This window comes from Trachurus trachurus (assembly GCF_905171665.1).
Source record: "Trachurus trachurus genome assembly, chromosome: 5".
Lineage (NCBI taxonomy): Eukaryota > Metazoa > Chordata > Actinopteri > Carangiformes > Carangidae > Trachurus > Trachurus trachurus.
Genome location: NC_139896.1, coordinates 15998572 through 16120467, shown reverse-complemented (window position 1 = coordinate 16120467; position 121896 = coordinate 15998572). Strand labels below are relative to the sequence as shown.

Below are 121896 nucleotides of genomic sequence, written 5' to 3'. Positions count from 1 at the left end.
TGCTGCAGCTCAGGACAATGCCTTCTATAGAGTAACTATATCATTAGATAGGTAATGTGTTTCTGAGCTGTCTGGGGCCAAGTACAATAACTAAAGTTTTGTCTGAGTTTAATAGCAGAAAACTTGCAGGTCATCCAGCTTGTGTTTTACCCTTACACACAGAGCATGCTGTAAAAATTCTTGACTGAAAAAAAGACAGTCCACCTCTGGTGCACAGCCTATTAGTCTCTTGGGCATCTTAACAAGGTCTAACCCATGTGAATGACAAAAGTTTACACACCTGGTGGCAATTATACTCAGGCAAGCGCTAGTATGAGGCCGTTATAGTATGTGTATGTTACTGACTCATAGCTGGGACCCCTAGTTTTGGGGATTTTTTGGGGGCAGTGCTTAATTCAAATCTGCCCTGTCTTAATACACGCCTCGTTTAAGCTCCGCCACTCTTCCCCAGACTTTCTGCAGAGTGAATGAGCACGAGACGCACACGGGATGCTGCAAGAGACAAAAACACAGCAACATTTGTAAGTTTGTGGAAATATGATGTTGCTCAGTGGAAATGATGAATGCGATAGACTCCACTGATCCATACAGCCGACCAGCGCGCAGGACACAATGGATCGTCAGCACCCTGGCTTACCATTACGGACTGGACCGGGGAGTGGAGAACGAAATTATAGTTTTGGCCACCGGGCTGGATCAGTATCTGCAGGAGATTTTCCATCATATGGACTACCAGGGTGGAGGCAAGATCTCCGAGGAGGACTTTAACATCCTGTGTGAAGTGCTGGGACTGAACAAAGACTCAGAGGACACGGAGTGCGTCGGCGTTTTGGACAATTTACCCAGCGAGCTCACCTTTAGACACTTTCACGCGAAACTCTGCGGGTACTTCAGCACGAAGGCGGGGTGTCATTATGAGAACGGCCGGCTCCTGGTGGGGAAGGACAGCGAGCACATAGAGACTCAGATCCGCCTGAGGAGCCCTCTGAAGCGGCGAGAGAAGCTGCTGTCTGTGGGCGTCAGCGGCCGCTCCTCGCCCTCCTCCGAGGAGGGACGGCATGCCTCCGGCTGCAGGGTCGGCTCCTGCACCAAGGAGTGCTATGAAGAGATAGTGGCACTGGAGGAAGCGGAGGACAGGATAACCAAACTGGAGGACGAGAATGCAAGTTTGAGGGAGTTGATTGAGGACATGCGAGCCGCACTTCAGAGCAGTGATGCCCGCTGTTTGGCTCTGCAGGTGAGGCTGCTGGTGCTGCAGAAGTAAGAGTAGTAAGAGGTGTATGAGAGGCACAAGCGGGAAAACTTACAAAACTCTTGATTTAGTTTTAAACGTGATCCTCTCCATAGTAGGGCTAATAACCCCAAGTTGGATTATACCAACCCCCACCAAACATATCAGGGAGGGACAATAGCAGTCCTTGTATGAAGGAACAGGTTTCCTGCTGGCCCCTAGTCTGAGGGGCATGTTGTCAGAAGACAGGCACAGGTTATGGATCATAGCTAAGCATCAGAGGCAGATTTGAAACCAATGTAGCCATTATTCACAAGTTATAAAAGCTTTGTAAATGGTGCTCTATCATAAGTAGGGCACGTTGGATTTAGTCTAGATGTCCTGCCTGTCTTTAGTAGCCTAGTCTAACAGTCCAGGAGGAGTGTTATCCACAGGGCCAACTAAAAGGACAAATCAAGTGTCACTCTGAGGCAAGGCAAATACCAGCTTGGATGTTTCACAACGTGGCAACACATGTATTTAAGTAAATTATTTATTTATTTTCACTTATAACAGCTTTGTTTTTTAACCAACAAGTAATTACACTTTATTAATGGCTCACCAAACTTTCTTACTACAAACTTGTCAGACAGTGATCATTTTGAGAAAAATCAGTGATAATGTGACTATTAATGACACAACATTGTTAATGAGTAATACCTGTTACATATGGTATCAATTAGGGTAATGCTTTCAAATCGTTACTTACAACCAATAAACCCCCAATAAAAGGTGCCTTGTTAGAAAGTGGTGCTGAAACCTGTGACCCTTCATTGATGTTTTTATTACAGTTGCAGAATTCATGGTCTATGAGAAAGTGAGAAATATCCAATATCCTTGAATCATAATTCACAACTAATGACTTTATCACTGTTTAGGACTTTATCATCACCTTGACCATTAATCACTTACCATCAAGAGCTTTTTCACAGCCTGGTTGCTCTAAAACTGTTGGGTTATTTAAATAAAACCATATTCTACTATAAATGCTTAATCTTTAATCCTTAATATGTTGTGGTACCATATGTTGCACCTGCCTCGGCACATTTCAGTATTTATAGGTAATCTCTTGATCTAGTTCCCTGAGTTCACCTGTTCCTCTTCTTCGCAGGTGGGACTATGGAAGAGCCACTCCAAACACAAATCAGAGGAAGGCTGTTTCGTTGCCCACCACAAGCAGGCTGTCCAGAAAAGTATCAGCAACAGTAACCTGAAAAGCAGCACCTACAGCAACCTTAAGAGCCTGCAGAGCATCATCCAGGAGATAGAACTGCTGCAGAGCTCTAGAGACCGACAGGTGGAGGAGGCTATGATGTGTAACCAGAGACTGGAACAGGAGCTGTGGACCTCCAAAGAGACTGTAGCTGCTCTGGAGGACTGCAACCGAGCTCTGAAGAGGGAGCAGGTGAGCATGAGGAGGAAAGTAGAGGAGGCCCGGCAGGCGCTGCTCAGCGGACTGGGCAAAGTGAAGGACCTGGAGGCCAAGGCCAGTCATGTGCCAGTGCTGCAGAGACACATCCACCAACTGGAATCAGAGCTTCTCTACTACAGGTAAAAACTGTGATGTGTGGTATTTTAGCATCAACAATACACATACTGTATGTTCAGGAAGTAATGTGTTAAGAGTTGTTGCATGCAGCATGTCAATTTCAATACTTTGTAGTCAGTATGAATTAACTTAATACAATTAACCACTTATTGTAGTATTTGAACTGTTGGGAGGGAAAGGCATGGTGGTAGATGCTAGGAGCATAGATTTTTTTCATGCTCACAAAAACAATTTGTCTTTCTCATTAATTATTATACATTTTTGTATGCTAGCAGTCTTATTCATTCCTTATGGCACATTGCACATTGTGATATAGTTGATGTGCCACATGGCATGGTTTCATCATGCCATTAGCCGCTGTAGGGGATAACAGTCTACATACACCAGTTGTGTTTTTACACTGATTAAAGAATGGTTGTTGTTTTTTGTTCCTAAACAAATGGCCAACGACAATTTCTAGGCTTAAGGTGCATCAATCTTACACACACTTGTCGTCAGTTTCCAGCCGACATATTTCACAAGTGTAACAAAGTAGCTGGCAATGTAGGAAAATGACGTTAATACCACTGCAAAATCCTTACTGGTTGCTATTTCTCCAGCTGGTGGAAATTCTTCCCTCAGATGGATCTACACCAGACCTATCTGAATTATTAAACTAAAAAAGTCCTACATGGAGTCTGGAACCAGGCCGATGCTAGTTGACCACTGACCAACCATGAAGATTTACACATGCTTAAAAAAAGGGCGTCTTGGATCATCTACCAACGTCTGATTTTGACAGCTGACTTGTTGCTGCTTTGGCCTTACTGTTTTTGTTCAGCAGTCACTGCCAGTTTTAAAGTGTTTGGAGGTTTCAAATGAGGACGTATTAAATCTTTTCTTTTAATCTTTCTCACTCACAAAACTACCTTTGAGTTTAACAAAATGCAGTGCCACGAGTTTCTTTTGGGACAGACAGTCCAAAAGTCTGCTCTGTTATTTCTATTTATGCAATTATTCACATCGAGACAGAAAGTAAACAGAGGTCATGTAGAGTGATGGTGTAAGTGAAAGTGATGCTGGTGAGTTGGAGTTTCTTCAGATTTTAGTTGGATTAAAAATTGATATCATCAGAAGAAATACGACCCCAAAGTCAAGGAGAGAGGGGATGGACTAGACTTAAGCTTTTTTTTTTTTTTTTTTTTTTTTTTTTAAACCTCTCCATGTGGTTCAATCAGCTGTCAAACTCTGGACAAAACAATGTCTGACTGTTCATTATGTCATGAAAAAGAAAAGGCTTGTTTTGGAAAGTTAGGGAGCCCTTTGTGGCCAGATGAACCATAATGAATTATAATTCCTTCTGGAATAAAATGACTCTGTTTACCTCTGGCGTCATGCCTGGAAAACTGCTATGCTATTTATGATGTGGTTTACTATTCCAATTTTCAGCCTTGTTGTGTTTTAGTTTATTTAAGAGGCATCGTGTGTGGCAGGTCTGTCCTGCCTGAGCGCCGCTACTGTTGGAAAACTATTCATTTTGGTGGAAGTAAGGGTGTAATTGGACTTTTAAAGTACAAAGCCATTGGCTTAATGTTTATCTCTGTGTCTGTTGTCCCTGCTCCAACCATATAATCAGTGTCTGCAGGTCTGGCTTTCTTAGATTGCAGATGTCTCTAACTGGTTGTAACATCTACATGATGCTGTTATTATGAACTCTAAGCCACAGTCATGCAGAAGCAGACCCATATGATTAAAGTCCTCACTACTACCTGCCGGGAGGTGGTTCTAAGTAACAAATATAGCAGCCACAATACCCGTCCTTTTACCCTAAACTCCCCTAATCTATGCAGACTGCGTTCCAAAGCCTTTTCACTGCCCTTCCATTGATACCCTAATGGCAAATAATTCAACACCACAAAGGCTCTGACTTGTCAAGAGAGAGCTCCATTGAGTGAGAAGCTCAACAGACTGGCCTTTCTCATCAATCTCGTCTCACTTCTTTCACTCTGCACCCAGATAAACAATACCACATAGGCACCCCCGTCCTATGGATCTTAGCAACCAAGCCCCATGTATATTCCCTCTAAAGGCCTCAATGCTCAATCACATCTGATCCAAGGGCACAGGCGAGAACACACAGAGGTTCCAGTTTAGGTCTTAAAAGATTTGAGTGAGATACAAGGCTTTTTTTGTCTTTCTTTACTAAGACTCCGCCTTATCTTAAAATTAAGTTATGACTCTCTCACCACGCTGTCTCACTGTCAGATGTCTAGTGGGTTTAGAGACGCACTAATGTGTCCAGGGATCTGTTGAAATGATTAACCGTAACTTTATCCCTGTGGCTTATTTCTAAACTGCTGTGACAAGTAATGAGATTAGCTTGGATGCTGCTGGATCTCAGAGATACAGGGCTGGGGGCTGGGTGAGATCTGGCGCTGCTCCTGTCCTGTGGAATCTACTTAAGCGAAAAGCAAAAAAATAAAAGTGAAAATAAGGATGAGACAGTCAGTGGTTAATGGATCCCTATGATGCTCAAAGTCCAGTAACCTGAACGGCCATGTACTTTGCTTATTCCTATGCCTCCTGAAATAGCACCTCCTATAGCATCAGGCGTGGTGGAGCGTCATGCTCTTGGTTACAATAATAGACAAGCAGGGTGCGCTGGCTGTGTACCGGTGGGTGCATACCTGTGGCCACCCACCACACCTTCATGATCATGGTGACAGTAATAAACACGTGGCTACGCTCATGGAACTGTTACAGTTTGGTCTTTCAGCCCAAGTTGTGTTAAAATAATGTCATGAATGAAGGAATCGTGTTAAATATTGTTTTCAACCAGAAGGTAGTTACTATGACCACTAGAGGTTTCCTAACAATAAAACCTAATTATAAGTCCTAACAAGCTGCATTCACAGATAGTAGGCTACTCTTTAAAAATCTCGACATGGATTCCTTTTAATTTAATTTTTCATTGTGACTAATATACTGACACCTTTTCTAAATTTGGAGTGGCTTATTCACCAACATCTATTACCATTCTATCTACAATATTCACTAATATGTGGCCCTGACTGATTCCTTGGCATAGATTCTGTGCAGTCAAAACAGTATCCAGCTGTTAGTTTAGCATGGACTAAAGACCAGAAACCTCTGAATCAAATAGTATCAAAATCTGCACCATCACAACTCATAAATAAACAAATCATCTTTTTTCAAGCAGCACATGAAGGCTTTGTGACTTCTTCACATAGCTACCCTGTTTCACCTATTTCCAGCATTATACTCTAAGCTAACTGACTGTTGGCTGTAGCCTCATATTTACTATATGAGTGGCTCCAGTCTTAACATCTGCAGTAAGTCTCAGCAAGGAATTGATTACACTTTTCCTAAAATGTGGAACAGTTCCTGTTACATGTGATCTGCATCTTGATTTCCTTTTTTTCAAAGTCATTTGTTGATGTACATTTTCCTCATCTAGAAAATCCACTTTCAACTTTCCATCAACATCCCAGCAGAAGTGAGGTTCAAAAAATGTGGTTGTCAGAATGAAACCTAAGATGTGTGGGTGTTGTTGCATAACGTCTGTGATTTCTTTGGATTGTGTGTAAGAACAGAGCGGAGGCCATGCACTCAAGAGGAGTTGATTAGCACAAGAAAGTTTTTTGTGGAAAGTGTTGACTATAAGTGTCACTTTTGTTCTGTTTTTTTTTTGTTTTTTTAAGTTCCACAGGGTAAAAGGGCGTTTAAATCAGTCACTGTAGCCTTTAGAGGTCTGTGGACCAGAGGGACAAGACAATAGGAAGCACAGCACGAGGAACAAAAAGAAATGAGGGGGAGGAAAGCATACCATCTGGAGGAAGAAGCAAACACTCGACTGTTTGTTCATGAAATGACATTCATGTTTTGCATGACCCTCAAGCGTTGAATGGCTTCATTCAACTTTCCATCTTTTTTGAGCCCTAAAGAAAACATTGGATGGAGATACAGAATCATAAATGAACTTTGGTCATCTTTTATCCAGGACATCCTCTGCTTTACTATCCTCTTGATTCCAGGTCTCCCACTGTATATAGTCCAGGGATTTCTAGAAAGCACATGTGTCCTTAGTGTGCAATTTTAAAACTCACTTTTTGTTTTAATGGCATGCCTGCAGACTTCTTCTCTGTATGCCTCTAACCCCTGGCCCTCTCAAGGCAGGCCTCAGGGGAGGCATAATCTCCCAGCCTTTTCATGCTCCCTGCAGGGTGCCCGAGAGTGAAGGGAAGAGGAGGGTCTAGTAGACCATTTATCTGCCTCCACACAAGAGCCGCGGCATTGTGTGGAGCAGGTGCTGCCACGGCATTCCTTCCCTTTAAATAATGTAGAATAGACACACTCGTGGGATGTGTGAAACCTGGTTCTGCTGCTGCTGCCTTACTGTTGTTCCTGCCTTCAAAAACCCACACTGCCAAGCCGGCTCATTTTCACATTGAACCACTGGCCCCTGCTCCCCCTCTTTCTGGTTTGCAGGTATGCTGACATCAGCAGAAATACATCACACACAAAATATCTTATAAACCTGTGCCACCCACCCTCGTTGGACTTCTCTTGCTGTATATTGCGCTCTACTTTTAATACCTTAGTTTGTTTGACTTTGGGGGTTTCTTTGCACTTTGCTTGCAAAGGAAAGCTTAGCCACTCTCTGTAAATGTTACAGGCATTGGTTTTTGGATTAAGTTTTCGTCTAATGGCAAACAACAATCGCATCCCTGAAGCTGCTTTACTTGTATCCCAGAACACCTCATTGTACAAGAGAGAGGACTTGATTAATAACCGTCAGCTATGTAAACATGACCCCTCATCCTTTTCCATCATGCTGCAGGGCACAGACAAGAAATTCAAGTTCAAGCTCAAGTTAACAGCGTCCCCTCTTTCTAAGCTATTCAGAAAAAGGAGACTGTCATTGACAGATGACACCTGAAAGGGGAAACTGCCCCATGGAGAGAGGAGGAGGGGGGCAGTGTGTTGATGGAAAGTTCACTTCAGTGGTGCACTGTGATAAACACAGGAGGATTTGGGGTGTCCTGGCTGTAACAACAAACAGCTGGAGAACCCCCCAACAAGCCAAAAGAACATCTCTAGACCTCTGCTAATAGGGCACAATACAGGATCCTATTAATTAGAAATGCCCTGACATAGCACAATAGAGCTCTTCATGTATAAGTTTACCCCTGTGTGTGTGCCTGTGGGGATGCTATAATAATTAGGTCTCCGTTATATAGGCTCCAAAATGCTTCCACATACATTTAACTATACTGCTAGTTTCTCTGCCAAGAGTTTAAATGTCAAGCCAAACATATACTGATCTAATGATAAGATGCCTTTTTCCTTTATTTCAAAGAATAGTAATGGCTACTATGTTACACCATATGACAGCTCAAGAAATGTTAAACTCTGCTCCATGTTTTTCTTCAATTCTTCAAAAACTGCAATATCATTTCAAGTTTTCAACAACATTTTTACGGCTAAATTCTGTTTTGATTTGTCACCTATCTGCTTTATGAACTTCTATTCCCTGCGCTACTCTGTTGGGATATATCCAAGTCAGTATGGCTAATATATATTAGCAAACTCATACAGATTTACTAGTTCAACAGACACAGAGCCACGTTATCGTCTGTCCACCTACTGTAGCCTAAATGTGGGTGTTGGACTCATTCTCCTTGTGGCTTTGTTTGGTCTCCACAAACTGTGGACAAAAATATTAGATTTCTTCTTATGCTAGTTTTTAATGTTGCTCACTGTGTGATGCAGAGCAGCTATGGTTTTATTCAAGCTGTAATTTAACTATTATCATTTAAACAAGGCTAAAAACTGCTTTCACAATACTTTCGGCTTTGTTTTAGTCTCTGCCAACTCCTTATAAGAAATATATTGCAGGTAAATGCTACACCATCTAGTCGCTAACTGTATCTGGCTCCTGTTTGGCGCTGGGCAGGCACTTTACATAACCAGAGACACAGTTAGTAAGTGTGGACCAAAAGAGTTGATTGGAAATGTCTGCATATTTCTCTTTCTCTCTGTGTCAGCAAAGTAAATGAATTAGCATTTTCATTTTGGCAGTTCAGACTTCTCCCATGCTGCTTTTGCATTTGGTTCATTGGCAGAGGTTCTGTTGCCTGTCTAATGAAATGCTGATCAGATTTTGTCTGTTCCTGCTGCATCCCACAATCTGAGCATTATCCAGGATGTCTGTCTGGACTACTTTCAGGTGTTTCTGCTCTTCCAGTTTGAATTCTCATATTCAGCAGCGCCACTCAACACTTGATCATAGCTCATCACTGTCAAGCCATGTAACAAGAAACCCTCTTTAAATATTATAAATCTTAACCACAGTCAAAAACAAATCAGAGTAGTTTTGTGTGAAAGTGGAGAGGTCATTCAGTTTAACGGCCTCAAAAGTGAGGTTTTTTTTGTTGGAGTCTTTTTCTTTTTTTTTGTTTCTCAAGACACAAAGCCATTTTTAACCTTCTATACACGTCAAAGGACTGAACAAGAGGCTCTGGCCTTGCTACAGTATTTGCTGGACACAGGCTGCAGTCTCTCTCCAGCCACTGTCAATTAAAGTGCAATTAGTCACACCGAAAGCCTGCATTTGAAAAAGCCCTCCATTCCACAGTCTATGCGTTCCCACAGCAACCAGCAGAGTTTTGTGTGTGTTCACGTCCATACACCGGCTCCATGTTGGTGCAAATGCAGCTGCTGGCTCTCATAAACTAACTCTGTCTTTCCTCCACCATGGCCCCCACTAACTTAAACACGACTCTCTGATTGATTGCCTGAAATCATGCTGCAATTATTGACCTTCAGTGAGGTCAGACATTTCTCCCCAGTTTTGCACAAAGAAATCTAAAGTGGTACACAGATGCAGAGTATAATGTTGTCTTACAGCATAGTCTGCCTCGTGCCAGCAGGATATAAGCATGAGGGCTCCGTGACTTTTTTCCTTTTTTTCACAGAGTAAGGCTGTTGAAAACCTTTTCGGATTTTCTTTTTCTTTTTCTTTTTTTTTCTTCGGCAAGACATCATCATCTGGAAACACTTACTCAGTGATTTACGAAGGCCCCCTATCGGATTTCCCCCAACACAAAAGAGCAGACAGCAGGAGAAACCTAGAACATTCAAACCATTGCAGAATTGATTCACGTGAACTGTCGTTTGACTTTTTCTCTGTGTGAATGTTTAAATGTGTCCATGGCATATAAAAACATGACATATGGACATTAAATGTTACACATCTTTTCACCTGCAGGTTTGAGCCGACACAGCTTGAAAACCGTTAATGTAGTATTATTATTACCATTGTTCTCCAATTTTACTCCATCTAGTGCTTTTACCTCACGTCTTGCGAGCGTACTCTGACACACTAATAGCTCCATTCTACCATTGACCCACTTTACTGTAAAATGCCTGAAAGATACAATGTCTGGCTTCAATTACCCCACCCAGATTTGGCGTACAACATCACAGGCCTCTATAAAATTATCATGGCGGTTGTAGATGTGGCTTAATACATACTGCCTTGTGTTACTTGATATATTCTCTTTGATGTTTGGAATCGGTTTGGACTGAACATTTCTCATTTCTGCATATTTGAAGAACAATTTTAGCTCCTCGGTCAGTGTCAGAAAACATTCACAGCAGCAGAGATAGGGTCGCTTATGTACAGAGAACCTGCAGTCAAACAGCTGTGATGAACTGGCTGTGCTCTCTTTTAGGTCAGAGGTGTCAAAACTACAACTCCCAAGCAGCACCAGGGCAGAGCAGCAGAGCGCTGGCAGCAGGTTGAGCCAGAGATGCTGCTTGGACTCTCAACACGACCGGTGTTCCCCAACAGGGCGAGCTGTGACGACCCCGGACAAAAGTGAGATATCCTCTGACACAGAACCCAGTAAACTGCAGTGCTGATGTGTTTTTCCTCCATAGAGAGAATGATTAAATGCATTTATGTGAATTAAGTCAAATTAGCACACACGGACACTTAATTTTACTCCTGATAATTCAAGGAGCAACTGGAAGCCTGCCACAGTGGCTGATGAAGTGGAAAGTTAATTCTCCCCTCCAAAATTTTGTCACCAATTTAAGATATGAATAGATAAACTTCTGGTCACAAGCTGACTTTTCTTCTCTTGCTGTACAGCTTTGGTTAGCACTGCTATAATAATGGTGATAATGATGATTCTATTCCTGATGACGGTCTAGTGGAGGAGCAGCTGTTTCGTTCGGTGGAGGGCCAGGCCGCCTCTGATGAGGAGGAGGACAAATGGACCGGGGACCAACAGAGGCAGGTGGACGAGGTGAAGAAGATCTTGACCCGGCTGTCCTGCTGTGGGGAAAGGTACTGCAAGTTATTGACGCTACTGAATCACTTACAGGGGGGGATTGGGGTGGCAGTGGCAGCCTGGAAAATCCACTAATTCCTGTCTTGTGTTCTTCTCACCAGGTGCGACGACAAGGCTTTCAAGAAGCTGATGTCCAATTTTGGGAGTTCCAGGAGCGAGGAGAGCTGCAGCGCTGTGGTGGAGCTCCTGGAGAGGGTGACCAGGTTACATAAGCAGCTGGAGCTGAAGGAGAGCCAGGCAGAGATAAACATGGACCAGGTACAAAAACCACCGCAGACATCCATCACACCAGGGTGGGCTACTGCAGCATCCTCCACCCTGTTATGCTGGATCCATTTGCAGTGGACTGTTCTCTCTGGACAGTGCTCTGCCTTGCTTTACATCATTAAGGCTTTTTGTGGCTGTGTGTATGGTGTTAAACTAGATTACAGAGGACTGGGAAAGGTTGTTATGAAAGTTGAGGGCTTCAAAAGCAAAACCACAGCTAGTTCCATACAGCTCCCACCTAACCAAACCACCAGCAGCAGAGCACAGCCTCCCTCTGCATATGCGTGTGTGGGTGGGTGTTCGCAGCTGCTTCTTAGTGGAGCCGACCACAGAAACACTCCCCCTTGTCCCGAGTGACACTGAAGAATATCATAAATTAAAGCTCTCCCGTTACAGTCGAGTAGTATTTTCACAACACAGGAAGACAGGCAGAAGGGGAATCGTGACGTAATGTGTTCCCAGAACGTCTCAGCACTCAGACAGGAAAAGTTAAAACCAAACAAAGTCCTGACTGTGAAGCTTTGTTTATGTGCAGGATGTGTGGGGTGAGACCTTTGTCCTTCAATGTGCTGTGACGTAAAGGTGCACTACAGGGAATTCCAGCATTTTTGGCAGACAAACCTAAAAATATGGGCTGAAAATGACTGGATACGGGATATATATTAATTATTATGTTTAGCAGGCCTATAGGATAGAAATATTATATTTCAAAACTGCATATTCTCCTGCTTTTGACTTGGAGGACAGTGTTGATGGTATTGTATATTTTTATGGAGTATTTGTCAGTATTGTGTGTGTGTGTGTGTTTAATGCCTTGGCTTGTGCCACAGAGCTCATCTGTCAGCCTCGCTGTTGTACACGGTTGCATGTCCCTTTAATACCAAATACCTACAGTAGTTTATCTTAATCTTCTATACACTGTCCTGCTGCAGGAAACGTGCACTTGAGCACCAAATGTGTGTTAATCTCCAGCTCAAAGTAGAACTAAACAAATGCACCACATCCTCTTTTCTGAGCAATGTTTGCAAAAACTTTACAGTCCCCACCTGCCTGAAGAAATCATTTTGTGTGTATATACAGTATATATAAGTCAGTGTCTCTGTTGTTTATATAAGGTGTTTGTATCATGATTATCATGAAGCACGACACCCAGCTGCTGCCTTATTCCATGCAGAAGGAGGTTATACTATACTTAAGCCAGACTGACTTGTGTTGTGTGTTTCAGATGAAGGATTCTTTGGTCCAGGAGCTACAGCAGAAGGCTGAGGAGACTGAGCTGCTTCAGATGGAGCTGCAGATGTTGGAGACGGAGAGGGTTCGCCTGTCACTGGTGGAAGAGAAACTTGTGGACATTTTGCAGCTCCTGCAGCAGCTCAGAGACCTGGTTAGTCACAGTCAGAGTAATTGCACTGTTGAGTCTTGAGAACTGAAGCTCATTATAATGGAGGCTTTGTGATATTCAGCATGTTTCACGATTTCCCAAGATCTAGACATATTGTTTTGATTTTTAACCCAATAAAAGTTTCACAAACAATGCTTAGACCATCATGCAAACTAAAACTCTAGACTGGAAGTCAAAGTAATGAAAATCACTTTGCATTATTGGCAGCTCAGACAAAATCCACCCACAATCCACTGGAGGGATTTTCTGGTCGGTCATCAGAGAGACAAACAGATTGAAAGTATTCACTAGCATTGTTTGAGGACACGCCTCCATAGAGACATTAACTTATTGACACTCTGACATCAAATGTCCACTTTGACCTGTTGAGTGGGCAAGCAGATGTCTGACACAACCAGAGGAATGATAACAGAATGATTAAAGATCGCAGAGACATTATTTTCACTTGCTGAACAGACTGTCTGTTAAGTGCCTGTTAATTGCCTGATAGTCATCTGAGAACAGCTTGCTCTTGTTTCAGAACGTATCACGGAGGTCTCTCGGGAAAATCTTGCTCAGCACTTTGGAGTCTTGCAGCGACCCACAACACGGTTAGTAGAGCGCACATGCTCAATAAAATCAATGCAAGTCCTGTGAAACACGGTAATGAAAACTTACAGTTACTCAGGGCAGGGAATTCAATTAAGTCCTTGTAATATGATTCCCATCGGGTCACATCTGCTCTGTTTTTGTACAGGAAAAGCTCACATTCTGGAGGTGCTCAACGCGCTCTATCATGAACTGGCTGCCTGCGAGATCCTGTCGACTGGTGGACCTCTGGAGCGAACACAGAGTCAGCAGTCTCTGAACGCTCTCATCATCTCCTGCTAAACAAGACTGCCACCTGCTGGGCTGATTGATGTATATAGTGTATTATACTGTAGCTTTTATACTCCCCAGACCCTATTATCTATCAAGGGATATTAGTCTAGAATGTTAATTATTGTAGTAAAGGACTTTATTACATATAAAGTAAATTCTTGTTTAAACATGTTTTTGTCAAGAGCTTTTATTGCACATTACTCTTTCACCGTCCCTAAGGATTTTTTTTTATTTTTATTTCTCCACACCATAATTTTGAATGTGAAATGTTTAAATAAGCTAACATTTAAAGCAGCATAAAGCAGCGTGAAATATTTTCAACCTCTGCTATGAATTATAATATGCCTGAGACAACATAGAGGAAGCTGTATTTCAATCTATAAGGCTTTGTCAGTAAACACCTCTGCAAAACACAGAGATCATGAAACCTAATTTGGACAAAGTTCAGAAAACATAGTGTTGTTTCAGGCATTGGTGGTCTTTAATAGTATATTGAAGTGGTTTATTTATTAATATCAGTCACGTTGGGAAATGCTACTGCACCGTCATGCAGCATCTGGCCCCACACAAGGGTAATGATTATATTAATTAACTGCAGTGTCTAAGCTGCTATATAACTCCCTTATGTCTGTTCTTTTATAATAAAGCAGGTTTACCTTTAATTAAATGCTCTCTCTGAAACAAGACACTTATCATGAGCCTTAAATACAAGACCACTCACTAATATCACTGAGTCATGCCATTAAAGTGTTTTAAGTATGTGTTCTGGATCACTGTGATTTATTTATTGTGTGAAAATCAACTGCCTAAAGTAACTCTCACCACCACCAACTCAAAACAACCTGATCCCATGTAGCAAGCATAAAAAACTTGTGGTTAAAGCTTAGCCTATGCTTTTAAATGCCAGATGGATCTATTGTTTTGGGTAGAGGTTGACTTGTAGTGATCATTTTAATTACAGACTTTCATCTCATAGTGAATAAACGATTAAACTAAGTAATTTCATCAATACTGAATTTCAGCATACCATGACTGTAGCTACAATGAACAAATATCCTAAATTTGACAAATTTCATCAGTTCACTTTCTAATTTCCTGTCTTAGATGATCAAATAACTGGCCTGTCTCTGTTTTACCATCACATGCTTTACACTTAATTTCACTCCCAGGTTTTACACACAACAAAATCTGTTGAGATTAGTAGGCCTAACGCTATTCTGACTGCAAAAAAGGTCTCAACTCTAGGCTACTTTAAAATAAGAGAAAAACAACACAAAAACTATAAATTGTTATATTTATCATGCAGCTCTCAAAGCTATGTATTGGAATACGTGCGTGCTATGTTTTATAATATTTAAAGTACTAGTAGCCCACGGCATGTTAATATTTGAGCCTACTCAATTAAACACCTGGAAACTAGGCCTACTACTTTTGGACTGTAACTTAGTACCACATCACTCAGCAACCATTGAAATCCCGCGAGATGAGGCGCCCGTCTAGAAAGCAACGAACATCAGAAATTATCAGCCAAACTCCACGTTTTATGAGTAAAGGTAGAGACGAGGGCCATTTGCTAGGTTTATATGATAAGACATTGTGAATACATGTTTTGTGCTCTTGAGGACAATAGTCAGTTTCACAGCATTTAACATGGGAACTTTACTCGAGTTTCCAGGTTCTCGCGTGATTTCCTGAGTTGCCTAGCGACGCGACGCTAATCACATAGCATACCTGCTCACTGTGGCATCTGTTCTTGAATTGCTCTGTCGGCGAAAGTGTCTGTCTTTATGGACAATTTATAATTTAAAAAAATAATATTTAAGACCGACCACGCTGTAAACATGGCCACGGTAGTTGCTCAGCCCCATTTCATGTTCGGTTTACGGACAGGAGTGACTAATAATTTGTGTTTCTTTGATGAGGAAACTGTCATTTTCCCCTGTGGAAACAACTGTGTGCGCTATAACATCGTCCAAAGATGTCAGAGGTTCATCCCAGGTAGGCCGCTTAATGATTGTTGACTGCTAACGTTACACATCGCGATGAAACACTTATTTAAAACTTTGTGAAACACGAAATACTACTTTGTTTTCTTCATTTTTGGCCTCTGCTGGTATTACTATTTGTCTGTACAGGCACAGAGAAAAGCCAAGGCATGCGTGCTATGGCCATCAGTGCCAACCGGCGGTACCTGGCAGTGTCAGAGGGCGGTGAGAAGGCCACCATCACAGTGTATGACCTACAGCATGAGCAAGGCAGAAAGAGAAAAGTCCTGACTGCTGGGGAAATGCCTGTTCAAGAGTTTGTCTGCTTGGCTTTCTCCCCTGATTCCAAGTACCTGATCGGCCAAGCAGGTGGTCCGGACTGGATGCTGATCCTTTGGCTTTGGGAGAAGCAGAAAGTCCTGGCCTCGGTGAAAACCAGTAACTCCAATAATCCTGTCACCCAGGTAAAGTCATTCATGCTGTGACTGAGCAGCATCCAGCTGGTATGCATAATATACTATTTACAGTGGGTTACATTGGTCGAAACTGAATTGTCACATTTTTAAAACTCTTAAACACAGTCAGCAAAACAGAAGGCCATATGGAGCAAACTGTGAATCACTTTTCATTGCTAACACAAAATGCATTCAATGACCACAGTCACCAAAATTCATGCACACTTCCCAGTTACTAGTCCACCACCTGCAAAACACAAAACTTTTTACAGGACATTTTTCAAATGCAAACACACTTTCAAAACAGTTAAAAACACAGTCAAAACAGAATGATAGAAAAAAAAGTGCATTTCTGCTGCAGTCAAATTGAAATCAACAGAATTTCAATATCATTACATATTGACAAAATGTTAAATGAAATATCAATTAATATTGAAAATAAAAATGATACGAAAAATGAAAATGGCTGAGGAAGAAACGTCAGTGGGCAGCAGGTAACTGTGTATGTCCAGGTCAGAGAAGCACAAACATTACAATCTGAGCCGCTCTCTGCCATGATGGTTTGACATCGTTGATCTCATTGGACCCTACAATGCAGAGAGGTCAAAGGTCAAGAAACAGAATTGTTGTTGTGTGTGATACAAAATGATGCTTTTTTCCTCAGGTCAGCTTCAACCCTTTCAACAACACGCAGCTGTGTGTGAGTGGAACTGGTGTGTTCAAGTTGTTCCGCTACTCAGAGGGAGCCCTGAAACAGAGCAGCTTCCCAAAGGTGGAGACCATCAACTTCCTGTGTCACACCTGGATGACAGTGGAGCAGATGATCGCTGGTACAGACACAGGCAGGCTGTTGGTGTTTGAGTTTGGAGAGCTGCGGAAAGAGATCAGCACAGCCTCCAAGGCCGCACATGAACAGTCTGACAGGTCAGTTCTTCCACATTGATACTATATCTGTCGTTAGATTACACAGTTATGATGGAAATAATCCCTAACAAATCCACTTTTTCCTAATGTTTAAATGTATGTTTCAAAAACAACCATGAAGACCAGCTTTTATAGTTTTTTTTTGTGAAACCACTTCTTATAATTGTTAAAAACTGTCCAGGCAAGTGGAGATGGGGAAGATCAAAGACACCAACGTGCATGAAGCCCCAACTGTCTCTTGTATCACAGCCATCCTGTCCCACTCCAAAGGATTTGCATGTTCGATGGGTCCCGGCACTGTCTGTCTATTTGAAAAGACGGAGGAGGACAGTTACAGAAAGAGCAGGGAGATACAGGTAAAGCGTAATGCTACTGGCAACACTGGTACTGCAGGGTTTCTGAATGCAGTGATTATATGTGTCCTCTTTTCTGTCAGATTCCACCAGACAAATACGTTAATGAGGTTACCCGTGCTGAATGCCAGGAGATTGACACCATGTGCCTCAGTCCAGCAGAGGAAACCTTGGCCATCAGTACAGACCAAGGACAGCTGTACAGCATCAGCCTGTCCTCTGTGGACATCAACAAGGTAGTACTGTCACCTGCACCACTGTCACCAACACCAGTGCTGCATTAAAGAGACATATGAGACAAGGAGATTGCACTAGCGGGGGTCCTAATGCTGAAGGCTCTGGTGTCTAGCAGATAACTTTTTCCACAGTGCAGTCTGATGTAAGCTGATAGGGCTCTGTGTTGGCCAGTCAAATATGTGCAAGCACACATTCTTGGTATGTTGTTTTTTAACATCTGCATAATAACCATTAACTATACATGTATGTATGCGGGTGCTGGATATGATCCTAGCTGGTTCTTGCTTCATTTTGAACATGAATTTGATTATTCGATATACCACATGATCCATTGTCTGCCTTCATCTGTCTTTCCAGAGTTGGAGAATCTTCTTTAGGTGTAAAAGATGTTTTTTTTTTGGTGGCTAATAAGTTCAAAAGTCATGGATCAGTTACCCAAATGTTCCAAAATACCCTCCTGGACCTGTTTCTCTGATGAAGAGTAACAACCATGACAATGCAGCCCCTTGCATATTGTAAGACAGTGCCATTTACTACCAGCATCCGCACACAATCACTACAACCACCCTTAACACCTCTACTAAACTCACCTAAGCTGATTATTTCATATTCTTTATCTTTTTGGTAACACTTTACTTGACTGGTGGGTGCATAGCACATACATAAGACCTTTCACAAGTGTTTGTAATGCATTCACGACGGCTTCATAAGGCACAATTCTATGACACTATGCATTTGTGACTGTTTTGTGAGGCCTTCATGAACCCTTGCAATGGAATGTTAAATAAATAGCGGTATTTTATTTTGTATTCCCAGGTGCAATTAGGGGACTTTTATTTTGAAAAGAAATCCCAGTACATTATTCCATAGCAATGCTGAGTCTTATGCCTTATCAAGCTTTTGTGAATGCATTACGAACACCCTATGAAAGGTCTTATGAATGTGCTATGCACCCACCCAACAAGTAAAGTGTTACCATTGTTTATTGTTTTCCCTTTTAAATGCTGGTATGTACTTTTATCCTCCTCCATTGCTTTTGTAGCACATTCTTACCATTACCTGCCTTCAACTGTATTTCTTTCTTGCATGTTGTAGACATCAAAACAACGTTTAGATCTGAGATGTACATTCTGCAACCTTTTAGGAAGAACCACCACAGTTTGAGTTCCTATCCCAGTCCTTCCACTCAAAGTCCATCACTGGTTTATCCATCTGCCTTTGGAAGCCCCTCGTAGCCACCAGCTCTCTGGACCACTCTGTCCGCATCTGGAACTATGAAACAAAGTAGGCCATTGTTGTTGTGTCTCTGTCGAGTGTGCACATCATTTCACCACATACTCTCAGGGATTTTTTGTCAAAAAGCTATAAATAAATTGCTTCAATGTGTTTTACAACACAGAAAGAAAATTGCTGGGACTTTTTAATGCATATAAAACATGCTACTATGTTTCTGCTTTGCTATAAAATATCAGAGTGTTGGAGCTGTACAAGGAGTTCCAGGAAGAGGCGCACAGCGTGGCTCTGCACCCCACTGGCCTATTCATCCTCGTGGGCTTTTCAGACAAACTCAGACTGATGAACCTGGTCATCGATGAGATCCGCCCTTTCAAGGAGTTCACTGTGCGCTGCTGCAGAGAGGTGATGTATATATGTGTGGGTGATGACTGTGTGTTTACTCAGCAAACTTGAATTGCTATTAGAAAAGCTACATTATGCTGCACTCTTTAACTCTAATTCTCTTCCTCTCTCCACACCTCAGTGTGCTTTCAGCCACGGTGGCCACATGTTTGCAGCCGTAAATGGAAATGTTATTCACATCTACTCTGTCACCTCTTTCGACAATGTCCTCAATCTGAAAGGCCACAATGGAAAGGTGAGTCATAAGAGACATAAGAATGTATTCTCCAACAGACACATGCTCATTATTGTAATTAACTAGACAGTCTGTGAATATTCTCATTCATCCAGGTCATCGTTATCTCTGGTCAACAAATTGAATGTGTTTGTCTAGGAAGACGTTTCGCCTTTTATCCAAGGGGCTTCATCAGTTCGTAACGCATCGGTCTGACTAGTCCTCACTAGTCTAACTAGACAGTTTTTCTTTTTTGGCAGATACGTGGCATTGAATGGAGCCTGGATGACAGCCGACTGGTGTCATGTGGGATGGATGGTGCGGTGTATGAGTGGAACACACAGAATGGCAAGCGTGAGTCAGAGAGCGTCCTCAAGTCCTGTAGCTACACAGATGTGTCCTTCTCTTCAGACTGCAAGACCATCCTGGCTGTGGGCAGTGACCTCACACTGAAGGAGATCCAAGACTGTCAGGTAAGTAGGAGCAACGTCCTTATAATTAGTTGTAGCTGTGTGTCCTGAGACCAAAAGATTGAGTTGAAATCATCTTCACTAAATAAGAAATATGTACTTTACTCTATTTGTGATTTTAAAAAATATATAAAAAACAAAACAAAACAAAAAGCTGAATTTATTATTTTGATCATCATTGTGCAGGACAATATTCTCTTCTGTAAAACTCAGTTGTTGGTTCCTCAGGTACTTAAGGAGATTCCTGCTGATGAAGTAGCTCACACTGCGATAGCGGTGTCTCACTCTGGTAAAGTCGTCTTCACCGGGACCTCCAGTGGATCCATCAGGACAATTAAATACCCACTACCCATCCAGAAAGACTGGATCATGTATCAGGCCCACTGTGGCCCAGTTACCAAGGTGGGTCTCAGTGTTGAAGAACACTGTTCACAAAACAAAACACTAACATAGAAGTGTGGGATTTGAGTGTTGGAATATTTTGGGAACCAGAAATGATCTGTCATGTCACCCATTATATAACAAAAGAGACCTTTTACCTCCTCAGATGGTGATCACTTATGATGATCAGCTCCTGCTGACAGTGTCTGAAGATGGCTGTCTGTCAATGTGGAAGATCATTGATAAGGAGGGCCGAGGGCTGAAGAGCAACAGGCAGATCATCCACACTGAGGAGATTCTTGTAACCAAGTCTGACCTGGAGGAGCAGGTCTGTGTGTTCACATCAGCTGCTTGAAATATGTCTAAACAGAACATAATGTGATCTTGACGGACATTGTGTGATGGATGATGTGTAGCTCATTACAACTACAGTCCATGAGAGTGATGTTTGTCTCTCTAGTCAACATCCAAATTATTCGTACTTTTCAGAAAGATAATATATTTTATTTTCTTAGGGAGAAGCCATTTTCCCAGGTTATTGTTGTCAAACTGAAAATTTGTGACACCGGTTGATATCATTCAGCTCTACATTCCTGTCTGTCTGTGTTACAGACGCAGAACATGCTGGAGCTGAAGATGCGTCTGGAGGAGCTGCAGATGGAGAATGAGTACCAGCTCCGCCTGAAGGACATGAGCTACAATGAAAAGATGAAGGAGATTTCTGACAAGTTCACCCAGCAAATAGAATCTCTGCAAACTACACAGCAGGTCTGCTGGTCACAGACCTACCAGCGATATTCCAGACATAACTCAGTCTATGCATCATTTATGTTAATATCTAGATTTAGCTGTGTGCAGTATTTGCCTGCATTCAATCAGCATGGTTGTTCCTTTTGCCTTTGGAATGTTTTATTTTTATTTTTATTTTTTTATAATTTTTAATTATTGTGCGTTTATGTACTATTCCCATAGTCCATGAAGGCAGAGATGGAAAAGCAGAAGCGTGAGCACCAGGACAATTCAGCAGAAGTCTCTCTGAAAAACTCCAAAGAACTAGAGGATTTAGGTAAGATGAGGACAGGATGAGTGTGAAGAGTCGGTGTGTTTTCTTTCTATAAATATCAGTCTATGCATCTGTCTCTCAAACACAGAGTTATCATACAGCCAGAAGTTGATCGTGGAGCATGAGAGATACCAGGACCTTCTGTATAAGTATCAAAGAATGCAAGAGGACTATGAGAAGCAGCTGAAGGCTGCAGAGGAGAGCAAAACCCAAGCCTTAGAGGAACTGACACAGTGCTCAGAGGCCAAGCTGCAGGAGAAAATTCAGGACCTGGCTCAGGTCAGTCAGCGAGAGCAGGAGGAGGTGGCAGAGCTTAGAACTGGGATGGCCACTTTGATTTTGTCATGTTTTTATTTTTATAGTGTCAGGAGGAGGCACAGCAGCAGACCCGTGAGTTTGAAGAATTCATGAGGCAGGTAGAAGAGGATGAAGACAGGAAGATCCATGACATCCAGATCAAGTATGAGAAGAAACTAAAGACAGAAAAAACGACCAACACAAGTCTGCAGGCAGAGACTGGTATCATGGCACAAAAGGTGAGAAAACCTTCTTCAATTAACGAAGATTTGCTTTTCGTTGAGCTTGTCAGTGGCCTCTAAATGTGTCTGCTTCTCTCTCATCATCATGTTTGTGTCTCACTCAGTTCTACAGTCTTCAGAGGCAGATCGATGACAGGTGCTTAGATATAGACAAGCTGAAGCAAGAGCGACAGAGGCTGCTGGGTTTGATCCGTTCGTTGGAGAGTGACATCGAGGACCTGAAGAGGCAGATTGCCGGACATGAAAAGACCAACCAGGACAAGGTGGCTGAGTACAGAGCATTATTACATTAGCTAACACTCTATGGTGTTTGAATCAGTCAACTCAAACTTATACAAACCTCTTCCACTAAAATCTCTCCACCTGATCATGCTCATGCAGGATGAAACCATCTCTGGCTTGAAGAAGAAGAACCAGGCTCTGGAGAAACTGAAGTTTGTTCTTGAATTCCAGTTGAATGAGTTTAAGATGCAGGCTGAGCCTCAACAAGAAGACATCAGTAAGAAGAAGGAGAGGATCCAACAGGTGTGTTAGGATGATGGCTTCATCTGGAGGCTCAGAAACCCTCTGTAGGTGTACTCAGTTTCACATTTGAAAAGAAGAATAAAGTAGATGGCAGAAGACTCCAGCGTCAGCACAGAAATCTGATATCTGTTGTAGCAAATGAACGTTCAATATAAAACATCTGTGTGGTGTTAACAGTGATGTGCCGTCTCTGCTCTTTGACAGCTGGAGGAGGAGCTGGTGCAAACTGACAAGCGCAACACTCAGCTGAAGCTCACCGTCTCTGACCTGAGGCTGAAACTGGGGACCAGAGAGAAGGAGATGCAGAGGGAGATGCAGAAAGTCAGCACACACCTTCAACACCTACCTCCATATGATCACTATATGCTAACCTTTCAGTTTTTTAAATGCTTTGGAGAGCCAGTAAATTATTAATATTGTCAAGTGTTGAGTGGAGGGTTGCTTTTGTCTCCTCTCATTGATTTCGCTTCTCAAAGACAGATGTGTGGCAGATGTTCACATTGAGCTGTATTACTTTGCCCAGATTTATATCAAATAGTTTCACACTTATTAAGTCCATCTTAAAAGAACACTACCATACATATTTATAATATATATTAAAAGTGTCAGTGATGGCTGTAAATGTTTCTACATGATTACATTGATGATACAATGATACATGATACAATTAAATGTAGATTAACATGTTTTCTGTGGCCAGTTGAAGGATCTGGAGACACATCTTCAGCGGCTCAAGTCAGATCTCCACGACTGTGTTGGCTTCATCCAAGAGCCAAAGAAACTGAAGGACAGCATAAAGATGATCTATGCCCGCTACGTATCGCAGGCCGATGGGGTGAGTGCAGGTTCATACAGTAGATCCCTCTCCAGCTGCCTGTCGGCTTTCTTTCAAGGGGGAGTAATTCTTAGGTCTAGTTTGGTTTGCAGCCTTTTGTAGTGAAAAGTACAGAGAAAACAAACTGTGTGTGCTGTTTCCAAGGTGGAGAAGAGCAGCGTAGATGAAGAAGAGCAGAGCACATTCTGTCGTCAGCGTGAACACCTGGAGAAGACTGTCAGCAGTCTGAAGACGAGGCTGACCAAGTCCACTGCGGAACAAGAGAAAGCCTATTTCAAGATCATGAAGGTAGATACGTAATAACACCAACTGTAGGTCTGGGGAACATTGTCACTGCACAGATGATCCTCCTTGTAAAGTATTTACATCTTTGTTTTCCCCAAAGATTTATGTATAAATGGTCTAGTCTAAATGTTGAGTCAGTGGAGAATGAGCAGAATACCACCATCTATTGATCAAGATAGGACTTGCAACAACAGAAAAATAATTCCCCCAGTTGGTTGCCAGACCCTTGCAATCTATCAATCCACCGATTGATTATAAAATGTTTATGATTATAAGATCTACACTGAATAGCTGAAGACCAAACTGGCTTTGTTACAGGGAGAGAAGCAACATGAGAAGAACATTGCACATTATACACAGACAGACTACATACACTGGTACTAATTTTCTCATTAGTTAAACATTTTGTTGGATAGGAAATTGTTAATATGGAAATATTTACATTGCTGATGTTCGTGTTATAAACAAAAATAAAATTAAAGAGTGCAAAAAAAAAAATCAACCAAATGAGACAATGTTGGTACAGTGCATAAGATATTCTGATTACTTGGGTGATTTCCATCTCTGCAGGACAATTCAACTTTAATTACTGAAATCAATGAACTGCGCAAGGAGCTGCATTCGGTAAGGAATCAGGTTAAAGATTACAAAGCTCAGCTGACCATGTACCAGAAGACCAAAAAGGCCAGGCCCCTCTCCAAGGAAGGACCTGAAAAGGAGCCTAAACATGAAGACGTCAACTGATTTCTTCGACAACATCGTCCATCATTAGGGGTTGCACCGAGACAAATAATGAGAATTTCACAGCCTTTATATGAATTGCATTTTTTAGCGACTGGAAATGAACCACTCTCATAAATCATGATTTAGCTTTAGAGGTCAAAGTTGACCTGAAATATTATGTTATTATTTCTGATTATGAATAAAGAACGTGGACAGTTGTAACTTGATGTTGTCACTTTGATTATTTATATAAAATGACCTGAATTTTCTGTACACATGAAAAAACATCACTAGATGCCTCCAAGCTCCCATCAGCCCATGTGTTGGACCTGCTGCGAATAAAGCAAACGTAAAAAAGTATGTGGCATAAGAGTGCAAATACAAAGAAAAATACACAGGCATACAAAAGTAAGTATAAAAGGCTTTTGGGTAACTAGTTAGTTTGATCAGATCAGCATCAGTCCCTTACATCCCACATTGACCACACATCTATACAGCTCAATATTCTATATAACCTGATAGAGAGCAACCATCTCACTCACCCATTTCCATAATTTTTAACTGTTAAATTGCATGATTCAGTGTTAACTGTTTGTTCTTTCAGATGACTTCAAAGTTTCAGCATCTCAACTTTTCTTTGGCACCTTCAACCTCCATGCTCAGTCCAAGCTAGCTAGATAGTGTAATTACATTTTTAAATCCATGTTGTGTGGAAGAGACAACATCATACTGTTGGTTTGTGAATGTAGCATGACTTCATGTTATCAGGGCAGACAAACTTGAATAGTTGATAATGTCATCATCAATATTGATCATGATATAAAATCATTAGATTGTCAAGAACATAACACATTTTACTTTGTGAGAAATGGAAGCATGAGATTTATTAATTACTGGAAAAATGAAACATTTAAAATACAACTTTATTGAAAACATTTTAAATAGGAGCGATCAGAAAGACAAAGGGTTAAACAGTGAAGACATGACAGGTTAAGTAGCAACAGTAACATAAGTGACAAAAACAAGAAGCGATCCATTTAAAAGTTTGCCGACATCTTGACGACGTCTTGTTTCAGGTCCACAACGTGCATCTCAATTCTCCTGTGCAGATCGTCCATGGAAGCTGACAGGGTGTCATACAGAGCCTGGACAGAGTGAAATCACACACATTAGTCTCAAAAGCGTTATGAAAAGCTGCAGAGTGAAGCAGATCCTGACTCTACCTGAGCCTTTTCTGTCTCTTTGCTGCAGACGTCTCTCAGGCTCTGGATCTTGCCCTTCAGCTGCTGCGTCTCTTTGGAGATCTCGTGGATTTTTTCGGCCATCTCCTCACGCTTCTGGTGGATTTGGTTACACTGCCTGGAGAACAGGTGAGTTGAGTTTTATTTTACAGAACAACGTGGCTGTCAAATTGTTTGTGATATTAGTCTGTGATATTAAAAAAACGTGTCCGGTGGTGAAGCGTACTGTGAATATTATGACATTAAAATACCCCAAAACACCCTGAACGTGCTGCTCCTTCATCTCTCTCTTCATCTGTCTCCGGATGTTCTGTTTGGACTCTTTATCCAGCTTCATGCCCTGAGCTCGCTTCATCTGACCTTCCTCCATGCACAGGTTCTTCAGCTCCTTCTGCTTCTTTTCATATTGAACCATCAGCTCCTGGTGCTGCAGACACACACAGATACAACCCACCAATCATTATTAGCCATTTGTTCATCATACTGACAAATTGCCTTTTAAATGAGAGTATTTGCCCCTTTGTGCCTATAGACAGGCTAAATCATGTTAATCAGTCTGATAATGATTGCTGATAATAATTATGATGTTTAATTCAGTTGTCCATCCTGTTGGATAGTTGTTGCTTTGCTCCTTGGAAGTTTTTTGGTTATGAATCAGGTTAAAGCCTGTTGTGTTGACTGAATACAAAAAGATTTTGGGGTTGAGTTGTTTTGTTAGGTTGAGCTGCAGCTGTGGGTTGACTGATCTCATCTAGATGAAATCGGTATTGGCGCCCAAAAAAAAGTGAACGGCACATCCCTCCTAACTGAGATCATACAATGGTTCCTGGGAAAAGCTCTTACAGCAGAAACAGACCAGTGCCAGATTCAACAACTCATTTACTTATCTGGAGCACAGATTCCTTCTCACTGTCTTGTACCGTGCATACTTGATCATAGATCTGGTCCACTTATTCTGTGCTGCTTTGGAAAATTCCCATTTTCTGATTATTCATTTATTTTGATGTTTACCTGAATGCGAGAAAGATCTTTTCTTTTCTATGTATCAGAATGATCATCACATATTTGCCTGGGCTGATGTGGTTAAAATACTTGTACACTGTTCCTACCGTCTCCTGTTTCTGCTTGGAGTTGCTCATGCTGCTCTCCAGGTCCTGCAGCAGATTCTGCATCTGCTGGATCTCCGCCTCAGTGTGAGTCACACTCTGCACCATGTTCTGCAGCTCCACCACACGCTCGTCTGTTTCTGTCTGAAATCAGCGCAATCACAAAACTCATTATAACTGGTTGCACGTGTCAGTCTAACCTCATTTCAACAAAACATCTGTTCTCTTTTCCGCTTACAGTGGTGCTCTTAATGTTCTTGACGTTCTCCCTCATCTTCTCCATCTGACTCTTCAGCTCCTCTGGTGACTCCACGATCTGAGACTTGAGTTTGGTGATGTCTTCTTTCATGTTGGTGATGTCCACCTTCACCTGGGCCTATCACACAAACAACATACTTCTCATCAGTGAAAGGCCTCAACTCTTACTGTCTGAGGACATTTGGGACACCAGTTGTTACATATTTAAGTGACAGTCACGCACCAGTTTCTGTGACTTCTCTGCGATTTTGGTTTTCCACTCTGCGATGCAGTCATTCTTTTCGTTCTGAAAGCAGACGACATTAATTCACTTTGACTCAAGGCTCATAAAACAACAGGTTTGCTGACTGTGATTCATAATCCCCTACCACTTCCCGGTATTCGTTCACAGTGGTGGCCTGCAGCTCGGAGAGAGCGGCTGCCAGCTCGTCTGCCTCAGCCTGCTGCTCTGGTGGGATGGTCCTGAACAAGAACAGGAAACATCTGTATTCATCTCACAGTGAAACACCACTTTGATCTTTCATGTGAGTGGAGGGCATGCAGTTCAATGTCATGTTTTGAATCAATTTTTTTTAAAGCTGCAGCGACTTTTCAAGCAAAAGCAAAACGTTTTCATGTTCCAGCATCTGACGTGAGGATTCGCTTTTTTTGTCTTGTAATGACAAATTGAATGTCGACAATCTGAAGACGCCCCCGTGGCCACATTGAACATATTTCCCACTTTTCAAGAAAATAATCAAACATTTAAGCAGTAATGAAAACAACTTTTCTACAGTTTAAATAATCATGTCGCTTTACTCTTTGGTCTCAAAAAAATGCCACAGTAAAACTGACCTGTGTTGACAAATGTTTGCAGAGAACAGGATGGTATCTTTAAACTTTTCAATCCTGTTTTCAAAAACTGTTCAAAAGCCCAAAATATCAGGGTTAGGGTTCAGTATGACTAAGCAATCCTACAATTCCTCATAATAAATCAATGTCTAGCATGTTTACATATTAAATTGCTTCCATAAATAATTGATTATCAAAATGGCCGAGGACAGGGCTGAACAATTTACTTAAAAATGATTATGGAAACTATAATAAGTTCAAAATACCTCGGCCTGAAGCTCATATTCTCCAGATGTAAGTAAAAAATACTTGTTTGGTACGAGAAACCACATCCGTTCATATTTTTTTCAGGGAAAATGAAAAGCAAAGGCAACCTTTTCACCTAAAACTGTACACGATCTGTGCACATGATTGCAATATGTTTTTATTAGCATGTAGTTTAGCCCCAGTTGCAGATTTTGGGCGTCGGTTTAGTAATTAATTTTTGTTGAGGAACTTAACAATTAATCATTCTGCCAAGATCAAAACATAAATGTTCTTAATGTTATCTATATAAATACACAAAAAAATATGTTATCTCTTCCTTGTGCAACTGGACAAACAAGAAATCACATGTTTCATCAAAGACTTACGTCAGAATCTCAATCTTCCTCTCTGCTTCTAAAACGCTTCTTTTGTAAGCCTTCAGTCTGTCCGTGTCTGTCCTCTGTCAAAAAAGTGTTACAATATGTGACACACCAGATAATGACTAATAGCTTGATACCAATCACAAAAACAAGATTATGGGTGAAAGAAATCCTCATCAAGAAAAGCAATTGGCCAACAGTGACCATCATTTTAAAAAAAAGCCAAGATAAAAACAAATCATTATGCACAAATGGTCAAGAGAGTTCTCTGAATTTTAGTCTGACCCAGGTGATCACACGAATCAAATTTAAATTGTTCTCAAGTTTCACCAATATTACGGTTCATACCAATTTGGCCTGTTTCTCCAGCATCACGTCCATCCTCTGCTTCCTGAAGTGAAGAAAGTTCATGATTGCACTAAGAATCGTCAGAGTCCTCTGTTTTTCTGGAAAGAAACAGAATTAACAAAGACCTGGTTACAAAGGTTGAAATGCATTAGCTCCAGAAACATCTGGTGATTTTTAAAACAAGCTTTAGAAAGCTAAAATAATAAGAAACATGTACTCACTTGGGGCTAGAAGATCATTCAAGGAAAAATCATACACCATGCATATGGGCAGAAATTGCCGCCTGAAAAGATGAACAATGTTGGTGAATAAATACTGTTGACTGAAAATGGAAATCATATTTGAATCCAGCAACTTCTCAATACTGAACTCAAACAATGAAACTGATTATTTATTTTCATTTGAAGGATACTGCCTGCGAATATATACGGGAAAGTGTCCATAAGCAAGTAGCTGAAAGCCTAAGAAAAAATAGCAGAGATCCCTCTGTATACTAACACACTACTGGCTGGTGCACACTATGTTTCTGTTTGTCCAGGAGAGACAGCAAGGAAACTCACATGCGCATGTAGACGCTGATGATAGCAGCCGCCCCCTCATGATATTCTGGATACGGAATGTTCTCCTGAAGTGGAAGCTGTTGGAAAACAAAAAGTGGATCAAGCTTGAACTGAAAACTGATAACTCTTATGGTGAAGACATCAGCTACAGCATTATATCTGACATTAATGCAACCTGGTGAAAGTGAATTAAAAGACTAATATCAAGAAATTGACAAAACTATTTAGCATGAACTGGAATTAAACAGTTGTCTGGATGTAAAGTCTGGTAAATCCAACACAGTACTTACCACAGAGTGACACTCGGGTCTGAAACGATACAGGAGATGCAACACTCGCATGTACAACGTTTGAATGGCATCTGGCTGTGAGAGAGAATGATCAAGGGTTAAGTTCATGGTCTGTAGTTTAAAGTACCTTTAATAAAACCTGTTAACCCATCTGGTCTGGTTCTTTGGCTCACGGAGGTTTAGCTACAGCTGGTTCGAACCTGGCCCATCCAAGTGTGTAAATCGGAACATAATTAAAACAGAGGTTTAGATTTTTCTGTCCTTGTGTGTGTGTATTGAAAAACGTTCTATAAAATGGACTTCTATTTGTAATCAGTCCTCCTGTTTGTATTGGCTGAATAGTGATTATTAATAACACGATTCAAGTGTAAGAGATAGGAGTTACAGGGCGCCAGACTAACTTTTTTTTTTGCTAGGAACACAGTTATATTTTAGGAGCACAAGCAGAAAATGTAGGGGTAGGCTATATATTCACATTTCATTCATGATCCGATTCCTCACACACATTGGCCTGCCACTTATAATGACAGATTACAGATTCATATAAATCGCCCCTTTCACGTTTCACCAGTGTAAACAAAAAAAAGAGGCAGATTTACTGGTTGCACATGCACAAGTAGATCAAAAATGCTTGTCAAAATGCTCCCAATTAGGATCAGTCTGGAGCCCTGAGATAAAGTCCACAGACCTTGTTCTGTGGTTGGATTATGTGGTAGTGCACTGGTAACTTATTCGTAGTTCTAAACTAAAAGTACAGCATTTTGTGTGGAAACTGGGTAAAGTAACGAGTGAAAACAGACGGGGCGCAGTTGTAAAATAACGCAGACATTTAAAAAAAAGAAGTGAATATACTCTTCATTAGGTGCCATTCTCTCATGAAAATGTGTTGCTCTTCTTTGCAAAACAAGGCTAATTCGTCAGTATTTTGATCAGGGTGGACACAGATGACGCCCCTCGTCATAATGGAGGCTGTCGCGAGCAGCAGCCGTTAGTTAGCTGTTACCTTGGGAGCAGGAACCAGGTCGCTCTTGTTGAAGTGTTTCGCTTCTTGGTCGGTGAGAACCTCTGTCCGGTAAAAGTTCACTATCGCGTCCGATGTGTAAACAGGGAAGGTGTTGTCCCCCATTTCTTTTCTTTTTTTGTACGTCTAACGTTTAGTTTTGACAAAAATATGAGACAAAAGCCAGAGAAACTATTTCGATTGCAACGACTGTACGAAATTGGCGCCTGTGTTTACGCCGCGTCTGATTGGTCAATCCGCCTCCATTCGTCTTCTGTGGTGGTTGTTCAGCGTAGTAGCGCCACCTACTGGGCTGGAGTGTAGTTCAGGACATAGCAGAAAAAAAGGAACAAAAATGATGATTTCCCAGAGCTCCTAAAACCAACCAGAGAAATGTAGCAGCAGTGCGGTATACAAAAAGTCGAGGTTGTTCGATAAAATATTTCAGTTAGTTGATTCAATTTACTAGTAGGCTAATCATACGCTGTGGGGACTAGCCTACCTCCTCCAGAAAATAGTGGGACAAAAATGCTTAGGGAAACCAAAGATAAGTCCAATGAGTCCACAGACTACCGGTAAGTTAAAAGACGAAGAGACGATGAGAGTTTTTTCTGCCTTTATTTTAAATGCAAATTGTAGCTACATTGTCAGAATACTGACACAGGCTACATACATAACCATCAATAGACAATAACATAAGACAAAGCGAACCAGTGTAGAGACAAACAGACAATAAATAAATAAAGATAGAAAATAATAAGTACATAGACACAGCATAGAAAACAAACATTAACCCTCCGGAGCAGCAGGGGTTGCTAATGTGACACGTCACTGGCACTAAAAGCACGTGACAAAACACGGAAGTCACTTGCTATGTGTTTAGATCATGGGTTGGTGTCATGGTCTTATAATAGATCCATGGTTGGTGTCTGCAGCAAAAGGTGTGTGCAGTCCTTTTGGAATAAAACATTACTGTAGGCAATGGCATAGGGGTGAGCCAAAGAGCCATTAAGCCACTGTTTTTGTGCCGAGGTCCGCGATCTGAGCGACAATGGCGGTGAACTGGGCCGACAGGATCACCTCTTTCTCCCTCAGCCCGTCCCGCTTCCTCTCCGGGACAACAGCAGAGACTTTCCTGGCAGAGCTGCTCTACGAGCTCCGAGATGACAGAGCCAGTTACAGTGTCAAGGTAAAAATAAGTTAACAAACAAAGCGTTGAATTGTGGTTGTCACCGTACATGTCATAATGAAACCCTGTACTTCTGTATTTGTCTCGAGGTTATGCACGTATACAATGACTGAATCTATGAGGTAGATATAATAAGAAAGAAATATTCTTTATATAGGAATTTTAATGATAAAATTTGTGCTTTGAGGGGAAATGTTTGTGTCTGAAAGCCAAGGCAGTGGTAATCAGGTGAGTGAGATCACAAGGGAAGATTAAATCAACATTTGATTAATGGCTAACCTCTGTCATTTTTGAGCAAGAATGACAAAAGATCCACATCTGTAATTCTGAACTGTTACTTTGACCTCAGGTCCTCCTGTTGTCACCACTGTGCGAGTATCCAGCTCTGCTGTGTCCTTCGGTCTCTGTGGGCGAGGAGACGGCCCTGGATCTCATGTCAGTCTTCGCCCAGTGTCCCCCCAAGGCTGCACAGTTTCGTTGTCACCTCCTCCTGGCCCTCACCTCCGTGCTCGTCTGCACTTCCTCTGTGAGCAGCCGTTGCCGTGCAGCTCAAGATTTCCTGGACCTGCTCCTTCAGATTTCCCAGGACGCCAGTGACCTCCACGCTGACAGCGCTCTCCACTCTGTCCGGATCACAGCCTGCGACTGTCTGCGGGAGCTGGAGGCCTGCTCTCCTGGTCTGCTCTCCCAGCACATGGAGCTGCTGAGTGGGCTCCGGCAGAGAGAAACCTTCAGGCTCCACCAGGCCTATACAGGACTCCACACTCTGGTGCTGAGGAACGCCGTGTATCAGCTGACCCAGGAAACCGGAGCCGGTGCTGTGCAGCTTAAAGCTCTTGTGGGAGGGAATACATCAGTTGCTTGGGAGGCGGACCCAGACTCAGGCCTGACCACTCACAAAGACTCGTCCCTGCTGTCCTCTCTCATCCTGGGACCCATGGGTACAGTGCCCACCCTCCAGACTGGGCCTGATTGTAAGGAGTTACGTTTGGTCCTGTCCTCCCTCCTGGAGGAGTCCTACCTCCTCACTCCTCTGTGTCAGGCGGCACTATTACACAGACTGATAGAGGTGGTGGCCATGGTGCCCGGTGTCCCTCCGGCCATATTCAGAGCTCAGCTGCTGCGACTGCTCGGCACGAGCAAGGTTTGTGTCAAACAGAATACAGAGGAAAACAATTTATCACTCACTTTCTACTGTTTATGAGCAGTTTTGTGTTTCTTCCCACTGAACCTGAATGATATTTTGATTATCCTGAGTAAACAACACATTGTCTCAGAAAACACACACCAGAGATAGCACACTAGCACTGAGTAACTTTATATGGTCTGTTAAAATGCCATATTTTGGTATTAATTAATTATAACAGTGATCTTATGGAGTGCATTTTTAGAAATGTATTTACACAATGTAAATACCTGGCAAAGGAAAAACCTCTGCAGAGTGGTGTGATGTTGTGAGTAAATCTTCCTCCGTCTGCTTTCAGGTCTCTCTCCTCCACACCACGCTGCTGATGAAGTGCGCCTTCACAGACAGCCTGTTCAGCGCCGAGGACGAAGCCTTCATGCTCAAGCGACTGGTCGTGCTCTCCCAGCATCCCTTGCTCAGTACGCCCGAGAAGCTTTTCTACATGGCCTGCATCCTTCACTTCCCCGAGAACCGACCGATCGACCTCGGCGACGGCGACGAGTCGCTCCCCGTGCTGCTCACCCCCCGGCTGGCCTCGGCCCTCGTGCCCACCATGTTCAACGACAGCACCACCATGCTGGCCCGACTCAACCTGCTGTGTCTGGTCTACCTGGAGGAGGCAGAGGACGGGGACGGAGAGGGGGATGAAGGGGGTGCGGAGGGTCGGGGGCTGGCCTACCTCCACCAGCACCTCGGCTCGCTGCTGCACATCGTTGAGAACAAAGGCAGCAGAGAGATGGTGGTGACCTTCTTCCGGGCTGTTTTCCTCTTCCTCTCCTACTTCTACAACATGGAGCGCTACTCTAACGGCCTGATAGAGAAGCTCTGTACGCTCTACCTCCACCACGCACATCTGGCCCCGCACCTCATCGGCCTGGCCGACCAGACTCAGGACCGGCTGTCTGAGTCCAGCTGGGCCGTGGAGCTGCTCACGGAGCTGCAGAGAGTCATCACTAACGCGCCGCTTACCCAGCTTACCTTGCAGGACCTCCGCTGGCACCTGAAGATGCTGGCACGAGTAGCGGAGGAAGGAAAAATCCCTCAGGACGCCACCCTCCGCTTCCTGTCCAGCGTCATCACTCCGTCTTCCTCCTCGCTGTGCGTGAGCGGAGACTGGCGTTTGGGGAACAACGTGCTGGGAGTTTGCCGTCGCCTCCTCGTCCACCCCGGTCTGGACTCGCTGCTCGTCCCTCTGGCCGACGTCCTGCAGCATCTCTCCTGCCGCTACGGAGACACGGATATCCAGGACCACGCTCGTCTCTACTACGCGCTTCTCACCACGCTGTCGCGAGAGAAGCTGGCCGGGGTGTTGGCGCAGGGCGCCGCCGAGGGAGGGCGTCAGGTCAAGAAGCGGTCGCTGTCGAGCCTCATGTCTGAGAGCGAGGGGCTGACCGGCGTGCTGACCATTCACCAGACGGAGAAAGCCATATTCAGTTTGGTTGAATTGAATCCTGGCTCGCGTCGAGAAACCCAGCCAGCTGAAGGAAGCGTCCCCAACCAGGACGAGACGCAGAAAGCCGCGGACGTGAACACGACGCTGGGAGCTTATAGAGGTCAGTTCAACAACCGCGACTTTGCCTCGGAAATCTCCTTAAGCTACCAGCTGGTTCACACCGAGGCCAACGACTCCCGCTTTGATCGGCTGTTCAGCATCCGCCTGCACTTCGGCCTCACCGACGACCACTACGAAGAACTGGCCGACATCAGCGTCCCCTGTCTCTTCAGGGAGCGGCCGTCGCCGGTGGTGAAGCTGAGGCTGAAGCCGAGGAGGCCGCACCCCACCGCCCTCCACGCCGGCGCCATCTTCACCACCCAGGACGGGCTCTCCTGGCACACCGCGCTGCCCGACGTCCACGTGGCCTTCCAGCAGGCCTTCACGCCCCTGCCCGCACTCCCGGCCTGGCAACGAGGAGACAAACTGAACCTGTTTGAAGGATTATGGGATGAATTCTGCTCAGAGAGTGAGGACTGTGCCGTCAGCCTGTTTTGCTGCCAGCTGAAGGAGGCAGCTTTGATTTCTCTGGTGGAGAAGCACTTCCTCCCCTACCTCGTCTCAGACTTGGCCCATAAAGAAGAGTTCAAGGTGCTTTTCTTCCTCCCGCCACAGTATCACATGCTGCTGAAAGTCAGGTCGGAGGAAGACGCCGTGCACGTCGACATCGCCACAGACAACTGGCAGCTCTTGCCTCACCTAAGTTCCTATCTACTGACTCTCACGTCTTCACAGGGAGACACTCACAGCTGACTGTGAGGCTTCAGACTGTTTTTTTTTAATAGCTGGCTTTTAATCATCACTTGATTTGTCATCTCTTTGAGAAATTCAACTGTACTTAAAGTTAAATAACCAAAGATGGCTGATTTAAAATTAAGTTCTTGCACTTTAATTTTCTTAACCTGGAATAAAAATAATGTGTGAAAGGAATGTTGTATTTACCAAATTGTATTAACAAATAAAAATACATGAAAAATAAGGATTGAAAAAACGAATAAATAATCCAGGTAACTTCATGTGAGCTGGAGAACATGTTAAAATTGCCTGGTAGAATAAATGAACAAGTCAAACGTGTCCTCACAAGTGGGGCTGTTTTTTCCCCCTCATTAATTCATTTATTTACTCATACACCTGCATCATACTCTGCCACTGTCGCGAGGCTGTTCACTGATCAACACCAGCTAGTGGGAACACACTAACAAACAGAAACACACAAAGAAGATGGCTTCTAATAACAAAATATGAATGTCAACAATGAAAGATTTAAGACCTAAAAAGAGGAAGGAAATGTGTGTTCTGTTTATTATTTACATATTCACATTTAATTAAATGTGTTCTCAATGACACACAGTTCATTCTGGTGAGAAAAAAAACCTAAACTTTTATTTAAAATAAAATTGTTTAAAATAAAAATAAAAAACCCACAGAGCAGCTTAAACTTTCACCATATCTTAACCAACTGAATCTGAATCAGCTATTAAGCAAATTATTTGCTAAATATTAATTGCTGGAAGTGCCCATGCACAGGTCTGCCAGAGTAGCAAATTCCAGGTTTTAAAAAAGCATCCTTAAGGTTGTGAGTATATAAAATAAAATGTGTAGTTATGCATTAAATACTTAAGGCAGTATCTGAAAGTCACAGAAACCTTGTGACACTTTGTAATCGGCGATTTAAATGCATGTGTGGATTCTTCTCAGTTCAAACTGACAATTACTCTGCACCATGTGTCCTTTATAAAATCCCAGTCCATTATTCATCCCATCGTCAGCAGTCCTTTAATAATCAGAGAGGCCTTTGAAGTTGGGTTCTGTGTAGGGTGGTAAGGCCGTCTTGCTGCTGAGAAGTTTGTCCATGATGGCGAACTCTGCGTCCCTCTTCTCCACGTCTGCAATGGGGGTCCAGGACATGTCATGTTGGAGTTTGAATGCACCAACAAATGTGTGAGGGCAACTCGGACCCCATTCCTTCAGAGGAGAGAAAAAACAGCATTATGTCATCACGAGATTTGAGGTTTTAAATTTTATTCAACAGCTTTTAAAACCCAGGTGCTTCCACAAATTGTGGACCAGAGTATGTGTAGTCTCATTCAGCCTTTTTCATTTTAAGGAAATATACCTGGCTTGTTAATTTTCACCTCATAAAATGATCTTAGAGAATAAACATTCTACGTTTGTATAAACCACCTTGAAACAAAACTATGAAAAATGAACCAACTGTATTCTCTGGGATCCTTCTGTATGACAGCCTATTCTATTCTCATCTATGGCTGTGTCTAACTAACTCCCAGTGTCTTTAACAGCTGCCAAATTTCCACATAGCTAAACTGTAACCAGCCAAATCCAACCTAAACTGCCTGTGTTGTTGTCCAGCAGCTCTCTATCAGCTCCTCCTTCTGGTTTGTATGAACTTTGACCACCTAACTCCTTCAACTACCAACATTATAAACACACGCTACCAGGTGTTGTTACTCACGTCACGTGTATTATCCCCCTGAGTTAAGTAACTAGTTCTGGCGTTTTGTAACTCTCCCTGAGCAGACAGGGTGACATAACATTGATCGGTATGATGTCAAACCTTGGGAGAGATGATGGAGAAGTATTTCTGTCCAGATTGCCGCTCATAGAGGTAGTACATAGTGCCTGGTTTCTTCACAATATTACAGGCAGCGTGGTGAAGGTCAGCATCTCTTTTAGCCTCTTCTAAAACCTGGAAAAAGAGAAGAGAAATAAGTACTTTTTAGTTCTTTTTTTTCTACTATTCCCATTTCATGCTGTTATTACATAGTCATGTCAGGGTACAAAAGAACATAATAGCTGATAAGATTTAGCATGCATTTAGGGTCCTTAACCTGCCCAATTTATGCATTCTGGTGTGATCAAGTGTAAAATAGTGACAAAAAACTGCAAAAACAAGAAGTAACCTCAGTATAAAGGGTGTACTCCAGTACTAGTTCCCAACCTTTTTTGGCTCGTGACCCAATTTTGACTGTCATTTTTGTGTGCTGCATTTTATTTGAACTCAATTTATATTTGAGAAAGTGAAAGTATAGAATACAGTTGTATAAGATTGTGTGTGGTGTTTTTAATCTTAATTTTAAAAATAATAATAATTAGTTAAAAAGTTATCTTTGTCATTTTTTTTTTCTTCAAATACTTGACATTTCAGGCGACCCCACATGGGGTTGAAAAACATTGGTGTACTCTCTTACCTTTCTTGCTTGTTCCTGCAGGTATCTGATCTGATCAGCAATGACAGTCAGTTTGTTGCAGGCATTGGCTTTGATAAAATCATCTCCCTGACAAACAGAGGGAAAACATTTTAATGACTATTTATATTAGACTTTATCACAAATGTTGGTGCGTACATTTCCAGAGATTGTGTTTAAATTTAAATAAAGCCACAACACACACAAACCTTCTGTACTTGTGATGCCAGGGCCACCAGGTCCATGGGGTCTCCCACCCTATGTGTCTGGTAGGAGCTGACCAGTTCGAGCCCGTTGGGGGCGCTGCTGCTCTCAACCAGAGTCACTGTAAAATACACACAGGTTACATCACGTGAAACTGAACCAGTGATATAATGTAACTTCTTCTGCATAGATGCCACTGATGTAACCACTACAATTTCTGCTGCTGCTGCTGTAACTACTGCACTGTAACAACAGACCCTACCACCAGTAAAAACATATATGACAGTGTAATAGCTGGTATTCACACTAAGCACAAGCCTTTACTGTAAAAAAAAAAAAAAAAAAATCAACACTTTGACTGAACATATTCAGCTTATGCACAATCCACTATTAATACACGTGTAAATATTTGTGTATTTTACAGATTAATTTTGTTAATAATAACTTCCACTGCTCTAAAACAGGACTGCTGTGATGAGTTGTTGCACCACAGCCCCAGTTGGCTGACTCTAGTTAACTGGGTTTAGGTTATAACACGAGGTTTACATCCAGTAAATCTGTTAAAACATACCTGTAGTGGTTTTGTCAGGCTGACTGGGGAGGCTGACCGTCCTGTCCATGCTGTCGTCTTCCAGTTTTCACAATTAAACTCGTGTGTAAGTGTAACCAAAACCTAGTCTGTCCACCAGCTGCTTTTGTAACCAGCTAATATTTGACCAAAGGAGGCTTCACGGGGTCCTAGCTCTCCGCCCCATTCAGCCTGAAGTGGTAGCCATACTTGTGCCTGTGTAAAAAAGTTAAATTAAAACACACTGTTAGACTTTATCGGTGATAAAGAATGTATGTTTTGGACAGGTTCATTTACATTTAACTTAAAATAATTTAATGTAATCAATTTATAATTAATTTATAAACGGTGCGACCAGGATTACTTGTATTTGTGTTCAGGCACAACAACAGCCCAGCCTCACCACAGAGCGTTTAAGCAAGACAAGATAGGTCACTATTGGAGAAAACAAATTTAAGAAACAGACAAAAGTAAAGAAACTGCCACAGTAACTGTGCTATGACATTTTGAACAAAAACAGCTTCGCATCACACATGAAGCCCCTGGCGTATAAAACACGAGAATTAAGAGCCAAACCTGCAATTATCTTCTTGTTTTTCGTGGTAGGCTCATGGGTAGGCTACTCCATAGATATAGAAACATAGATGCCGCGTTCCATACTGCCGAACAGCGCCACCATGCGTCTGCTGGCCGCCATGTTGTGCAGGGCATAAATTCTAAAGGACTGCAGTTCTAAACGCTGTAACCATGGTTGTAACCCCAGATTTTGATTAAATCTATTCACATGCGTCATTTACGCTGGGGACGTTAACTACATTATCCTAGAAGCAGCTGAAACAGTGTGCACGGCGCAGAGCTTCCTGTACGCCGGAGCCAACTCGCAACAATGTAGCTTCAATTAAGTAGTTCTCAGACTCTTTCTGTCATCTCCCGCTTTGGACAAAGAGGGATTTCAAGACGCACCACGGTGATATGCTTAATGTTTGGGTGCAACAAAGTCCCTATACGAAATCAACATCTAACCTGCATCTGCATCTGGTGCGCATCTGCTGTTTCTCTCGCGCTTGCTCACTTGCTCACTCGCTCACTCTTGATCCGCATATAAATTAATATTATATAAAAAATAAAAAAAAGGAAAACACACAGACACGCAAATTGAAATAACCAAACTGTAGTGTAGTCTATCAACTCAGTGACCTAGAGCTGTAGACCTGTAGATATCCCCAAATAAATTTAAATCAAACGCAACTGGACTTGGTTATTTTGTCTAGGAAGACGTTTCACCTCTCATCCAAGAGGCTTCATCAGTTCATGTACGCATCAGACTGATGAAGCCTCTTGGACCTGGACAAATGACCTGGACAAATGAGAATATTCACAGGCTTTAGACGTTCTGTGTCCTGCACAATATGGCGGCCCCGCTGACGTATCGCCAGATATAGAACGCGGCATCTACGTTTATATATCTATGGGCTACTCCCCCACTGATCAGGCTTCTCCCGTGATCCTTTGCGGGCGCACTCCACATATATTTCTAAAATAAATAGCCTACAATTTATTGAGGCCTAATATCCTGAGAAGCTCTCTTATATGAAAAAAGGAGGTTTAACAAAAAGCTGTTGAAGTTATTTCATTTTTTTAAAAGTATTTTCTCTTCCCATGTTTGTATCTAACCAAAAAATGCATTACTGAAATAAGAAATAAATTGTGAATGTCAACTTATTTCATCCAAAACCTTACTAGCCTATTATGTAACAATCTCTCTAATAAAAACAAGAAAACTGTTATCATAAGAGGTTATGACAAGAATTTATACACTAAAAAATTCACCAAAATAGGCGTAAGTGAACAGTTATTTTTTTTATTTTTTACAGAGTAATGACAACCGCTGACTTTGAAGAATGAAATCAAATCTTTGTAGAATCTGCTACAAAGCCTAGGCGTAGCTAATTAGTAGCCTACCAAAAATACACTGAATTGACAACCAATAAATTGGGATTGGGATGCAACAAAATGAGTCTTTCTTTATTTTTTAATTATTTCAAACATGGATTTGATCAAATGGATCCAGAATCTTCTGCCACATCCTTTAGGGAGTATCATTAGGGCACTGTCAGGTTCACACTGCAGCTGTTGAAGGCACAACATGATTGACAGTAGGCTATAGGATTTGACTGTGATTGAGATAGGAATAGGCTACAGAATTACATTTTCAAAAATAAAAGCAATTTCTTTACACTGTCTGTTGCTTCAAAGTAACAATGTCATAGAAGCATAGTGCAGTCAAAGCACAATATTTATTTTTTTAAATAGGCCTATTGAGTCATTTTCAAAAACAACCAACCAACCAACCAACAAATAAACCAACTCAAGTAAAAGTGCAGATAATTAAAAAAATATAGCAGCTACTACTTGGACACAGACTATTTCCATCATGTCTTTGGTGCTGAAAATGTACATTTCACTCTTCTGCCATGCAAGTTCCTATGTGGCTTAATGCAAGTTGAAACAGGCAAATGCTTCACTTGCACATTTAATATGACGTTTGTCTTGATTTATGTGTGAGGTGAACTGCCACGTCTGACAATACAGTCTACATCACACAGTCACAGTCATTCAGTCATGTAAACTTTTATTCTAGGCTACTAGAATAATTCACAGCTTAATTTGCTTCATACAAGCCTACAGTGATAAAGTCCTATAGTCCTATGATGTTGTATAGTGGGGGCTGAGTGGGGGTGTTGCCGGGGGCTCAACTCTTCAAACCCCACCTCCAGCCAAGTTACTGTCGGAGGAAGAAGTGAGTTTCACCCCTTCTTCTCTACCGGGTCCTGTAGTCTCCGGTCCAGACTGCTAGGCTACTGCAGCAGCTGAAGAGCCCTGAGATTTTAGCATCATGGAGCTCCGTTATGCGCTTTTGTTTATGTGCATTGTCGTGCCACTGTGCGCATCGGACAGTAGTCTGAACAACCACTTGGTGTTGGAGCCGTATGACAAACTTTTCGACACGGCGGTGGAAGCCTACTACAGGGGAGACTGGTTGACGGTCATCCTGAACATGGAGAGGGCACTCAGGAACAAGGCTACGGTCCGTAATGTGAAGGCTCAGTGCCGGCTGAGCTGCGCAAACCAGTCCGCTTTCGGCGATCCTCTGTCCGGCTTCGGAGTTCCCATACCGGGGGCCGGGTCTGTGGATGACCTGGGCTTCTTCCAGAAAATCCTGAAACGGGCGGACTGTGTCAAATCCTGCGAGGCTGAGAAACTGGGTTCGCCAAATATGCATCTAGTCGGTGCAGACGTGGAGCAGGAGTTCAAGAAGAGGACCCCTTATAATTACCTACAAGTGGCCTATTTCAAGGTATCTAACTGGGTACAGTAGTTTATCTAGGCTGAGAGCTGTGGAGTGTGAAAGTTGATGGCTGCAGTCCGGTGCTGCTGCAGAGTAGACAAAAATGCATCACACACCGCAGAGATAGTGAAAAACACTTGAACACGTTTTTATTCACGGTCTCATTCAAACTTCTCAGGGTTGATGTGGGGCTGGCTACTGTAACTACCCCCAACCCCCTAAAAACCTACAGAGCCATGCCACGTCTTAAGGTGGAGTCAGCTTCTGTAGACTCTGACGCGAGGATGTAGACATGGGTTTAAAGGCCCAAACCACTGCTTTTCTATTGCTCTCGATAAACTGCAGTAAAAAAAAAAAACGCTTTGATGAAACGACGAACAAATAAGATGTAGGCCTGTTTCTTTTGACCTCAGGACATAGGCTAATCAACATCACTTCTCTATGTGTATGAGCAGTTTTTATTCACAGATTACTTTGTGGGATGATGAAAAGTCCGACCCTCCGGTAGAACTTGAAAGCAGCAAAATGATGAAAAAAGCCGGGGCAGATTTCTATCTGCAACAGAAAGCATGTCATAGCTTCTGTGTATTTACTAATAATTTGTGTCCTAATTGTATCTTCATCGGAAAAAGTACAAATAACTACTTCTTGCTAGTTGTCGAGCTTGTTTAGCAGTAAAACAGATTCAGTCACTTTATCCACCCATAAGTAACACAATGACAGAATGTATGGATTTTCTGGCCATGGGCTTCACAACACCCACTCCAATAAAAACATCTGAAAGAAGATAATTTAATAGTTGGGGGGGCCCTTAGACAGAACTTTATCAAACTGTGATTCATGATTATAATTGAATTTCCCTTTGGGGATTAATAAAGTAATTTGTATCATGGTCATATCGTACTTTGTCTGTTTAGGGGTCCTTTGTGTAGAAAAAAGGTTTGAGAAGTACTTCACTATAACAATTCATCCTTTAGATGTAGAATATTGAATCCTTCATTGTGGGTTTTATTGTAACAATGTGAGGCAGGTGCAAGTTCTGTTATTAGTTTAGAGTTTGTCAGCTCTCAAAAGCTGAGCACAAGACAGCATTTCATATGAAAGAGGTTGCCCTCTTCATGTAGGCTATTCCACATTTCTATGAACAAAAACAATAAGATGGAAAAAAAAGCAAAATCATTCATGTCATTGTTTTCATGTCACAGCCCCTAACTTTCCCAGTTTGTTTCTGTTTAGCTGCTCTGGTTGCAGCTGTTAGAAAATCATTGATCAACACACAATGCTCTTGTCGAACAGCACCAAACAGTGTTTAACGAGGACCACTGGTATAGTTTGTGAGCAGAATGGAGGAATTTATCAACTAAGAGACAGGTATTGGTCTTACTAGTTGCTGGAGACCAAAACAGAGCTAAAAGTAAAGTTAACAGTATAAGCCAGGTCTGATGGACTGAAACATGACTATAGATTATATGAATGATTATTGGATTTCTTTGATGTTGAAGCAGCATGTTAGCCATAACAACTCTCTGCCAGTGTTGTGTTTATACAGTAGCTTAAATGTGACCACACACCAGGGAACCCGTGACAGAAGATAAGAGTCTGTAGGTTTTTCTTCCAGGTGGTTTGCTGATTAACAAACTGAAATCAGAGAGGATGAGATGATGAACTCTGTTGTTTCAGATCAATAAGCTGGACAAGGCGGTGGCGGCAGCCCACACGTTCTTCCAGGCCAACCCGGGCCACATGGAGATGAAACAGAACCTGGATTACTACAAGATGATGGCAGGAGTACAGGTGGAGGACTTCAAAGATTTGGAAGCCAGATCACACATGGTGAGCGCAAACTACCAATATGTTGGCTTTCATGGCATTTTAGCCTCATAGCCCACAGTGGACTCCTTGCCTGACATATTAATTACATTTTGCTGACCTTGCTAATTTTTTTTTTACTATTACTGTGTTAGGACTGGCAATAGAGTAAATAACTTAAAGAAATTGAATAAAATTGTGTGGCACGTAAACTCTGACTAATCCACACAGCTTTAACAACAATACACATCCCTCCCCTCAGGCTGAGTTCCTGCTGGGGAAGAGTTACTACAGCGACGACTCGTTCGGGCTGGCAGCTGAACACTTTGAAGTGGCCGTAAACGACTTCTTCATTGCCGACAAGGAGTGTAGAGCTCTGTGCGAGGGAGCCTACGACTACGATGGATACAACTACATGGAGTACAGCGCAGACCTCTTCCAAACCGTGACAGGTGAGAGACGCTACATCCTTGGTTCTTTGTGCAGAAACAATCTATAAGAAAAGTTGGTAACTGACTGTGATTGTGTGTCAGATCACTACATGCAGGTCCTGAACTGTAAGCAGCACTGCTCTGTGGAGCTGGCCTCCACAGCCGGTAAAGACAAACCCTTTGAGGATTTCCTCGCCTCACACTTCAACTACCTGCAGTTCTCCTACTACAACAGTGAGTCTCTCAGCGCTGTCTTCACTGAGCGTCTGTTTCTTGTGTGTTTGTCCTGTGCGCTTAAATGCAATATAGAGGCCTCTCTAATAGAAAACATGTTGGTGATCTGGCTTAATTAAGTAATCAGACATTTATAACCACTAATAGAAACTACTACACAATAAAAGCAAGTGAGCGCTGTAAACTAGTTTTGTTAATTACATTTTTCAATAGACACTGATACCTCCCCCCTGTGCCAATAATTTGGGGGTATTTTCTTTCTTCTTTGTATACTGTGTATACAGTGGGGGAAATACGTGTTTGATCCCCTGCTGATTTTTCAAGTTTGCTCCCCTAAAAAGCAATGGATGGTCGATTGTTTTTATGGTAAGTTTATTTTAACAGTAAGAGACAGAATATCAATAAAAAAAAATCCAGAAATAATATCATCATATAAAAGTTATAAATTAATTTACATTTGATAAGTGAAATCAAAAATCAAAAACATATATCTTTTATTTATATATTTTATTTACCAGAGATCCTGGTTTGTGCTGCTCAAACTTTGTGGTCATCTGCTTCCTGTTTGCTTTAATTATACCAGATTTCACATGTGGAAAAATAAGTAGTGTGTGTGTTGTATGACATAGTTTTGAAAAGCTCACAGGTCACTGTGCATGTCAGGACAAAAACCAAAGCATCAAGTCCTCTGAACTCTCTGTAGACCCCCTGTGATAAAATACTTATGAAACAGGGCAAGAATATAACCCCTTCATCCCTTCACTGATGTAAGTTAGTGTTTCCAGGAGCACAGTGGTCTGTAATAACATAGAAGATGTTTTGAAAGATCACGACTTCCTCGAGTTGGCCGTTAAGAGACCTGCTGAAAGTACATCCACCTCAGCAGCAATCCATCAATCAGACCTTTTTGATACAACAACTGGACAGAGACCAATTTGAGTAGAAGTATATGACAGTCTGCTGGAGTTTGTCAAACAGCATTTAAAAGCACTGTGAGAGACGAGGGAAAAGACTGTCTGGTCTGATGAGACAAAAAATGGATGAAATGTTCAGAGCTCATTAAACCAAACACAGACAAGAATAAAGAGATAGGTGAAAAATGGAGGATTTAAATAACAAAAAGTCTCTAATACACAAATCCAGAAAGCTAAAAGTCCAAACACTGAGGAATTCAGAGGCAAAAATGAAACAAAACAGCAAATCCCCAAACACTCGGAGCAAAGGTTCAAGACATGCAGGGAAATATCACAAATCCAAACTGAAGTACAACAGACGAACAGACTCAGTCAACAGGCAACACAGAGACTAAATAGCCTACACAGAAGGAGGCAAGGGCAATTGAGCACAGGGGAAACACATCAGGGAGGGGCGAACAATCATGAAGAAGGGAAACAGGACCGAGATGGGGAGGAAAATATCCACAAGACATACAAAGGAAGTCATTTCAAAATAAAAATCAGGAGATCAAAAAAAAAGTTGAAACACAAAAGCAAACAGAAATGGTCCTTTCAGGGCAGATCATGACACAAACTCTAGTCGAGCTCCATAAACACTTGATCTTTCACTTCCCACTATCCATCTTGTATCTTTGTCGAACGCCATTGTTTAGTAAACATCTGCATTTCCTGAGCAACGAAAAAATGTTTTTTCTTTTAGTAACATAACTTTTCCAGCTTGCTTATCTCCGTATTGCATTTCTCTCGTCTCTGCAGGTGAGAAGTATGAGCGGGCCATAGAGTGCGCCAAGACCTTCCTGTTGTTCCATCCTGAAGACGTGGTGATGAAGCAGAATCTGGCTTATTACTCTGTTGTGTTGGGCGAAGACAAGGCAGAAACCATATTGGCCAGACAGGTACAGTAGGTCTCACTTGTGTCACACAGAGTTGGAGGCCTTCATCCAAAAAGCACCATACTATGAGTGCAGTTATTTTTAGCTGTTATCTTAATCCATAACAATCAGCAGCAAATCAGCCTGCACAACATGCGCTTAAAGACAAATAGCCTCCATTAGCACTCAAACGTCCTCAAGGGCACGAGAGACATTAAATAGCACTGATGTTAATCTAAAGCACATAAATGTTGGCGGCTGCTATTTCAAGAAGCAGTTGGAGAAGATTTTTTTTGCTGCTCCAGGCACCATATGTTCATATCATACAGTATTTACATTGGGTTAATAGAGCTGCCAATCAATATTAATGATTTAGTGATTATTTCTCAGGGTACTGAGACTCTTGCTTTGACAGCTGAACCCACTCATTGGTGTGGGTGAGGCTTCCTGTATTTATATGTATTTATAGTTACTGCTTATTGTGCTTTAGAAAAGTGGTTGGAAATGCACATTTGTATATGTATTTAAAGCACCATGACCGTTACGACTGAAATCGTGACTCCAATCACAATTGCAATATCTGCCAAAATAATTGCAATTTGATTATTATTATTATTTTTTTCCCCCCATGTTGTTCAGCCCTGGTATAAAAGTAAATGAATGGTGGCTAATTCTATCTGGCTGCCTCAGGTTCTTGGTGCTGTGCCTGCAGTGCTGGCACCCTGTCACACTCACACTGGGACACATGAATAGAATTGATCCATTGTTAATGTCATTAGTAACACCTGCGCTTTTCCTTCGATGATAACTCATGTCTGCTGTGAAACAGTGCAAATGCAGTGTTCCCCTGGAGTCCCAAAGACTTACATTCTGTCTGCTTAGTTACCTCTTTATCCCTCTTTCCCCCTTTTCCCTGCCAACCTCTCGTTGTCAGTTTTCAAATTAGGTCACTATGAAAGTAGGCCTGTACATGTTCTTTAACATTTAATGTCACTCGTACCTGTGTAGAGCCGTTTTGGGAATAACCTAAGCATATTTAATGTATTGAACATAAACTTACTAACTCATTAAAAACAGATATAGACAAGTAACATCTGTTTTTTTTTTTATCTCCAGGTGGTGAAACAGTACATGCAACAGTCTGTACTGGAGAAAGAGCTTCTCTACTTTGGATATGAAGCCTTTGGAATCACCTTTGTTGATCCAGTGAGTGACCGAACCGTTAATTATCCATCACACTGTGATGGATCTTTTCATGCAGCACTGAAATATACTGGGTGGTATTGGACATTTTATGTAACTGTCGATATGTATTATATTCAGGACACATGGACTCCTGAAGATGTCATGCCCAAGAAACTGAGAGACAAGCAAAAGTAAGATAATAAAAAAAACATCTGTGCAGGACACTTGTGAATTTGCAGTAAAGGATATATTATATTAACAGAGAGCTGTTTCACTCTTAGAGCAGACAGAGAGACTGCAGCAAGAATCACAGAGGAAATAGGAAACCTAATGAAGGAGATTGAGACTCTGGTTGAGGAGAAGAAGAAGGATTCTTCAGATTTGACTAAGATCATAGCACCACTGGAAGGTAAACACGTCACCCAGAGTGCTGCTAGTCAACCAAATGTTTGAATCAGTGTTGTGTTTACTATGTTTGGTTGACTCCTTTCTCTTCCAGGCGGAGCAGTGTTGTATGATGACATCAGAGTAAGCATGACGTCCCTGCAGCTGAATGGCTCCCAGCGGGTGTTGCTGGATGGAGTCATCAATGATGACGAGTGCAGGGAGCTGCACCACCTCTCCAATGTGAGTTATCGGTAGAATGAAGTTTCCCTCATCTTGTTGAGTTGAGTTAACTTCACTGCCATGACAACCAAAGCTCTGTCAAGAAATGTCTTTTATATTGTAACAGGATGGACAGAACAACATCCAAGACTACAGACTTATAAAACTGCTGTATAAATAGACATGTAATTACAGTGAAAGCAGAACATGTACTTTAAAGTGTCAACAACTTTTCCACACACTGGGACACCGTCTTTTTTTGAATATCAGCGGTAAGACAGACAATAAGTAACAGAGGAAGCTCCTCTCGTGCCAGTGGATGCCTGGATGCTTTCAATGTCTGTGTCTTTTTTCCACTGTGTGCGTAAGCGTGTTGACCTGGTGAATATTTTCCAGGCAGCTGCTCTGAAAGGAGATGGCTACAGGGGGCGCACTTCTCCCCACTCCCCCAATGAGATGTTCCAGGGAGTCACTGTCCTGAAGGCTGTCAAGGTTTGTAGCTCTGATATGTGTTTGGTCAAACCAGTGATGTTCTCATTTACAAAACAGCCACAATTTCTGCGTGCGTGGAGAGTCAGTGCAACTTCTTGCTGACATTGGTTGCCTCCATCTGCTTCCCGCAGCTCGGACAGGAGGGGACAGTCCCCCTGAAGAGTGCTCGTCTGTTCTTTGACCTGAGCGAGAAGGTGAGGAAGGTGTTGGAGTCGTACTTCAGCCTGGAAACGCCACTTTACTTCGCATATTCCCACCTGGTGTGTCGCTCTGCCATCGATGGTAAGTCAGAGAGCCATGATATGCTGCTGTTGTGTGTGTATGTGGAAGAGACAGGCCCACTGTGTAGCTCTTGGTTTAGTCTGGCTGGTCAAGTTCATAAAATGATGTCAACCTCTGCATCATTAGAGCAAGTTCAGATTTATATACTGACTACTCACTGACTGCAGCTTTAAAGGGGCTATTCATTTTGCTATTGCTAAATAGCTATACTGTAGTTAGCATTTTAAAACTGTCTTGTTATCACCTAAAAAAAAGGTTCAGCAACAAATTCCTCTACTCACCAAGAGCTCTGTCCGGTAATGGAAAGCAAGGCCAACAATAAAACTTCTTAGCACACTAACCAGCTAGCTCAAGCCTCCAATCGTCCTCCTGAAGATGAAGTGCTTCTCAGTCACCACCACCTTATTCTGGCACAAACCGAGTTTATGGCCTAAAAGGTTTGAGTTTCTCTTTGTGCTGTTCAGAGAAGCAGGAGGACCGTGATGACCTGAGTCACGCAGTTCATGTGGACAACTGTGTGCTGGTCTCTGAGGTGAACGAGTGTATAAAGGAACCTCCTGCATACACACACAGAGACTACAGGTGAGCACATTGCACACACATACACTATGTTTTTTTAAAATTGTTATTTCCATCAACCACTCAGCCTTGATGATGTGCACGCACATAACATCCTGTTGCACCCACCTTCCCCCATGCAGTGCCATTCTTTATTTAAATGATGACTTTGAGGGAGGAGATTTCATTTTCACCGAGCTGGACGCCAAAACAGTCACGGTAAATATTCATTATTCAACATCATGATACTTAATACCTAATATTGTAAATATAAATTCAGCCATGGATTTCAAGGTTCATCATTATTTGTTTTATGTCGCATGTTCTATGTTTTGGACTTCTCCAGGCTGAGGTGCGTCCACAGTGTGGCCGCGTGGTCGGGTTTGGTGCAGGAAAAGAAAATCCCCACGGTGTCAGAGCCGTCACTAAGGGTCAGAGATGCGCTGTAGCGCTGTGGTTCACTCTGGATCCAGCTCACCAGGAAAAGGTAGAGATGATCTCTGTAGATTAACATCAGTACTCTTTCCCAGCAGAATTATAGATCAGTGTGTTAAGTATGAAAATTCAACTCTACATAATAATTGTTGTGCAATAAATTCCAATTCATGTTAACATGGAATATAGGATTGAACCTAAATATTAGATTCAACCACAAAAATGTAGGCTACTTTTTCCTCTCAACATCTTTAAATATTGTCTGTACAATTGTAGCAATAATTTCCCCAACAGCTGCCAATGAATATGTCAGATGCAAAATACACAGTGTCATAAATGTATGAACAAATAATAATTGTGACTGCTCATGGGACCCACAACCACCCGATCAAAATGAAATGATGCAGAATAACAACCACCAACCAAATGCCATGTACAGTATGTGCCAAAAAAGCACACATTCTTCTCAGCTGTGGTTGTATCCACGTCCTCCTATTCCTCTTTTATACACTGGTTTTCCAGTGTATAAAAATGTCAGCAAGCTTGTCTCTTGCTTTGTTGGATTTTTAAATTGTAAGAACAGTGTAGATGATCAATGTGAGCTGTCAACATGCTGCTTTCAAATGGTTTATGGTTTAAAATCAGTCACTGAATGAAAACCAGCTTACCACACAGTATAACAAATAAAGTCACTAAGTCCTTGCCATGGCACATTGCCTATAATCAAAAATCTAACTTATTACACAAAAGGATCATGGTGGCTGCAGAGACATAAATTGCAAAATAAACTACCATAGACTGGTGGAAGGAATTTGAAGGCAAATGAGCAACTGTTTGTCCTGCATGAGAAACACACACACCTACAGTAGATAGAATGAAAGAAAAAAAATTACCCAACCTCCCTCCCCCAGTTTTACTAATCGAGCATGAATAGGCCTTTTGTTTTTGCCTCTGATTCTGGTATTTTGATTCCTAACTGGATTATTATGCATACTGATTCTCCTCAAATGTTTCCATTGTTTCTGTAGGAGAGAATCCAAGCAGAGGATATGCTGAAGATGTTTGCTACACCTGTGAATGCAGAGTTCAGTAAGAACGAGGTGACAGGCGGCTCGGAGCCCCAAGCAGCAACACAAGAGCCTCCTGCACAGGCTGACCAGGAGACAACAGATAAAAATCAAGATGATAAACCAGCGGAGCAGAAGCCGGATGCGCCAGCTAACACGCCAAAGGACAAAACAGACACAAAGCCAGACAGCAAAACAACAGCGAAAGCCAAAGCTGCTCCGAAAGCAAAGGCCAAAGCTGGAGACCAGGCAAAGAACAAGGCGGCAGACAAAGGCAAACCTGCTGCAAAGAAACAGACAGTAAAAAAACAAGCCAAGCAGGTGGACAAAAAGGACACAAAACCAGCTGCAAAAAAGACAGTAAAAGTTGTCGCCAAGAAGGACTCCAAAAAAGCTAAAGCTGACGGCACGTCGGCCTCAGACTCTCAGGATGGCAAGGACGAGCTGTGATCAAACAGCACCTGGGACTGTGTATGTGCTGTCTGTTCTTCTGCTACTTGCTCCAAGGTCTTCTCTGTGGGTGTTTGAATGGAAATAGAGTGAAAGTTACTAAAATGTTATTTTTTTTTGCCTTTAAAGTAATTGAATGCAGCAGATGATACCAAGAGACTGCTTTTTTTGTTTTTGTTTTTATGACAGGTGTCCCTCATATTTTTACTTGAGTATTTTTTTTAAATTAAGTGTATTCTTGCTGACAATCTGAAAAAGTGCCCAAATCACTGTAACCACCTTTGTTTGGCATCCAAAGCTTTGTTTGTGTCTGTATAGATGAAACTCAGTTTTTAACCTGAATTTTTTTGTATTTCCTGTTGATGTCATGATGTGAAAGCCAGGTGGACAAAAGAGGGAGAGGAATTAATATGAGCAGAATTTCTGTCAACTGTGTGAATCAATGAAATAAAAGTGATGTTTCTAAAATCTGAGTTTTCATACAGAAGCTAAATAGCATACAATTCTCCAAGCTGACACTGGGTGGCAGCATGGAAGCACCATCATGTCATCTGTCATGAACTCAGTGCTCATGAACACACCATAACAAATTCACTTTTGATTGAAATCCTCAGGGAGCGAACTTTGGATTTGGGAAAGTCCTGCCTCTGTCCTGCTGTGATTTGTTTTAGACCGTAAATATTCTTTGTTTCTCACATCACTTGAACTTTGGTGAATCTTGAATCATTTTAAAAATCAATCTTTGTATTAGTTCTGTGTCTGTGCAGTCCTATGCTTTTTGTAATTTTGTGTGTGTACATGCTTGAGAGAGAGAGAGAAACATTTAATGCACCATATTTATTGGAGACTTTGTATCGCAATTCAGTATTTTGCAAAACTGCACACCATCCTTCACATTACAACAGTAGTTGTAATATTATAAATATTTAGACATTATCATTTGACAGCAGTTAAAAACATAAAAATAACAGAAAGTCACATTGCCACCCAACAATATAACATTCTTTAGTCCACTGTTTTTTTTCCAACCAAGTAAAGACGATCAAGTTGTAAAATAATAACCAGCACTTCAATAGCATGGATTTCTTTTAGATTGACAGCTAGTTTCTTCCCAGTGGTGATAATATGATCAGATCTAATACTGAATATTCGTGGGCGTATTCAGGTCTGTACAGATGTTAGATGTACTGATACTGATATTACAGTCTGAACCCAGGACTATTTGTAAACAAAGCAAGAAGTAGAGATTCGTGAAGCCATTTAAATATAGGACTTTTGGTGCTGTTATGTCAGGAATAGTCTCTACAGTTTAGCTCTTAGACTAGACATCCCTCAAGATATTCATTACAGTAAAACCTCAGCAAATGGTTAGAAGAGACTCAACAAGTCAGTGAAACTCACAAGTTACCCCTATGTGAGGAAGGATTTACTACTTAGCTATTGGACAAGGCACCACAGGATACCTATAATTTTCACCAGGCAGAGTTAAGGGCTTTGTCAATGTCCATATTCCAATCATAACAAAGGGCTCAAAGGGCTCGTCCGGGATTTGAACCCAGGACCTCTCGCACCCTAAGCGAGAATCATACCCCTAGACCAACGAGCCTCCTGAGGAGATATGAAAGATACATTCTCAAAATTTCAAATTCTGTACATTAAACACGAATGTTTGCCCGATGAAGGTCGTCCAGACCGAAACGTTGCAATAAATATTCTCTTGAAGCAAGTTACTCAGTGTGTGGGACTCCACTTCTTCTCATGATCAGTCTGAATGAATGAATGAATCCCAGTCCAATGCCCTTGATAATGTGCGGAGACGCTCCCTCACTATGTAGCTACATTAAACACAAAAGCATATGCACATCTTAAACTATAGACAGGTGCGTCGGAGAAGACCAAAGTTAAATAGAGAAAACTCCCACACACTGTCTGAGCTTGCATCAGAGTTATTGAGGTTACAATGTTTCGGTCAAAAAGACCTTCATCAGGAAGTCCAATCTACCATCGCTTGCTGTTGAAGGTTGTTTCGACTGAGACACTGTTTAAAAGAAAACACAAACTTTTTAATGTACATTAATTGTTTGCACTTTTAGTTATGATGCATTACTGCAGCAAATGCTTCTGTTTGTGTTGGGAGGCCAAAAGGTTCTCAGTCAATGGTCAGAAGAGACTCTACATGCTTCAAGGTTTTATTACTTGGCTCTTCGACAAGGCACACCACAAGGACACCTGAAAGTTTCACCAGATGGGTTTGTGGACCTTTGGCATTGATCACCCTTGTATCATACCCACCAACAGGCTTGTCTGAGATTAGAACCTGGCACCTCCCGCACTCTAAGCGAGAATCATACCTCTAGACTAATGAGCCTCCTATGGCTAAATTTCATCTCCAAAATGTTCAAAGTCTGTTTTTTATGACAAAACACAAACTTTTTACACAGAAACAGAGAGTAGATGTGGTTCTTTATCATCTTTCAAATGTGCATCGGCCGTTAGCACTAGTCACGACTCATTACTGTTGCAAATGCTTCCGACTGTTTTATGAGTTTCGGGAGGCCTAGAAAGTGCCACAAGTCTCACAATTAAACATTAATACATATTTATGTTGAAAATACAAAATGTGTGTTACTTCACCAAACTAAATTAGACTCTGTGGAACAAAAAGAGTTTCTAAAAAATGATTTCACAACATTACAGAGACCAGAAAACATAACAAATGAGTGATTAAATGTGTGTACCACCTGATCATGTAATTTAGGAATACAAATATGACAATGACCAGAGTACTGCACTGTCAATAGATCAAGGACATAACCTAGGGAGACTCACTGTCTATTGGATTGAGAGACTTGTATGGAACCATGCATTACTGTAGATCTTTCAAAACTACTGTTTAGGGGAAGAAAAGATGTTGTTTGTTTATCCTATCTTTTTTTTTTTTTTTTTTTTTACCAGGAGCTGAATATTAAGTCTCCTCCTCTCAAAACAAGTTACAACCGGTGAAATCACAGAATATGTCAATAATGTTTTTCTGGCATTACTTTGGGTGGATACAGGACGTCAGGAGCTGTTTGCTCAGCTTGTTTCTCTGATAAGATAAGATCTAGACGTCCCAAATCCTTCAACTGGTAAAAGGTTATAAAAAGTGCTGGTGACGTGACTTGAGACAGTAAGAAAGTAGTCAACTGGAAATGTTTTAATGTCCGGATATCCCACCGACAGCCTGCACTTATGGAAGCGAAAGTGGAGCAGGCACCATTGCAGCCAGTCAGCCACCTTCTACTTCCGATGTGAGCTTGTTTGACAGGATGTTGGTGCATTGTTCAGCAGTTCAAGTTCAGCTAATGAGTTGATAACACCCTATGGAAGGAAGGAAACCTGCATATTGTGGTTATTATTGGTGTGGTGTGTGATGCCATATTCTCTTAATCAGGTGGTGCATGTTCATACAGTATTTCAGATTATTTGATGGTCATAAATTTAGACAAACTCTTGTGATACTGTGAACAAGTCAGGGTACAAGGTCTGAGCTGTTTCTGCTTGTTTTAAAGCTGATCTATGGTTTGATGTAGTACTGTGTGTGTGTGTGTGTGTGTGTGTGTGTGTGTGTGTGTGTGTGTGTGTGTGTGTGTGTGTGTGTGTGCACACAGAGGTTTTGTGTAGGAAATTCTCCTGATCAAGTTGTTTTTGGCTGTGATCCCACGTCTGAGTCTTAGTCCATGAGATGTTTGTCATTTTAACCTCCATTCTGATTGATCTGGTGATTTTCACAATCACAAAAACTCTTCTCACCATCTGGATGAGAAAATATTCCATCTGCTGCACAATAAAAATGTTTTTAAACTTGTTTCTCAAATTTTGGATTTGGAAGCCATCCAGCCACTTTCCTTTGCTTCTGGCACCCTAACATGCCAAATCAGCACTTGTTCCTCTTGCACTTATTAGGTAAAGGCTTCCCTGAGGAGCTAAAACTACAGTAATGGATGTGAGTACATTGCAGTTATTGCTTGATATTTGGGGATATGTACACATATTTGCTTTCTTGCGGAGAGTTAGATGAGAAGATTGATATATCTGAAATTCTGTTTACATCATGCAAAGTAATTTGACCTGGCAGTGAATACTGACTGTGTCTTGTTCTAACATTTTCATTTCATATTCAACATTGTTATTAGGAAAATATCAATGGTGGCTGTTTTAAGTGTTAGATCATCTTGGTGGGGCTCAGGCCTCAGGTAGGGAACCACTTGTCTAGATGGAATTGAGAAGAAAATCATAAATTATCAAATGCATTTAGCTTTTACAAATGCAAATTATAATCTATCTTATATTATTTCTCAGATAACCATGTGCTATTCTCTCTAGTTCTTGTTAGCACATGCTTTATACATGCACTTTGTGTAGGCAGCTATGACTCTGTAAAATGTGATGTGATGTCTGTGTAGGTTTAGCATGTGGATGAAGTCATGCCAGCACAGAGCGGCCATCATATACACACGTGCGTTCGCACACACACACAGTCAGTGACTGCTCCATCGCTGAAGTCTTAAGTCCACTGTGTGTATTTGTGTTCCTTCAACTTTGTTCAAACACCGTAGTCAGAGCTGACACAGAGCCCTTTCCTTGTAAACATGAGCAATGCAAATCTATACATGACACCCACCCATCCACCAACAGGAGTCTACACACACACACACACACACACACACACACACACACACACACACACACACACACACACACACACACACACACACACACACACACAAACAAACACAAATTTTGTCAAAGTATTAAGTTCCATGTTTTACGTTCAGAAGATGCAAATTTTTATTTTGACGTCGTTAGGGTAATTAAGGTTAAAGGCGGATGGACTCATACATAATGTACACAAACCACATGTCGACCTCCTTCAACGGCGGACAGAACCTCTCTCCTTTGCTGTAGTGTGTGTGTGTGTGTGTGTTGTACTGTCACTGCTTTCTTTGTATCTTCTTACTCTTGTTCAACTGAAAGAGGCACACACACACACACACACACACACACACACACACACACACACACACACACACACACACACACACACACACACACACACACACACACACACACACACACACACACAGGCCACTTTGTCTTTCTGTGTATTCGTGGCCTATGGATTTGACCATTGTTTCACTAAAAGAGAGTGGGAGAGAAAGAAGGGGAGGGGGAGGGGAGTGGTGGTCAGAGTTTGAGAGTACAGTAGACAACGGAGGTCTAGTCAGCGATTGGTACAGCCGTCTCTGACTGTTCTGCCTACAGCCACAAAACATTTTCAGTACAAGCCAGAATTTCTCTGTTTTTCCCTCTTTACACACCCCAAAGTGTCAACTATGTGTGCGTATTCTTGCACGTGCCCAGTGGTTTGGTTCTTATTGCCATGGAGACAGAGGTGGCAGGTTGGGGTCGGGCACAGCAGGGCACAGAGCTGAGATTAACTGTGACTGTGACTCTGGGGCGAGGAGAATAAAACAGCATGCTATCAGCGACTGAGGTGACCTCGGTCTCGCTGCTCCTCTGACTACTGGCGGCACAAGGAAACTTTTCATTGTCCAGTGTTTTGGCTGCTACTTTCAAGATCAGTCTCCTCACTTATCTCTAAAACCCTTGGTCAGCGCTCTGGGAGATGTGTGTGTTCATGTATGGTATTGTGCCCTTACTGGAAAACCACACAGACACAGCACAATCCTTTTGAGATTTTTTTTTTTTTTTGTACAGTAAGTGGGCGTTAGTAATGTAGAATAATACAGTTTCAATGAGATGTTTAAGCAAGTTACCTTTAGAGATACCCCAACAATCATCTGACAGGCTCCCTCTCTCTTTTCATAGCCGTGGGGTGTTACAGTACAAGACAAGGTCAAACTGTAGCTGTCAGTTCCATTGCTACTGCCGGTCCATCTCAGTGCTGTCCGGCCTCTTGTCCAAAACCAACCTTGTGTTAGAAGGACAGAGGGGTGTATTGTTGTGGTGGCTGTTCTGACGGATGCCTGGCCGATGACTTCAGCTCTGCCATGAACTGCCTCCTTATTCTCCTATAGGACTAGGATCACAGCCGTGCCGGTCTGGGCATGGGACCACAGCTGAGAGGGAAGCAGAGGTCCAGTAATATGCAGGGCATGTATATATTTATATATGAGGAGGAAGACAGTGTACTACATCTACAGTATGGTGTCAAGAGCAAAATAATTCTCATTTCAGTTTTTTTGCTTGATTATTCTCAAGATCAATCTTAGACTGATTTCCTGCCTGGGACACAACCACAACTTCATTCATATTAATAACTATATTGGAAATTTTACATGTTTAGCCTAATTTCATTAATTTAACTATTTTACTTTACCATATAAGTATAGAAGTGCATTTTGCCTGACTTAAAGGGATAGTTCAACATTTTTGGCAAATTGGCCCATTGCCATAATCCCTATAGTTTTAGGAGTAGGTTCGTTACCTTTAATTATCGGTGCAAGCTATTTTTTATAATGGCAGAGCAGAGCCGCTAGCTGCTCAGAGCTACCACGGAGGCTAATGGGATTTCTTGGTTACCCTCATTAAATTCACAATCCAAAAACTCCAAAACGCTCTCGTGGACAAGTTGTGACCTGCACATTCACCACGCTATGAGATAATAACGGAACGTTACGAGACGGAGTTGTTTTAGAGGTAAATTCCTGCAAAACCGCTGATGCACATTCCTGTCGAGGGTATTTTTTCGGCAAGCAGTCTCTACTTTTTGGAGTTTCGAGAGCATTTTGGAGTTGTTGGATTATATATTTGATGAGTTTGATGAGGGAAACCAAGAAATCCCATTAGCCTCCGTAAAAATAAGCCGCACCGACAATTAAAAGAAACAAACCTACTCCTAAAACTATAGGGATTATGGCAATGGGCCAAAATGTTGAACTATCCCTTTAAAATTAACTTGACCTGGACTTGCTTCATTTACACTTTCTGCTAGCACCTGCATTACCTCACTATTAAAGAATGTCTTTGACATTAAAAAATTAAGAATTAAAGCATTATCAAAGAAAACTCGACGTTTACTCTGATATTAAGGTGCTTTTTGTCATCGAAAAGAACATCACAGTTGTCCAAAGTGCACTGATGGCCATTTTTTAATGCATTTTCACACATCTATTTGACTGCTAACTTCTTGATGTGGATTTAGTCAGAGGGTTGGCGTGTCAGTAAATTTGATAATGTGAGCATGTCTCATTCCTGTGTTTTAAAATGAGGCCATACCCTTTGGTTTACATTGGGATCACTGACTGTGAGTTGTTTCACAGTGCAGGTGAGGATCTGGTTAAAGTTATGTTTCTGGCAAGGGATTAACCTGAATGTTTATTTAGCATTGTATGGAGGAGCTAATGGGCCTGAATAAACTCCAGCGCTAACAGGCCAATGACATTTTTATTGGGCGTCATTACAAAGGATGTAAAGATAATGACTCTTTATGAATTCCATGCACTCTAGATTATCCCATAAATGTGCAATTTCACCGTGATGGAAAGCAGAGGTCCAGCAATCAGTATGTGTGGAGGGTTCATATGCTAAGTGAAGTGTTAGCTTGTGGGAAGGCATTAGCTGCTCTTTAGAGAGCAAGGTCACAGTGCCAGGGGCTATTTTAGAGAGGTTAAAACCCATGTTGATATACTAATACTACTTCCTCCCTACCTAAGCTATACCTTCCTCCAAATCATCAGCCCTGAGCTTGTAGGCAGCTGGCCAGTACCCATAAGCTCCCAAGGGAACGGCAGTGATACTTGGAGGCCCTTTTGTCCAGTCGAATGAAGACTTCTCCGCTGGTTGTTATGGTGAAGGCAGGCAGGCTGGGCGATGCTTGGCTCAATGCCACCTACTTACAGCAAGACAGATGGGAAAATATACTCGGCGGGTGGGAAAGAAAGGAGAGGATCTGGAGAGATGAAAGTCATGTAGGAGAGGATGTGAACGTGACAGTATGCAGCTTAAGAGGAAGAGGTATTTTTGCAGGTGACAAAAGGTGCATGAGCTGGTGGGAAAGTCAGCAGAAAGGGGAAGTGAAAGAGACCGAGTGGGAGTTCCTCCTTCACAAGACAGCAGGTACATGGCACATTTTTGGAATAGCATCCAATAAAAAGGCGCTAAAGAGTGTGAGAAAGGTTTTGTAGACACTAGTAGCTAAATGCTTTGCTAACTGCGCCTGGCCAGTGTTAACAACTGGTGTGGAGCTGATGGATCTGTCTGACGTTTATTCATTTCTTTCAACTGAGAGTTTTCAGTCTGTTAGGTTTAGGGTTGTATTTCATCTTTGTATATTTTAGATTTCTTTGTCTGCCTATGGTTTCATTTGACCTCTTTAACCATTTTGACAATGCTAAATTATTATTTTACACTAAAATCAAAAACCTAGTGATAGTATTTATCTTAACCCTCCTTGGACTCTAAATCATTGTCAACTATTCACTCACTTCTCCTGTTTAGACTTAATGTAGCCTCCCTCTTCTGCGGTAGGCTATTTGAAAGGTTAAAAAAGCAGACAAGGACATGGATTGTATTTTTGCCAGTCTAAAATTCTGGGAGATCTCTGGAAGCTCTACTCAGTTACTACACAAGGTGCAGGCGACGGTCATCCCACTGAAGTGTTAATCCTCACATGTTTACATCCACCACATAACACTGCGCTTCTGACCAAGGATTGGTGGACAAGGGAAGAACGTGCTGGTTTCAAGCAAGTGGGACATGTTTGATTTTGAGCAGTGAACAGTTTGACCTACTTCTCATGTGGTGTGAAAAGGGCGAGGGAAAGGAAGGATAGTTGAGATCAAGAGAGAGAGAGAGCGGTAATTTATAAGTTCAAGAGGGCCTTAATCATAATCGTCTATACCACTTTATACTTCTCCCTCTCTGTATTTAATAGGGAATTAATATAGGCTCCATCCATCTACCAGCTGTAGAAATTTACATCGAGGGAGAAGATGGAGAGTGCATGACAGAGGTAGCGGTTAAAGGGGTGAAGAGGTTGGATTGGATCACGGGTGAGGACCTGTGCAGTGTTTGGTTAAGGCCAGATGGCAGGAGAATGGCGTCTGTAGCCCCTGGTCTGTGTGCTGTGTAGTGAGCGCTGGGAGGAATGCTCATCTTTTCTTTACTCTCTCAGTGAGTGGAGACTCAGAGGACTGCGATATAACAGTGGATTAGGTCCCACATTCCCTTTTTAATCTCTCTATAGTCACCCTCAGCTGTTCACCCTCAGGCCTCTGCTCCTCTACCTCCCACTGCCTGTTTGTTGATGTTGGGCTGGCATGAAATACACACATGCGCAGACAGACACACAGACACACAGACACACACAGAGTGACCCAGGACCGTTGATATGCACCATAACCCAGTCACTCTGGTTGAGAGGGTGGCACAGTGGTGTAGTGGTTAGCACTGTCACCTCACAGCAAGAAGGTTTTGGATTTGATCCTGTGTGGAGTGCATATGCATACCAAGTTTTGGAGTTGTTACTCCACATTGCCTGTAATGACTGTATGAGGTTCGTACCTTTGCAGTATAACCAATGCATCCAATGGTTATACTATAGATGTGAGGAACATCTCAACAAAATATGCAGGACTGTTCTTTCATCCCCAGTGTTTGTTCTCAGGGGAAATTTCAAAGATCCCATAGAATTTTTCATGAGGTCTAATTTGCTACATGCTTCTTAGATACTACAAAATAAAAAATAACTGAGCCACCGACCTTTCATTGAATTCCAACAGATGTCTGTTAAAAACAGTCTGAAATAAAACTGTTTAAAACAACAGAGAAATTGTGGTAATTCTCTGAAATCAAAACCAGAAACTGAATTTACTCAAAGAAGATATACACACCTTCCCAATTTGCTTTCTTACTGGCAGCGACATGTCTGAGGAATTAGCCATATATTGTGTGTGACTCTGTCACTCAGCTTGTGCAAACATAAACCAGCACTAATCTTCATTTGTGGGCCTAATCTTCCCGTAGAGACATTTGTCTCTAGATGTGCTCACTTCACTCCTAAGGTTTAACTGATCTGGATAAGCATATTTTCAACCAATCAGTCTGATCATCTGGCTGCATGTGTTTCTTGTCATGTCTTTCTGTCGCAACATCAAGATTTCTCCACAATCACTTCCAGTTGACACCAACACATGTCCCATGACACATGCTACCTTAGGTAACTGACATTGCAAAGGAAAGTGAAAAGTTTCATACATCAGATTGCTCCAACAATTGTTCTTGCTTCATACTAAGATAATATGTAAAAGAAGCAATTTCCTTTTTTTTTTCTTGTATTTGATTTGACGCATTTACAACCTGCATTTGATGTAATCCAACATATGATCCAAAATTACTAAAACTTTACATTTCCAGCTGGACCTAACCCAGGAACAGGGTACTCAGGGGGGCCATTCCAGACAGGTCTTTACTGGGGCCCCTGCTAATAGCAGTGATTTTCCAGAGCCCTGTCTGAACTTTATTGTACAATAAAGCTCTTTCCGGCTCCAGATAAATGCACACCCATAAGAGGAGCCCTCCCCCTTCACCACCCCCAACACTGTAGCACCTTTAAAAGGGGTCCTACTCTCCTCTTTTTTTCCTCCCCCCTTATTTCTTCAAGGGTCAGATCAGCACAGTGCTTTCAGGAATTCAAGGAACCGGATCGAGCCTGGTCATGCAGGTGCAGGAGATTTGGTTCCAGCAAGCGTATGGTACAGGGGGAGGCGGGTAACAAGGTGCCAAGAGGCGGAGGGCAGGAAGGGATGAAGGGGTGAAGACAAAGACTTGAGGGAGAAAAGGCTGGATAGTTTATGTCTGTATTGTGGATGAGGAAGCAGACTGAGAGAGACGGACTAAGACTAGACTATGAGTCAATGGTACCATCTCCTATTTTGTAAATTGTTTTTTCTTTGAATCCTGGAACATACCAAATTTCCCGAGTCACGGATTAAGAGAGACCACAACACACAATTGATCTACATATTGCATTAATCTACCATCAGTGTCTTTACTGATGTGAATAGTCATTTCTAAATGTGATGAAAACAAAGCTTGTCTCAACGACGCTTTGTCGGCTTTTCCCTTTCCCTTTTAACCCCATCACTGTTTTCTTCAGTGGGAGGATGTTATTCCATATAGTAAGTTGCTCATTAGGTCATAGCTCAAGTATTTTCCCCATCAGAGAACAGTCAGACCCCAGTGCACTACAGATCAGACTGACCACATTTTTCTCACATTTGAACAATAGTTTAATTTCAAATATAAAGTGACACTACAAGTACAACATGTAATGACCCAATGATCTTCAAAAAGACACAATTTCCAACCAATGTGGTTTAATTCATACAGGGGTCAAACTGTTGCCTGCTGAAGGGCCTCTAGAGACTGTAAAAGTAGTATGGTGGAAAAAACAGAGGGAAAGGTCATGAAGGACAAAAGAAGAAACTGGGAACAAAGGTAGGAGGAAGAGGAGGGAAAGCCTGCTAGGGCTAATTAGAGTGATAATAGGGTGCCAGAGCATGCAGAGGTAACTGGAAGGGGTCGACGTGACAAGGAGAGTGGTATGGGAAGAAGGGGGTGGGAATCGTGGGTTGATAGGGAGGAGAGTGGTGGGAAAAGGACATCGCCCTTTCACACACTGTGGGGATGCTGCAAAAATGGAAACCTGAAATCAGCTAAATATGGACATGAGATCAACCTCTAGAAGAATAAACTTTCCTCAGGAATACATGTTACACCCATGTATGTATATCTGTCACATGACTACTCATGCGGTCACGCAGACAGTGTTTGTAATCTGCTTCCGTCCCTTCACGTCGATTCTAGTTACAGTAGGTCTATGGCGATGGGAACCCCTGGGAGGTCCTGTGTCGTTGGGAACTCTCGCCTCTTGTTAGCCACTACATGGCTACGGTCTTTGATCAGCTCAGCTGACTCTTAAGCTCAGCTTAGTGCGGCAGGGGTCTGGAAAATCTGGGGAGAGGGAGAGAGGTGAGAGGTGGGAAGAAATGATGGAAAGAGGGAGTAACTGATGGCACCCACTGAACCATGCATCCTCTCTGTAGAGGAGCAGCAAGAAATACGAGGAAGTGGAGATGGAATGGTAATGGGGGATACGTAGGTTGCAGAGGCACTGGGTGGAGAGGATGGAGAAAGGAAGGGTCTCCTCCCACTCCTCTGCAGACATTTGCATGCTTCACTGTCACCATCTGCAGAAGGTGCTGACCCACCAGCTGAACCGAAGCCGCGTGAAAGCACGGTCAACTGTGGTGAGTTTAGGAAACAGTGGATGAGGAGAATTCGCAGAATGCGCTGCCTCTGTGTGTCACTGAATGTCAAGACATTCACAGAAAGTGCCCCCATCAACCTCTCACAGTAGTTTTAAGATTTAAGTGTCCCAAATTACATAATAACAGCAATTAGGACATCAGTCAACAACAATAACCTCTGCAAACATTTAACTCCTCAAACAGTTTTTCTTCTCCACACTCTCCATGTTGTTTTTTGTGCGTCTGCTTTGGAGAAAAGACGCCCTGTTCAACTCTGTAATGAGCAGAGCCAACAGTCTCTTCAGGGGCACTTGAGCCCGACCAGAGGAGCTCTCCTCAGGGCGCAGCCATACATTATTCATTTCTGTGCTTCGTTAGCATTCATTCAGACGCCACCTTCTCATGTGGGCTCTCTGGGTGAAAAACATTAACAGGAGAGGTTTGACGTACTGTAATTACAGTTGTTGGAGAGTGCTACAAGGTCTCTGGGAATACTGCTAACTCATGTGCAGGCCAGCATCCCAAGTGCTATCAATTATATAGTATCTCCCAGATGTATGACTGTAGCTGTACAAATTTGCTTCATTTGACATCAAAGTGAAACTGTCTCAGTGTATAATCCCTACGTGTTTCTTCAAAAAGACTAATCCACAACCTGCCTGTTGTGTTATGTAATTCCCACCCGATGCTGTTTACATGTCCACATGTGTCTCATGGTAACCCTGACAACACCAGCTAATCTGATGTCTCTACTGATGTCTTAATTGTGTGTGCGTGTGTATGAGAGCGTGCTAACCACATTTGCTGGTTTCCTGTCAGGGGAGAGTCATATCAAAGAGATAAGAACTCCACACTGGTAATAGTGGTGGAGCCAGTACAGACAGTGCAGGGATCTCATACAAGGTGATCGAACGCTTGAACTGCAACATGTTTTTCATGTTTCAGCTATTCTGGAAGGAAGATTGACATTTTATTTTTCGGTCTTAAACTGTATTGAACCCATGAAGTGAAAGAAACATGATGATGCAGAGACATGTTCTACTGACAGTTTTCTTATTGTTCTAGTTTAAAGTCCCATATTGTCTAATGTGAGATTTCAATGTCTCTTTTAATAATGATGCTGATCAAAAGTATTAGAAAATGGCAAAAATAAATCTGTGTCTTATCAAAAATATTGTAGGCTAAAGGTAGGAAAGACACCTTTCCGTGTTTTTACACCTGGTTTAGCTGATACACCTGAAGGTTTTTGACCCAATAGAGTTTCCTTATGATCTATTATCTATCTATGCACTTATGCACCTTTCATAACGATAAAATTGGATAAAATTGGAGGGATAGTTGTTGAACTAACCACTGACTTGGTCCAACGGCCTTAGCTCCTGGAGATAATCTGTGTGTTTCATTTCATAAAAACTTACTGAGGCGGGAAAATACAGCTCTGCTCAGATCATTAATCGAGCAATAAGATAACACAGTTTACAGACTCCTATCTCATTACTGTCTGCATCTTATTGGTCTTTTGTGGAATTTAATTAGTGTGGATGGTGAAACACAGCCATTAACCACATAAGTTACGACTACAACTCTTCGGCCCTCCGTTCTCTCGGTCCAGTGGGCCTAACGCTGGTAAATCTAAAGGTTTCCAAAGATTTTTTCATTTTATCCCACTCATGAGAGCCCACAGGGAGTTGTGGCTGACAGACATATCAGATTCACAGACTCTCAGAGGCTCGATTTAAATAGGACTCTATGGACCCGGCCGAAAATGCAGAAGCTCAGGGAAAGCCTGAGGAAACATGGTGGACACTGTTTGAGCTAAGGATGGAACGACTAACTTAGTGGGGTGCACAAGACAGCCATGGTCAACAATGTCAGGATGACCCAATGTAAGTCAAAGACTCAAACCCACACATCAAGGTTCATTGATGTTCAAACAGACATGAAGAATTTGTGTGGGTCATTTATGATCAGTTAAAGAAAACTTACTATGACAGACTGTGGTTTGTCCCATTAACGCCATTGTTCATTGTTCATTGTTCAATTTTCACAAATGATCGTATGCAGAAAATGTCCTGTACATATATCAACATGTGAGAGTAATAACAAATCTCTGTCTCTCAGCCAACAGCCAATACAGCTTGACGCTCAATTTGTTCTGTGGAGTTTTCCACTTGACCCTGCACTTGCCTTATCTCCACCAATCGCAGTTTGTTGTTATGATTCAAAATCAGAAAGACCTCCAGAAGCTCGGTTGAAGCCCCCACCCCACTCCACCCACTCCACTGGACCTGAGCACTTGTTTTGCCTCTCTTTCATCTCTTCTCGCCTCCCGGGCTCAGCTGACCTCTGCGCTCTGACCACAACTCACCCCATACGTTCAAGCTCCTAATTAGACACTGAAAACCTCATCACATAAGGTTTGCACATACGTACACCCTGGATATACAAAGCTGTGAGACGTGAGTGGCTGAAAAAACGCTTGATCTAAAAACAGGGTTGTTTTGAGCCATGCCAAGACCTCCATTGTTGGTTCCTTATACATGTGTGTGAGTGTGTATAGCATGTTGCTGGATAAGTGAGGTCACATGCATGTTCACATGTCCTGGTGTTTTCTTGAATGTGAGGGGAGATCAGGATGAAGCTCAAGTTCAAGGCTGAGTTGGTTGGAGAAGTAAAAAAAGAAAGAAACAGAAAAAGAAAAAGAAAAAGAAAACACAAAGAAACAAGTGACTAAATGAAAGGTGCAGAGAAAAAATATTGATACTGCTGAACATTTTAGAGAACTACCAATAATCTCTCAGTTTACAATATATCTGTCATTAAACTCAGATTTATTCTCACAATACATCTTACTTCTACACCCTGACAACTGTGAGAGTTCAGGCAAGAACATGCTTGCTGTGTGAACAAGCAGTATGTGTGTGTACGTGTGCAAAGTGGGGGTGAGACATGTCTCTTACAGATGTGAGAAAACGGCAACGTCTCTGAGACCGAGTGTGTTGACGGTCTGATTGGCCGAATAGAATTATTGAGTTAGTCTGAAGTGAGGATAATTTAATGAGCCAGGCTGAAGGGGAGCCGCACAACTGTGGGAACGCTAGCTTTCTGCAACCCCTCCTCACAAACAAAAGCCTGGAGTGCGTCTGCGTTTACAGCTCCTGCAAGGATGTACAGTCGGGTGAACTCTTGCTCTCTCCCTCTCTCTCTCTCTCTCTCTCTCTCTCTCTCTCTCTCTTCATTTGCCGGGGTTGCCATGGCGACGGCGGAGGCTTGCTTCAGCAGGCCCATAATTTCTGGAGAGCCTGTCTGGATGTGACACTTCCCTTTCAGGCGGCCATTGTTTGATGCTGATTTACGTGTGTTTGTTGCACTTTACCACCACCTTTCTCCACACCTCCAGCCGGGCGGCAAAGTTTTAAAGGATCAATGCATCACATACCTGAGTAAAGCAGCATGCTGAAGTTTTGTTTGCTGACGTGTGTCATTAAATGATTCCATTTCCATATTATTTCAAGAAAAGCATCAACAAACTTGTCATCATGACTCTACCTATATGATATTTTCCTTCCTGAGGCACAGCTTTTGGCTTTTCTTTCCTTCTCTGCTTGAAACAGTGCTTATTTTTCCAACCAGGCCATCCCTCTTCCCTCCTCATGGGCGTTCCTACAACACAGAGGAGTCCAATCACAGGCCGGCCCTTTTCCTCATCTCTTTGTGGTCAGCCTGTTAAGGACTTTTTGTGTTCACGTTTTTTTTTTCTTTTCACTTTTTTCCCTGCCACCCCTCATTCAGCCACTTGAGCCTAGAGCAGATGGAAAGATTGTAGTGGGGGGAAAGTAAGTAAGCAAGCAGCAGACAGAGAGAGAGAGAGGGAGAGAGAGAGAACTGGAAGAAGCCATGCAGAGAGTGGAGCAGCCCAGCAACGATGCTTGATGAACTGAACCACTGACCACCACAAAGATTTTCTTCCACTTTGACTGAGCCCAAGGGAGACAAAGAAATCAGACAGGACAGCCCTGAGGGGAGACGTCAACGCATCAACCCAGCTCACGGGGGCCAAACTAGCCCAGGACGTGAAAAGAGAGTGAGAAAGAGCTTGAGACAAGTAGAAAGAGGGGGGAGATCTACAGATGAGAGTTAAAGCAAAGGGGCAGAAGGAGATGCTCAGAGGGACTAGACAGTGAAGAGAAAAAGTGAAACAAGTATCAGGATTGCTGCAGGTGTGTCCACAAAGCCTGCTCAACGAGAGGGCCACAGCAAAGTCCCCTCAACACAAGCTGTTGCCAGTGAAACAGGAGAGACAAAGAGTGAAGTCAGACAGAAGCAGAGAGGCAGCAGAACTAGACGAGGATGGCCAACTCAGGTCTCCAGTTGTTGGGTTATTTCCTGGCGTTGGGCGGCTGGATCGGCATCATCTCCACCACAGCCTTACCCCAGTGGAAGCAGTCATCGTACGCCGGCGATGCCATCATCACAGCCGTGGGTCTGTACGAGGGGCTGTGGATGAGCTGCGCCTCGCAGAGTACAGGACAGGTGCAGTGCAAGATCTTTGACTCCATGCTCTCGCTGGACAGTAAGTACAACGTTTGAGTTTGGTTGAACAACACCTGGCTCTCTAACTTGTACTCTCTTTTCTCACTCAAACTATCTGGTGCAACTTCTTTTCAAAGGATTATGTGCTCATTATAGGAATTCTGTGAATTGATGATTATTATCATATTTCAAACATCATATAATAAGGAAAATACGCTAAATCCACAGTGGATTGAATGCCTTATGGGGAAGCTGTGCTGTGACTGTAACTGTGATTAAGTGATATTCACCGGCTAATTTGTCAGATGATGAAAAAACACAATTAAAATTCAAGTAAGCCAATAATCCTCTTTTAATGCATCGCTAAGGAAGGTTCCTCTAATTCTTTTAATCGCACTTCTTTCTTTTTTTTTTAAAACACTTTTTCTTGTCGGGTGCCTTCCTTTAATTTTCTTTAATATTAGAATTTTTGATAAGAAAGTCGTGTCAGTTTTCATCAGCTGCTTTCACTTTAGTCTTCCCAAGTTCTCCAAAGAAGAATCTACAGTGTTGTGTATTGTAGCCGGTCCGATCATTTGGCCGCACATATGAAACAGGGGGAAAACAACTCCTGGAGCCCCCCTCCATGTGGGACGTTATTGAATTCAGTAGTTGTAAATCTCACTTCAAATGCTGCTGTTCACGTCTTTAATGAAGTTCAGCTCTTTCTTAAAAGTGTAAAGCATCATGAAATGTAGTGTGTGAGGAGTGGGAGGGGGTCAGGAATGTGGGGTTCAGACATAAATTAGCTCAGAATATGAGCCCCTTGTCATCTCCAATCTGTAAGCAGGACCTAGTGACTCATAATTAATGGCTCCCAGATTAAATGAATCCATCCATCTACTGCCTGCTTAAATCATCCTTTTATTCCTTCATTAGTGATTCTAATGAAAGGCTACGGGGGGTGGGCTCGGTCAGAAGCCATTTTCACTAAACAACCGAACATGTCAGTTTGTGTGTTTTTCTCTGCGGTTTGGGGCCGATGTGCTCATGGATCCTGCTGTTGCACACTTGCTCTCCTTGGACAAACAAATGAGGCACATTGCAAACATTTTGGTGTCTTGGTGAGTCATTATATCAAAACATTTTCTGTGGCGTCCTGTGTGCCAGTGAGGAGGGGTGGTGGGGTGGGGGGCCCGAGCTGATCTCCCATCTCCTTTGGTTCGTTGCAGCGACAAGAACAGCGTATTGTCCTTGCGGATGAATAGGGGCTGTTAGGAGAAGAAAAGGGCAGTGTTGAGCCAAACACCAGAGATATTCCCAGAATGTGCTCTGTCTTCCCCACACGCGCACATTGTTCCATTTGTCCATTAACACACCCAGTGACTGCAGATTCAGACTGAAGACGAACCTGGGCAGAGGGTTAAGTACACGCTCCTCTGAAACAACACTGAAACGAAGAGTCGCAGGCGCAGCGGAGCATTCTTAATCATTCACAGGTTTATTCAGGCGTTTCCCCAGACAGATTATGAAATGGAGCAGATCAGTATTCGGTCATGTGTCTGGGGGTCCGAGAAGGCACTGCAAGACTGAATCCTGATTAAACACCCCCATGGTTTTTAGTTTGATCCAGTAGTAAGACTGGTTTTAGCTGTGAGTGAACTCTTCCTCTCCGGCTACATTCGCAGTGGGAGCAGCATGTGATAGTGACTGTAATTGTTCACCAGACTGTGCTCCACTCTACTGATGCTGCCAAGCAGCCGTAGTGGGAAACCGCTGCAGGTTGGATGAGCTGAAAAAGGAGATGATGATGATGAGAATGATACATGGTCGAGAGGGTTGGCTGTGTGTGTATGGTAGTGCTGAAAGGACAGCTCTAGAAAAGCAGAAACATCAAAGCATGGCATTAAAAACACATTGATCCAGCCCTGCCAACGAGTTACACATTATAAATCACCTTATATTCATTTAAACAATGAAGACAATGGTTATAACCATTGTCTTCATTGCTTAAATTAATACAATACAACATACTATGTTGTCTTTCAGAAACACTATAAATAGTGTTTCTGAAAGACAACATAGTATAGTGTATGGGCTTTTTTTCTGCTCCCTGAATACAGCCTGATAAGGAAACAGCACTGTTAATGTGATGACACTACACCGATGGATCTATAACTTTATACTCTTTATAATGAATCTAACTCTCCATCAGTGGACAAGCATCAACATACTTACTCCCATAGTCTTTCTTTACATACTCCCTCCTCTTGCCCATTCTGCCTCAGGCACTAAGATCTGAAGCCCATTGGTTTCTACTCAAGATGTAAATATTACAATACTTTCATTACTTTTTTCACAACTAAGTAACTCTCCAAAATAGTTTCAAGTGAACACGAGCCACAGCCACTGATGTATACACATTCAGTGTGGTAGTGACTACTTCTGGCAGCAGGACAGTGTGTGTGGGACAAACGACGTGTTCATTAAATCTTCCTCTAACAGTTTTTGGACAACAGTGGATCTCTATGGCACAGAGGATATATTAAGTTTGGGTACACTTATTACAATAACTGATTCCCTCCGTTCATGGAGGCTATTTATAAGAAAATATAGAAAATCACCTGGATTATCCTTTAAAACTGGAAAAGTATCTGTAATGGTCATGATGAGTGACCTACCGCTACCGTAAAGTTACTGTTGTCATAAGACATAAGGAGGCGTGGTGTGTATCTACTTACACAGGGAGCAGTAACAGCACATCCTCCCCTGTGTCTGATTTGTTAGCTTTAAGAGTTTGATCTCAACGAGTCAAGGTAATTAGGACTTCCCCATTTATACTTAAAAGTGGAAATTAAGTAAGTAGAAATTGGTTAAGGTAAATTCAATTTTAGTTTCAGAGAACATCATGTGTGTGTGTTTGTACTGGTGAAACTGGATGGGAAAGAGGCTGGAGATGTTAAATGTATGGTTTTATAGTGGAGCTGTGAGTGGGCAAACAGATATTACGTACGAAAGTGTCACAAGTGATCTCACAATAGGACCTTACAGTGCCCACACACACAAAACAGCAAGCACACACACTCATTGAAAGCTTGTGGCTGGCACTGCCAACCTTGGCACTGGAAAGAGAGGGCCCAGTGGGAGAACCAGCCCACCTCCCCTCTTCTCTGCCTCCCTTTTAACCTCTCAGTCACACTAAAGTCCCTCAAATGTCCCCTTGGTTTGTCTCTGACAAAGACTGGTCAAAATAGTGTCATTTACCATGGGGGATCCTAAACCCCCCACACACATCTTCAGAGGAAAGAAGGAATGCTAAGACTGGATGAAAGAATAAGAAAAATCAAACCACCCTCTGTTGAAGACCATTCAGATACTCCATCAAAAGCAGCTCTGGAGCAATAAATCAGACTTCAAAGATTGTTCCATCCTCTTCCTCCTCATGAGTCCCCTCAGGTCAGCGTCTGAAATACTACATCACTGCTGCGCCTTGAATGATGGTGTGTGTGTGTTTCTGTCACAATGACAAATGATGACTTTAGGTTCCCACTCAGACTGTTGCTCAACAGGAAGAGGTTTTATTCTGTCAAACACACACAGTAAAGTTAGAAAAACAAAAATAGAAAAACTTTAAGGTCCACTTACTTGATTGTTGTAAAGGAAATATGAGGTGTGGTTGAAAGCTTGAATAAAAAGTCTGTTATTCTGCTAAAGCATGACGTTTCTTTCTTGGAATTGGACACAGAAGTGTGACGATAGACTAACCATGCAATGAGTAGTTTAACAAAACTCTAATCAGGATGTAATTGAAAGCTCAGGAAACAGTAAGTGGTCATTGAGTTAAGACTAACAACTGCTTTTATTCAGCTAAACTCTTCTGTTCTGTTTGAATCTGAGCTCTTTAAATGTAAAACATTTGGTTGAAAGCTCAGGTGAAAAAGAATCTAATAAGTCGACCATGAGTGAAGTTGCCACTCTAATTCAGCTCTAGTCTATTCCCTGCCTTTGTGTTGTGTGGGTTTGACTTAATTTGATTCCTGCCTCTCTCCTCTGGTGGATAAACGCTGGCTTACATGTCAAGTCATTGTTATTTGAAGCTAATGTCTGTGACCTTGGCTGTTACACCTGTATGAAAACCTCTGTTGTGTTTACTTTAATCACCATATTTGTCAGCTCTGTCAGACAGCAGAATCAGGATGTTGGAATATGCAGGTTTTTTGGGGTTTTTTTTTTTCCCACTGCTGGGATTTCGACAATCCCCTCGCTTGTTGTAAATAAGACACACTCCATCAGTATTTTGACAGTATCATTAAGTGCTTAGCAGTTGCCTTCGTGCTAACACTTTTGTGTGTGGCTGTGTTTGAGGCAGTAATGTCTGATCGCTGTGGCGACAGCCCCATGAAAACAATCTTGCTTTGTGACAAAGCCACACTAATCCCACTGTGTGAACCATGTAAAGCAGGCCCTCCTACAGCAGCTGTGTGTGAGAAGGAGCTGTGTGTTTCATCTGTGCAGATATTGTGTACTCGTACATACATGTGTGCGCGTGAATGTGTAAATATGTGTAAATACGTTCCTCCCACTAAGTTATGTGTGTGCTGAGGCCTGTGTGGGCAGCAACATTAGGCAAAACTACAGAGGAAGGATCTGGAGAAGATCTCAAAGATCATTTAAGGTCTCTGGGCTTGGCCCCGAGAGTCACCTCTGGACATAAAAAAAGCCAGAGCCGTTCCCGCTCTGCAAAGTAGGACAGTGGTGGACACTCTGTAATGAGCTTCCTGTAAAAATACATGTGGTATCCCATCAATTCTTCATGGCGCTTGTGTAACGTCATTCCTCTGTAATTATCACTTTTATGTCTGAAATGAAATGTTGTGTTTGTTCCAAATGATGGTCTGAAAGATTTAGTTTTCTCATCTCCTCAACACTTTGCTCCCTCTTTTTTTCTTGTCCTGTACTTCCACCTCTTCTATTGTGCCACTATCACTCCCCTCACTGTGTCCCCCTCTGCCCCCGCGCCTCCTTCTTTCTTCTTCATCTAGTCCACATTCAAACATGTAGGGCCCTCATGGTGGTGTCGGTACTGCTGGGCTTTATGGGCATCATCATCAGCGTGGTGGGCATGAAGTGCACGAAGGTCGGGGATAACAACCCAGCCACCAAGACTCGGATCGCTGTGACCGGTGGAGCTCTCTTCCTGCTCGCAGGTGTGATTTCTGCAGTGTGCTGTGAATGTTTTGTTTGTTTTGCAGCTAAAATTACACTGCAGTATGTCCTGCAATTAGCGCATTTAGCAACAGAGATTTGGCATTTTTCTGGCCTGAATCTATCACCAGGAGTCTTCTGGGTAATTAGAGTCCCTGCTGTAAACAGGAAGTGGTCATTTCAGAGGCATTAGCCACTGATCTCAGACATAAACCATAACCACAGGGGGAGAGCATTAACTAAACAAGGATTCCCCAGTTTATGTGTGCTGCTGTAGCTGCAGTGAACATTCATAGGCTTAATGTACACACACACAGTTCATTCAGCTGTATTCATCTTTCCTCCTTCCACAGGTCTATGTACGCTGGTGTCTGTGTCCTGGTATGCCACTCAGGTGTCCTATCAGTTCTTCAACCCAAATACACCACCCAACGCCAGGTATGTAGCTCACCTGATGCCAAACTGGCACATGCCGTCAGAAAGAAACCAACTAACTTCCCATGGAGTTGTCAAGCATGCAAGCCATGAGTGATGGAAAAATGATGCATTCTCATGGGTATTTTGTGCCATTTAAATTCTGAAAGACCCGTATTACTGTCATCATTATTAGGGTTGGCTGAAAAAACAGTCCACTGTCTATTTGAGAAAAAACATCTAACTGTTGCCAATTGCCTGACGCAATCCAAAAAAACATCAAATTAATCACTTGAGGTTTTGTCTTTTAGCTATTATATTTGAATAGCTACTGTCATATGTATGATGTGGGACTGAGTTACTAATGGGAAAAGACACTTTAAGTTTGATCTGTTACGCAATTAAAATCCACAAAAATTCTATAAATGCGTAAGTTGCAATAACAACAAAAAAACAATGAGGATTTTAATATTTATGTCACAATTAAAAAGTTTCACAATGAGTTATCTTGTATTCCTCCCGGTTGCTGCCAGATACTCGCAGTCTTCTTGTTCAATAACATCTTTCACCTCTTCAGCCCAGGTTCATCATTTCAGACAAGTCAGAGGTTTTGTGATATTTTTTGCACATGAAAAGAAATATTGATACCAGAATGAATAATGTAGTTGCATCTGCTGTGAGGCCTGTGTTCGACAGTGACTAATGGTCAGTACCACAGACTTTGTTCCAAAAAACGCCACTGGAAATGGCTGTTCAAACTTCATGTTGAACTAAAGCCAAAGAACACAAAACTGTCACTAGATGAGTAAACATCAGCATATGCATCATGAGGTTGGTGTTAAAGTTAGTTAACCCTCACCCTAAACGGATTAACATGTGGCATTTTTTTTTGCCGGTCTTGAGTTTATACCAAAAGATTAAGTTGTTTTTATCCATGTCTTATCAGCTGCTTTGTGGGAACAATGTTGAAATGATTCTAGGCTATCTGGCTCTCTGTGATAGGCTTCATAAAATGTAGAAAAACATACTAATTACAGTTAATCATAATAAATCAGTGCAAACACTAACAACAGTAAACCTCTTCACATCCTCTCTTCTTCCCTTGCTTCCTGCGCAGGTATGAGTTTGGCTCGGCCCTGTTCGTGGGCTGGGCAGCGGCCAGTCTGACGGTACTGGGTGGCTCCTTGCTGTGCTGCTCCTGCTCCAAAGACGACATGCGAGGACAGCAATATTACCGCCAATCACAGCCTTCCACAGCCAGGGAGTACGTGTAAACCCCACCCCCTCCCAGCAGCCACCCAAACAGGACACACTTGGCACCACCACCTTTTACTCAGATTATGTCTGCTAAAACAAAACCAAAAAGACTATCATGCATGCAATCACGTCGTACTCCACTTACAGTATAGACACAGGGACTTATACATACCACATATTTATATGTGCCACAGGATGTATTTTATGGCTAAAACAAGTTATAAATTTAAATTTGTGGACGCACAACCTACATATTTAATGTCAATCATCCACTCTACTGATATAATGACAAGCTTGTGTTGTGAATGGAAGTCTGTGCTTTTATGTCATTATTTAACCACTTAAAATTATGTGGCTGATTAAATCTGACCCAAAATCACTAAATCATCCACTTTCTGAAAGACATAATGGTCACATACATGTGCATCTTGCTACAGCAGGTGAGTTGTAAAGCAAAAATAAAAACTGTATAATGGCAGAGAATGTTAGAGAGAGTTAGAGAAACACCAGTGCTGTAAAACACACTGATTAGCTTGTCCTATGCTTCCTGTTTGGAGCTGCATCTGTGTTTTTGCCTCCATATTGTGTTGTGTATTCACACTCCACTGGTGCATTTAGGTTGTGTGAAGGGAGTGTCCCAAACCTGTGCTGTGCAGATATGTAAAAGTTACAGAGCAGCTCCTCTGTCTTTAAGCTCACAGGCCACAATCAGAGAAGACACTGATTCTTGCTGCTCAGAAAAATACTACACAGTATGTGATCTCAGTAGTTCAAACCCTGATGAAGACAGCTAAAGTGTGATGAACCAAAATAAAGGGTGATAAAGAATCAGGTGTGTTAAGTGCTCTTTGTAATTAAGTCCTCAGATGGCCATTTTGTGACAGCTGTGCACCTTACTCACTTTAAAACAAGGTAAGCCTTGTTTTACACAGCGATCAGCCGGTAAGACACAAACTGAACTGCAACAGTGGAGATAAAACTGTTAGTGAAAGGTGGCTGCTGAGGTTGTACTGAGTATGAATGCTATTGATGATCATTTCACCATTTTATTCAGCACTGAGAGAAAGTGGAGGTTCACTTTGACACATATCATCACCGCTCCGTTTACTAACATCATTACTCCACAATCATACGCTCATGTAATCTCTTGTGTAACCAATCTAATGTCTACGATCTAAGATGTTTCATACACCTCTCATGTCTTAAAATCTGACTGGGAATCATAAGCTAAGATGCTGTTTCACACGATGCTTTACAGTGAACCATGAAGCTGACATGATACTGGAAACACAGCAAATAAACACAAATCATATCATATTTAACTTCACTGCAGTCAACACTGTTGGTTTATTACATATAATGACTCTATGGGGAAAAATGACAATAGACATCTGCAGCAGTTTTAAAGTCTGCCCCAGATAAGAGCCTGTAAAAGCCCGACAGCAGACCTAAATTGGCTCTTGAGTTCCCCCTTGATGCTCCTACATTGCTTTGCTCTCATTTGTGTTTCTAAAAGAGCTGGTCCATCACTGTTCCAGATAATAAAGCCATTAACTTTTCTTAGAATAGGTCCCAGTATCCCCATTTCCCGGACATACGGCCTCACTTCTTGGTAGATACTTGTTTGTCGAGTGCTCTATTATTGTCAGATTGGGGAGGGGGGCTTGTAGGTCTATAGGAAATTCCTTGTACCCTTTAGATAAAGGGAGATGTCAGGCGTCACTGGTATGTCAGTACCAGCTGTGTTTTGAATGGAGATTGTTCAACAACAAATGTGATAGAACTACCTATAAAGCTATGTCCAAAGATAAGAAACTTTAAAAAGAAGGGTTTGACATTTTGGGAATTACACTTATTCACACACTTCCCAACAGCTCTATTCATCTGTTAAAGGTTCTGTATTTTACACTTCTCCTGTGTTTTATTTTAAGTTTTAATATCCATAAGAAGATGTAAAAGAGAACCACAAATATCTAATAGTAGTTTGACATCTCCTTTATAAGGCAACAGAGTTCTAGTAACAACAAGTCAGTGAGCCAATCAGAAGAGAGGAGGCTCTGAGCCTGTCCTCTGATTGGCTGACTGCTTTCTTTGCGATCCAATAACAGATTACAGTTAAACACTCAAATCAAATCCTGCAAGTGTGGGTGATAGATCTGCTTTATAATAAGAAAACTCTTAGAAAACTACTTTCAAACAGTAGAGGACCTTCAATTATGAAGCTGCAGCTGTGGGATTGTTAGCTTAGTGTGGAAATAAGATTGGAAATGAGAAATAACAAGCGTGGCTCTCTATAAAGATATAATGCCTAAACTAAACTGTGTCTCTCAAAAATATTCAAAGTAAAGATGGTGAACCAGCAGCTAACTTAAGCTCAGCCTGAGAAATCTTAACCTGTTGTTATCATCATTACTAATGGGCTACATATTTAGTACATGTAAGTTTTTTAAAGTGTAGATTAGAAGCCAGCTGACATGTAGCATCACCTCCCATGTTCCTTTTCACTGACTTTCACTCTTTTCCTCTAACACCCTTACAGTCAATCATCATCTCATTATCTTTCTAACACTTCATGTCTGCTGTGAGAATCTGAGAGGTCTTGATGTGTCTCTTATTTCCCCTTCTGTCCTCTAATCCTTGTTCTTCTCTGACTGTCTTCTTCTCTCCTCTGATTCAGGGCAGAGTTGTTGAGTGAAACTAGTTTCCCTGACTGATCAGCCCTCGCCTTTTTATTGAGGACTGTCCGCCTGTCCAACCACTGTCTCCCCCCCCACCCCCTCCCGTTACCTCTTAGACCCAAATTTGGACTTCTCGTAGCAGAACATTTCCCCCTTCCTCGGTACTACACCCGCACCTTATCAGTTATAATGGGAACTAAGATGCACTGTCTTCTCCCATTTTTTTCCCTACCTTCTGAGCCTTTTCTGTAAATATGGACTCTGATCAGATCTTTTCCATAAGAAATGAGGTCTCCTCCTCCATTTCAGCCTGTAAACACTCTATTTCTCCTCCCACACACACCCCTCTGCCCCACTATCAGCTGAGAGTTAACAATTTGTGAAACACTTTGTGGTTTTGTTGCGCTGACTGATGACTTCACTTATATCCTGTGACCTCTGGGTGTTTTTGTAAATGTGTCTCTTTTGGGTTTATTTTGTTTCCTCTGTGACTGTACTCTGACTGAAACGTGTCTTTTTTCCCTTTTGAATTGCAGACCAAATGTTAAAAGTACCCCACCAGAGAAAAGGGAGCAGTACTTGTAGTTTGGGAGAGTCTTCTGGCCTTACCATGGTTTAGATTCTGTCAACAGACAAAACCCTCTCACTGAGCAACTCAAAACAGACAGACACCACTAGAGAGAATTAATGAACAGCAACCTTTCAAGTATATTGTGGCAACAGAAATTATGAAATTGTTTTGGTAAGATTAAATGAAACATTTGTTTCAGGGGGGTTGAGAAAGAAAGAAAATCCTTGTCTTGTCTGTTTTGCTGACTTTGGGAGAGACAGTCATTCAGGGTATGTTTTCTATAACATGTTAAAATGCCCGGGTGTATATACCACCTGCTCTATTCTTTTTTGTTTTGTTTTGTTTTGTTCTGTTTTTCTGTTTTTTATTACATTTACATTTATAATATTTTACTACAGTGCCTTATAACACATGTTTGTTGTTCACTACATGGATTCTTCATAGTCTCGCGTCCCATCTGAGGGATGTGTCCATAGTTTCCTCTGCCAGCAGTTCTGTCTACCATTTTCTGAAAATGAATGTGAAGCTACAGTACCACTTAAGAAAAAACAGAGACATACGTACGATCTTCAACATAATGCCTTATGCACTGTTTGTAAGAAGCTGTGTGCCTGTCTCCTAGTACCCTGGATTGAGGATATACCCAGTACATTCATTTTGTTTTGTTAAGTGCCAATATGATTTTGTGTGAATGACAGAGTCGTTGTACTTGTGACTCTAAAGGATGTACTGTACTGTGTGCTGTCTCCTGTACTAAGGAATGCCAGTGTTCAAATGCCCTTCTGATGCCTACATTTATTTACCATGCCATTCCTTTCTCTAATATTTACCTCCTCCATGTTGTGTATCATCTCATTTACAGTATACCCCTGTCTGTTTCTTTTAGAATAAAGTAAACAGCGAAATAAAAATGTTGTTGACTGTGAGTCCGTGCTTCATCAGTTGTTTCCTAACTTGTTTCTCTCCCTCCACTCCTTCTTCTTCCTCTCGGGCTCAAATACTTCTTTTGCACCCTGTTGTTCAATAATTGCAGATGTTGGAATTCCACTTCTGCTCCACTGGACTGTGGCACATTCTCAGAGGTGGACTCACAAAGTTAACTTGTTCACCACTGCTACCACACATTTCTTAACCCATGGGCATGGAATGAAGCTGGATGGACACAGTTATATGACCATCGCGTTGCCACTGGTGAAATTGTTTTGAGACCCCTAAAAGATTATCAAAGGATCAGATAGATTGTTTTTTTTCTCCAAAGTTTTTTTTAAGGTCAACTGAAATTAAATCGCATTTTCTATGGCCCAAGGTCATTAGCACCAATAGCGAGATATTTGCTTTTGATATCTATGGGAAATATTTTGTGGTTTTAAGAACTAAAAACCACCCCGCTGGAGCTCCAGTAATACCAGGTTGGTGAGCCAATCAGAAGAGATAAAGCTTTGAACCTTTCCTCTGATTGGCTAAGAGTATTGAGTGATAGAATGAAAATATAGCAGATTTCAGGTAAAGACTCAGAGAAACCAATTTCTGTAATGTTGGATAGTGTTTTCAGGTGGGCGGGGCTTTGGTAGTGGCTAACAGCAGTGATTGCTTTTTTCTAACATCACAAATTAACAGCAGGAGTGACGACTTATTTTAAGACTGACACAGACTGTGTGCATTTCTCTGTGGTCTGAGCACTTTAATACTTTCACAGAATTAAAAAAGACCTGCTTTACAATCAAAAAATACCTGGAAATCCACTAATTGGGACCTTTAATTCAACAGAATGCCATTGCGATCGTATCAGAGTAGCCTAGTGCTAATATCAATTTACAGACTAGACTGTGATTGGATCATATTAAAACCAAGTGAAGTATTCATGACTTGAATAAGGGAAACAACAGAAATACAACTTCACATGAGGTCAGAGGTGTGGGAAACAAGGAAGGATTCAGCTGTTTTAGTCCATGTGTGTGTAAACAGGTGGTTACAGAAGGGGTCTCGGTCTCCTCATGACAAGTATAGATAGAGACCAACCACTTTGATGCACATGTGGACACATGGGTATTGCATTAAAGACATTTGGGACCTCTTCTTTTAACCACAGAAGCAGTAAATAGTCTTCAAAGGTCTCAAACATGTGATTGCATAAAATGAATGTAAATCAGCTGAAGCAGATCATGAAGGCCAAGGGCATCCGTTTCAAAGCTGCTGTCATAGGCAGAAAAAAGAGACAGTCAGTCCATGGGTTTGTATACACAGTTTAAGTAAGGCACTTTGAAAAAACTGAAGACACCAGTGGTGGGAACAGAGCATGGACGTGAAATCTCACATACAGCTGACATGTACAAATGCACACAACATGACTAAACAGTGTGTCCCACAATACTACATACTAAGACCGTCATGCAAAAAAACAAACATTTGCTCCAAATGGGATGTGCATATACAGAGGCATTTCACAACAATATGTAAAATTAATAAAGTTCACAACTAAATTATATCAACATCAGCCACTTGTGTATTTCCTGACACGCTCAATGTGAGAGATATTTTCATGCTTGTTAAAAGAAAAACCTCTTTTATGGATATGAGATATTGAACTACTGCCACACACTGTTATCGTAACTGATACAAAGGGAGGTTTCTTGCATGATGAACCCGATGAACTGAGCCAAATTGTTCTGTTAAACACAGGAATGTGTTTTCCAACTTATGACTCTGAATGATGGATGATATGTTACACATGTGTTTTATTCGAAGTTGCACATCGTGGTTATTTAGGAATGTGAAACTGCGAACTGTTATGTCTCGTCAAATTTGTTAATGTCTTGTCTTGTGTCATGTGTTGGTCCTTTATGTTTTAATTTAGTCAAGTCACTCATGTCCCGTCCTGTCATGCACTTCCTGTTTTATTTTGTACTCACCTTTTCCCTCTTGTTTCAGATCCTGACTTCCTCCCTTTGTGTGCCTTCCCTCCGCTGTGATTGTCAACCCCGCCCCTGATTGGTTCCACCTGTGTCCCCTTACCTCATGTTCAAATAGTCCTTGTCTCCCTTGTCTTGTGTCAGTTCGTTTTGTCCTGTCAGCGTCACCGTCATGCAGCCCAAGAAGCCTTGTTTCATTCTGTCCTCCAAGTGAGCGTTTTTTGTTCCCCTTTATCATCCTCCTTGAGAGCGTTTTTTGTTAAATAAATTCCCTTTGAGTTAAGCGTTTGAGTCCTCCTTCCTGTCTGAGGTCGTTACAGAACGAACTGACCTACAATGGACTCAGCTGACTTGAAGAATCTCCAAACCTCCATGGCTGCACAGGTCACAAAGATCCATCAGCATGCAACGCAGCTAAGCACCGTCGGCCGGGGGGTGGAGGAACTCTCCAAGCGTCAGGAGGATTTTCAAGCCTCAGTCACTTCTCAGGTTAACCACCTGGCGGGTCAACTACACCAAGTCCTTTTGCGCCTAGGCACAGCCCCCCCGGCGACACCACCGGCAGAGAATCCAGCTGCGGCACCTACTGGACCAGTGGCCCCCATATCCCTGCGGTTGGCCCCCCCTGAGAAGTTCTCTGGAGACTCAGGTGACTGTAGAACCTTTCTAGTCCAGTGCGACCTGCACTTTAAGCTCAACCCAGCAGCTTTTCAGTCAGACCAGGCTAAGGTTGCCTTCATTGTGTCCCATTTAATGGGCCGAGCCGCCGCTTGGGCCACGGCCGAATGGTCCAGAGACTCTAATATCTGTCAGTCACTCGCAGATTTCCAAGATAATTTAAGTAAAATATTTGATCACTCCTCACCTGCCAGAGATGCTTCTCGGGTCCTCATGCAGCTCAAACAGCGCCAGCGCCAAGTGGTTGATTATGCCATTGAGTTCCGCACTGTGGCCGCAGATAGTGGGTGGAACACACCCGCACTAAGAGATGCTTTTATGAATGGTCTTACTGAGCCCATAAAAGATCATTTAGCACCTTTAGAGCTCCCCCAGGACCTGGAAGCCACCATCGCCATGGCTATTCGGGTGGATAACAGGCTCAGAGAAAGGGAGAGAGAGCGGCGTCGGACTGCAGTTCGTCCTCCAGGTCACGAAGGTTACTCTGCGGGATTCCAACCTTCGAGGGCCACTTCGTCTCCCATGCCAGGAGGTGTTGGGAGAATGCGGCCTCCCCAAGAGCCACAGGAACCTATGCAGCTGGGGGGAACCAAAATCACTGCAGAGGAGAGACAGCGTCGTCTGCAAGAGGGATGCTGCTTCTACTGTGGCCAGCCAGGCCATCAACTTGCCACCTGTCCGGGAAAAGGTCGAGCTCACCAGCCATGAGGAGGGCGCTGGTGAGCAGGCTAACCTCCGCCTTTCCTCCTCGTCAACTGACCCAGGTAAAATTCTCCATCAACAACCAGACAGTTACTCATGGGGTTTTAATTGACTCTGGGGCAGACGAAAGTCTCATGGACTGGAGCTTAGCTCGACAGAACCAGGTTAAGACTATTCCTCTGACCCATCCGGTAACGGCCAGTGCCTTGGATGGTCGTCGACTGTTTAGAGTGACCCATTGTACTGAACCCATTCAGGTGACGTTCAAAGACGACCACACCGAGGTTATGCAGTTTCATTTGTTTAACTCGGCACAGCATCCACTGATTTTGGGGTTTCCGTGGCTTAAAAAACATAACCCTCACATAGATTGGCGCTCAGGGGAAATCAAGGGGTGGGGAGGAGACTGTGCACACTCATGTAAAGATAATCAGGTGAGGCAGACCAACATCCCTGAGAGCCCAGGAAGTGAACGCAGCAGGGGCATTGACACTGACTGTCCAGATTTATGTAATGTACCCTCATGCTATCATGACTTAAAAGATGTGTTTAACAAGAGGAAGGCCATGTCTCTCCCTCCTCATCGACCTTTTGACTGTGCCGTTGACCTGTTACCTGGTGCCCCCATCCCCAAGGGGCGTCTCTACTCCATCTCTGGGCCGGAAAGAGCGGCCATGGATGAATACCTAACCTCTTCACTGAAGGCCGGAATAATCCGACCCTCCTCCTCTCCAGCTGGTGCAGGTTTCTTTTTTGTGGGTAAGAAAGACGGTTCACTCAGGCCATGCATTGACTATAGCCCTCTTAATGACATCACCGTAAAGAACCGTTACCCGCTTCCGTTAATTGCATCTGCTTTTGAATTGCTCCAAAAGGCCACCGTCTTCACCAAGTTAGACCTCAGGAATGCTTATCACCTCATCAGGATAAGAGAAGGAGACGAATGGAAGACGGGCTTTAACACTCCTAATGGTCATTACGAGTACCTGGTCATGCCTTTTGGGCTATGCAATGCTCCAGCTGTTTTCCAAGCATTTGTGAATGATGTTCTGAGAGAGTTTTTGAACATTTTTGTGTTTGTGTACATCGACGATATTCTGATTTTTTCACCAGATAAGGAGTCACATGTGCTTCATGTTCGTCAAGTCCTTCAGAAGCTGTTGGAGAACCAGCTCTATGTCAAAGGTGAAAAGTGTGACTTCCATGCAGCTACTGTCAGCTTCCTGGGCTACGTTGTCACGGCCAACAAGGTACAGATGGACCCAGCAAAGGTCAGTGCGGTGGCGAATTGGCCAACTCCGGACAGCAGGAAAAAGGTACAACAGTTCCTGGGATTTGCCAATTTTTACAGAAAGTTTATTCGTAACTTCAGCTCTGTTGCTGCACCAATGCATGCACTCACCTCCTCCAAGATACTTTTTCAGTGGACCCCCCAAGCCGAGAAAGCCTTTCGGTGCCTCAAGGAAAGGTTCACCACAGCTCCTGTGCTCACGGTTCCGGACCCCCAGCGGCAGTTCATGGTGGAGGTTGATGCGTCCAATCAGGGCATTGGGGCAGTGTTATCCCAGAGGTCCGCCGAAGACAACAGGGTGCATCCATGCGCCTATTTGTCACGTAAGTTGACACCTGCAGAAAGAAATTATGATGTGGGAAACAAGGAACTGTTGGCTGTCAAGGCAGCTCTAGATGAGTGGAGGCACTGGTTGGAGGGGGCAGAACAACCTTTTATAGTCTGGACCGACCATAAGAACCTTGAATACATCAGGAAAGCTAAAAGGCTCAATTCACGTCAGGCTAGATGGACCTTGTTCTTTAGCAGGTTCAACTTCACACTATCTTTTCGCCCAGGCTCACAAAATGCTAAACCAGATGCTCTATCCCGTCTTCATGACCCTGAACCTGTTGCCAAAGAACCCGAAACAATCCTTCCACTGAACCGTGTGGTTGGAGCGGTGTCATGGCAGATAGAATCAGAGGTGAAGCAGGCTAATGATGTGAGCCCAGCACCAAGTGAGTGTCCACAAAACCGTTTGTTTGTCCCTCTGTCATTACGCTCCAAGGTAATCCACTGGGCTCACACGTCCATGCTCACATGTCATCCAGGCGTCAAGCGAACCATCTATGTAATCAAGCAGCGGTTCTGGTGGCCGACCATGGAAAGGGAGGTCTCAGAATATGTGGCGGCCTGCCCCGTGTGCGCACGAAATAAAGCCTCACCTCGGGCCCAAATAGGCCTGCTGCACCCGCTGCCAGTCCCTCAAAGACCATGGTCCCACATCTCCATGGATTTTGTAACAGGACTGCCGCTGTCTAAAGGTAATACGACCATCCTGACAGTGGTCGATCGCTTCTCCAAGATGGCGCACTTCATCCCTCTTGTCAAGTTACCCTCTGCCAAAGAGACTGCAGAGGTCATGATGATTAATGTGTTCAGGATCCATGGTTTTCCCAGTGATATCGTTTCAGATAGAGGGCCGCAGTTCATCTCCAGCTTCTGGAAGGAGTTTTGCCGGCTCCTTGGTGCCACGGTGAGCATGTCCTCCGGGTATCACCCGCAGTCGAACGGGCAGACTGAGCGCCTCAACCAGGAGCTCGAGACGTGCCTACGATGCCTTGTCTCCCAGAACCAAACCACCTGGAGCGACCACCTCGTCTGGGTGGAATATGCCCACAACACCCTTCCAACATCTGCCACAGGTCTCTCACCTTTCCAGTGTGTCAACGGCTACCAGCCTCCCCTGTTTCCTGCCAATGAGAAGGAGGTCACGGTCCCCTCCGCTCATGCCATGGTCAGACGCTGTCAGCGGATTTGGGCCGGTGCTCGGCGGGCCCTCCTCCGGAGCTCAGCTCGGATGAAGGCAGCTGCAGATAAACACAGACAGCCAGCTCCTCCCTACAGGGCTGGCCAGAGGGTGTGGTTAGCCACCAAGGACTTGCCCCTTCATGTCGACTCCAGGAAGTTGGCTCCCAGGTTTGTGGGTCCATTTCCCATATCAAAAGTCATTAACCCTGTGTCTGTGCGTCTACGCCTTCCCAGGTCCTTGAGGGTCCACCCCACGTTCCACGTCAGCAAGATCAAGCCGGTCAGGGAAAGTGCTCTGGTGCCTGCCGCCGCCCCCCCTCCGCCCCCCCGGATTGTCGATGGCGGGCCTGTGTATACTGTTAGGAAGCTCCTGGCGGTTCGTAACCGTGGCCGTGGGAAACAGTTTTTGGTGGACTGGGAAGGTTATGGTCCAGAGGAGCGTTCATGGATCCCTTCACGTTTTATTGTGGACAAGGGTATGGTCAGGGACTTTTATGCCCGTCACTCTGGGATTCCTGGGCCGTCAGGAGTCGGCCCTAGAAGGGGGGGTACTGTTATGTCTCGTCAAATTTGTTAATGTCTTGTCTTGTGTCATGTGTTGGTCCTTTATGTTTTAATTTAGTCAAGTCACTCATGTCCCGTCCTGTCATGCACTTCCTGTTTTATTTTGTACTCACCTTTTCCCTCTTGTTTCAGATCCTGACTTCCTCCCTTTGTGTGCCTTCCCTCCGCTGTGATTGTCAACCCCGCCCCTGATTGGTTCCACCTGTGTCCCCTTACCTCATGTTCAAATAGTCCTTGTCTCCCTTGTCTTGTGTCAGTTCGTTTTGTCCTGTCAGCGTCACCGTCATGCAGCCCAAGAAGCCTTGTTTCATTCTGTCCTCCAAGTGAGCGTTTTTTGTTCCCCTTTATCATCCTCCTTGAGAGCGTTTTTTGTTAAATAAATTCCCTTTGAGTTAAGCGTTTGAGTCCTCCTTCCTGTCTGAGGTCGTTACACGAACGATCTAATTCATTGCTGAACTGTGAACGCTTACAACAATGAAACATGAAAACATATTTTTGTAGTGAATCTTGCCATTCATAATGAAGAGGAAACAAACATTGGCACCTACTTAACAGTAACAGTAGCAGTGATTCATCAACAAATCAAATCAATCAAATGTCAGCCTAAAAATTACCAAATTTCTAATTTGAGCATGTGATTAGAAGTTGTATAAGGACAATGTTGATTTTGTCTAAATGTATGTCTTGTAGTTTATGATGTTGTTGGTTCGTGCTGTCTGTGAGTAAGTCTTGGTTGCGCCCTGATGTCATCACTGATATGAGGCACCCTCCTGATTTCCAACGCGGCCAAGGTCAGAGAGCAGATCACGCTTCCCAGCACCAACCAGTAGGAGAGCTCAAAATCCTATGTGATCCTCTGAGTCACCTGTCAGAGGAGGAGATGCAGTAATAATGAAGTAAGCACATTAGTTGCCTTAAAGGCATGAAAACTTCATGTGTCTTTGTGATGGTATTATTAGAAATTCATTGAGTGTGACGAAACCCAGCGTCTACCTTGATTTCTTGTCTTTAAAAAAAAAAAAAAACTTCTTTGTGAACACCATTAAACCTGTGCTACAGGCTTGTATCCATCCCCTGTCTGAGACCCTCTCCGTGAATTCCTCTGCCTGCTGGCTGCACTTGTTAGTGTCTATAACTGGTCCACAGCTCTTTCAACTTATTGTTGTAGCTCGACTTGTCAGGTTTGTGTCTCAGCTCCACTTTGTATCTGGCATCAAAACACACTGACTCACACTCAGCTGATTCAGGAGCGGAGGACTTGATTATACATGGAAACCCAGTTTAATGTTGCGTTGTTTGAGTATGTGTTAATTGATTAGTCTGGCCACTCAATGGGCAGTGTAAGAGAATATAAACACCACATTGATGTATTATCAAATAGCTGACTCTTGACTGCTTCAACAACAACTTTCAGAAAACACAGATGCATGCACACTTATTGTTGAGTGCTATATTTTGTTGTACTGTATGTATATCAGATTAGAGGAACACAACAGCGTATCACTGCAAATTATTAATACAGTGGGATTGATTCTGTATATATTTTCTTAAAAAAAAAAAAAAGGTACATTGCATCCTTTATCATGATTAACTCAAACTCTAACAAATAAGGATAGGAGATTAAAGTTTTGATTATTTTATGAACATGGTTACACTCTAGTTGAATTTAAGAAGATAATAAATAAATAAATAAATAAATAAATAAATAAATAGATCACTAGAATGAAGATTAATTTGCCCATACAGTAACATACTGCAGAAGTAAGCGATCCGGTCGTTTTGGCTAACTTCTTGTCAGCCGATGGAGTTAGCAGTCCCCGCCCTCGTCCCTACGTCACCACATTCATGCGCATCCCTTGGCTGCACACACAGAGAGGACCGCCCCTTTATGCCGTTCTCTCTCCTCATTGGATAAAGGTTGTAGGATACAAGGAAAGTTTTCTCCTCGGCTTACAGCAGAGCAGAGTGACTGACAGACCCGTGTTTCGGACCAAACACTCTATATAAGTGATTGCTGTCGGAAGATATAACTATTTAAGACTTATATTAACACAAACATTCCGCTAACTTCTGCTTTAACAATGCTAATAAATACAGTTGTCAATACAGAGAACTATTGTAATGAAATTCAGTTCAACAAAGAGTGTGGAAAATGGTGAAAGTTAAGTATCTTGGTAAAGCAAAATGAATAAATATGAGCTGAGTGGCAGCTAGACAGAAAATGAAGATGCTGGTTGGACAACAGTGGGTCATGTTCTGAAAGTATATGAGCAACAGATGGTAAATGAAAGTCATCATTCATCTTGGCGGCGCAGAGGGGAGTGATTCATCAATGCATAAGATCTTCCACTGCTTCTGTTGGGTAATGAAACCCACTTGCTGTTTGTATTTGGTGTAAGTGTTCCCCCAGGCCCACTACTGCATCACACACACCTGAGAGACACACATGCACATTTAAGACCAATCCACAGAAAACAGTGAGTCAGAGATTGAAAATTGTGTAAAAAAACCAACACACTTAATTATGTGGAGATGTGTTTGAACCAGGGAATGATATGAATCTGAAGCAGTTACCCACTGAGCCAAAACCACAAGCCAAACAAACTGCTTGTGGCTGGAAACGAGGGCTGTGACTTGAGGGTAATGAGCGGCAGTGCCAACCTCCACACAGACAGAGGGCGCCAGAGATCTGCAGCAGCCGGCCCTGAGCTGGCTGGCACACTGGGGATCAGTGTTGTACACCTCAGGCTGGGGATCATGATGAGGATGGAAAACACAGTGAGCACACACACACACACATCCCCACTGATGCCAGTCTCATAGCCAACACATCATCAGCTGTGGAGAGAAAGACAAGAAAAATACACAACATGTTTCAATGGCAGTTTTTTGTCTGTTCTGCATGTTAATGTGGACCTCCTTATCACAGGGATCAACTGTGCGGCCATGACTTTTTCGCATTTTAATTTTTCATTGTAATATTTTTATTCTCTCATTCAAAATCAGCACCAGCATCAGTAACCTGTTTTTTTCCTGTCATGTGTCTCTGTAGAGAGGCTGCTCTCAAGCAGCTGTAGCCTGAACACAAACGGCCCACAGCTAAACAAAGTGTCTGAAGAGACATCCAGAGAGCCGCTTTGATGAGATTTGTGGCGTAATGGGCTTCACAAATGGCTGCAAGGACATATGTTGCTTATATGGATGGAAATCCACCAGCTGAAAAGAAAAGAAAGATAACAAAACAGTCTGAAAGGAACTGCAACACTGAAACGGTTTGATACAGAGGAAAAATATTAATTATAAAATAATGACAAGTTGGCACAAGTAGATGGTTTTTTTCTTTTTCTTAAGAAATTATCTAGATTTGTCTTTCTTTTTTTTTTTGGTGCAGAGGTCCAAATTAATTTTCACCTTTTCCCTTGTTTAGCCCTCATAACACAATCATCACAGACTGTAAACCCCACAATATACTCTAATTTTTGTTTCTCTGTATTTGTGCCATGCATTTAATAGAATTACAGGTGAGAATGAACCATGCATGTTGTTTCACATTTGAACTTTTCATTAAACATGAGAGAGCAGATTAAGGTGGCCAACCAGTATAAAAGACACTCAACCGTACTAACTGTTCAAAGTTTTTACCTTTGAATAAAGTCAAGACCATAAAAGTCTAACAGTGGCAATAATTCGCAGCTCTTCATTGTTATAATTAGGAGATAATTTGATTGCTGTGGATGTGTTATTGTACCTGGCAGATGCTCCACGTAAGACAAAGATACATCACGGGTCCTCAGTCCCACCGTGCTGTCATGAACACACTCTCCCCACAGGCCTCGAGAGCACAAGCTCAGACCCACTGAGGCCAGCTGGCCCTTGGCTGCTTGCTGTATTAGGAGACACTGTGTGAAAGACCTGGCTGCTACTGTAAGTGGGACATTATGATTAAAGTCAGGGAATAAGTGATAAGGTAGAGGTAGCATAATAGAAATCATCATGAATATTGTGTCTCCACTCGCAGACTTTACATGAGTCATGTGTTGCCACACGCTAAAGCTCAGAGTTAACCCACCGGTTTACATGTGCCTCTAGGGGATATTTTACTGGATATTTTGCTGCAACCCTATATGTCGTATGATATTGACTGATTTGCCTTTAAAACACTCAAACAGCCCTTATAGTGCTTTCTTATCTGTTTTATGTTTTTTCTCTGATCTTAACTTTTAAAAAAATGCTATGAATATATTTTACTAATATATTTATGAAGTGCAGCCTAGTGGTTATTGTACTCTTCCTACATAGCAGGATTAGCTGTGTTTGCAGATATATGTATGAGAGCAAGCATATGTTCCTACCCTCCAACAGTCCTTTCCAGCAGCAGCGATTAGCAGCAGCAGGCTTGTCAGTGCTATCAGCAGCCCCAGGACCTCAGCCTGTCCTCTGCTCATCCTGTCCTCTAGTCAGCTGGTGGGAAAAGAAATTAACAACTTCTTTCATAAATGAATAAATAAATAACTCAACAAAGAGAGACTCTGTAGGGCCGATGTTTCAGCGGCGAAGAGAAGCACACTCAGACTGAGTTGGCAGCGTTTGTGAAATAATGAGTTTTAAATGGAGTTAATGACCTGTACACTAATGACACCTCATCAGCACAAGTGATGGAAAAGTATTTAGATTTTTTTACTCAAGTATAAGTAGTAATACAACAATATAAAACTACTTCACACATTAAAGAGCCTCATTCTAAATCCTGCGTAAATAAAAGCACATTAACTATCAGCGAAATTGGTTTCATGTATTAAAGTGAGAGCACTCCAAATCATGTCTTCTGTAATTTGACTACCGTATTTGTAGGTTTCAGTAAACTGGGATTTGCATTGTGCAACTACAACGCAAAAATTGCCAGTGGTTCATAGCCAATGACTTTGTAAATGAATATGTCAAATATAGGGAAAAACAAACAAAAATACATGAGCACTTATACAATAATGTAAGATTCTTCATTAGGCATGAAAGCTATTCAATTAACAACCCGAGGGAATAAAAGTGCATTAACTATTATCAGGAATGTCTTAAAGTGGGAGCATTCAAAAAAGACTCCTGAAGGGGTAGCCTATATAATGTGTATTAATGGTGTGGCTGCCTATCACAGTCTTTGTAATTAGGCTATAATACTCTTAGGTTTTAGTAATATGGGATTTAATGCAACTAACACATACTGTAGTGATTCCAGCCATTTTAAATTCTGTATGTATAAATGCCAGTGACATAATAAATAAATAAATAAATAAATAAATATATCACATCAGTCTTATTGTGTGATTTTAAGGTGCAAATCTGAATAGCTAACAACTGTATCAGTAAAATGCAATAATACAAATGTACAATAGTGAATTAGAACCATCAAATACAAAATAGAAAGTAAGTAGGCCACATAATATTTGTACACAGTACAAGCAGTCACTGCTGCTTCATGTGAAAATCAATTTGTAACATGGACATGAAAGACAGTAGTGTGCCTGAATCTGAAGAGATAAATATTTGTTAAGATGTTTTTAGTTATTATTATTATTATTATTATTATTAGAGAAATTCTGGTCAAACAGAGTAATGGACATTGGAAAACAATATATCTCCCATGACTCAGATCTATTATACAGTACTGTATATAAAAGATATAGCTCTCAGACAACCTCCATACTTCAAGATGGATACTATACTTCTGTTTTCAAAGAAATTACATTATCTTTTAATGAGCAAAATTTCTTTTGCTGTTAATGTTATCTCCTGATGTGGTGAAACAGCCTTTTCTTTAATTTTTGGAAAAAATAGGGGGGGAAATGAAAGCAGTAATCTTGTGTCTGTCATGAGGGTAATGAACAGTGCTGTGGAACTATTCAAGAAAAACTCTTTATTTCAAGGACTGACTCTCAAAGTGTGGCACTGTTCATTTTCCAAAAAAAGAGTGTGGGAGAAATTTGGTGCAAAAGGCAAAGCCTCAGACTGTGTGTGTACAAGCGTCCTTGCCCTTCATCAGAACCAAATTAAGTCTTGTAGGCCTGTGTGACTGCGGTTTGGCAAAGGGCTGAAATTAAGAATCTAAACAGATTAACCACGCATGACCTTAATAACTGCACTATGACTTTCCATTTTGGCACTCCTCTCTGTTTATTTTTTGAAAAGTTTCACCCACGTCTCAACTTTGACACACAAAAAAGAATCTTTCTCCACACAAACCAAAGGAAAAAAATCAAAAAAACAAAAAACTAATTCAAGACATTTTCTGCCATTTAAGATATCTCAGATGTGCTGCACAGATATTTGTGTCGAGATGACAGGATAAAAAAAAAGAAACATTTAAATGCATCACAGATAAATGAGGGAGCGTGAGAGACTAAGAGACAGACGGAGGGACAGAAACAGCCATATTGAGATGTTCAGATGGATTATCGTGGAGTGAAAATGCCAGCAGGCTCCGTGCCAGCTGCCTGTGAGCTGCTGCCGACAGGCTGAAGAGGGCAGTGTTTGTCTTCCCTTTCTGCAGCAAAACCTCACTGGAAATATTTGAGTTGTTAAGCATAAAAAAAAGAAAAATGCTCTTCCATAATTACTTTCAGTGATGTATACTGAATCCAGAAAACTCTACATATTAATGGGGAGTATTAATAGGTTTCACAATAATTAAAAGTGCAAAAAAAAAAAAAATGATGAAGATTAGTTCAGGTCTTATAAATAAATGTGCATTAAGAAAGAAAAAAAAGGAGTTTGTTGTGAAAGCTTGTGCTGGGACAGTTATTAGTAACGGAGCTGAACACACACAGTGGCATACCTGTATGTGTGTATACATGTGTCATTCCAGTGTGTTCATGTGCATATTTGCAGATTTAGTGTTGATATATGTGTTGTGTGTATATTCACTGTATGTGTGTGTCCTGCCTTTGGTCTCGCTCCATCACCATCTTCTCTGTGTTGCTCTCCTCCACCTCCTAACAATATGGCTTAAAACCTCATAATCACTTATTGATTCCTCATCATCATTATCACAGTTAGTGTCGTGTATGATCTGGATGGTGGAGGCTGAGGCAGAACTGCACGGGACCGACACCCCCAGCTACCCACCCACCCACCACCACACGGCTCCTGCCTTTGACATGAACAAGGTCAAAGGAATCGATCCCCTTTAATCAGAGACTTGCTCAGAGAAAGTTTCCACAGGCGCTGTGAGCAGAGCACATGAGAAACGTGTGATACCACCGCTGAAGTCAAACCCAGGCTAATTTCCATACAATACCAGAATTCACATAATACAAGGGGAGATGACAGGTTAAATAAACTGGCTGTTTTCTGAATAACAACATGATCTTTGGATTTAAATTAAATTAATTCCTGGTGAAATACACAATGAAATAAATAAATAAATGCCCTAATTAAAGGAGTCAGTATTTACATTTTGAAAGCTGTGGGTCAAAACAAATGAGACTTTGTTTGGTGAACATAACAGACTGCATTTAAAGTAAGGGTTGTTACCATTAGAGATAATCATTTGACATGGACATGTAACACTAAACACAGTATATATATATATATAAATACATTTTCATAATCCCTTAACTGAAAATAATAAAACAAATGTTTTTATTTTTACTGGATCAATGTCCAGTGATCGCAGGGGGACACAAACCTGACTCTGCTGAACTCAAAAGTCGCAGTCATGCTCACAGCTATTTATTGATTTTATTACTTACTTCATAACCATATTTATTCATTTGGCTGGCAAACTCACTTTTATCAATTGGATTGAAATGAAATTCAATTGTTTTAATAATGTAAGGAACTCCTGTTGTTTTTTTTGTTTTTTTTACATGAACATACACAGTGAAGTCTGGACAGATATGAATCACTTTCCCACGCCCGGTGACAGTGATAAACGTAGCCAACAGCCACAACAAACGGCCTCTCTCTACAGTACCTGGATAATGCTGCCACTTGAGAGAGTGAAGTCTGCCTCATCCTGGCAGATTTTCCTCTTCTTCGTCCGCCCACCTCACCTCAGGCCTGCATCACCTAACTATATTCTGGACTGTGATTAAGGTTTCAGTTTACAGTACTTCTATATACATCACATACAGTGTTGTTGTTGTGTTGTAACATGACTACAATTACAGTCTGTCATCAACACTGTCAACACTGCTCCAAGGCTGAACATACTGCAAAACAAGAAGTACTGCCAACCTGTTAAGTTGTAAGAAATATAATCACAATCTCTCTTAGCTGAGTTGCAGCAGTGAATAATGGCCAGAACAGTATGTCACAGTGAAGTTGACCTTTAACCATTTAGATATAAAATATAATCTCTTAATTTGTTATTTTAGACATTTGTGTTGCATTATGTCACAATTAAGCTATGGATTCTTGAGTTAGGCCAAAAACATGATTTGAGATGTTTATAGCGACCTTTGACCTTTGACCATCAATTTCTAATACATTCATCCTTGCATATAAGAGAATGATAGAGCCAGATGTAAAGAAATTACTCATGCATCATTTTCACAAGAGCATGAGGTCACTATGGCCGCTATGACCTTTAACTTTGACCACGAATCTAATCTGTTCATCTTTGAGTCTAAGGATGTGTCTGAAATCACTCACTAGTCCGTGCACAGTTTGCCATTTTGTAGTAGAGCTCGCTGAATATATTATTTTTTCCTACATAGTGGACTCCCGCAGTGCAGTGTGATAAGTATTGTACAATGAATGGTCCTTACATTAAATACCATCATGCGTTGCACTCATGCTGAAAGACAGAGAGAAGCTGATGAGAAAAGAGTCTGAAAGTGTGTCTTCATTTTACAGATGGGCTCACTATATAGTTGTCTATGTAGAAGTCCCTCGGTAGTAAGTAGGGAGGGGTATAAGTGGCTGTGGATACAACAAAGTAAATATTTATACCAAATCTGAGGAACTTCCCTCGAGGCAGGCTTGAGCTATCACAAGAAGTCACAGTGGCTTTGACCTTTGATCACCAAAATCTACTAAGTTTAACCTTAGTCCAAGTGCACTTGTACAAATTTGCAGGAAAAAGATATCTGAGCTTTCTCATTCACAAGAATTGGACAGATGGACACCTCGGGCCCGGGCTGTCAAGGGTGTGGAGGCATAGAAAAACAATCTTTGAGCACCCACCCCACCCTCCAATCAGCCACTGAGAACCAAACAATTAGAGGATACAGAGTGTAAAGTCATGAAGTCCTCTAAACTTTCGCAATCCAAACAGTTATCTGTCACTGCTGCTTGCGGCTGAGAAGCCTTGGGCGGCATCACAAATAAAGCCATCTCTGCATCTGTTCTGTTGTTTTGCTGATCTTTGAAGTCTTTCCATTGAGAGACAACAGCACTGAAAATTCATGCTCGCTTTTTCTTATCGTACTCTACTGTTTCTGCTTTGAGACTTTCCTGAGATCCAATTCATTTTTTTTCAACCTAGATGGCTGAAGGCAGGGCTGCGCCTGGCACGCTACACTGCACCTCTACAATCCAAAACAGCCTAAGGATTTGTGAATAATTATCTAAATTAGCCTGTACTTGTCGAGCTGGACGGCAGACTAGGCCTCTCTCTGTTCCACCTAATGAGTGAAATAAAGCAATATTGTCTCTCACAACTGTTACCTGCTGCCAAACTCTGAGCGAAGCTTTCAAAGCAGAGTTGGCTGAACTCAGGACTGCTTTTCATTTCTTCCTTCAGGTTTGCCTGTAACACAGACTCGGAGGACTTCATCATTATATTAACTGCACACAAGTGATTGCTTCCAGACGCAATCACCAAGAATCAAACGTTGGCACACATTCCTGCACAGATGCACACACACACACACACACACACACACACACACACACACACACACACACACACACACACACACACACACACACACACACACACACACACACACACACACGCTCACACAGGCAGAAGTACAAACCTAGCTGAACCTAGAATAAGTCAGAGATCCAGTTAAAAGTGTGTTTGGGAGACCTCCGCAGCTGCACGCCCAGCAGCTGACAGCTGGAGAGTTGTGTGATAGAGAGTGTTTGTCACAGTGTGTGATGTGTGCCCGTGTGCGCATGATAAGCTACGAGTGATTATCATTGTTGTTGTATCACAGTTTATCACACCACGGGAGAACAGTTACACTCACCTGGCCATGTTTTCCCTGGAAGCATCATCATTTTGATATGCACACACACACACAGACACACGCACATACGCATGCACACACACACACGCACACACACAGAGGCGAAAAACTTAATCTAATCTGTGTGTTTTCTCTCTGCTGCAATAATACAGCGGCCTAATTGGCTCTGACAACTTGGCCAACTCAATTCCAGCCAGTCTCGTCCAGAATGCCTCTCTATGTCTCTAATTAGGTCCAATCAGCCCAAGTGATATTTATCGATTCACCTCATCCCTCTTTCTCTCTCTCTCTCTCCTTCTCTCCCTCACACACACTCTCTCTCTCTCTCTCTCTTCCTTTCCTTCACACCGGGCTCCCCTTATTCTTCCTGTGTTGCTTTCTGAAGGAGACAGTGTTCCTCCTTTCTTCGGCTAATTTTAGTATGAGTAAAATAATTATGATTGATGCAGGTGCCTCTACTTCCTTCAAAGCCTTTTAAATAGATAAACCCCCTTCCCCACCTCCACGTCCAAAAAAAGAAGCAAGCAGCTAATTAGCGTGCGAGGATGAGTGAGGAGAGAGGCCTTATCGAGCCGTTATCAGTTCGCCTGCCCCACAGCTTTAAACATCATATTAGATATCTTAATCGTTCATTCTGACAGGGGCGTCAGGGACAAACTTTCTCATTTTCCTGGCCAATTGATGTGCTCTATTTTTCCCCCTCTGGTTCCTAACTTATTTTTTTCCTCCTCCTTTTCTTTTTTTTTTTTCCCCGAGACACACAGACGTCAGCTACGTGTCGGGAATGCTCGATGCTTTAATTCATCTAAACAACCTTTTAGCCGCTCTCCCAATGTAATGCTACGTTTGAGAAAGTTGCGTGTGCGTCATTACAGCAGTATTGACGTGCCAACCTCGCCGCTGAAGACATGTTTGCAATGACATTGGAGCTGACGGTTGTTTCTCCATGTCGGTGCTGGGACAATGGCCAGATGCAGACAAAAAGGGAAAAGGCCAGAGAGAGAGATTAAGTGCATACAGTGTGTCAGCATGCAGCAATGGCAACAAGGTTGATTAAGGTAAAATCTTTAAAAAAATATTTTTTTTGAAGTTCATCTAACTCTGATCCAAGCCTGTCACACTATGTAGCACGGTCCTTGGTGGCTTATTTGGTCTTTTGGTCCCTGAACCTCCTGTGCATTTCAGTCACTTAGGAAGGATAAAATGAAATGATTTCAGGAATAGTTTTATTGGCTGCTGTACACTGCCTGCTAATCACCAAACAGCTATCAGGGGCCAAATAGGGGAGCATTTAAAGGGACATTTCTTGTCTTTATCAGCAGTTGGTGGTGACAAAAACACCACCTCTTTTGTTTCTGTTTGGTGTCTTTGACTTGTTAGGTGTCCAGAAACATGACTGCAAATGAATGTTCATTTCATGGTTTACCGTAACTTTCAGTGTTTTACCAACAACTGAGAATTCATTCTCAGATAAATGATACTGTATGTTCAGATTCACATCATGCTGTCTGAAAGTCTGAACAGAAAACTGATAAGTCACAGTGCTATTTCTTTATCTTGCTGCAAAGCTGCAAAGCAGGGATGCAATTGAGCAATATTTAGATTTAACATTTCAATTCAATATTAATCATTTAGATTTAACATTTAGGTTTAACGTAACACATTTATTTTTAAAGACAATGTTCACTGCTGTTAATGTGATTGGCTAACTCTTCATTATTGTTATTATTTGGAAATACATTTCAATAGATGTTGCTGTTAAGTATTCAATGCTTAACAATCAACACTGTATAAATTTCAACATTCATATGACATAATGTCCCTAACATTATAAAGGCTTGAGCTAAACTAGTCTGTATGCAGCCATAGCTTGTCACTCACCACTGTAAATAATACATCAACAACAAACAAACAAAAAAACAAAAATCTGTATGGTGTGTAATGGTACAGAGAAATCATGATTTGTGTGTATTGAAACTTGATTGATTATTTTTTCTTATTAGAAGAAAACTTGCCATGAGTTTCTATGCTGTCAAGCCCACATGAACATTATGATAAGTCCATAATCAGAGTGATGGTTCCAGTATCAGGTACCATATAAAACCGTACTCCCAGCAGAGATCTACAAAGTCCTGCCAGGTCGGACAGGTCACCTGTAAAACCTCAGTTTAATTCTAAAGCTAATACAACAAGGTCTTGTCATCTTTCAAATAAAGCAGCAGGTTGCCGTCATCACTTTCTCCCCCGTTGGAAGAGTCCAACCTTTCGCTTTCCCCCTTATTTGCTCTTTCATACAGAGGTGAGGTGAGGAGTGGTGCTTGCCGAGGCTCTCTGACCTCCACATAACCCCGATTTAAGGCAGAATGATGCTTTCTGATCTCTGCAGCTCTACCCCGAAACCTGCTTCTCCCACTCTGCCTCAGCGTCTCTCTGTCGCTCTCTCTCCCTCTCTGTTCTGTGCAGTGTGTGTACAGGCTGGCTGTTTGTGTACCTGCGAACTGACAGACTCCGCTTTGATCAGGTCCGAGCCCTGGGGGCAACACACCATTGGCCCTCCTCTCTCTCTCTCTCTCTCTCTCTCTGTACACACACACCCTGCGCGCTCAACATTCACACACTCATTCATGCGCACATCACAGAGGCAAAGAGAGATGATGCGAGATAGATACGGAGAGAAGAAAGAGGGAGACGGCAAAGACTTTGATGTGCTCAACATTTTCTGTGTTCATGTTTCAAACAGCAGCCATCAGAATGTAAGAGAAGAGGTTCAGAAAAGATTGGATGATGGATGATTGACCCTTCAAACCTGTCCAATTTTAACTAGGGGAGGGGGAGGGGGGAATCACATGGGCAGACTCATCGTCTCATTTCCTCTCAACTTCGAGACCTGGCCCCCACTCGCCCCTCCGACTGACAGACATCCTCTGCCAGACTCTTAAAGTGAGCACCCTGCTATGGTGATTAGCAGTTTTCTGTTACACCGCCAGTGTGCACTTGTGCATGTGCGTGCGTGTGTATGTATGTGTGAGAGATGTGGCAGAGAAAGAGTGCCGGTACTTGGAGAGATTTTAAAGTGCCGAAATTGGCTGCTCAGATGCCCCAGCTCTGACCCCTCTCCAGCGAGCCAACAAGCAGATGGCATTCAAGTGGTTAGACCGCGGGTGGATGGAGCGGAGGTTGAAGGCGTGGTTGGTACAATGAAGTGGCAGGTTACCTCACTTCTCCTTTCCAATCGTTTTAGGACAGGCGTAAAGGGGCACGTTAAGTGATTTTCATTTGGGCGATTAAACTGTCTATTCAGTGAGCCAGCTGAATTTCATCCCCCCGCTGTGCCACAGACACGATTATGGAGGTTAGGGATGTCATTTTTCTCTTGGTGGATCATCTCCTACAATCAACTTGAATATATGCACTTGAATACCATCCTCGTATCCGACTCCATCCGTTGCATCAGCCCTGAGATGCAGATGTGTCATTTATTCCCCACCCCGATGCCTCGGCTGATGTAGAAATGATTCGGTGTCCAGGTAAATGTTTCATGTTCGGGGCACAGATCACGTCAGGAAAATTAAGTCTCCCTGGATGTATTCCCTGGCTGGTGGTGAAACACTTGAAAAGTCCAATCAGGAGTAATGATCCCCGGTGCTGTATTGAGCATACATGATAGTGATTTGGCTCCATCTATCAGCAATGGGGCAGTGCCTCCTCCCAGGTTGCAGGTTATTAACTGACAACACAGGGTGATGAGAAATGAAATGTAGCCGTAGCTTCAACACCGGATCTAGGTCAGGCTAGTTGTAGATGGGCTATAGGACGTTCTGGTACAAGACGGGCTTGGGTGCTGGAGGAGGGTGGGGGATGAGACAAGGCCCAGACAACATGGGATTTTTTATTTATTTATTTTTTGCTCAGTAAATCACTCGTGGTCTGATTCCAGTTGGGACAGAGCCAGTGTATTCTGCAGAGAATAAGCAGGTGTCTACTGTTATGACTGGGCTGAAATAACACACTCCCACCCCTCTCGCTCACAATTACAGCCCATTCCCCATTTCTATGAGCTGCTTTGTTTGCTGACAATTAGAAATGAAGGGAGCAGGGGTATAATGTAACAGCCAAGCTTCTCCAGATGTAGCCTACTACTGTGCCTGATAGCGTGACATTGTCTGTGCCGACCTTCTGGACACTGGTCAAATCATCTTTCGCCCCATTGAAAGCTGCATTCTAGCAGCTCTGTGATGCTGACATGCTTGCAATGACAATACATGCTGATACTTAGTTAAGCTGTTTGGCGTGCTGAAATTTGCTTAGCTGCACAAAAGACAGTTGGACAATATGAAACTTTACTTGATGATGTTGGAGGAGAAGACAGAGGATCACAAGTTATTGAGATTCATCCACTTGGAACAGTGGAAGTATAAAATCTAATCAAAAAGTTGCTCAGACATTCCTCTAATGAGAAAAAAATGTCAATTTCATGGTAGGAAAAGTCAGGGGACCATCAGAGACAGTAGAATTCATCCTCTGTGAATCATTAATGTCTTTATTAAGAAACGTATTCTGTCTTGTTGAGACATTGCATTTAATAAGTGAAAACGGACCTGCAGCCTGCAACTGTTCAGCCTCTAGGGTTCATGGATATCTGAACCAAATTAATGGAAATCTATGGAGCAGTTTTTCTTTCTCAGGAAACCAACAAGGTCAACCGTCTGATGGCATCATGGGGAATGTTTGCAAAAACATCCTTTATCTTTACTCAGCTTCAGTTATTAGACTTTTCTGGTGATGCTTAATCATACCACTGTGGTACATTCATTGTGTTTGAAATGGTAATAGATTACTTCAAAAACATTATATTGTACAAGCATTGTGAATGATAAGGATTTTGATATTATTACAATACTTAAAATGTACTTTGATATCATTACTTCTTAATGTTGGCAGCTGAAAACATCCTCATTCAGAGAAGATGCTGGTGATTCACTGTGACTGTCTTGTTCTCAAACTAAGGCCACATCTGCTTCATTCATCAGCGAGAAGCCTGTTATAATATCAGATAAATAACCACTTTGAACACACACACACACACACACACACACACACACACACACACACACACACACACACACACACACACACACACACACACACACACACACACACACACACACACACACACACACACACACACACACACACACACACACATTAAATGAATCTGACACACTGCTACCAAACTGTGTTCACAAGAGCTATGTCAAAGCTGCTTTGCCTGTGATTTTTTTTTTTTGTCTTTTCTCATTTGTAGCCTACTTTTACTTTTTATCATGACAAGTTCCCCTGGAGTCCTCTTCATCATTATCAGTGCATTCACTACAAACCATTTTGTGTCACTACAGGAGTGGACTAAATCAATACCACCTTTCAGGGTTACACATAAAAATAGTTATTTAACAGGTCTCTGTTACGTTGGGACCAAGGTAGCTCGATTACACTGTCCCCTGCACTACTATCCCCTATTTATATATTACATTATACTGTATATGTATATAATATAAGGACAGACAACAGAGGGCGTGGTTCAGTTAGCATTGGTTACAGCACCTGGGTTGCATCCATCTGTCGCATTCTGGCTTAGTTCATCACTTGGATGAAGAGTGACAGAGAGAGTAAAAGAGAAAGACTATATGCACTATTGTATGTGTCAAGGTTTTCTGTTAAAGTCATATCTTTATCATGGACTGAGTATAATCTATATTTCCATCAGAACAGGCTGGTCCAGAGAGACAGAGGAGGTTGCTCCTTCTCTTTTCTTCACAGTAGTTATTGTCATTTATTCATTCATGCTCTAATTGTATGTTGATTGAAAGTGTGAATGGCCTTAGGAGTCGGGTGGTCTGACTTTTTCATGAACTGTAGCATGAAGCTGAGGCCAGAGGGTCAAACAGGTGCTGCCCTGGCTTAGAGTCCTTGACAATGTAAGCCACTGTTTTCCTGCTTAATTTTTAATTGAGCAATAGAAAGTTTTCAAATTTTCTTTTAAGTCCTCAGCTCCCACTGACTTGTATATATGTATTCTAAATTTGTTTTTCTGCTTTTTGTTTGGACTATTTGAATGCAGCCTTAAAAGTGTTGAATGTGTCCTGACTGTGAGAGGTACTTTGTAAATCTTTTGTTTAAACAATAACACTACGTGAATTAAGTCATCACTGTGTTAATATTAAAATCTACACACACAGCTCCCAAAAGATCACACAAATAACTTGTGCAAACTGATGCACTGCATTCAGTGTGTGATCCCACGGCAGCAGAGATGCAGCTTTCCTGCATAATTAGGACAATACTGATTGATGCGTTATACCTCTCAATCTCTGTAATCTGCTATGATCTTGAGTTGCATATGCTCCATCACAGTTTTCGGAGATTGCAGAGCTGGGTGAATCCTGTGGCTGACTCTGTGTTGGCTGACAGCTTCTCTTCAGGGGGGCTTGACTTCATTACAGACAGGGAGTCCATCTGCAAACAGCAGAAGTCTCCTCATATAGGCTAGCGCTCACACATGGCGTGTGTACACTAGGATGAGACTAGAGACCGAAGCAGACCCACGTTAGAGAAGATATGTGGCTGCTCAAAGATTATCTCCGTCTACAAGATGCATGTAAATGTTCCAATTTTCTCTTTCTCTGATTCTGAGTTCACAGCTGAAATGGAGGCCGCTGGCCTTTTGAGCTTTTGAAAAAATATGAAACAGCTGCGAGTCTGCGACTGCCCATTGCTCTCTTGTTGTGGACCCAAATAGAGACTGCAATTAACCTAAGTGAAAAAAAACCCTGCTTACTTTAAATCATGTAAATGAGTGAGACTGTGCAATAATGGCTTGGAGATTTTCCTCTCCACACCTGGCTGTGAGTTGCCAGTCGAGGGACGTCACGTCCCTTTTGAGGGTCAGAGGTCAAGTTATTGAAGTGGAAATCAATGGCGGTATCCCCAGTGGCCTTAAGAGGACTAGAAAGGAAAGGAACATTTCAAACAAATAAATAGCAGCATTTTCAAGGTGCCCTCCGTACTTCACAGCTGTGGATTGATCTCACCGGTTTAACCCAGAGGAGGAGACAGAGAATGGGAGAAGCAAGGAGAGCCTCATTCTGACTTGCTCTCTTTTATGTAATTGCTACTTTTTCACCTTGCTGCTGACATGCTCCCTCTCTGCGTTGGTGCCAGCGAGGCTGGGACTGCAGTCTGTCCAGACTCACAGGCGGCTAGTCAAGGGTAATCTGCTTCACATGCAGCCTGGGCTAGTGTATACTTTCATACAGTCACATCTCACAAGTCTTTGAAAAAATTATGTTTTAAGTTCAATTAGCTGCAACAACTTTCAGATGAAAACTGAAAGGCAGTTGGGACTTTATTTTATCCACACAGGAGTCCTCAGAGGAAATATGTTTCACAGTTCTGACCAGGACAATAAAAAAGTAGCAATGTAATTAGTTTGTGAGTTAAATTGCATTAAGAACATTGATGTAGTGGTGGTGAAGATGGTTAAACTCAGTTCAAATAAATATTATCTGGAGGTAAAATACAGTCATTGGAAAAACACATCACAAATGCTCCAACTTATGTTTCTTTTCCTTCTTTAAACACTTTAATACTTATTTTCTTGTTGAAACTTTACATCATCCCAAAAAAAGAAGGCTAAAAAGAAAGAAAGAAAACAAAACAAAAGAGATTAGATGAGATTTCCTTGGCTGCATTCCTGATGAAGAAGTGACGTTTTTGGTGGATCCCTCACCCAACACCCTATATGCACCACAAAACCTTTATCTGTATCTGGGTGCAACTTTCCCTTAGATTGTTCTTGTGAGCTGATCTGTGATGTGTGGTGTTATCTCCCTGGGATACATGCATAGATCAGCTTAATGCCAGGCCGTCGACCTGGGAGACCTCTCTTTGGAGCGACATCCTCTCCTGCTCAGCCTCAGATAGATAAATATCAGGGAGAACAAAGGGCCCGCCTCTCATATCCGCTCTGACTCTGACGGACGCCCTGGTCCCTCCAAATTGGGTTTTTTGTGGTAATCCGTGCCCTTGACTGGACTGAGCCCAGGCAGAGGGGTTATGTGTGGATTGGTATGATTATGGCTATTGGTAGCCTAAACACTGACTGCAGCCAAGGTGAATGACAAGCTCTCCACTCACAGGAATGATAACCAGCCCCGGTGCCCACCATATTGGCAGAGCCATGACAAAAAGGAGGAGGATGCAGAAGTCTACCATTAAGTTAGGACAGCTATGTGTTTGGGTGAGGAAGAGTATGCAACATTTTTGCCTTTTGTTCCCAGGAAGTTTTATTCTTCACTTTTACTTCTGTTTTGAGCTACATTTTTGGCTTGATGGCTGTGACTCAGGAGCGTTGTCCACTAACCAGAAGGAGGGTGGTTCAATCCCCAGCTCCTCCAGCTCCTTGGGCAAAAACTGAACTGAACCCATGTATGTGTATATATATATATATAGGCTATTAGTGGTCCTAGTGCAAACTATGGCCTGCGGGCCATACAGCCTGTTGGGCTTTTTAATCTGGCCCATCAAATATTGGTACAAAATTGTCCAAATTAAGGCAAAAAAGGGTGACCAACAACTCTGCTCCCACCGAAACTGAATGTAATTTGAATGTAAATTTCCTTTTATTTTTAGGTAATGGCTTTTATATGTAAATTATCACACAAGCACTCTTCATCTATCTGATACAGGCCTTTTAAACAGCAATCAAAACCATTACTTTTACCCAGCAAAAAAATAATACATAATTAGCCAACAAAACAAAGAGTGTTTCTGATCATTTGCATTTCTCTTTGATTACACAGTGTGCTGCCACAGCTTGAGTTTGCCTGCTTTAATGACAGCTGACCTACATATATTATGCTTTTGTAGTTTACAGGATAAATGCATAAATGTTATTAGATTCAACTCCCTGGATTTGGGTTAACCCTGCCGTTCATCCTGTCACAGGTCTGGGTTATTTCATTACAGCAAAGGAGACAAGGTCAGGCCAGCACAATGGAAGAATATTGGACTGTTATTGAAACTCAGATATCAGCTAGTCACATCAGTCACATCGTCTGATGTCATCAGATTGGGACTCCTGTCTGACCACAGCTATGTCATCTATAATTATATTTCTACCAGGTGTCTGACCAGAGGAATTAATTCAATGTGATGGGAATAAGTTTTTTATTCCGTCAATATTTCACACCGTCAGTGTCACAGTGTGGGGTGCAGGGGGCACTCCTAAAAACCTTTTTTGACTCTGTGGTGGCTTCAGTAATTTTTTACGGTGTGGTCAGCTGGGGCAGCAGCATCTCAGTGGCAGACAGGAAGAGACTGGACAAACTTATTAAGAAGGCCAGCTCTGTCCTGGGATGCCCCCTCGACCCGGTGGAGGTGGTGGGAGAGAGGAGAATGATGGCCAAGCTGTCTTCCCTCAGGAACAACGACTCCCACCCCCTGAAAGACACCTTGACTGCACTTGAAAGCTCCCATAGCGATAGACTCCTTCACCCCAAGTGTGTGAAGGAGCAGTATCGCAGGTCTTTCCTCCCTGCAGTTGTGAGACTGCACAACAGGCACCGCTCTCGGTAAACCCCCCCCCCCAAAACTTGGACTATTGCACATAGGCTACTGCACTTTACTGCAATTATTGTTGTGTGATGTTTTTTATTCCTTTTGTTTTATTCTGTTTTTCTCTTTTATCCTGTTGCTATTTGTTGCTGCTGCTGCACAAATGTAAATTTCCCCACTGTGGGACAAATAAAGGAATCTTAACCCATCCTACTGTACATTCGAGTCCCATTAACATGTGATTTTCAGTATGGCATGAGCTTGAGTTTGTCCAATTTCACATACTTCACATACTCACATATGTGTTAATTTCCATCCAATTTCCAACCTTCTAGACTGAAAAAAGAGACTAGATGTGACACAATTTTGTGCGCTTCATCTGAACAATGGCAACAGTTGCAGCACTACAGCTGACTGGATGCGTGACAGGCATCTACAGCAGTGGGTAAAGAGTCTCAACAGGGCCGTTTGGCGTAATGTCCCATTACAAGAGGCGTCAGTAACATAATGCTCCATAGATGAAGTAATAACACACTTCAAACCAGATGTAAAAGCTGTCCACATTTCGATGCTACATGTGCCCTCCTCCTCCTCCTCCTCCTCCTCCTCCTTCTCCTCCTCCTCTTCCTCCTCCTCCTCCTCCTCCGGATTTACAGTGAGCGTATCACGTGACTTCCTGTTTGTGCTTACAGTGCTCTGTTGCTGTGTGTTAGATGCTCTCAATCTACTGACCAACTTGACTGCCTTCAACACCACTGTACCTCCGCCACTCCCATTCTGGGGAAACCTGGTCTGATTAGGAGAGATGGCATCCATCCTACTTTGGATGGTGCAGCTCTCATTTCTAGGAACATAGCGAAGTGTAGTCATCCAAAGCCCTGACAACCAGCCAGAGTTCAGACAAGGAGGCAGAGCTGCTGTCTTCCCTCTGCAGGATGCAGGTCACCCCCCAACCTTCCTTACACCCCATAGAAACTGTGTCTGCCTCGAGGCTGTACTGTATATAAGCCCAAACCCAAATCTGGAGATTTATTCATACAGTGGCAAACAAGGTAAAATCAAAGCCACTACTTCAGCAAACCAAGAGAAATATGGTCAGTTAAATATTCTGTCCAAGTCTCTGCTAGTAAATGATTTGATAATTGATCACTGAATTGATGTACTGCCCCTCACTGAAACTTGGTTGCAGCAGGATGAAGATGTCAGTTTAAATGAATCAACCCCTCCTAGTTACATCAACTACCATGTGCCTCAAAACACTGGCAGAGAAGGAGGAGGAGTTGCTGCAGTTTATCAGTTAAATCTGCTTATTAACCCTCGACCTAATGTTAAATGTAACTCATTTGAAAGCTTTACTCTCAGCCTCTCTCACTCAGACTGGAAAGCAGACTAACCACTCTTGCTGTAGTGTATTGTCCTCCTGCGCCTTATTCTGAGTTCTTAGATGAATTCCCTGACTTTCTATCAAATTTAGCAATGAATTTAGACAAAGTAATTATAGTGGGTGACTTGAACATCCTCATGGATGTTGAAAATGACTGTCTGGCTTCTGCATTCAAATCACTGTTAGACTCAATTGGCTTCTCCGAGAGGGTAAATAAACCCACTCACTCTTCTGGTCATAGCCTATCCTTGATTTGATGCTAACTTATGGCATACTGTAGAACCCAATCACATTACAGTTTTTCCTCAACACCCTGTTTCGTCTGACCATTCTTTAATAACATTTGAATTTACTTTAACAAACTATACATTGCCTGTGAAAACTTCCACTACATATATATCTGATGGTGAATTTACATTTAGAGAAGTAATTCCAGCACAACTTGATGCTTCACCTTGTAGTAATATAATGGAGGACAGTTATGTTGATTTTACTCCCACACAGGTTAACTTATAGAGAGTACTGCAGTGACACTTTCTGGGACTCTCAATGCTGTAGCCCCTCTGAAAAAGAAGATCATTAAACAGAACAGAATAGCTCCCTGGTATGATTCAAACTTGCACATCTTGAAGCAGCAGACTAGTCAGGTCCAATACTCTTCATTCTTTACTTGCTTCCATTAGGGGATGTAATCTAGAAGCACTGCATCAATTTGCACTGACAAAGCTCCATCCTATCCTAAAGACCCCATCATTCCTTAATGACCTGGCAGAACACTTGGCTCCCAAAATGAGGGTTTGTTACTGGTTCCTATTGTCTCTAAAAACAGACTGGGAGGTAGAGCCTTCAAGCAGAAGTAAGCGGAATGTTTGTGTTAATATAGGTCTTAAATAGTTATATCTTCCGACAGCAATCACTTATAAAGAGTGTTTGGTCCGAAACACGGGTCTGTCAGTCACTCTGCTCTGCTGTAGGCTGAGGAGAAAACTTTCCTTGTATCCTACAACCTTTATCCAATGAGGAGAGAGAACGGCATAAAGGGGCGGTCCTCTCTGTGTGTGCAGCCAAGGGATGCGCATGCATGTGGTGACGTAGGGACGAGGGCGGGGACTGCTAACTCCATTCGCGGACAGGAAGTTAGCCAAAACAACCGGATCGCTTACTTACAGTATGCTTTCAGTTACCGGGCTCCTCTACTGTGGCACCAGCTCTCTCAATGGGTCAAAGAGGCAGGCACTTGCTCCACATTTAAATCCAGGCTTATAACCTTCTTCTATGACAGAGCTTTTAGTTAGGGCTGGCTCAGGTTGCTCTGAACCATTTCCTAGATATGCTGCCATAGGCTTGGACTTTTTTGGACATTTTTGTCTTTTATCTGTTGTACTTTGAAGTTTGGCCTTGGTGTCATGCACTCTTTCTGTGTTCTCCGGAGATTTCTCCAGAGCTCCATCCGTCTGTGTTGCCTCCCTAGCTGGATAGCCAGGGAGATGGTAGTCGTAGTCTGTGGTAAGAATAAAGGAGATACACGTTGTGCTGGTGTTAACTTCACGGCAGCAGGATTTATTCTTCCTGTTTACATGAAAATCCTAACTTCAGGTATCAACATCGCTACAGAATCAGGAAAGCTAATGGCCTGAGCTTCAGTCCCACTATTATCAGGTGGCCATTTTTATAGCATTTAATCACACAACAAATTGTTCACATATTCATCTGTCTTACAACACTCTATTGTTTAACTCAGACACATTGAATCAATACATTTTTAACTATTAATCAGAGACATTTTATCATCATGAAATAATAAATGAGTTTGTTTTCAACAAGTACTTTTTAAACAACACAGTTTCCTTGATGAACTTAATGAAATTACCTTTTTAACATATAGGCTATATAATCTACTTTTGTCCATGTTTTCCTAAACCAATCATGAACAACATTAAGCTACATTCTTTTCATAAACATATTTTCTCATAACAACTATATTCTTCATACATTCACACAGGCAATGGCACTGCACTACGACTTCAGAATAGCATTTCCTGGTTTTGGCAATAACCCACACATATTAATTCGGCTACAGATAAAACCAGATAATCACATATTGCAGGAGAATGGATTCATTAATAAAGTGCAGAACACACATAATGATTTCACAGGTTATTTTCCTGTTGTTCTGAGTCAACTCTCTTCACACACTACTATGCAGGTCCGCTTAGCATTAGCCAGTTAGCATACACAGCCGTCTCTCAATTCACAACAAACTCTCTCTATAACTCGTTACTTTGGCTCGTATGTACACAACTAAACCTCGAGTCGCATGTTTAACTCTTCACACATATCATGTACACCAGATTACATGTATATTTACTGACCTGTGGTAAGAATAAAGGAGATACACGTTGTGCTGGTGTTAACTTCACGGCAGCAGGATTTATTCTTCCTGTTTACATGAAAATCCTATCCTACCACAAGCGCGATGCGCCACCTTGCGGCCTGAGTGTGTCATAGCAGTGTATTAGTGTGAGTGCAAGTGGATGCTGAAATGAATGAAAATAAATGAAAAATAATAATAAAAAATGATAGTAGGGGTGCCTGCTTTTCCTTTCTATTTTCTCCTACTGTTTCTACTTATACCTATTGTTTCTAACTGTTTCCAGCCCTCTACACTCTCCCCCACTTGAAAGAATGTCTCCTGACATTTGACATCTTTCTGTGTCTGTGTCTAGTGTGTTAAAGTACAGCAATTGTAGTAGTGCTGGTATGGCTGAATGGGATAGGGGAAAGGGACCAAGCTTGGGGTCACTGCAAGTGGTGGGTTGGACACGAGTGTGTTCACATCCGCACTCCAAGACCGATACGATGGATGACCCAGAGTGTCATATGTGAACCGTTCAGTTGGTCTCCCTGTCCGCTGTGATCTTCTCAGTTCTTCTCTTTCTCCCATGCTTCCATCATCCGTCTCTTCCACCGGATCAGGCCCTTCCATAGCAACTTCTGGCTCCTCCTGTGCCTCCTCCCTGTCCTGAGCTCTCTCAGCTTCCTGTCTGACAGGAGGACAGAATTCCCCGGCTGTTGCACGAAGCTTGGACTGATTTTGTGGGTCCTGCTGTGGCACTACAAATGCTTGCTGCTGGGGCCTTACAAGTCTATAGCATGGGATTCTGCTTCGGAGATCATGATGGTAAGTGTACTCCTCCTCATCAGAACTATCTGTCACCAGGTTATCACTGTTTTTTCTTGGTTGCGTCTGTTTTTTTTGTTTTTTCTTTTCCTCCACAGGGAGTTCTTCTTCAAGAGGTAAGTCGTTTACTGGCAACAGCAGGTTTCTATGAAGTACACGCAGGGACTTGCTACCTCTTTCGGGCTGTACTTTATAGACTGGTCCATCTCCCACTTTTTCCACCACGCGATGTACTACTTTCTCCCAGTAGGCACGCAGTTTCCCTGGACCCCCTCTCTCTGAGAGATTTTTCACTAACACCCTGTCACCAGGCTGAAGTGTAACGCCTCTCACTCCTCTATCATACTGTTTCTTGCCTTTAGCTGAGGACTTCTGACTGTTATCAGCAGCAATTTGATAAGCTGCTCGCATCCGATCCGCCCACTGCTGTGCAAAGGTTTGATGGTTGCGCGCCTCAGTCTCTGTCTTGGACCCAAAAAGCAAATCAATCGGTAACCGCGGAGTCCTGCCATACAAGAGGAAGAACGGAGAGTAACCTGTCGCCTCATGCCTCGTGCAGTTGTAGGCGTGCACGATGTGTGGCAGATGCTCTTTCCACTCACTTTTTTGCTCCTCTTGTAGGGTGCGCAGCATTTGAAGAAGTGTGCGGTTTAGTCGTTCGACTGGGTTGCATTGTGGATGATAAGGCGTGGTTCGAGAATGAGCAATTCCTGACAGCTGTTGTAGTCTTTGAAACAAGCTATTCTCGAACTCACGTCCTTGATCATGATGAAGTTTCTCTGGGTACCCGAAACGAGGGATAAAGTCCTGAAATATCTTTTCAGCCGCTGTCTTTCCAGATTTGTTTCTCGTCGGGTACGCCTGCGCAAAACGTGTGAAATGGTCTATGAGGACCAGAATATACTCATATCCTCCCTTGCTTGGCTCCAGATGTAAATAGTCAATTGAGACCAGCTCAAAGGGTGCACTAGTGGTGATGGAGCCCATCGGAGCTTTCTGTGGGACATTGGGCCTCTTTTGTTTGATGCAGACACATTTTTTTGTCACATAGTCCTCAATATCTTGCTGCATGTAGGGCCAGTAAAATCTTTCACGTGCGAGATGTATCACCTTATCAGCACCTACATGTCCCATCTCGTTATGCAAGCTTCTCAACACCACAGATTTGAGTTTTTCCGGGAGGACCAGTTGTCTGTGTTGCTCAGTTTTCCTGTAGAGTAGTCCATTGTCCACTTCTAGCTTGTTCCACTCAAAAAGAAGCCTTCTTGTCTGTCTTCCCATGGCTCTTTTCTCTTTTTCATTAGGAGTCCATGCGTTGAGTTTCAAGGAGACAACTTCTTTGATTGCTGGATCTTCTTGTTGTGCAGCTCTAATGTTTTCAGCTGTGACACTTGAAATGTTATCTGTCAGCACAACACTTTCATCTTCCTGGTTGAGTTGTAACACTGCCATCCAGGGCACATCATTTTCATGGACTGCTTTAGTTCCTTGCCACACTGCCGACACTACCTCCGGTGAAACTGACTCTGTATGCTCACCCATTTGATGTTGAAGGCCCACCGGGAATCTGGACAACATATCGGCATCTGCATTCATTTTCCCCGGCCGGTACTTTATATCAAAGTGAAAATCTGCTAACTCCCCAACCCACCTATGTCCCACAGCGTTTAACCTTGCGGTGCTCAGAACATAAGTTAATGGGTTATTATCTGTATAAACCGTGAAGGTTGGAGCGTAATACAGATAGTCACGGAATTTGTCGCAGATAGCCCATTTGAGTGCCAGGAACTCGAGTTTGCCGGAGTGTAGATGATAGTTTCTCTCAGCAGGTGTTAATGTTCTGGACCCATACCCAATGACACGCAGTTTGTTGTTTTGCTGTTGGTATAATACTGCTCCCAATCCGTCATTTGACGCATCTGTGTGCAATATAAACGGAAGATCGAAGTTTGGGTAGCCTAGTATGGGCGGGTTGGTTAGCATCTCTACAAACTTTGACACAACACTCTGGTGTTCGGTTGTCCAAGTAATGGGTGTGCGGGAGGAGAGCTGTCCCTTATCTCCCTTTTTCACTTGGTTTTTACCCCTGCTGGTCGGGGGTTTTGTGACATCACTCCCTTCAGCTGGGTTCTGAAGGAGTTCGAACAGGGGCCTTGCAAATCGGGAGAAATCTTGGATAAAGGACCGATAATAACTTAGGAATCCAAGCAGTGTCCGGAGCTCTCCGACTGTGCGAGGTTTCCTCTCCTTCAGAGCAATCACTGCTTCCAAATCTTTTGGATCAATGTGGATCCCTTCCCCTGACACCATACGCCCAATGTAGCGGATTTTCCTCTTAAAAAGTTCGCATTTTGTTGGACGGAGCTTTATGCCATGTTGTCTCATCCGGCAGAGCACTTGTTTGAGGTGGTTCACGTGTTCATCAAAGGTTTTAGAGTAGCAGAGGACATCGTCTAAATACGGCACACAACACTCATCTCTAATGCCCTCTAACACTCCCTCCATGCACCGCTGAAATGCAGCGGGTGCATTTGTCAGCCCAAATGGGATGCGGACCCATTCATACAGTCCCCAAGGGGTGCTAAACGCTGTCAAATGCCTCGATTCTTCAGTCACAAAACCCTGATGGTATGCGCTGCCCTGATCTAATATAGAAAACCACGTATTCCCTCCCAGGCTGTCTAACAGATCCTGTATCCGTGGCAACGGATGGCGGTCAGGTATGGTCTTACGGTTCAGTTCACGAAAGTCAACGCATAAGCGGAGGCTGTGATCTTTCTTGCGCACGCAAACAACGGGAGAAGAGTTAGCAGACACAGATTTCCTAACCCAGCCTCTGTCTAGAAGATTTTTAACGTATTCTTTTACCTCTGTATAAAGGGGTTTTGGAATAGAGTTGTAACATTTCTGGACCGGATTGTCGTCTACTGTGCTGATTTTTAACTGTAAGTCAGGAATACAGCCAATGTCCCCGTCCTCTTTTGTGAACACGTCAGACTCTTCAAAAAGCATTTGGCGAACCACCTCTTGCTCACTCTCAGTAAGATGATCTAAATTTACTGGGGGGTGCCATTTGTTTTGGGGACAAGGTGCTCTGTGGGCTGCTTTGCTCCCATTTTGATGGTCAACATGATCGTGCACTTGGGTCGAGCACAGGAGAGTGTCTTTAGTCTGTTTGGTTGATGTCTGGGGGTTTGGGTCCGTACTCACCGACTGGAGGCCCATCATTTCTTCAGTGAAGCCCAGAACTGTTTTTGGAGGTAGGAATATGTCGTGCTGTGTAGGATTCTGGATGGGGATTCTCACGATTTTTGAAGCACCAGCAGGCACGTCAACCAGAGCGGGAAAAAGCTCCAACCCGTCAGGTAAACTGCTCTCCACAACCGGCTCAAACATTGCAGCTCCTCCCTCTGGCAATGTTCTCAGGCGACACTTCACCTCACAGATCTGGCCCCTTTTAATGGTGAGTCCTTTCTTCCCAACTTTCACCACAGGTTTTACTGGTTCTTCCTGCAATGACATTTCATTTAGAACAGAGACAAGAGTTTCAACAGTGTGCCTCCGGACACTCATTGCCTCTGACAGTAAATCCAGTAACCCGAGACAATTTGGCCGTTGTTCATTTTCCATGATTATTTCCTCGATCACATTAAAACCCAGCAGTGGGCTAGTCACACAGCTTCTGCTCACTAGCATTGGTACCAAGATTGCTACTTTCCCATGTTTTTGACTTATCACTTCCAAAAGAACTTCAACCCACCCATCAAACGGTACAGCTGTCCCATTTGCGGCTGTTATGTCAAGCGTGGAGTCTGAAAGTAGGCTGTTGAGGGGTTGGATTTTGACATTTGGCAAAGTTTTTTCTAGCCAAGACTTCCCCACCATACTAACTTGGGCCCCGCTATCTAGTAACATCTGGACACTAACCCCATTTAAGTGACAGCTGAGCATACATCTTCCACCAATCAGTTTAGCTACACGCTTCCCCCTTGCTGTATTGGGTGGTTTGCAGGACTGGGTAGTTGGTGATTTTTCATCTGTAGGGAGTGAATTTACAGTCACAGGGGACCCTTCTCTTGCTACAGTCACTGGTGGTCCCTCCCCAGTGACCTCACTCGGTTTCCCGACGAGTTGTTTCTCAAAAGGCAACCGATAGCTCTATGTCCCTCTTTTCCACATCGAAAACAATGGGTGCAGCAGTCATTTCCTTGTGCTACACACTGCTGGCATTTACCTTTGACTTCTGACTTGGTTGGCTGTTTTGGGTGTGGTGGAGTGGCACGGGTATTTTCTGGTGCCACATTCACTACAGGTGTGAGAACTTTCTCTAGACTCTTGGTTAAAGATGAAACCTGTACTGTCAGCTCATGTATGGCAGTGCGATTAGCTTGGACCTCCACATGCATCTGAACTGTACTCTGTCTGTCCTGCTGTGCTGCATTGACACTGAGTGATTTTTGTTTGTGTGTCTGACCTAAACGGTTCTGTCTCTCTGTGTCCTCGCTAACTGACCGTGTTATCAGCTCTAAATAAAAGTCATCAGTAATACTCATGTTTGAGAGGTGTGGTTTGATATCTCGTCTGATGTATGAGTATTTCTCATGCATTCCCTGGTAAAGTGAGTGTAGGAATACTCCCTGCACCAGTTTACTGTCATACTGGAACCCTGTACTTTGTTTGGAAGCAAAAAGTACACATTGTTTCAACCCCATTAACCTGTACAAAAACTGTTGTGGGCTTTCTCTGTCATTTTGTTTTGCGTTACTCAGTTCCTGGAATAACTCCGTACTGCTTTTATCCCTAAGGTGAGCCCTGAGAAAACGCTTCAACTCATTTACAGTCAGGCTATCTTTGGTGATGAGCATGTCTTTGAATGTACCAGGTTTAATTACCTTGAGCACTGTCCTGATAACCTCATTCTCTGTAAAACCTTCAGCTAACCCTTCATCAATTTGTTTACACAGGTTACTGAAACTCAAATCAGAGTCAGAATCAGAGATTTGACCCCCATGGATTTTGTACTCTCTACGAGGCAGGAATGCTGCAACATCTGTTAGTTTTACCAACCCAGTTACCTGGTCAGCAACCACGGTTGTGGGTGCTTTCTTACTCATTGTTGCTACTACTACTGGTTCAGTCTCTGCCAGTGGCTCAGTGTACTCTTCATCAGATGGAGGGTCATCTTCTGCAGCTGTCAGTGGCAATTGCAGTTCATCAATGAGGTCACGAAGAATGAGTAAACGAGACATCCCTTGGTCCTCGAGGTTCCTCAGTTGTTCACTTCTGATAAAGTCGACAATAAAGTCAAAGAGTTCCACGTTAGTTGCCTCCTCGCCTGGCCATTCTTCTGTCGTCTCATCTTTGCATGACGCTGCAAGCTTGCAGAGCAGGTCTGTATTGTCAGCGCTGGTCAGCTGATGAAGCTGTTGCTGAATCTCCCACCGCAGATCTCGTAGCGCAGTCATCTCTGGACACCTGAAGTCTGTTGCTCGATTGGCTCTCTCTCTCCCTCTCGGGGAACAGGAAATCAGGATCCCGCAGTTCTTGGTTGATTAGCACCCGTTAGTCAAGAGCGCTAATCCCGGACGAGCCCCCAAAATTGTTGCCTCCCTAGCTGGATAGCCAGGGAGATGGTAGTCGTAGTCTGTGGTAAGAATAAAGGAGATACACGTTGTGCTGGTGTTAACTTCACGGCAGCAGGATTTATTCTTCCTGTTTACATGAAAATCCTAACTTCAGGTATCAACATCGCTACAGAATCAGGAAAGCTAATGGCCTGAGCTTCAGTCCCACTATTATCAGGTGGCCATTTTTATAGCATTTAATCACACAACAAATTGTTCACATATTCATCTGTCTTACAACACTCTATTGTTTAACTCAGACACATTGAATCAATACATTTTTAACTATTAATCAGAGACATTTTATCATCATGAAATAATAAATGAGTTTGTTTTCAACAAGTACTTTTTAAACAACACAGTTTCCTTGATGAACTTAATGAAATTACCTTTTTAACATATAGGCTATATAATCTACTTTTGTCCATGTTTTCCTAAACCAATCATGAACAACATTAAGCTACATTCTTTTCATAAACATATTTTCTCATAACAACTATATTCTTCATACATTCACACAGGCAATGGCACTGCACTACGACTTCAGAATAGCATTTCCTGGTTTTGGCAATAACCCACACATATTAATTCGGCTACAGATAAAACCAGATAATCACATATTGCAGGAGAACGGATTCATTAATAAAGTGCAGAACACACATAATGATTTCACAGGTTATTTTCCTGTTGTTCTGAGTCAACTCTCTTCACACACTACTATGCAGGTCCGCTTAGCATTAGCCAGTTAGCATACACAGCCGTCTCTCAATTCACAACAAACTCTCTCTATAACTCGTTACTTTGGCTCGTATGTACACAACTAAACCTCGAGTCGCATGTTTAACTCTTCACACATATCATGTACACCAGATTACATGTATATTTACTGACCTGTGGTAAGAATAAAGGAGATACACGTTGTGCTGGTGTTAACTTCACGGCAGCAGGATTTATTCTTCCTGTTTACATGAAAATCCTATCCTACCACAAGCGCGATGCGCCACCTTGCGGCCTGAGTGTGTCATAGCAGTGTATTAGTGTGAGTGCAAGTGGATGCTGAAATGAATGAAAATAAATGAAAAATAATAATAAAAAATGATAGTAGGGGTGCCTGCTTTTCCTTTCTATTTTCTCCTACTGTTTCTACTTATACCTATTGTTTCTAACTGTTTCCAGCCCTCTACATCTGCACCAACTGCCGCCTCCATCACCTCCTTTCCTCTGCTCCTAAACCAGCCTGCCGACCACCATTCCCCTTAAGCTGGTCTGCTGTCCCTGCTTTCCCTGTATATGGCTCAGCCTGCCCACCAGAAGCTGCCTCCATCAGCTCCTCCCTGACTGATCAATTACTATTTATACCATATTCCATGTTGTTTTTTGTACACAACATCTATTGCACGTCTGCCTGTCCTGCATGGGTGAGGGATCCCTTCTCTGTTGCTCACCCTGAGGTTTCTCCCATTTTGTCCCTGTCAAGGCTTTTTTTGATAGTTTTTCCTCAGTCGATGTGGGAGTCTAAGGGCAAAGGATGTTGTTATGATACTTGAGACAAACTGTTTGTAAAAATGGGCTATACAAATACACTTGCCTTGCCTTGCCTAGACTTGATCTTGTCATAACCTTTATATTCTTTATTTTCATTTTATATACCAGATGTGAACTTGCTCGTTTATCAAAACAGCATTATGGAAATTTTAAGGGATACTTTAATACCAAAGTTTAGCATAAGGATGGTGTAGCTACAGGTTTCTCATGAAATCTGTTGGAATAATTCATTTTCCCTGGATAATTAAGTTTATGATGTTTTGTCTATCATCTGTTATAAATGTACAAAAAACATAAAGATACATTAATTATGGTTGGTCATGATAGCATGAAGATGATTTGGAAAAACTTCCATTCAGTGACTCAGGGGGTTACAGTTAAAGGGTTTACACTGTCTCTGTCTCATCTGTTACATCAGGCTCCTGAGGGCCTTTTGGACACAGACACCAAATCTGTGTGTAATCTGTGTGTTTAGTTTTTATACACTCCCATGATCTCAACTGGACAAACTTTGGAGGCTCAGACTGAGGGCCATTGGCTGCCACGCACACTCACAGCATCCTCCCACTCCTCACATCAGATTGGTGCATTGAGATGCTCAGAAACAAAGACACTGACAGGCTGAAGCTCACAGCCATGTTTGCTAACTTTGGTGCTGTGTGGGCACTGTGCTGGTGCATGACTCTTCATTTCCCAAATGATGTGTTTGGATCTTTTTCTTTTCAGGTCTAGGCAGTTTGCAGAATCCACACCATGTTGAACTTACTAACAGCTGACTGCAGTGATCAGCTTTGCCTTCATTTTTTCAGACACTGTTTCATGTATTTGAGAGGAGAAGAATATGACTCCAATGCTCCTGCTTCCTGAGCAGAACAGAGCAAAGAAGCCTGACTACTTGTCATTTCCCATGTGGAACAGACGATATCAGACTTTTTTTGTGAAAACAGCTGCTGCTGATGAGAGCGGTGAACCAAACAAAACATTTTTAGGCCACAAAACAATAAGTCAAAGACTCCAAAACATTTCCTGGAGCTGAAAGGATCAACAGAGTTCATGCAAGTATTAATCAGTGACTACCGATTGCTTATTATCCCTCTGTTTTTGAGCCATATTTGGCAAATTCAGCATCATTGTTATTGTAAAGAATCCTTGTATGTGCAAGACAGTATATAAATCAAGATATTATTATTATGATTATTAAAATGATGGCTTTCAAGGTGATGAAACAAATTGGTGGTATTACCTTTGGTTGACCCCATATGTTAAATTCACCACCTAGTAGCTGTGTCTGATAAGACCAAATCAGGAGGGGAGGCAGGTGTTTACACCCACCCAGACTACAACACAACCCCAGAGTTATCAAACTAAACAGGGGTGAACAACATTTCCAAATGTTGTTTGGAAATGCTGTTCTGGAGTAGCGTGGATATCAGACATGAAGGTATGGAAAAAGTGATAGCCTACATTTTAAAGCTAAAACTTATCAGTGTGGATGTAACCTCAGGCTCAGTGTTTGCACTCATATCATCCATGTTGCCAGCTTCACTTTGAGTGGAAGTAGAATAATGTGAGGACACGTAGCTGAAAACAAGAGAGGAGTCAGTTCATGAATGCACAAATTGAGGAAAGTTTGAACCTTCATGAGGAAGATGAAATTGGTGAAAGGTGGTTTTTCGCTTAATTGCCCAGCCCTAATTTGACATTTGGAAACCATCAGCCTTCAGTTTCTGCTTGAAGTGGAGTATAATTTGAATTGTGTAACTGCACTAACTGCACAAACAGGGAAAGTATAAAAATTGCCCACAGTAGGGAACCTGTATGTGGATAATAAGTGTGTCAGCTTTGAGTTTCAGAAACTATCACTACAGTTGAGTGAGGCTGAGCTGCAGCTCTGCAGAGGTCAGTCGTTCATTCCTTCACCCTCCAGCCTTTTCCTGTGGTCACGGTCTAGAAGCCCCCTGTGGTACCTACACAATCCCACCTCGGCTCCCGCTTACTCCCTGGCCCTGGCTGCAATAAGGTATGGATCTCGTGGTGCAGCGATGTTATGCTACAACATGGCAGTTAGCTGGATGAACTCCCTGTCAACCCTGTGTGTGTGGGTGTGCCTGCCTTGCTGCGCTGCATTCAGGGGTGTCTGCCTGCCTTCGCCTCATCTCCGTCCCTCGCTCTGAGGAGACTTTGAATTAGTCTAATTACCATCGCCTGTGTCACGGAAACATGAGGAGGTAGGTATTGTCCCCGGGAGGCCTTCTTGGATTTAAAGCTGTATGTGTGTTTATGATAATGTGTGTGTACCAGTGTATCTTTTATGAATTGCCACAGCTGTGGTAGACAGCTGCTGGAGGGGCTGCATTCAGCAAAGGCGCCTCCCCTTTCGTTGCTGCTGAAAACATGCCCCCGTCTTCCCGTACACAAACAATTATGGGCACAGTCTATCGCACACAGTCAGGGCTTCACATAATTACAGAGTTCAGCGCTTACATTTAAGAATATATGCAAATTCATTCTGATCACCCTGAAGAACAGTATGAGAGGATGATGGCAAACAGCGCTTGAGAGCAGTCAAGCATGTGTGTGTGTGTGTGGGTGTTTGTGTGTGTGTATTTCTTGTTGATATTGGCTGCTGTTATGAAGACCATTTCATCTTTAGCCCTGGGACATAGTTCTGACAGGAACCAGAGAGAGGCTGCAGGAGTGAAAAATCCTCCTTCCCTTGTAGCAGTTGTGTGACATTAGCTGTGGGCAATGGTGGCTGCTGCGTGTCAACACCAAGGGAGTTGTTCCTCTCCCCGCTGTGATGTGCGAGCTGCAGACTCAGCAGACTGTTCTGTCGTCTCGTGGCCCATGAAAAGTTCAAAATATTCACTGTTCACAATGCACCAGCTGCTCACACTGGGCCCCGTGTGAAGGAGAGAAGAGATCAATTCTCCCCCAGCGATGGAGTCTGGAGCATTCACAGGCTGCGTGACGGGGTTAAAGCTGCATTTGAGACCCCTGAGTTTAGGTGTTAGCACCAATCAGGCATGGGGATATGAATCTATCAATTACTTTTTAAACCCAAGAATACACAAGTTTGAGCATAAAAAAAAAAAAAAAAAAAAAAATCTATAATCCCATGTGCTCTTTAATTGTACAGCATTGCCTTAGTGTCTATAGGCCAGTATTTTCGCACATGCCTGTATTTGACTTTTGAGGGATGTTTTGGGACAAATAATAATTACCAGTGGAGACTTACAGAACACAAGGTGAAACAAGTCACTAGGCTCAGTAGAAAAGAAGGAACCTGCAGATGGTGTTAATGGTCTTTGAATTTGTCTCTACAACAGCCTTTCTCAAAAAGCAGTCTGTGTGGATCAGTGGTTGGCATTTTAAATTCATGTTTAAAAAAAAAAAAAAAAAAATCATATCAACTCATATGTAAAATATGAAATTACTATTACTATTACTATTACTATTACTACTACTATTACTATTACTATTACTAACAAAACGATCCGGTCGTTTTGGCTACTTCTTGTCAGCCGATGGAGTTAGCAGTCCCTGCCCTCGCCATGGATCTATTGGTCCTCGTCCCTATGTCACCACATTCACGCGCATCCCTTGGCTGCACACACAGCCCTTCATGCCGTTCTCTCTCCTCATTGGATAAAGCTTGTAGGATACAAGAAAAGTTTTCTCCTCAGCTCAGAGCAGAGCAGAGTGACTGAGAGACCCATGTTTCGGTCCAAACACTCTATGTAAGTGATTGCTGTCAGAAGATATAACTATTTAAGACTTATATTAACACAAAAATATCGCTTACTTCCGCTTTAAATAACACTTTGACTGTTGTTGAACGGTTTAGATCAAAATGTGACAGTTAAATGTGGATGAAGATTAAGGTTCTGTATAAACAGCGCCATATGGTGCCATGCAGTGTGGAAAGTGGTGATAATCAAAACACTAAATAGTCTCTTACTTTTATTTTAGTGGTCAGGAGCTGCTCTACAAGCAACACCTTTTATATATCACACATTGTCAATTGAGTCATTGTTTTACATATTGATTAGTAGCCTACACCTTCAATGATCTGACACGATTACTGTAAACATTGACATGAAGCCTATATAATGTATGTGTGTGTTGATGAGGTAAGTTGTCTATGGCTGGTGTCGACCCTTGCCCACACAAAGGTTAGAAAGTTAGATAGAACCTGAATCTCCTCCCTAAAATGAGTCGTGTTCTCACTCCCACAGAGAGACCAAAACTCATGGTGCATTCAGGTGTCATCTTGTGAAGTAAAAAACTTTCACTAGGCAGGTGCCTTTAAATAGCCATGACATTGTACCTAGATGAGGATCACTACACCTGATTGAACATGGAGATTCGTTCTCAACCCTGGAGACACATAGCTGGGGCAAGTACTCCGATTGCAAGGTCTGTTTTCTTTGCTATTCCTGGACCTTTCAAAAGGGCATTGTCAGGCAATGCCTGATTTGCCCGGGCATTGTAGTGTGTCATTTGGGGCGGCTGTGACTCAGGAGGTACAGTAGGTTTGTCCACCAGTCAGAAGATCGGTGGTTTGATACCTGGCTCCTCAT

At 42.5% G+C, this 121896-nt stretch overlaps 7 protein-coding genes across 7 annotated transcripts; 5 read left to right on the top strand and 2 right to left on the bottom strand.

Annotated features, from left to right (window-relative positions):
* Window positions 1–463: 463 nt before the first annotated feature.
* efcc1 (EF-hand and coiled-coil domain containing 1) lies at window positions 464–14048 on the top strand. The gene is made up of 8 exons (XM_083972057.1): window positions 464–1237; window positions 2382–2821; window positions 10556–10701; window positions 11040–11175; window positions 11281–11437; window positions 12672–12830; window positions 13369–13438; window positions 13585–14048. The coding sequence occupies exons 1-8, from the start codon at window positions 557–559 to the stop codon at window positions 13716–13718; spliced, it is 1923 nt and encodes a 640-aa protein (XP_083828183.1). The 5' UTR covers window positions 464–556; the 3' UTR covers window positions 13719–14048.
* A 1502-nt stretch (window positions 14049–15550) lies between these two features.
* cfap57 (cilia and flagella associated protein 57) lies at window positions 15551–24357 on the top strand (the record flags this gene model as incomplete). Its single annotated transcript, XM_083971271.1, has 21 exons — window positions 15551–15707; window positions 15845–16158; window positions 16814–17073; window positions 17255–17429; window positions 17510–17662; window positions 18808–18947; window positions 19136–19301; window positions 19423–19536; window positions 19776–19988; window positions 20214–20387; window positions 20533–20694; window positions 20979–21134; window positions 21339–21432; window positions 21518–21708; window positions 21792–21965; window positions 22073–22231; window positions 22350–22493; window positions 22698–22814; window positions 23194–23328; window positions 23473–23616; window positions 24184–24357. 21 exons carry the CDS (start codon window positions 15551–15553, stop codon window positions 24355–24357), a joined length of 3516 nt encoding a protein of 1171 aa, XP_083827397.1.
* A 1005-nt stretch (window positions 24358–25362) lies between these two features.
* On the bottom strand, window positions 25363–30806 carry nuf2 (UF2 component of NDC80 kinetochore complex). Its single transcript, XM_083971332.1, has 13 exons — window positions 30600–30806; window positions 29597–29671; window positions 29307–29383; window positions 28968–29029; window positions 28747–28844; window positions 28405–28478; window positions 27310–27403; window positions 27165–27227; window positions 26922–27059; window positions 26687–26827; window positions 25829–26004; window positions 25560–25695; window positions 25363–25481 (listed from the first exon to the last, which is right to left on the bottom strand). The coding sequence occupies exons 1-13, from the start codon at window positions 30720–30722 to the stop codon at window positions 25374–25376; spliced, it is 1365 nt and encodes a 454-aa protein (XP_083827458.1). The 5' UTR covers window positions 30723–30806; the 3' UTR covers window positions 25363–25373.
* Window positions 30807–31480: 674 nt separating this feature from the next.
* On the top strand, window positions 31481–35497 carry ap5b1 (adaptor related protein complex 5 subunit beta 1). The gene is made up of 3 exons (XM_083971771.1): window positions 31481–31785; window positions 32135–32929; window positions 33270–35497. Exons 1-3 carry the CDS (start codon window positions 31648–31650, stop codon window positions 35214–35216), a joined length of 2880 nt encoding a protein of 959 aa, XP_083827897.1. The 5' UTR covers window positions 31481–31647; the 3' UTR covers window positions 35217–35497.
* A 260-nt stretch (window positions 35498–35757) lies between these two features.
* On the bottom strand, window positions 35758–38576 carry cUnh1orf50 (chromosome Un C1orf50 homolog). The gene is made up of 5 exons (XM_083971772.1): window positions 38445–38576; window positions 37879–37994; window positions 37673–37759; window positions 37039–37170; window positions 35758–36428 (listed from the first exon to the last, which is right to left on the bottom strand). Exons 1-5 carry the CDS (start codon window positions 38491–38493, stop codon window positions 36240–36242), a joined length of 573 nt encoding a protein of 190 aa, XP_083827898.1. The 5' UTR covers window positions 38494–38576; the 3' UTR covers window positions 35758–36239.
* A 2671-nt stretch (window positions 38577–41247) lies between these two features.
* On the top strand, window positions 41248–51577 carry p3h1 (prolyl 3-hydroxylase 1). The gene is made up of 15 exons (XM_083971319.1): window positions 41248–41799; window positions 43471–43623; window positions 43862–44051; window positions 44133–44264; window positions 45977–46116; window positions 47209–47298; window positions 47416–47468; window positions 47559–47686; window positions 47777–47904; window positions 48280–48375; window positions 48507–48657; window positions 49122–49239; window positions 49359–49434; window positions 49562–49702; window positions 50679–51577. The coding sequence occupies exons 1-15, from the start codon at window positions 41338–41340 to the stop codon at window positions 51165–51167; spliced, it is 2547 nt and encodes an 848-aa protein (XP_083827445.1). The 5' UTR covers window positions 41248–41337; the 3' UTR covers window positions 51168–51577.
* A 15693-nt stretch (window positions 51578–67270) lies between these two features.
* cldn19 (claudin 19) lies at window positions 67271–78982 on the top strand. Its single transcript, XM_083972213.1, has 5 exons — window positions 67271–68054; window positions 73036–73200; window positions 73552–73636; window positions 74730–74876; window positions 78084–78982. Exons 1-5 carry the CDS (start codon window positions 67832–67834, stop codon window positions 78130–78132), a joined length of 669 nt encoding a protein of 222 aa, XP_083828339.1. The 5' UTR covers window positions 67271–67831; the 3' UTR covers window positions 78133–78982.
* Window positions 78983–121896: the final 42914 nt, after the last annotated feature.

Bases quoted from the DNA above. Each gene is read 5' to 3' on its own strand.
- efcc1 (XM_083972057.1), top strand. From the start codon at position 557: ATGATGAATGCGATAGACTCCACTGATCCATACAGCCGACCAGCGCGC. The intron at 11,176-11,280 runs GTACTGCAAGTT...TCTTCTCACCAG, and splicing joins CTGTCCTGCTGTGGGGAAAG to GTGCGACGACAAGGCTTTCA. The intron at 13,439-13,584 runs GTTAGTAGAGCG...GTTTTTGTACAG, and splicing joins TTGCAGCGACCCACAACACG to GAAAAGCTCACATTCTGGAG.
- p3h1 (XM_083971319.1), top strand. From the start codon at position 41,338: ATGGAGCTCCGTTATGCGCTTTTGTTTATGTGCATTGTCGTGCCACTG. The intron at 43,624-43,861 runs GTGAGCGCAAAC...CCCTCCCCTCAG, and splicing joins TGGAAGCCAGATCACACATG to GCTGAGTTCCTGCTGGGGAA. The intron at 48,376-48,506 runs GTTTGTAGCTCT...TGCTTCCCGCAG, and splicing joins CTGTCCTGAAGGCTGTCAAG to CTCGGACAGGAGGGGACAGT.
- nuf2 (XM_083971332.1), bottom strand. From the start codon at position 30,722: ATGGGGGACAACACCTTCCCTGTTTACACATCGGACGCGATAGTGAAC. The intron at 25,696-25,828 runs GTATTTTAATGT...CCTGTTCTCCAG, and splicing joins CACGTTCAGGGTGTTTTGGG to GCAGTGTAACCAAATCCACC. The intron at 25,482-25,559 runs GTAGAGTCAGGA...CACTCTGTCCAG, and splicing joins AAGAGACAGAAAAGGCTCAG to GCTCTGTATGACACCCTGTC.
- cldn19 (XM_083972213.1), top strand. From the start codon at position 67,832: ATGGCCAACTCAGGTCTCCAGTTGTTGGGTTATTTCCTGGCGTTGGGC. The intron at 73,201-73,551 runs GTGTGATTTCTG...CTCCTTCCACAG, and splicing joins AGCTCTCTTCCTGCTCGCAG to GTCTATGTACGCTGGTGTCT. The intron at 73,637-74,729 runs GTATGTAGCTCA...CTTCCTGCGCAG, and splicing joins AATACACCACCCAACGCCAG to GTATGAGTTTGGCTCGGCCC.
- ap5b1 (XM_083971771.1), top strand. From the start codon at position 31,648: ATGGCGGTGAACTGGGCCGACAGGATCACCTCTTTCTCCCTCAGCCCG. The intron at 31,786-32,134 runs GTAAAAATAAGT...CTTTGACCTCAG, and splicing joins GAGCCAGTTACAGTGTCAAG to GTCCTCCTGTTGTCACCACT. The intron at 32,930-33,269 runs GTTTGTGTCAAA...GTCTGCTTTCAG, and splicing joins GACTGCTCGGCACGAGCAAG to GTCTCTCTCCTCCACACCAC.
- cUnh1orf50 (XM_083971772.1), bottom strand. From the start codon at position 38,493: ATGGACAGGACGGTCAGCCTCCCCAGTCAGCCTGACAAAACCACTACA. The intron at 37,171-37,672 runs GTAAGAGAGTAC...CTCTTTTTCCAG, and splicing joins TGCAGGAACAAGCAAGAAAG to GTTTTAGAAGAGGCTAAAAG. The intron at 36,429-37,038 runs GTTTGACATCAT...TCTCCTCTGAAG, and splicing joins TCTCCATCATCTCTCCCAAG to GAATGGGGTCCGAGTTGCCC.